Source organism: Prionailurus viverrinus, chromosome A3, assembly GCF_022837055.1.
Source record: "Prionailurus viverrinus isolate Anna chromosome A3, UM_Priviv_1.0, whole genome shotgun sequence".
NCBI lineage: Eukaryota > Metazoa > Chordata > Mammalia > Carnivora > Felidae > Prionailurus > Prionailurus viverrinus.
Genome location: NC_062563.1, coordinates 86,185,024 through 86,311,819, shown reverse-complemented (window position 1 = coordinate 86,311,819; position 126,796 = coordinate 86,185,024). Strand labels below are relative to the sequence as shown.

General features: G+C 37.6%; 2 protein-coding genes across 5 annotated transcripts; one reads left to right on the top strand and one right to left on the bottom strand.

Moving 5' to 3' along the window:
* Window positions 1-12,055: 12,055 nt before the first annotated feature.
* On the bottom strand, window positions 12,056-93,998 carry APLF (aprataxin and PNKP like factor). Of its 3 annotated transcripts, XM_047853819.1 has the most exons (11): window positions 93,687-93,998; window positions 79,115-79,186; window positions 68,353-68,525; window positions 63,640-63,787; window positions 63,182-63,314; window positions 55,412-55,557; window positions 43,598-43,953; window positions 42,819-42,944; window positions 24,341-24,387; window positions 14,381-14,582; window positions 12,056-13,551 (listed from the first exon to the last, which is right to left on the bottom strand). In XM_047853819.1, exons 1-11 carry the CDS (start codon window positions 93,780-93,782, stop codon window positions 13,548-13,550), a joined length of 1,503 nt encoding a protein of 500 aa, XP_047709775.1. In that variant the 5' UTR covers window positions 93,783-93,998; the 3' UTR covers window positions 12,056-13,547. The 3 variants fall into 3 exon arrangements, with proteins under 3 accessions (XP_047709775.1, XP_047709776.1, XP_047709777.1); XM_047853820.1 differs by lacking the exon at window positions 12,056-13,551 and having other exon boundaries at window positions 13,561-14,507; XM_047853821.1 differs by lacking the exons at window positions 12,056-13,551; window positions 14,381-14,582 and adding an exon at window positions 41,918-41,987.
* Window positions 93,999-94,220: 222 nt separating this feature from the next.
* FBXO48 (F-box protein 48) lies at window positions 94,221-98,871 on the top strand. 2 transcript variants are annotated; one of them, XM_047853817.1, is made up of 3 exons: window positions 94,221-94,314; window positions 96,375-96,716; window positions 97,193-98,871. In XM_047853817.1, exons 2-3 carry the CDS (start codon window positions 96,411-96,413, stop codon window positions 97,352-97,354), a joined length of 468 nt encoding a protein of 155 aa, XP_047709773.1. In that variant the 5' UTR covers window positions 94,221-94,314; window positions 96,375-96,410; the 3' UTR covers window positions 97,355-98,871. The 2 variants fall into 2 exon arrangements, with proteins under 2 accessions (XP_047709773.1, XP_047709774.1); XM_047853818.1 differs by having other exon boundaries at window positions 96,375-96,798; window positions 97,193-97,323.
* Window positions 98,872-126,796: the final 27,925 nt, after the last annotated feature.

Sequence of the window (126,796 nt, the reverse complement as noted above, 5' to 3'; positions counted from 1 at the left end):
TTGGGCAGTAATCAATAATAATATACCTATAAATATTTGATTCCTTTCTTTAACCACCACCACTTCTATCTCATTCAGCTTCTACTGAAACTTAAAACAGAAAACAGTCATGGGCTCTGTGAATTCAAGGTTCCCCCCAACCCCATGAAAGTTAGGCTCCTCAAGACTCCTACTTACTCCCAGGTAGCCACATTGAAGAGTTTTATGTCAAAAAGCAGGCGCATTCACTGAAGGAATGTTCTGAAGGCTGTCCTACCCTCCCAGGGCAATCATTAACTTCCCATGTTCACAACCACTCAGGGTATGGCCAGCAGCCTCATAGGCTCACCAGCCTGATTTCACAGCCAAAACGAGGGCAGGTCCGTCTCTTAAAAGTGGACTCCTATCATTTCCAGCAGGTGAGACTGAAGAATAAAGTCAACACTTTCAGTGACAAACATTAAAAAAAAAAAAGAAAAGAAAAGAAGAGAAAAGAAAAGAAAAGAAAAAGAAAAGAAAAGAAAAGAAAAGAAAAGAAAAGAAAAGAAAAGAAAAGAAAATTCTAACTCCCATGGGATCTCAGACAAGCAGATCCCCAGGAATCATCTCTCTTTGGGTTAGTTTCTTGGATGGCAGTGGAAGCTAAATTAAATTTGGTTAGTTGGTTAAAGGAATCGAATTAAACATTAATTACATTAATTATCGATCGCTACATAAAAATTACCCTGATTTAGCAGCTTAAAGCAACAACACTGAGACACTGAAGTGCTCCAGAACCTAAAATGCTTACCACAGACCCTGGCGGCTCTCAACAACGACAATCACACTCATCCATCATCTGTGTTCCCACCAGTGCGCAGGTGCAAGAGGGGCGGTGAGGAGTCTTGGACAGAGCACAAGCCTTGGAATCAGTTCCTGTGCTGCCATTTATTAGCTGTACTTTCAACTTGCACTGCAGGCATGGGAGGGGCACTTGGCTTCTGTCAGAGGTATTTGAGAAAGTAAGAGGATGCAGAACAGAGGTATTTGAAATCCTCTACATGCAATGAGTACCGAACAAGCCCTCGAAATACAATGCACCATCCGGTAAACATAGACAACAATACCATGTTATAATCATCGAACTTGCTAAGAGACCGGAACTTAATTATTCCAACTGCTGAAAAGAAAGGATAATTACGTGATGTGATAGAGGTGCTAATTACTGCCACAATGACAATCATATTACAATATATAAATATATCAAATTAACATGCTGTACACCTTAAATTTACACAATGTTATATGTCAAATATATTTTAAATATATGTCAAATAAAAAAAAGTAGGTAAAATTTAAAAGCTAGACAAATCTAGTTACGTAATCATCTACAGAACCCCAAGGATTATAGACAAAAATACACCTTAACAAGGCTGGAGGGCAAAACCATTTTAGAACCAGGGAATGCAAAGTCAAATGTCTGCCTGGAATGCAATGTAAATAAGTGAAGCCTCAAAGGGCAGATAAAACCAGACCTGAAGGTCATCTAACTTCTTCAGCTTTTCTGGTGGGAGCAGAAGTCTTCAGTGCTTCTGTTCATGCTGGCTACTTGGTGAAGCAGCCAGCCAGTGGTGCCATGGCCCCAATGCCGTGGCCTGTGAGATGCTCCAAGCTTCCCAGGCAGCAGCTGACAGGGTTCCTGGGAAACATGGGAAATGATAGGATAGGAGCTGGGAGCAGAGGCTGAGCTGCCCTGCCAGAGCATATAGAGGAGACTGAATGCTTGTGCTACAGTGCTTTGATCATTTCCTGTGTAAATCTAGATTTGCCCATTTATTTTTAATGTTTGTGCATTATACGGAATAATTATGTTATTTAAAATGGTGTTTTGGGATAATCAGTCTGTTATGGATATGGAGTGACAGAAGGACATATGAAAGTCAGAGAGATTTATTATACTCACAGGTCCTAAAAGAGAAAGGCACAGTGCTCCATGAAGGGGGCCACCGACAGGAGTGTCTAGGGAATGGGCTCAACCAAGCAAGTGGGGAGCCAAGAGAGAGTGAGGACATGTCGACAAGTGACTTTATTGGGGTCAAGGTTAAGTACACAAGCAAAAGGCATGAGGGGATTTCATCAATGCAACTGAATGCCACTAGGTCACAGGGAGGGCAAGAAGGGGAACCTGTGGCAGGGACTAGTGCTATCATGCTGGTGCAACTGGTCACCTGGGCAGGCTGCCCTCAGCCAGTTTGTGTAATGTTAAGGCATCAGAGAAATATGAAGTTTTAAAAATTTACAATAAAGGTTAAAAAAAAACATTGTGCAATCATCCTCTTGGTAGAAATGAACTTACAGAAAGGAAAGTACTAATTCTCATTTTTTTTTAAGGGAAGTTGATGATACATGTCCACTCTGGGGTTCACAGTGACATCACTGACCACATGAAAACAAGAAGATACACATCTGCCAGAAAGCGTCAGCATCTACTATGAGAATTAGAAATTATTTTAAGAAGACTGTGGAATTTTCTGTCTGAATGCAGAAGGTGCATTTAGTTACATTCTGTGAAGTAGGACTTTCCATTTAGATCAAATGACCATTCTTTTAAGTTAATTAACTCTGCTTTAGTTCAGTTCTTTTGGTCTGTGCAAACAAATGAAGCAATAGCCATTAGTGTTCTGGGTCCATTTATAAAAGAAAAATTCTATATAAACATTTTATATTGGTGTCTTCAAATGATTCTAATTAAAAGTCAGTTGAGCTGATTCCAATAATGGTTTGATCAGTTTTTTTCAATACTTACAAACTCATAGTAAAACTTGAGGAAGTCCATTCTGGTAAACATTTGACATTATAGTAAAAGCTATTATAAATCCAAGTAGTAAGTTCAACATTGATGATAAAATTATTTGGGGTGTGTGTGTATGTGTGTGTGTATTGATAATCAGAACTTCAATGCAGCACAGTATTGTGATAAAAACTATGTTCTTATTAAATAAAGAAATTATGGAGCAGAATTCTATCTCTAGAATTAGTTTTGTTGCATGTATAATTCATAGTTCTCAAACTTCAATATTTTATAAAACCACATAGACACTATAGTTGTCAACATTTATAAACATTATAAATATACACAGAATAACAAAATTTTAAAGTTAATTTACTGTTAAATACAAAAATAATCCCTTTAGTTTGGTAGAATTTCTCTGTTTACTTCCTGTTATCAATCAGATTTTAGAAATGTCTGTGCCTTTGAAAAACAATTTTGTCAATTGAAGTGTCTTACAATTACATAAAACCTTTTTAATAGGCCCTCTAAACTTTGGCTGCATTTTGAGCATAAACATTTCAGAGCTTCAGTTAAAGTATTCAATACTGTAACACCAAAACAACTTAACTTTTAAAGCTTTTAGAAAATTGGATTTATCCAAAACAAAGCCTATAGGCAGAAATGTTGAAATTTATCCCTATAAAAGCTAGAGGATCTAAAAAACTTATATAGGAGCTTTAATTGATATTCTCTAATTGTGCTTTGGAACACCTCCACTTGTGAGAAGAATTTCTTTTCTTAAATTGTGATAAATTACATATAATATTTACCATCTTAGCCATTTTCAAGTGTACATTTCAGTAATGTCAAATACCTTCACATTGTTTTGCAAACAATCTTCAGAACTTTTTCATCTCGCAAAACTGAAACTCTACACCCATAAAACAACAACTGTTTATTTCCCACCTCTTCCCAGCTCCTGGCAAGCACCATTCTGCTGTCTGTCTCTATGAATTTGACTAGTCTACTCCCTCATAGAAGTGGAATCTTACAGTATTTGTCTTTTTGTGACTAGCTTATTTCACTCAGCACAATGTCTTCAAGGCTCATCCATGTGGTAGCAGGTGTCAGAATTTCCTTCTGTTTTAAGTTGAATAATATTCCGTTGTCCATAATACAACATTTTGTTTATCCATTTATCTGTCAGTGGACATTTGGGTTGCTTCCACCTTTTGCCTATTGTGCATAATAATGCTGCCATGAAAATGTCTTTGAGACCCTGCTTTCAATCCTTGGGGCAGATACCCAGAAGCGAAACTGATGGATCATATGGTAATTCTATTTTTAATTTTTTGAGGAACCACCATGATGGTTTCAACAGCAGCTGTACCATTTTACATTCCCACCAAACAGTGCATTAGGTTCCAATTTCTCCGTGTCCTGACCAACACTTATTTTCTAGGTTTCGTTGTTGTTGGTTTTTGAAAGTAGCCACCCTAATTGGTGTGAGGCAATGTTTTCCTGTGGTTTTGATTTGCATTTTACTAGTGATCACAGATATCGAGCATCTTTTCATATCCTTGTTGGCCATTTGTATATCTTTGGAGAAACGTCTATCCACGTCCTTTGCACATATTTTAACCATGTTATTTGCTTTTTCTGTTAGAATCGTAGAGGTTCTTTATATATTCTGAGTATTCACTTCTTATTAGATATAGGATTAACAATTATTTTCTCTCATTTTACAGGGTGACTTTTCAGTGTGTTGGCTATGTCCTTTGACATGCAGAAGCTTTACATTTTTGGGTAGCCCAATTTCTCCAGTTTTTACTTTTGTTTTCTGTGCAGCTCCCCACCTGCTTGGTTGAGCGCACCCCTTTGGCACTCCTCCCCAGGCGGCCCCCTGCATGGAACGGAGCTGCTGCACCACCCAGTCTTCCCCAGTAGAGGGGGATAGAGAGCAACAAGGAAACAAGAAAAGGGCCAGTGAAGAAAGGCAAGAAAATCAAGGCTACAACTTGACAGACTTATTTGTTCATGTGAACCAGCATCAACAAAGACCTTAACACAATATGAAAAATCGAGGGGGTTCAAAAGAAATAGGTTTTGGAGGCTCTTGAGAGCAGCGATCAGCTAGAGCCTTCATTCATTCCATCAGAAACAACATGCCCCCTTTGGGGTGACACATGCGCAGAGAAACAAAGCTGGGCACTAATTACAGTGGGGCTGTAACTACCAGGCATCCTGCAAAAGTCCGCTGTGAAGTGGAATGTAGAAATAACACAGGTAATCAGATCCACGGATTGCTAGGCTGATGCAAACACATTATTTTCTTCAAATTAAAGCACTTTATTCATGTCCAGAGCTTGAAAATCCATTTCTCAGTAAAGGTCAAGGAACGCAAACACAGCTTGAATTTAATTAGTAAGCCAGCTGTCAGTCACTGGCAGTGACAGAGGCAGGAAGACATTTTGAAGCAGGAAATGAGCTAACATTAACATGACAAGGTCCTTGCATCTTTAATCATGAACTCCTCTTTCAGAAATACTTTATCACGGAAAGAATGACACCATTTGGCATGTATTTTCTCTCCTGATTTATTTCCTGAGTTCTCATTCTTCTAAATAGCAAATCTAGCAAATAAGAATTTAGTTCACTGAAAGGGGGGATTCAATACAGCTGGCCCTTGTATTAATATGCTGTCATTGATTATCCATTCTAAAGTAGTGCCCTGAAGCAAGATCGAAGCAGGAGATAAAAATCAGACCACTTGGCACTTTGTTTTGTTTATAAATTTAGGTGTGAAGAGAGTTGGTCCAGGCATCAGGTGAACTGGTTCTATCCTTGAACCCACCACTACTAACTAGGGGCAGCTTCAGAAGGTAGAAGGGACTCGGTAGGTTGGAAGGGAGTTCTTGAACTATTGACGTAGAGTAAATGTGGAGAAGGCCTCAGTCACCTGCCATCCCCCTTAGAACCACCGCTGCTACTAATTTTTACTCTGCAACTTTGTAGAACTCACTTAAACTCTCTAATCTTTAATTTACCAATTGCAAAGCAGGAGTAGGATACTCAAAAAGGGAATTACTAGTGGTCTGAAGGTGGTGACTGCTATGGGTGACTTTTCTGTTGTTCTTTCTGCTTGTCTATTTTCTGTGATTTTTTTAAAAGTTTTATTTATTTATTTTGAAAGAGAGTGAGCAGGGGGGATGGTGGGCAGAGAGAAAGAGAGGAAGAGAGAGAATCCCAAGCAGGCTAAACTCTGTCAGCATGGTTTGTCAACTCACAAACCATGAGATCATGACCTGAGCTGAAATCAAGACTCAGATGCTTAACTAGCTAGCCACCCAGGCACCCCTGATTTTTTTGGAGAAAAAAACACTAAGGGCTGTAATTCATTATGAAACATTAAATAAATACAAATCTGAGTACCTAGAGATACTACTGCTACTACTACTAAATAGGTATTTTTAAAAAGCAAAAGAAAGAAAGGAAAAGTTCATTTCCACTAACTTCTTACTCTGGAAATTTAAAGAAACACTTATTCTGCCTTTGGAGAAGAACTATATTTCATCTCCAGTACATGAGAAAAATTTCTTCTTTATAGTAGGATACCAGCTAATACATGGGAAAGGAATGAGAGAATTAGGAAATAACCATTATCCAACCCTCCAGTGTAATAATTGATTCAGGTAAGGATCATCAATAGATCCTGAAAAGTCTCCTCCCACAGATAATTTACACATGAGAAAACATAACTTTATAAAGGAGATGTCAGGTGCCACCCACCAATAGTGGGATAGCCTGACATGTGCTTCAATGTTCTTGCCAAAAATGTTTTACTGAATTTAATCAAGCTTTGAATTTAACTCCCAGGATACAAAAAAATAGTGGATAGAGGAACATGGTAAATGACACCACAATAAGATAACCAGATAAATTCAAAATGTGGGGCATTCTACCTTGTCTCTTCTAAAAAGACAGTATTCTAAAAAGATAGGTGGGGACCACTCTGGAACTAGCATAAAGAATCTTAACTACCACATGCAATGCATGAATCTTGATTCGATCCTTGTGGAAAAAAAAAAAAAGAAAAGAAAAGAAAAACAGCTATAAAAGATATATTTAGACTATTGGAGAAATTTGAATATGAACTAAATTTGAATATTAGGTGATATTAGGAAATCATTGTTAATTTTCTCAGCTATGATAACAGTATTTGAACTGTGAGGGAGAATGTTCTCAGTTGTAGGAGATATACACTGGGGTATTTATAGTGGAAGTGGCATAATAAATTTAGCTTATTTTCTAATGGCTTTGTTTATACACACATACACACACACAGAATAATGCAAATATGGTAAAAATGTTAATTTTGAATTTAGTTGGTGAGTATCCAAATACTCATCATACTATTATTTCAACTTTCTGCATTTTTGAGATTTTCCTTTAAAAATATTAGAACAATTTAAAGGAAAAGGAACATGGGGATAATTTCTTAAAAGATTTCTTTAAAAAAAAGATTTCTTAAAAGGAAGTGTTGAATAGCTCTATCTTAGTTAATCTGAAAAGAATCCTATGTTAGCAAATATTATTTCGAGTTGACCTTATCCTTTTAAATTTTTTATTTTGTGTTTTATAGTGTATATAATATATTAATATAGTGGCACATATAAATTTGTTATATAAGGATTTACATAAATACTTCACATTTACATATCACATTTCTTGATATAAAGAAATACGCATGCTCAAAATTTCTTGCTCATATACTGTGCATCAGTACTATTTGGAGACTACTGCCATGACTATAATTTCTTTTTTTTAATTTTTTTTTTTAATTTTTTTTTTTCAACGTTTATTTATTTTTGGGACAGAGAGAGACAGAGCATGAACAGGGGAGGGGCAGAGAGAGAGGAAGACACAGAATCAGAAACAGGCTCCAGGCTCTGAGCCATCAGCCCAGAGCCCGACGCGGGGCTCGAACTCACAGACCGCGAGATCGTGACCTGGCTGAAGTCGGACGCTTAACCGACTGCGCCACCCAGGCGCCCCCATGACTATAATTTCTCATGTTTCCAGGTCAACTTTTAAACTGCTACCAAGGTAGGTAAAATAATCCCATTGCAGATTTACCGAGCAGAGAGGATGTACGCAAAGTGATTAGGATTTGCTACGGAGGTTTCCATCAGGATTGAGTGCATTTTGGTCGGGGGGGGGGGGGGGCACTTAAACATCAGAAGTTATCATTGTGGCTATGCCAAGATTAAGTAAAGATGGAGAGAGCTCTCTAAACTGCATTTCTCTGCCTTCCAAGACTTTCACTTTGTCTAGGAAAAATTTGGAATGTATGAAATGTAATCAAGATATCTCCCACAACACAGTTCCCCTGGCCTCAGCCTCTGGCTGCAGTGTTCCCTGGAATGAAGACTGCACAATGATCTTCGGGCGGGGGGGGGGGGGGGGGGGGGGGGGGGATGGGGAGTAACAAGTTGCAGTGGCAAGCAGATACATCCTCACTCCTAACAGTGTCCTCCAACCCTCACATCCTACAATGAGGAGGACAGCTTGGTGTTGGGAGGAAGCTGGAATGGGGCAAGATTGGAAGATGCTGTCCTGGAGGTTTCTGTGATCTATGTGAGACAAATTTGGGTGTCACATTGCTGGTTACCATGTGGCTTTTGGGGTAAAAAACTCCCAACTGAGGATCACCTGGGTGTCTCAGTTGGTTAAGCATCTGACTCTTGGTTTCAGCTCAAGTCATGATCTCACAGTTTGTGGGTTCAAGCTCCACATCAGGCTCCAAGCTGACAGTACAGAGCCTGCTTGGGAGTTGCTCTCTCTTCCTCTCTCCCCCTCCCCCTGCTCTCTCTGTCTCAAAATAGATAAACACACACACACACACACACACACACACACACACACACACACACACACTCCTGAGTGGCCACCAGCAGACTTTTTTCTTTCATGGGAGTCCAGGTTGCAGATGCTCAGACTGTGGAGAGTGTTTTAGCAAATTGGAGGCAGGAGGAGAAAGCAAGGGAGCAAGGGATTGCCTGGAGGTCAGAAGATGTCATTCTCCTCCTAAAATATCCTCAAGAGATTTCCATAGCCAACAGCAGCCTTTCCCGAATGAAATTCTGATTTTATAGGATGTTTATTAGGTGAGGCTCAAAAAGGAGTAGAGTGGTGATAGAAGTTTGTGAAATGCTGGATTAAATGTGCTTCTCACTGGGAGGCATGGCATAGCCTTGTATAAGCAAATTTGCACCGTGAATCTTCAAAATTGGGTTTATAGTATTTATGGCTTCTGAAGCTTATATAAACATGATTTTTTTTTTCCCTAGAGCATCCTGGAAATTCTAGAAAATTCATTCACTCTCTCATTCAACAAATATGTGTTGAGTAGCTGTACCCATGGCAGACATTGTTCTTGGCACTGAAGACGCAGAGATAAACAAGACAATGTTCTCTTCCAAATGGAACTTATATTCTAGTGGGATGACAGCAAATAAACAAAAAACTGGGACAATGAAGGCAGTATAATAGGTGCTATGAAAATAAAGCAGGAAAAAGAGACAGTGGGGTTGGAGCTTGAGGTAGTGGCTATTTTAGATCGGTAGTCAGAGAAGGCTCCCTGTGGACTGATATTTGAGTAGAGGCCAAGAGTGAATGGCAGTGGCCATGTGAAGATGTAGAGGAAGAGTATTCCCAACAGAGGTACCTGGTACAAAGGCCACAGGGCAGGAGGGGGAGCTTGGGGAATTCCAGAAACATGAGTCTTAAGGTAGAATGAGCAAGATGGGGAGGAAGGACAGGAGACCAGGAAGGGTAAGAGACCTCTCCCTTTAGTAGAGGTAGGCAGGAGCCCATCATGAAGGAGCATGTCATGAGAATGTTCAAGGAAGAGGTGATCATTTAGGAGACTTTACGTATCACAGACTGTGAGTTACAGAGGGCAAGTTCCTGACATCTCTCTTCTCTAATTCCTTCAATGAATCTTATCTTTCTACTCCTTAAATAGTGAACTCAAGCTCTTGTTCCCAAATCTCTTTTCCCTAATATCACCCACTCCTTTAGTGACTGTGGTGGCCAGGACTAGTCTTCACTCTATCTGGTTCTCATCTTTTCTGGGCACCCCTTTCAGTGGGCAGGGCCATGTGACTACTTCTGACCAATGGTCTACGAGCAGGAGTAATGAGTTCACTTTCAGCCTGCAGTATTTGATTAGCAGGGCACAAGCCTCAACTTCCTCTATTCCCCTTGCAGTCGTGGTTAAGACAGTTTCAGGTTCCAGATGGTACAACTACAAGATGATGGAAGCTCTGAAAGCCTGGGCTACCAAGTTGCCACATGGAAGTCCATGCTCCGGAGAGTCACCCAACACAGGAAATCTGGGCATAAGAAAATGCACCTTTTGTTAAAGCACAGAGATTTTAGGATTATCCCACCATAACTGAATGGTACACTGATATAACTGAGTGGCTCTCAAAATTTTGAGCCTTAGGACTTCTTTTACTCATAAAGATTAGTAAGGACCCCAAAGAGCTTTTGTTTATGAGGGTCATACCTATAGTTATATATCATTTTGGAAATTATAATTGAGAAATTTAAAACATTTACTAATTCATCTGAAAACAACAAACCTATTTTGTATTTTATGAAATGTATTTTATGAAAATGTATTTTATGAAATGTATTTTATGTATTTTATGAAAAACAATTAGGTTTATTTTTTAATTTATTAAGATGAGTGGCAATGTTTTACACTTTTGTAAATCTCTCTAATGCCTTAAGAGCATTATATGATATTACATTACTAACAATACCATGATAACAGTTTTTAAAGCTTTGGGAAGCTATCAAGCTCATAGTGACAAATATAGATTTTCCAAATTTCTAATTTTTGCTTGAAAGCTTATATTTTACAATTATAACCAATACTGTTGGTTATTTCCCTTGAAAAACAGGCCCACTTAGTACATTTTTGAGGAAATGTCTGTCAAATACTCAAGTTTGAATAACTGTAGCATATCTGCCTATAATTCTTTCAAGTAAAAATTGTTTTCCATGAAAAAATCTACCAACTCAGCTTGCAACTCCATCATACAAAGGCTTTTCCTCAAGATTGAGACTATATTTCAATATGCAGCAAGACAAGATGCTTAAATTATAATCCAGCATGCCCTTCTCTGACTAGTCGCATTCTGTTGTTTTTTGGGTAATTGTCTCACTGCCTCTGTAAGCTCTGTGACTGTAGACCCCATGGTCTTTTTCTCCCTTGCAACCTCCATATTATTCAGTAGTCATTACTGAATGAGTATATTCTATCTTTCTGAGTAGACCAATGGCAAGCACATTGAAATAGGGATTCTATGCTATTCTTCTTTGAATCACCAACACCTAAGACAGGGTGTTGGGCCCAACAGAACACAACTGCGGTTCTTTAGGATACTAAAGTTTATTATGTACATTATATTAGGATAGCCAGTAATAATGCCAGCAGTAATGAATCTTTATTTTCTTTCAATATCTATTGTAGAGGAGCTGAGTATGGTTGCAGATTGGCAGAAGCACACACACACACACACACACGCACACACATGCGCGCACACGCACACACCCATTAGAGATTCCTACTCAAGAAAGAGAACTTTATAGGAACAACAGAGCAGGGTTGGATGCAGGATGTCAGTATGCATTTCCTCCCACCATGGGGTATGTTGGTGACACTGAACTCTGCACACATCAACTGGAAGAAAGTCATCGCCCATTTATTCTCAGCTTTATGTCATCATTCTGGAAAATTATGCTCACAATCTATTTGCTCTCACTACATGTAATGAATGCTTACAACCACTAGGATCTTCTAGTTCTAGAAACCAATAGTATCAACAAGGCCGTCCTCTACCTGGGGCAAAAACAGAATCAGTGTCCAGGGGTCACTGAAAATCTTCATGTCTCAGCTTCCCAAGGTCCCAGAAATACCCCACCCCCACCAAGAAATCAACAAAAAACATTTGCTTTTAGAATTAAGCACGTTGGTGAGAAATGTATAATGTGAGACACAGATATAGTTTAAATTCTGTGAACCCACATGACAGAGAGGGTTAGCTCCTATACACTGTTTGGGACAGCAATTATTTATTCATTTATTTATTTATTTATTTATTTATTTAAAAATTTTTAATGTTTATTTATTTTTGCAAACGATAGAGACAGAGCACAAACAGGAGAGGGATGGTAAGAAAGGGAGACACAGAATCCAAAGCAGGCTCTAGGCTCCAAGCTGTCAGCACAGAGCCTAACATGGGGCTCGAACTCACGAACCGCGAGATCATGACCTGAGCCAAAGTCCGACGCTTAACCAACTGAACCACCCAGGAGCCCTGGGACAGCAATTACTTTTAAAGAACCAAGTTTTTGTTAACATTGCTCTTGCTCCTGAGCCCACTGACAAGCTAATGTCATCAGTTTTCCCTCTATTTTGTAAATCACAAATTTAAATATAATCCAATTGCAAGTGTCAAATTTACACTACACTCTAGTCAAGTGAGTTATAGATAGACAGAGAGATATGTTATACTCAATAGTGTCTTCAGGATGAGTAGGTAAGCCACATCAAATTATCCTTAAAAAACAGCTACCATGAGCTACTACACTATTGCCAAGAACACATTCTGACATTAATGCTTTCTTCTTTCTGAAAGACTAGTGTCACCTCTTACATTCTCTTTTTATAGCAGCTTTATTGAAATACATAAACCCCATACCATAAAATCCACCTTTGAAAGTGTACAATTTGGTGGGTTTTAGTATATTTATAGAATTGTGCAACCATCGACACTTTTAGAACATTTTTAACAACCATAAAGAGACCCTGTACCCATTAACAGTCACCCTCTGTCCCCACCTCCTCCAGCCCCTGGCAACCACTCATCTACTTTCCATGGATTTGCCTGTTTGGGGTATTTCATACAAACGAGTTCATATGATATGTGGCCTTTTTTGTCTGGCTTCTTTCAATTAGCACAACATCTTCAGGTATGTTATAGCATGTATCAATCCTTCAGTTCTTTTTCATAGCCAAAAAATATTCTGCTATAGAGATATGCCATATTTTGTTCATCCATTCATTAGCTGATGAGCATTTACGTGTTTCCATTTTTTGACCATTATAAATAATGCCTCTGTGGACATTGCGTACAAGTTTTTATGTGAACACGTTCTCAATTCCTTTGGGATTTATCTATGAGTGGATTAAAAAACACTTTAAGGATTGAGTCAATGCAGGGATGAGAATAAGTCAAAAGGTTTTTTTTCACAGATCTGTCAAGCTCCCGAGACTAAAGGGACATTAGAAGGGAAAAGTGAGTTATTAAATAACAAAGGCAACGTTAGAATAATAGGTAAAATAGCCTAAAGAAACATTTATCTTGTCCTGGTCAGCTTAAATTAATTTTAATATTACATAATTAACTTGGAAAGACATTCAAAAACACTAAGAACAATTATAAATCTGTCTTGTTTTTTTAAGATATAAATTTCTAGGTTCTTTTAGAATAGAAAATATTAGTATTTAACAAGGATACTTTTGGTCTAGTGATTTATGATTTCAATACTATGCCTACTGCCGTGTTCGGATACCCAACTGCTATTAAAGATTCTAAATTCTAAGTCACCTAAAATGAAGAGTACTACAGGGCTTAAAGTCGTTTGAGAACAGAGATATACTTCATAAAACTGGAGAATAAAGGGGTTCTTCTTGAAATAAAGGCCAGAATCTTGAACACTAGCAGACAACTTGCTGCTTTCATCTGAGGAAAAAGAACTAACGTTATTTGAGAAAATTATGGTTAAAAATCATTTCTATATCTTTTAATGTAATGAAAGAACATTGAGAGTTAAAATAATCAGGCAGGACTTCAGGTTTGAAAAAAAACCCAAAACTGTCAAATCCTTTGGGTTTTTCTACTTTCAAGTTCAGACATACAGTAAATTACAGATACAGGGGACAAAATAACATTCCCTGCATGGTGAACATTTTGATAGTCTAGTTGAATCTATTTTCAGTATCCATTTGGTACTAATTTCCCCAAGTTTCAAAGCATAAAAGTAGCAAATGAAATTGTAAAGCTCATATCCAGGGTACTAGAAAAAATAACAGCCATTATATGATGGCTGTCACTTTTTAAAGCCTGGTTCTGCTTGAAGAATTACTGCAATAGCAATGAAAGAGGCATGCTTTCCCACCCATGATGTAATTTGCCTAGTTATGCTTGCCTAGTATTCTATAAAGATAGAATCTTTGGAAAAAAGAAACAAGGCCAAACTTTGTGCAACCTATGGCTTTTACTTTTTATTACTAACACACAAAGTAAATGAAAAAAATATCAATTGTTTCTCTTTAACTCTCTGCTTCCTATTTCCAGATGCTTTAAATAGGATAGAAAAAGCAAGGCAACAAAACAAATTCCATCCACTGCATGAAGGTTGACCTATCAATGTTTCAGTTGCAAAGAGTCAATAATAAAGTCATAACTATAAAAAGAAGGAAAACAATTATTGCTTAAGTGCCTCCTTAGTTCCTGAATTTTTTCCAGAAAGAACAATATGAGCCATATATTAGCACAGAAAAAAAGTTACTTTTTCCTTTTCATAAATTTTTTTGCTTCTTTCAAAAGCTCTTCCATATCTTCCTTCTCTTGGTCTTCCTGCCCTGGTTCCCAGTCAGAATCTTCATCTGTTGGCTCATATTCTTCTTCCTCATCATCTAGAAAACGGTCATTGAGGTCATACTCATTGGATCGCCCAACATTATCACTATCTTCATCTGATATGCTCCTCACTGAAAAAAAAAATTTTTTTTTTTCGGTACACAACAGATCAATCACCACTCAAACCTGAGAGTAGAGATATCTAACTATAAAATGTCTTTCTCTGACAAGAAGTATTGTTACTTAAGACATCGCTAACCACCACAAATTTCTAGAAAGAGGGCTAAAATTATTCTTTGCTAGAATTCTAACTTTTTAAAAAACATTTGTTTAATTCTAACTCTTCCTACTAAGAGGATCCTGAAACTAAAATGTCCTGTGAGGGCACCTGGGTGGCTCAGTCAGTTGAGTGTCCGACTTTGGCTCAGGTCATAATCTCATAGTTCGTGGGTTCAAGCTCCACCTTGGGCTCTGTGATGACAGCTCAGAGCCTGGAGGCTGCTTCAGATTCTATGTCTCCCTCTTTCTCTGCCCCTTCCCCACTTGCACTCTGTCTCTCTCTCTCAATAAACATTAAAAAATAAATTAAAAAAATTTTAAATGTCCTGTGAGATTCCTAATAATGGTTCCTTAATAATATAATCAAGCGTGCCTGGGTGACTCAGTTGTTTATGTGTCTGACTCTTGATTTCAGCTCAGGTCATGATCTTATGGTTCGTGAGTTCGAACCTTGCACTGGGCTCCATGCTACCTGGATTCTCTCTCCTTCTCTCTGCCTTTCCCCTACTCTCTCTCTCTCTCAAAATAAATAAGTAAGGATTGAGCCTCCCAAGCCTACCTGGGATTCTCTCTCCTTCTCTCTGCCTTTCCCCTACTCTCTCTCTCTCTCTCAAAATAAATAAGTAAATAAAATAATAATATCATAATCATATTTATGCTCTCCTACCCTCTGGGGCGGTAGAATGTATTTTTGTCCCAGTTATTTACTGTCCATCCCTGTCATATGATTATATTTAACCACCCCACTGACATCAGACTTGGCCAAAGAAAAGTAGGTGGAAATGGTGTGTGTCACTTCCAAGGAGAAGCTTTAAGAGCCTTTCTGTAGTTTCTGCTGCAGCCATTTTCCCTCTGCCACAGTCTCCCTCATCCTAGATACAGGCTGATCCTTTAGCTCGGCTTCCAGGATGAGAACACACACGGGACACACGAAGGAGAAATACACCTATTTATTGTTGTGAGGCGTTGAAATTTGGGGACTGTTATCACAGTAAAGCTGGCACAATCTGTGATCAAATGAGAAAATATGAGTCTACACATTTTGTAAAGTTTAGTTTTATAGATCTTCCAGTTCATGTTTCAGTGACTGGGATTGCTGAAAATATCAGGATGACTATGGTAACACCATTAGAATTTATAGGTTTCTAAATAATACCAGAATTATAATAGAATTTTTCCATCTCGAAATCCATTTCTTCCCTCATCCCACTTTTTTATTTTCATTGCAAGCAACAGGCTTATTTTAAGATAAGCTCCCTAGGATGATGTGGAGCATTTAAGAAACAAGTAGGGGGGCGCCTGGGTGGCGCAGTCGGTTAAGCGTCCGACTTCAGCCAGGTCACAATCTCGCGGTCCGTGAGTTCGAGCCCCGCGTCGGGCTCTGGGCTGATGGCTCGGAGCCTGGAGCCTGTTTCTGATTCTGTGTCTCCCTCTCTCTCTGCCCCTCCCCCGTTTATGCTCTGTCTCTCTCTGTCCCCAAAATAAATAAACGTTGAAAAAAAAAAAATTTAAAAAAAAAAAAAAAAAAAAGAAACAAGTAGGAAGATTCTCTCTGGAAATCTATGAATGGCAGAGGACAATCCCTGCGTGAACACCAAATGGAGGAGTTAAAAATATTATTGTTTGTACTTCTGTATATGCTTTACTTCACCTCTTCCTAAAATGTTCACATGCAATAGACAGTTAAAAAACACAAAAAACACAAAAAAGTAAGGTAATTTATCTGTCCTCTTAACTGCCATAGTCCGGACATTTACATTTTTCTTAATATCGCTATTCATTTCCAGAGAGGATTTGAGCCAGCTTATATTAATGAGGTCATAAAAAATACAAATGAAAATAGAAACTAAGAACACAAAAACCAGAATGTAAACATGTCAACCTTCATCTTTAACATAATTATTATAAATTGAGCATCAGGTTTCTCCCCAAGTTTCTTGGTAGCCAAGGCTAAAAAGGCTACATAATGATTTGCACAGTGCTCATTAGCATAAGAAGCACACCAGTCCCTTAAGGGAAATGTAGCACTGTATTTATTTGTATACATTTCTCATCTCCTGTAAGCATCCTGAGGGCATGTTTTACATCTAGCTAATCTCAACTCCCCATATAACTTTTATGATAGAAAACATTTAAAAAACATTTAGAGGGCAGTTTGCAGATGGCAAAAGGAGGGAGGGAGGAGGGAAGAACAATATTCTTCTTCGCCATTCTGCTTTGGAAGTATTTCATATACATAACTAGTGACATCTCAGCAAAGCGTTTCCTTTCAGATTCAGAAATTACCCTGAAGATTTATAAGAGAAACATACATAAAGTTGAAACAAATTCAAGTTCTCCTCCTGCTTTATTGGCTGTTTCTCTTCTCTAACATACTCCAGTCTTATATCCTAAATTCCCAAATGTATATGCTAAGCCCTGACTAACACCTGAATTCCAGGCTCCTTTATCTCACTGCCTATATACTCTCTCTACTTGCATAACTAACAGGCATCCGAAACATATTCCCAGAACACAACTCTTGAGGTGCTTCACCCAAATCCTTTCTCTTATCAGTCTTAGTATATGACTTCTCCAACCTTGACCTTCTCCAAGAAATCTTGGAGTCATCCTTGAATATCCCCCACTGAAAACCCAATATCCAATATGTCAAGAGATCCTATTGACTCTGCCATCAAAATCTATCTGCCACTTCTCACTACATCTACTCCATACTCTGGTCCCCATACCATCATCTTCTTTTTTCAACCAGTTCCAATGTTCACCCAACTGGTTTCTGGCATCCACTCTTGTCTATTCTCCACAGAGGAGCCAGAAAACCTTCCAATAGCTTTCTATCTCACTCTGAATTAAAACCAAAGTCCTTACTTATAGGTCCTGGCCTCTATTGCTTCTTGGCCTTTTGGCTAAGATCAAGTGTATAGGTCCTGGCCTTAAGACCCTACACAACTGGCCCACAGCTAGCTTTTCTGATCTCATCTGCCACTCTTCACTTACTCGCTTTGTTTGAGTTCTACCCTTTCTCTACTACTCCTTGAACAGTACAAGCAGGATCATCTCCAGGGCTTTTGGAGTCACTCTTCCCCTTGACTAGCATGCTCTTCCCTGAGATAATCACCTCTCTTATTCTCTCCCCCAAGTCTCTGCTCTAATATCAAATTTTCAGAGTCTGTTTACCATCCTACCCAAAATGGCACCTGCCTCCCACCACACACACCTTTGTCATTCTGTCTGTCCTCTTACATAACTTTTCTTCTTAGCAGTTATCACTACGTGACATCATATAGTTGTTTACATGTACAGTGCCCACCTTTGTAAACTTCTACAAGAGCAAGACTTTGCCTCTATTGTATCCTCAGCTCTTGTAACAGTGCCTAACATATAGAAGACACTTAATATGTATATTTGTTGAATATATGAACGAACAAATCAACTGCTGAACACCTTTAGTTTTACAGAAATCCTTCATATTATAACCTACACTTTTATCACTAACCTGTCTATACAATGAATTACAATAAAGACTTTTATTTAAATCCTGCTAATTGAAGGGGCTTTAAGCTTCAATGAACCCTGGAAATCTTTAGCAACTTATTGGGCAGGCTCATTTCTTGAGCAATAGGCCATATTATTTGTTTCCTCAAAAAATTGTTTACATCTATCAAATTGTCATTTACATAACATTACACTCATATTCTTTTAATAGGAAGTTCAGAATCTAAAAAAAAAAAAAAAAAAAATCTATAACAGAACTCCAAGTAGCTGGCAGTCAAGTTTCATCCATTTTACTTCACATGAACAGGTATTTTGTGCTTTAAGGAAAAGCACCTGAAGAGTCAAACTCAGCTCTAGAATCCAGCTCTATGTCCTTTGTTAGTAGCGTCATGTCCATACTTCTTAACAGGGTTTTAAATGCTGACATGTGATTATCTTTCTGGAATCAATTATAATGGACCCTCCTTAGCCAATTAATGCATGACTTTAAATATTCCATAGTGTAGGAGCACCTGGGTGGCTCAGTTGGTTAAGTGTCTGACTCTTGATTTCAGCTCAGGTCATGATCTCATGGTTTGTGAGACAGCCCTGCATCAGGCTCCATACTGACAGCTCAGAGCCCGCTTAGGGTTCTCTATCTCTCCCCTCTCTGCCTCACCACCCCCTCCACTTGCACACATGCTCTCTCTCCCTTTCTCTCAAAATAAATAGACATCTAAAAAATAAATAAAAATAAATATTCTACAGTGTAAATGCCATCTAGATGGGCACCTACTTTTTTTTTTTTTATTGCTGAAGGTGTTTTTAGAAAACGTACAGTTTCTGCCTTTTGATGTAACTGGTCCATGCAGATAGTGAAACTTTACTTATTTGGAAAATGCTCTGAATCAGCACACCTATTGATGTGAATTATTATATGATTTCCTGAATCATGGAAATAATCTCAAGAAGCCCGGTTCTTAACTAAACATGGCTACCACCTAACCTAGGAATAAAATGCCTATCTTTACCACACAATTAGCAAATTTTCATACAAAAGGGATATGAAGAACACTGAAATCAAGGCAGGAAAAAAATCCCATGCATGTATTCTCTAACTGGGCAAGCTGAAACACAGTATAGTATCTGGATATCTGGATTTAAAGTGATGCAAGTAGTCACGTTCACATAAACCTTGCTAGTAGCACTGTTTGCTATACAGAAATTTCAAAGAAAGCTTCTCATACAAGGAAGCTTGTTGACTAGAGAACCAGGCAACATTCGATGAGGAATCCCATCACAGAAGATCCCAAGCCAAGACTCCAGTATTGTCCAGAGAATGCCGTGGTTGGTGAAAAGCTTATTAACATGCTAAACTAAACTAAACTAACAGGAGATACAGCAGTAGCTGTTTAACTGTTTACTCTACAACAAAACATAATTTTTTGTAGTGTTATTTTTTGTAGTTAAATTTCCACAGAATTAAATAGCATAATGCCATTTTTGAAAAAATAAGTGCCTATATGTAGCATTTTCTTGTATTACAACTACCTGATTTGAAATGTAATTCTTGAGTGTGTCTGAGAAATCAGACGTGAGCTTGTTTAGGGGCTCCTGGGTGGCTCAGTCAGTTAAGCGTCCGACTTCAGCTCAGGTTATGATCTCATCTCATGGCTTGTGGGTTCGAGCTCTGCGTCGGGCTCTGTGCTGACAGCTCAGAGCCTGGAGCCTGCTTCGGATTCTGTGTCTCTGGCTCTCTCTGTCCCTCCCTACTCACGCTCTGTCTCTCTCTCCAAAACAAATAAATATTAAAAAAAAAAAAAAAAAAAAAAAAGAAGTGAGGTTGTTTCTTCCAAATCAAGGCAAACTCAGAAGTCATTTTTTCCTCTACCTTCACTTAGAAGCTTCTTGCTGCTAGTTTTCTGTTTTTATGTGATAGGCCATCCCCTTCATTCAACAAAAAGTCTCTTTAAAAAGCACCATGGTAAGAGAAAGAGGCTAGACAGATGGGAGGGTAGAAGTCCAAAGATCTGGGTCATCAACAAGCCCATAAAAAATGAACAAGTCATTTAACTTAATGGCTTAATGGAATTTATGTTTTTATCTGTGAGTCAATGGATGTTGATTAAATTACTTCAAAAATCCTTTCTGAATTCTGATTTTAAAACTGAAGTTCTAATTTTAAGGCCAAAGTAGAAATCTTCATTTTCTCTACAGATCAGTGAGTAATATGAAATGTAGGAATGGACTGACAGCTTGACTGCACGAAGCAGTACAAGAGAAATAGGCATAGGCTGCCACTTATTTTTAAAAATTGATGGGTAACATCAGACTTCCATGATGGAAAATAACCACCGTTAGGGAAGAAACAAACTCTTAACACGTTTAAAACAACATGGTATTAACTGGTTGGAATTAGGCTACAGCAATTTCTGACTTTTCTATTTATGCAGAGGAATGTGTGATATCAGAATGACAATTCCTAAATTTGTATCTAATCTTTCTTTTACAGTTTAAAATTTCATTGTCAACTCTTACCCCAAGAACATAAGTCTGAAGAGCTAGTGAAGAGTACAGTGTCAAATACATGTTGGAAGAAATGCTGGTTTTACAGAAAGAAAAGATTGTTCCAAACTGCTGATTTTTGCACACAGATTTCGGGTGTTAGGATCTAAGATGCCAGATGCCTCATAGCAGATTTACAGCTTAACATCAATAATTCTTCAGATTTTATTTTCCTTTACCATTCTGATCTACTTTATTATATATGAATTTCTTTTTTTAAATACCATTGCACTAGCCTTTTTCATATCCCCAAATCTCTCAGCTTTCCCCACACTAAACAGCAGTTTATATAATCTCATTTAAATTCCATTAATTTTCACAATAGCTTTTAGAGCTTTTGGGTTGTACCTCTGGGGAAAAAAGCATATATAAGCAAATGTGCGCATACAGTGGCAGAACTAGAGAAATATTAAAATAGCTATCAATAGAAAATTCTAAATTTCCAGGCACGAATGGTACTGACAGCACGGAATAATGCATATCACATAATGATAAAAGCCAGAATGACTTCAATAATCAGATGACAAAATGCTAATGATAATTTCTTTTAAATATCTCAACAGGTAAGTTAGCTAAGAAAGTATAAAATAAAATTTTCCTGGCACTGATTACTCTTGCATTCAATATCTTGTGCCAAAACCCCAGCACTCTAAAAAAGTGTGGAAAGTTAGTGAAATTTTAACCCAATTAGATATGTAAGAAGTTTAACACATGGTAGCATCAAACCTACAGAAAACAAAATGCACTACATAAATTGTTACGTGTGTGGAAGAACTCTGCAGACGGAAATGTTCTAGGAGTGCTACAAATCAGAAGTTAACTAGTAAGAATTCAACGCAGTTATTTTAATAGTGGTACTATATTAAATTTTATTGTCTTATTGTGTAGTTATGATACCCCCACCTCAAATTCAACATGCTTAAACTTTAAAAAAAGGAGACGGGGTGCCTGGGTGGCTCAGTGGGTTAAGTGTCCGACTCTTGATTTCGGCTCAGGTCATGACCTCACGATTGTTTGATGTTCTCTTTCTCTCTCCCTCTGCCCTTCTTTCTTTCTCTCTCAAAAAAACAAAACAAAAACAAAAAACAAAACAAAACTACCTGGTTCTTCCTCCTGATCTCTACGATATGTAAATGTCATCCCCAGTCACCTGATAAACTGTATCATAATTCTGAGTCATCATTATTTCCTTTATGTCATTCCAGCCCCCACACCATAACCAATTAGTTGGCACATCTGATTTTTCCTTCAAACTCTCACTTGTATCCAATTCTATTTTTCCATTCTCATGGTGGCCACTCTAGTTCTGGCCCTTTATTCAATTGCCTAATTAACACCCAGAAGACTTCTCCCACTCTAATTCAGACTGTTCATTGTCAGAAGCTTGATTTGGATAAAATACTGCCTCACCATTATTTGCCAATGCACCCACACCTTTGGTCTAGCTTTCAAGAGCTTCTATAATCTGGCTTTGATATATCTTTTCATTATCATCCACAGTAACTACAGAAACTCTCCACGTTAGTTAAACTGATCCACTTACTAACTCCACACACAACTTACCATTTCTACCTAGAGGTCCTTGATTGATCTATTATTTACTTTGACTGGGATGTCCTATACCTACCAACCACAAAGTTAAGAGACAAAGATGATTTAAATACAACCAAGGCCAATTTCAAGAACAACTTAGCATAAATTCCCACATCATGGTCTGCCCTGATAAGTCCCACTAGAAAGTGCTCCTGCCCTTTCCTTGGAGATTTTAGACCATCTCATCACAAGCATATAGAGCCAGAACTGGTTCTCATGGATCTCTGTAACTCTGCTCACTTGGAAGACATAATAAATGAATAAGTAAGTGTACAACAAATTAGGTATACAAACATGATTAAGAACTTGGGCGATGTTAAACTTTAAGGATTTGGGAGATGAGAAAAACAAGGATGTTAGAATTCAGTGTTAAATATCTCTAAGTTAAGAAATACAATGAGACCCCCCAACATTCAATTTAATATTTGAAATACTCCAGACAACCTAATTTGTAAGTTTTAGAACAGGAAGAATGTTCTGACTACATTGCCATGTAACAACCCTTGAAAGTAGATTAAAAATAAAACTATCTATACTTTTTAAGAAAACTGTCTTTCCAATGAAAAGTTTTTCTTATAGCTGTTGCAAAAATATGTCTTCCTTCAGAAGATTCTCTAATAATAATTCAAAGAGACTTTTCAAAGAAAATTCAGATATTTTTAACTATGCCATCTGATGCATATTGATAACTTTTAGGAAAATGTTTCCTATTTCTATAAAAATACAGATGTGTCAAATGCCTTTTCATGGGACAGTGTTAAACTCTGTCAGTGAAATATAGCTCTAATTGCTATACATTACATGACTCCTGGAAGGAAAGTTCATTTAACCACCATACATGCTATATCACTAGATATAGCCCCAGTAAAAAAAAAAGTGTAACATATAACCTCTATACCCTATTAGCTCAGATAAAATGAGTTATTTGTGTCTGGAGTACTAAAGCATGAAAGTGTGTTTCAATGAGAAATTTCAAGTGGAATTCTCTTATGGTGAAATTCATTATTTTCATCACTTGGTTACAAGGTGGTTATGTTTACGCACACACAAGTGCATGGGGTCACAGCCTGTATAGTATGCATTTTATTCTCTCACTCTGTGGGCAGAAATACTGTATGCTGAATTGGCCTCTGCACTATATAAATGATATGAAGAAGCCAGAATCTGTTAAAGGTAAAAAAATATTAGAGTTTGGAAGCAGGGGAAAGAGAAGGTAAAATAGAACTGCTGTACCTAGGACTGAAGGACACTTGATCATTGCTTCTCTGGTATCTGTCCTCCCTCCCTCTCCTTCTTCCAAAACTTTAGTTTCTGTTGGGGATCCCTGCAGTGACCCTATCTTGGTTCCAGGGATGGTACAAACTAATCAGTGGTCATAGTGATTGGTCCAAGAGTAAGAATGTGATCTAAACCAGTAAAAAAAGCGAATTTGCTGATTCTTCGTAGGAACAGTGAAAGCTAAAGTTATTCATCCTCTCTCTCTCCTTACATATAAACATGGGTGCTGAATAAGGATGCACATAGTTCCTTCATTGGGACAGGAGCCAGTCTTAGGATAATAATGACGCCTCTCAAGACAGAATGATGAAAGGATATTCGGTGACAATATTGACATTACTAATGAGTCAAAGCAGTAAATCTTATCTAAATCCATCTCTACTTCTGGATTTTTCACTTAAAGAAGTCAGTAAGTTCTCATTACCATTTAGGCTAGTTTGAGATCATGTTTTCAGGTACTGGCAAACAAAAGAATCAAAACAGATACAAGGATACATACACATTGTTATGCAGTGATTGTAGAAAACCTCTGCTACATAAAAAATTTATCACTATTTTTCATCTAAGAAAAATCATTAAAATCAGCAAATTCATGGAGGCAGAGATAAAAAAAATTCACATAAGTGGAAACTACATCTAGGTTCAACAAGAGAATCATTTGACAGTTTCATTTTGAGTTTACTCAACTAAAATTACTTACCTGGATGTGTACTATGTCTATATTCTATCTTGTGCTGGGGATTCTTCCTAAAAAAAAAAAAAAAAAAAAAAAAAAAGGCAAATATAAGAGTTTTCCAATCACTAAATATTAGTAAAGACTATTTAAATTAAACTAGAACACTAACCTACAAATAAAAATTAGGTCCCAATAAGTGTCTTATTGAAAAGCATTTGCTTTTTTGTTATTGTTGTTAACTATAGTCACTATGTTGTATGAAGCATCTGCTTTTTAATTACAACATTTATTAAGTGCCTACTACATGCTGGGCATATTTCTGGGGAAATATCTGCTGGGCAGATGCAAAGATATCCTGGTGAACCAAAATTTTTACCTCAAGACTTACTAGAGAAAAACAGTATAAGGCAAATAAAATACAACATATCATATTCCCAAAATACAATACTGTATTTCTAAAATGTCAATGCCATATACCATATATAAAAATATAATGTAAAGTAGTGTATAAAACATAGAACACAAAGTATCAAATATGTGTGTCTATGTGTGTATGCATGTAATGTCTAAGAGGATACTTCTAAGGCTCTTCTTGAATCCAAAGACCAAAGCACTTAAGTCATATCTCTTAAGATTGCCAGTTGTTGGGGCGCCTGGGTGGCTCAGTCGGTGAAGCGTCCGACTTCGGTTCAGGTCACGATCTTGCGGTATGTGAGTTCGAGCCCCGCGTCGGGCTCTGTGCTGACTGCTCAGAGCCTGGAGCCTGTTTCAGATTCTGTGTCCCCCTCTCTCTCTGCCCCTCCCCCGTTCATGCGCTGTCTCTCTCTGTCTCAAAAATAAATAAACGTTAAAAAAAATTAAAAAAAAAAAAAAAAAAGATTGCCAGTTGTTATGAGGATACAGAAAAGTTAATTTGCATTGAGAAATTCATATGACATATTCCAAAGTCAAACGGAAACTACTGTTTGGATATCTATTTTTTATTATACGTACTCATGATCTCTTCTATTATTTTATTAGCTAAACGTGAATAAAATAGCATTTAGCTAATAAACTGCCCAAGCAGCACAAAATCCAAAGCAGTAACTGGTCCATCATTATCAGCTTGATGAGTACCTCTCTATGGTGGGCTAATATGGGAGAGCTGGGGGACACTGACAATAGGTATGTGCTGAGGTGCACCGCTCATACGAAGCTGTTGTGAGAATTCATGAAGAATACGGAGCAAGTCCTTAGTCTAAGGACGCAATAAGTTGTAAGTAATTAATGTTAGCCATTGACACATCCATCACTGGTTCCAGAAATAGTCATGGGGCACTAATTGTATGTCAGTCTCTGTGTCAAGTGTCAGTGACATTGCTTATTGCTAATATCTCTTCTTTTTAGGATAGCATTTAATACAGTATAAGATTGCAACCACACAGTTAATTAGGGCCATAACTCAACAGTTTTGAAAAGTGGAAAAAAGATTCTACAAAAGATTGTGTATTTGGGATAATTAACCCAAATGTGACCTTTTAATGGAAAAGAAACTTCAAAGTTGAGAGAAATAAACTGGACAACTTAAATGCGGCAAAGAGAGGTGCAAATGAACAAAGCTGCTGTGATGATTTGTGGGAAGACCTTTCCTTACTGATGTGTTTAATTCAGCCTGAATTAAAATTCAATTAATGCTGGACAAGTCAGGGGAGGAAGAACAGACACATGAGGGACATTAATACCAAAATTATTCTTCATCAATAATCTAGAAAAAGACCGTTGGTCACCTGAGATTATTTTGGGTAACCTTTTAAAAACTCTGTGTGTGTGTGTGTGTGTGTGTGTGTGTGTGTGTGTGTTAAAATTAAACACACTGGTAGCTTTTTGTTTTGAAAAAAAATATCAAACATACTAAAAAGTAGCAAGATTAGTGCCCTGAAATTTCATATACCTTCATCGAGATTCTTCAAATGTTAACCCTCTACACAGATGCTCCACTGTTGTTGTTGTTGTTGTTGTTGTTGTTGTTGTTACTATTTATGGTCTTTTGAGATTTAAAACTTTTTCTTTTTTTAAAAAAATTTTTAAAAGTTTATTTATTTATTTTGAGAGAGACAGTGCAAGTAGAGGAGGGGCAGAGAGACAGAGGAGACCGTGAATCCCAAGCAGGCTCCATGCCATCAGTGCAGAGATTGACACAGGGCTTGAACCCACAAAACTGCAAGATCATAACCCAAGCCGAAACCAAGAGTCAGACACAACCAACTGAGCCACCCAAGAACTCCTCTCCTTTTTAAAATGTTTTTTTTTTTTTTTTCAGGTCTTAAGCAGTCCTGTCTTTTCCCACTTTGCCTTTAATAATTAAGAAAAGAAAAATTAAAAAGTTAAATACAGTCTTAATTGTTTGCCACCAGAGCCTCTTCCAAAACGGTATGGAGGTTCCTCAAAAAATTAAAAGTAGAAATACCATATGATCCAATAATTCCACTACTGGGTATTTACCCAAAGAAAGAAAAACACTAATTCCAAAGGATATATGCACCATATGTTTACTGCAGCATTCTTTACAATAGCCAAGATATGGAAGCAACCTAAGAGTCCATCGATAGACAAATGGATAAGGAAGATGTAGTGTGTGTGTGTATATATACATATATATATGTGTGTGTATGTGTGTGTGTATATATATATATATATATATGTTTGTGTATATATACATATATATGTATACACACACACACACACACACACACACCAGAATATTATACAGCCATAAAAATGGATGAAATTGTGCCATTTGCAATAAATAACATGTATGGCCCTAGAGGGTATTATGCTAAGTGAAATAAGACAGAGAAAGACAAATACTATATGATTTCACTCTCACGTGGAATAAAAAAAAAAAAATGAATAAACAAACAAAATCAGAATCAGACCTATAAACACCAGGAACAAACTGACAGTTACCAGAGGGGAGGGAACTGGAGGATGGACAAAAATGGGTGAAGGAGAGCTTCCAGTTATAGAATGAACAAGTCAGTGAATAAATGGCACAAAATAAGGAATATAGTCAATGATACTGTAAGAGTGATGGCGACTACACTGTGGTCAGCATATATAAACTTGTTGAATCACTAGGCTGTATACCTGAAACTAATGTAACATTGTGTGTCAATTACACTCAAATAAAAAAAGTACAGAAATGAAACCAAGGACTTAACAGAGACTCAAGTACAGTTTACGCACCAAATACCAGTTAAAAGACTGCTGATAACAGTTGTCAATGCCAGATAGACTGAAAGTGAAAACAACATTTTTAAAAGGCAGATGCGGGTGGGAAGCAGGTAGTGATTCAACCTCAAGTTTGCAGAAGGTGGTTCCCCTTCTCTATTATCTTTTTTATTTAAGTTTATTTTATTTATTTTGAGAGAGAGAGTGTGAGCGCATAAGCAGGGGAGGGGCAGAGAGAGGGAGAGAGAGAGAACCCCAAGCAGGCTCTGCGCCATCAGCATGGAGCCCAATGCAGGGCTCGATCCCATAAACCATGAGATCATGACCTGAAACAAAATCAAGAGTTGGACACTCAATCCCCTGAACCACTCAGGCGCCCCCTGTCTTCTCTATTATCCTGAAACACATCCATAATTGCACTCATATACCCCATCTACATAATCTAACCTTACATACTACCTAGGCAAACCATTTCAGAATGAAAGATTTCTTAAAAAAAAAAAAAAGCTTAATACTTATATATTCCAAAAAGAGCAGAAAAATGTATTATGAAACTTTGTACTCAGAAAACAAAAAAAAGATTTTCAGCTCCATGGACAGATTTTCATCTGCCTTAGAGAGAGAAATGTTTCTTTGAGGCTCTGATAATAGTTTCCACCCTCTCACAGAACTTGCTATTTTAAGACAAGTGTAAGCGATGGAGGCCAGAAGCAACTAGTTGATTTGGTACTCTTCCACATTTAGAGGCCAAACTCTATCTTGAAAACAAAGAAAAATTATCCTCTGTGATAAGTTCAGAAGTTTCCTGTTTAGGAATTTTAGGATATATTTCCACGTATATTTTCTTCGTTGATGATAAATATAACTCTCAGAATAGACACACTTCAGGAGGAAAATGAGCCGAGAAAGAAAAGATAGTATATCACATGCAAAAGTACATACTCAAAATAAAAACAAATTTTAGACATGTTTTGTTTATGTAGCAATTTAAATGTTAAAAAAATAAGTATTCTGAATGTTAAACTCTTAAATTATCTTCTTCTTCAAAGTGCCCCATAATCCCAGTCCCAACCTTTATCTGCAGCTCAACCTTCCTTCATTTCTACTCTGGGAAAGTAGTTTTTGATTCTTTGCCATTGATAGATACTTGCTCCCAGCCTTTTTGCCAAGAATATTCTAAGTATACATTGCCTAAGTTAAAATCACCTCCCTCAGAAAGGCAATGCCGATAATCACTGGGACACAGCCCTAGAATATGTCGTCTATATCTACTGTTTGGTACTCACTACATAATTTCTTATGTTGTCATCTAAATTGTCAACACAGGGGCGCCTGGGTGGCGCAGTCGGTTAAGCGTCCGACTTCAGCCGGGTCACGATCTCACGGTCTGTGAGTTCGAGCCCCGCATCAGGCTCTGGGCTGATGGCTCAGAGCCTGGAGCCTGTTTCCGATTCTGTGTCTCCCTCTCTCTCTGCCCCTCCCCTGCTCATGCTCTGTCTCTCTCTGTCCCCAAAATAAATAAAAGTTGAAAAAAAAAATTTAAATTGTCAACACAAATGTGTGTGTGCATGTGTGTGTTTTATCTCTATCATCCATCAAATCAGTCACTGGAAGCCACAGAGTTTTTCTTATACCTTTTAATACCTTTTATAGCACTTTTTACAAGGTGGCATTCAACGGTAATCTTAACAAATTTATCTACTAGAATATTATCAACTCTTTTCTTTGAAAAAAGTTTTTTAATTAAGTTTTACATGAGTTCCCAAAATGATGGAATATTTTATATTTTTCTATTTTATAAGAAAAAAAGAAACTTGTTTTTGCTAGCTTTACTATTATTTCTTTAGAAAATAATTGTTGAGGGGTGCCAGGGTAGCTCAGTCAGTCGAGTGTCCGACTGTTGATTTTGGCTGTGATTATGATCTCACGGTTCATGGCTTGAGCCCCGTTTGGGCTCTTCACTCACTTAAGATGCAGAGCCTACATGGGATTCTCTCTCTCTTCCTCTCTCTCTCTGCCCCTCCCCCACTGATGCGTGTGCACGGGTATGCTCTCTCTCTCAAAATAAATAAACTTAATTATTTAAAGACAATAATTGTTGAAAAGAATGTGAAAGAATCATTTGCAACACAAATCGAAGTTTAAAATTCTAATTGGTTGGAATACAAAAAGCAGTTTCTAGCAATTTCTAAACTGATTAAGTTTTTTCAGTTCATGTTCATACTTAATTTTTTTTTAAATAAATCCTAATCGATGGATCCTGATGTTTTCAGACCTCAGTTGTGAAAGGCAGTTTTTCTACTGGAAAGATCCCAGAGACTGCCTATTCTATTAGGTTGGAAACAGTGTCAATGTGCTGAAACTGCTTTACATTCACACAAAGTTAACAATCCAAGTACTCACTGAACCTTTTTGTACAAACCTAAGCCTACAATGTGTTAGAATTTCCTGCCATTAACAATTCATATTACTTCCCCAGGAAACAATGAAAATCTAACAATCATATTAAGCAGACTCCACTGTAATCAGTTTCCTGAGACACCGACTGCTCAGCATAAGACACTTAGCTCTGGTCAATCAACTGTGCAAGGAACACAGGAACACAGAGTCACAAATGCTTAAGAAATGGATGCCATGTGTCTTGGACCTGTTCTGACCTGGCTTGTTAAACGCTGGATCACTGGCATTGCTATGAAAGGGGTTCAGGTTTCAGGATCAAAAGAGCTGATTCTGAATTTGAACTATACCTTTTACTGGTTGTGTGATTCAGGACAAGTCCTATAAACCAAGCCATCATTTACTCATCTGTAAAGCAGGGATAATACTGCTTACCTCACATGGGTTTATTCCAAGGGTTAAATATGTATATATATGTATAAACACTTGTAGGCTATTAAGCATATTCCAGGTGTCAGCTATTTTTATAGAAATAGAAATTAATGGGGCGCCTGGGTGACTATTCGACCTGACTTTCTGGCTCAGGTCATGATCTCACAGTTTGTGAGTTCAAGCCCCACACTGAGCCCACTGCTATCAGTGCAAAGACTGCTTTGGATCCTCTGTCTCCCTCCCTCTGCCCCTCCCCCACTCATTCTCTCTCTCTCTCTCTCTCTCTCTCTCTCAAATAAACATTTTTTAAAAATTAAAAACAAGAAACAGAAATTACTTTTGCTTTTAGATAGCTAACAATGTTTGGAAACTCTATGTGTTAGTAAAAGTAATTGCCAATTAATACTAAATACCTGATTTGGCTTTCAATAATACATATTATTATGATTGAATATTTTCCCCATACTTCTCACATTTATATAATATTTTCTAACACTTACCTATGCATATCTCATTTTCAAAAATCAGTCATTTCATAACAAAGCAGAATGTCTTTTTCATACAACCCTGGGTTGAGGCTAAGTGGCAATTCTGTGCAGCTCCATGGGGACATATTGAACATCTGAAATAACTTTCAAGAATAATGCCAAGTTCCACTAGGACTTTTTCCTAATAATGAATGGAAATACTTAGAGTTCATTCATAAAAGATTTACATCCATCTTTTTCACAAATGGCATTTTCTCTAACTTAGCAGGCCTCAAAATCCTGAGGCTCTGAGTTGGTTTTTTTTCATTATTATTAATTATTAATGGTAATCTTTAATTTCTACACCTAAAACTATAGACCCATAACCACACTGGGCTTCAGGAGCTGTTATATTTTAAAATACACATTTTCAAAAAAAGTTTTGCTTTTTATGATATTGGTATTTGATACATATCGGAAGGAAGAACACTCTAGGAAGAGGAAATAGAAAATACCTGTAAATTTGCTAAGGCCCTGAGGTAGGAAACAAGCTAGGATATCTGGAAAAACACACAGATTTGTGTAGCTCAAAGAGAATGGGTGAGAAAGAAAACAGCAGGAAATGAAGTCAGAGAAGGGCTTGTAAGCTATGATAAAGAGTTTTGTGGGAAAGTATTGGGAGATTTTGAGTAAGAAAACATGACAGGACCTAATTTTAGAGAATTACTCTGGTTGCTTGGAAAATGAACTATTGGAGGTCAGGAGGAGAAACAGGGGTATCTGTTAAGAAGCTACTGCAGTAGTTCAGGTAAGAGATGATGGTGGTTATGACTCAAATAGTAGAGGTAGGGGAAGTAAGAAATGGTCACGGTCTTAATATGTTTTCAAGGCTGAAATGGCAAAAACCACTGATGGACTGAATGAGTCATGTGAAGAAAAGAGAAGCATCAAGGCTGCTTTTAGGTTTGAGGCCTAAATACTGTGTGAATGGTGAAGTCATTTACACAGGTGAACACTTGGGGAAGAGTTGTTTACTAATGATAAAAATCAACAGTTCTGTTTCAGATGTAATAAGTTTGAACTACCAAAGTGTGAGTCTGGTGTCATTAAATTGAATTAGATCTTCTCAGGAGTAAGAACAGAATACAGAAGGGCTGCAATCAGAGAACCGAGCCCTGTGCCCCTGTGATAATTACAGGTAGGGAAAAGAAGAGACAGCAAAGAAGGTTAAGAAAGAGCAGCCAGGAATATAACTGGTCTGGCTTTATGAGTATGAATAAATTGCCCTGTGTTCTGGATAACCCCACTACTGAGTGCAGGACCCCAGAATACAAATGATCCAACCTCTGTGTTTTCCATGTTTTCATGAGGAGTTGAAGCCCAGGAAAATCAAATGACATGCAAAGTTATGCCACAGAGTTAGCATAACCATCTACAACCTAAGTCTGCCGACTTAAAAACCCATTTTCTCTCCACCGTATGCAATACCTAAAGATTAACTAGGCAACAGTAACAAAAACAGAATAATACTGTTTATTTTTGTTTACTTCCAAAGATTTGGTAACTTAATACCAAAAGTTTTAAATGAACCTGAAGTACTATTTTACAGCATCTTCTACAATAGTGACTAGTACATCGGATGCTCAATATTTGCTCAATAAATAAGTGATCATACTATTATTTTTGCTTTCATTACAAAATAATTTATCTTGCATTTTTGAAAGCCACCATCTATTTTAAAACCTAAAGCAAAAACATGAATCCTATGTTACCAAATATCTAAGTCTCAACATTTAGGGAAAAAAAAAAAAAAGAGTTACCAAATACAGTCTTCATTAAATAAAAAAAGAGAGTAACCAGCATGAGATAATAGAAAGTAGCCAATTTGTTAATTGAATATCATTACAATTTACTATTATGCCAAAAGAACTCTGAAATTCTTATATATGTGCAATTAACACTAAACATAACAAAGGTAATCAAACTTCTTATTATGAAAAAAGATGCATATTCAAATAAAGGACCAAGAAAAACAAAGTCACAGAAGACATTCCAGTACATTTTTTCAAGGCTATATAAATATAATTGATGTGGTTACTGCTACTTCTAAATGAAGTTTAAAAAAAAGTACAGCCATGTCTTATGTAACACTGCACAGCTAAGCAGTGTATTTAGTCTAAGATACTTTCTCCTAAGATTATATTCTTACACATGACTAACGAACTGCAAGCATCACAAACAATAACAGGTTACTCCCTCTGTGTGCAGATCCTATAAAAGTGGATAAGACACTATCAACTTTGATTATTAACTAAAAATGATTGACGGGTCTCACATGATTGATTCTGGAAATCTCAACTACCAGACAACTGAGTTTTTCCTTATTAAAACCTATTCATTTTGCTTCAAATAAAATAATAATGGATTTACACTAAACACACATTCCTAATTTTTATGAAGCAACTCCCCAAAATCAGTATCTCCTGGTTTGAAGCATACGTTTGCATACATGATCAATTAAGATAATATTGCAATAACTTGGGACACTTTTCAAAAACAGGAGATAGAATGAAATTTTAGAGCATACCTATAAATTTGGATTAGCAAATAACAAAAGATAATGAATTTACTATCAAATATACTTTTTTTATTTATTTTTATTTTTTTATTTTTTAACGTTTATTTGTTTTTGAGGGACAGAGACAGACTGTGAGTGGGGGAGGGGCAGAGAGAGAGAGAGAGAGACACAGAATCCAAAGCAGGCACCAGGCTCCAACGTGTCAGCACAGGCCCCGACGTGGGGCTTGAACTCATGAACTGTGAGATCATGACATGAGCCGAAGTCGGATGCTCAACCGACTGAACCACCCAGGCACCCCTCAAATATACTTTTTTAACAATGATTTATGCTTGTTGCAAAACACTGTGTTCTTTCAATTATAGAGATCATGTTGTAGATTCATTACAATGAGAACACTTACAGTTGATAACTAATACACTTCCTTACATCATCCCTCTTAGAAGGTATTATAATTTAAAAAATTAGAAGTAGGTCACTGGCTTCCAAAAAACAAGGCATCGACTTTTTCATTTGCATAATACATACCTGCCTTAAGTTTTGTAAATCTAAGTTAATGTATGTGAGTTTGACTTTACATTTTTGTACTAAACTGACTGAAGATGGACTTTATTCATTTGTGTGTGTGTGTGTGTGTGTGTGTGTGTGTGTGTGTGTAAGGTTAGTGCTTAATTTAACAAACGAGAACAGGAATAATGCACTGCATTAAATCCTATTACACACCAGAGGAAATGAATGTGTCAGAGTCAGAGGCAGCAATCACTAGGTTATATTAGATATTAAGTATCTAATGTTCTAATTCAGACAAGTACCTTAACCTAATCAAAAACATTAAACTGAATAAGTCTTCTGACAGACTGTAGTAAACAGCTCAAAAGGAATAAATCAGATTAAATGGGCAAGATACTTAAAACAACATCAACTAGTTCTTTTTGTGAGGTTTAAAAAAGTAGAATGTCAAACAAAATTTTAGTAATGCCTGTTGTCTAGAAAAGAGTAAAATTTAATAATTAAGTATCTTTTTAAATTATCTATTTATTAAAGTGTATTTATTTTGAGAGAGAGAGAGCAAGAGAGAGAGGGAGAGAGAGAGAATCCCAAGCAGGCTCTGTACTATCTAAAGCCTGATGCAGGGCCTCAACTCACGAACCATGAGCTCATGACCTGAGCCCAAATCAAAAGGCGAACACTTAACTGAGCCACCCAGGGGCCCCTATATCTTTTTTTAAACATCAACCTCTTATATAGGCTTTAGGAATCTTTATTTTTACTGTAGTATGCATTTAATATGTGATTCATACTGGTTTTTCTGTTTTACTCATGGGATAGAAATGGTTGAAAATGACATATACCCATATATGTACATTTTTGTGTTTTCATTTTTGCTCTATCATGATAAAAACTTTGGCTGCAGACAACAATACTTAGAAATACAATACAATACCATATAACTTTAGGTAGCTGACATAATATTATAAGACTAATATTATTTAGTCTTATACACTAAGATTATTTAGTGTACTGCATGCAGTTGAATACATCAAAAAGAGAAACTGACTTGCACACATTCAAGGAATTAGAAGGAAAAACTAGAAAGCAAAAAGAAAAAAAAAATCAACCTAGTATTTCACTTGAGAGACTGATTGTTTTTACTTGAGGATAATTCTTATCCTGTTTTGTGAAGGCAAATTTTCAAAGATTAAAAAGCAAACAAAGATGTTTCAGCTTGTAAATTTCATCTCCCAAATGTAGGCTTATCACAGCTCTACTTTCAGAAAACATACATATATAATTTTCTAAATGTAATAATTTCTGGCTGATTTTTGTGGGTTATTTTATGATCTGTGAGACTTCAATATTTTTCTTCTGTGGCTCTAGGAAAAAATCTAGCACGCATTTACATAAAAACTTGCTTTCAAGCAAACTAAATTAGAACATTTTATCATTCTGATACAGTAGGCTTCTTCCAGCATTGTAAAAGTAAGGAGCCCTGAGACGGTGCCACTCCTGCCTGAGGTATCACGTCAGCAAAACAACATTTAGATAATGCTCATGTCTCTATAAATGCTCTGCTTGACCAAAAACACAATATATCCAGTCTGCCAATCCCCAAATGCCATACCAACTCTGTCTGGGCTCTATACTTATTTCCTTGTTTCTTCTTACCTCAAGTAAGGTTGACTAAGTGGCCCCAGCCAATCAGATATTTTCAATTTTTCTCTTCCTTGTTCTTTATTATTTATCCTCTAAAAGCTTCCCACCTTCCAACCCATTTTGCAGTTCTCTCAATGGAGACCATCTGCTTCATGAAGTGTTAAATAAAATTTGTTTGTATTACCTAATTGTCTTCTTTAATCATTTTTAATAGCACTAAATGGTATACAGCTTAACAATGATACACTCTTGAAAATCAAGACTGTTAAAGAGTAAATTGCAAAACTAAAGTGATGTTATATTATGATAAATGACATATTTACCACATCGTGTTTTTTGCCTAATAGTAATAATGTGACCAGAAAAAGTATATAAATATATATCATGCTTCAGTAACTAGGCGTGATCCAAAAAATTTTCGTTGATCCAACAAACTTACAATTTCTTCAAAGTACCTTATCTGGAGTTTTTTTTTCCAAGTCCAAAATAATACTTTGCCATTTGAACAAAACATAACCACTACTGGGGCTCCTGGGTGGCTCAATTGGTTAAGCGTTCGACTCTTGGTCTCAGCTCAGGTCTTGATCTCAGGGTTGTGAGTTCAAGTCATGTGCTGGGTGTGGAGTCCACTTAATACTTTAGAAAGCTATGCATTACAATGGTGGAGTCAGGCCATGCCAAGAGAAATGCTGGAGCAGAGGAGAGAAGAAAGAAACTTGGTTTTGATCTCACTGGCTTTGGAGTCTTAGGTAACTCACTTAACCTTTCTTAGTTCCCATTCCCTTATTTGTAAAATAGTAGTCAGAGTAAGCAATCAGATCTAACATTCTCCAAGAGTCTCTCTGTACTGTAATTAAAATTAACAAGGGAAAAAAAAAATCTTCAGATTTTATCTCTAAGTTAAATCAAGACACCAAGCAGCTCAACAGATGAAAAAAATACACTCTGTGAATATATAAATATATTTAGACATAGATCTGGAAGTTTCTATTAGCATATGTGGATCACTGGCATTGGAGTATTTTCTCTTGACTACTCTCTCCTCTGACCTCTCTTAAAGAGACCGATGACATGAAGGCAGCAATTTTTGACACTATTTTTGACAGTATTTGACGTTTGATTATTTTTAAGAAGGTTTTGTATTTTATGTTCACTCTTCTCAAGAATAGGCACATTTGGATTTTGAGAAGGATATAGAACATCATCACAGGCCAATACTCTTAAGAAGTAGGAAAAAACTGATAAAACTATAAAAATTATTTTTATGAGGGAACTGTGGGAACAATGAGAATTTTGGACTATTTAAATTCCACAGAGAAAAAACCCTTCCAAGGTTATCTGACAATCACTGGCTGTTTTCTTCCCTAGAGGTCTTTACCAATTCTTAGTGTGGGCTGAATAAGATTTGAGTCACCTGGAGGAACTCTAGTTGAGAGAAGATAAACGAGTAGAGCTTTTCATGGTCTCACAGGGTTGTCATGACACCTTGAAAACTAAAAGAATCCCAAACACAAGGCTGATTCTTTCTTTAAAAAAAAAAAAAAAGAATCATTTATTCTTTAAATAATAAATAAACTTTTTTTTTTTTTTTTTTTTGAGAGACACAGAGAGACAGAGCACAAGCTGGGGAGGGGCAGAGAGAGAAGGAGACACAGAATCCGAAGCAGGCTCTGGGCTGTCAGCACAGAGCCTGACGCGGGGCTTGAACTCACAGAGTGTGAGATCATGATCTGAGCCAAAGTTGGATGCTTAACCGACTGAGCCACCCAGGCACCCCAAGGCTGATTCTTCCTAAGAAACATTTCCTAAGTTCCTGGGAGGTATGAGAGGTTTAAGGTCTGTGTCTGAAACTTCAAAAAGGCAGAATGAAATCTCTAATTCATGTTGTGCTTCACAGATAAAGTCCCACTAGGGAGAAGGGATTGGCAACAAACACATAACTAGTCTCCCCTCAAGAAACATGTCAGAATTTAGGATGCATGGGGTGGTGGTAGCCTAAGTGGCTAAGCTCAAAATCTCCAAAGGGAAGTTTCAGAGCTGAGAAGACAGAAACCTGCTTTTCCATCAAAAGTCTAGAAAAGTTATGCCAAAGGAACAGGGACAAACCAAAGGCAGACTGAGTTTTATTAAAATATCAACCTAGGTATTACTTATCTAAATCTCTAACTGGACAGAGATGACTAGCTCCTACCCAAACAGAGGGGGTCCCTCACTGATGAAAGATAACATGCACAAAATGCAATATCTGCAATTATGAACTTTTTGGATGGGTTTATTAGCAGACTAGACACAAGAGAAGAGAGAATTACTAAACTCTAAGACAATCAATAGCAAATATCCAATCTGAAGCACAGAAGTGTAAAAAAAAAAAGAATGGAAATAATAAAACAATGTATAAGAGACATATGGGGCATGCTTAATTAGAGTAGAAGAATGAGACAGGACAGAGAATGGGGCAGAGTAATATCTGAGAAACTAGGTAACAGCTAAGCAGTCTCCTCAAACTAACAAAGACATCAACCTTCAAAAAAGTTCAGTGAACCCCAAATACGATAAATGTAAAAAAAAAAATCATATCTAGAAACACATTAAACTGTTGAAAGTAAAAGCAATGAAGGGAACCTGGGTGGCTCAGTCAGTAGAACATGTGACTCTTGATCAACTTTTAACAGAAGCTATGGATGCAAGAGTCAATGGAACAACATCTTCAAAGTGCTGAAAGAAAACAAAACTGTCAAGCTCAAATTCTACACCCAGTGAAGAGTCATCAATCAAACAATCAATCAATCAGGACATTTTCAGACCCATTAAAGCTGAAAGAATCTTCTTCCATAAGATTTTCACTAAAGAAATATGAAAAGAAGTTCCTACGACTAAGAAAATTGTCCCAGATAAAAGGATAAAACTTCAGAAATAAATGAAGGCTACCCAAAATGATAAATACGTCAATAAATGGAAGTGAATGCTAATGCTTAAAACTTAAGAAAATAATAGCAATGCCTTACAAGTTGACACATGTAGAGGTGGAAATATATGACAGCAATATTTGTTCAAAAAGGGCAAAAGAGAAAGTAAATGAACTTAAATTGACTCGTAGGATTACTGTTCTCTTTGGGAAGTGGTAAAAGAACCAACTGTATAGTAGACTGTAATAAGTCAATGATGCTTATTAAAATCAAATGTAAGTAATGAAGAAAGAAAAAAAGAATATATAACTAAAAAGTTAATGGAGGAAAAAAAATGGAATGAAAAACACTTGATCAACCCAAAAGAGGTCAGGAAAAGAATAAAGGAACAAGGAACATGTGGGACAAGTAGAAAACAAATAGTGAAATGATAAAATTAAACTTAAAAATATCTATAATTAGGGGCACCTGGATGGCTCAGTCAGTTAAGCGTCTGAGTCTTGATTTGGGCTCAGGTCATGATCTCACTGTTGTGTGACTGAGCCATGTGTTGGGCTCTGCCCTGGGTGTGGAGCCTGCTTGAGTCTCTGTCTCCCTCCCTCTCTGCCCCTCCCCTGTTTGCGTGTTCTCTCTCTCTCTCTCAAAACACACACACACACACACACACACACACACACACACACACACACACACACAGCAACTGTATTCAATGTAATTGGACTAGCAATCCACTGAAAAAGCAGACTGTCGGACTGGATTAAAAATAAAACCAGTGAACCAATTATATGTCATTTGCAAGAGACAGGCTTTAAATATAAGGATAGAGGGGGGCACCTGGGTGGCTCATTTGGTTAGGTGTCCGACTTTGGCTCAGGTCATGATCTCACAGTTCGTGAGTTCAAGCCCCGTGTTGGGCTCTGTGCTGACAGCTCAGAGCCTGGAGCCTGTTTCTGATTCTGTGTCTCCCTCTCTCTCTGCCCCTTCTCTGCACGTGCTCTGTCTCTCTATGTCTCTCAAAAATAAACATTAAAAATTTTTTTAAAAATAAAATAAAAAGTAAATAAACATAAGGACACAGGTTGAAAGTAGAAGGATAACAAATGACATCACACAAACACTAAGCAATGAAAGCTGGAGTGGCTATATTATGTTACACAAAATAGAAGTTCTACTTCTGGTAATGACAGAGGAGATCATATCAGACTAAACCTCCCGCAGGTAACAATTACACTCTGTTAAAAATATAAAAACAATAATCTTGGGGTGCCTGGGTGGTTTGGTTAATTAAGTGTCCGACTCTTAATTCAGTTCAGGTCATGATCTCAGGGTTCATGGGTTCGAGCCCCATGTCGGGCTCTGTGCTGACAGCATGGAGCCTGCTTGGAATTCTCTTTTTCCCCCTCTCTCTTCCTTTCCCTCACTTGCTTGTGCTCTCTCTCTTTCTGTCTCTCTCTCCAAAATTAAATAAATAACCTTAAAAAACAAACAAACAAACCATAATCTTAAGGCAATGGAAAGCTACCAAAAGCAGAGGGGAGTCAATACATGGAAAAAGGGAGAAGCTTGAGTGAGTTTCCCATTTTTATGGCTTTTCCACTGAGGACAGACCACAGGTGGTACATTAATTAAAACTGACAGAATTAAGAGAAGAAATAGACAAACCCACAATTACAGTGGAGATTCTCACATCCTTTTCTCAGTAACTGATAGAACAACTACAGAACAAAATCAGCAAAGATAACAAATACATGAACAACACTATAACTACCTGTCCAAATTGACACTTACAGAACCTTACTCCCCCAAATCACAGCATATATAAGTGCACATAATATGTTCAACAAAAACAGACCATATGCTGAGCCAAAACCAAATTTCAATACATTATAAATTCTAAAAAATGTATGACCACAACAAAACTAAATTATAAATTAATAATAATAGTATATCAAGAGCAACCCCTAAACATTTGTAAGTATTAGACAAAAGAGACTTTATAGCAAGAAGCAGTTTAGAAACTAAGAGGGACATGATATTCATAGGACCAGGCAACTTTTACAATTTTTAGAACTGATATCTGATCAAGTCTCTAGCTCTAAATACCAATTATTAGGAAATACAGGAAAACATAATAAATGACAATTTGGTAATGCAGTCAGCAAAATCCAGACAATCAGACACTCCTAAGAAAAAATGGTTAGCTTTCTTCAACAAATACATTCAAGGAAAAAAAAGGAAGAGGAACCTATTGATTAAATAACTTAAGAAACACGGCTGCCTTTTGCCATATATGGACCTTAACTAGCTCCTAAATCAAAGAAAAAAAAAAAGAGAGAGAGAGAGAGAGACAGACTATAAGAGAACTGGGATACCTGATAGGATCTAAATGATATTTATTTAATAATGGTGTTGTAGTATATTTTTAGAAAGTCTTTATCTTTTAGTGATAAACCCTAAGATACCTATGAATAAAATGGGATGAAAAGATACAACATCAAGGATTTACTTCAAAATAATCTAGGGGTAGGGATAGCAGGTGGAGGAGAGGGAAGTATAGATGCAACAATATTGTTGAATACTTGAAAACAAATTATGGCTTCATTGGAACTTGTTCTACATTTCCCCCACTTATGGATATGAATAAAATTCTATATTACAAAAGTTTCCTAAAATATTCCCTAAAGTTCCCTAAAAAGGAAAAGGAATATCACCATGGCACCATGAGCTGTGAAAGGTATTTTATTCTAAAGATAGATAGATAGATAGACAGACAGACAGACACACATTTCTTCTACAAGTAATCTCACTCAACACTGTTTCATCAGTACTTGGCATTTAATGATTCTTTGGGAAATATCTGTTGAATGAATAAAAGGGAGCAAGGAATTAGTTACTTCAAGGGTGTGTGTGTGTGTCTGTGTGTGCATGTATGCACACGTGTGTACATGCTCGTGTGAAATTTCCCTAATTAATAATAATACTGAGTACTTTTTCATAAGTTTATTCACTATTTGGATTTCCTTTTGGACAAAAAACCTGTACATGTCACTAAGAGAAAAACAGTAGCAATTGGTTAAGTCCTCTTTCTGTACTCTGGATATACACCAACTATCAATTATGTGGTTGCAATTTTTTTTTCTCATTTTGTAGCTTATCTTCACTTAATAGTGTCTACTGATGTATAAAAAAATCTTAATTTTAATGCAGTCAAATAATTAAATGTCTTCCATTTTAGTTATTGCTTTTTTATCTTGTTCTAGAAAACAAATCCTAGTCTGGGACTATGAAATAATGTCCTTACACATATCTTTAAAGCTTTATTGTTTTTTTCTTTCACATTTTAGTTCTATGATCCATCTGGAATCCAGTTTTTGACTATGGTGTGAATTAGGATTCCAATTTTCTCTCTCTAAATAGATACCCTTATTGCAATAAAATTAATTTTAAACTGTCATACTTTTATCAATGCCTGCAATGCCCCTCTTCATAAATATGTCACCTGCATATGCAGAGGTCTGCAAGATGTTCTGCTGGAATGAAACAAAGCAATTTTCAAATAATAAGGCATAAGCTTTCTGATTTTTCTTTCTAGCCTCAGAGGATTATCCTGCATTCCAACTGAAAACCACAATCATAGAAACAGTAACAACTTCAAATAGAACAGTAGGTTCTGTAAACTGTTCCAAATTTATCTAAGAAAGATAGCTGTTTGGAATTAAAGCTCTCTAAGATTGGAATCACTACTACTTTCTTTGGTATTTTGATTTATTTCTAGTTCATTCATTCATTAAACAAAGTTGCAGACACAAGGATAAAATAGTCCTTGCTGTTGAGAAACTTAATTGTCTGGAGGAGATGCCATTCCAGTAAAGAAACAAATGCAATCTCATAAGGTAAATTCTACTGTGCATGACACAGACAGGCAAAAGATGCTATGAAAGGAAAGAGGAGAAGGCACTCTTCTATGAGGATCGAGTTTCCTGTGTTGGCAAGAATGGTGGAGTGGCAGGAGTTGAGGAAGGCAGAGATAACATCCTGAATTGATTTATGTCACACTAAGGAGTCTGGATAGAGTGTACAATGGGGTAGCATCGACAGCTTTTCAATTACCTGATTTGCATTTTGGAAAGTTAGAAATGAGGAACAAATTCAGGCACTTACAAGGTTAATAACTTCAACAATTTATGTTTATCTAAAAGAAACATTATAATCCTACTTTTGAACAAAATGAAAAGCTGCTATCTATGGACGTTTAAAGAGTAAAAGGCTTGAAGTGAGAAGTTGCCTGCAATTGCTTCTGAACATACAACAGAGATGAAGGAGAAAAGGAATACAACTAACATTTCAAGCGTACATACCTATAGCAAGATGCTCCATAGGGACATTCAGGCCGCTCATCAGCCTCATCTTGACACGTGACTTGTATCCCTCCATAATCACTATCTCCAGGGTGACTGAAGTGTTGAAAATGGACAGGATTCTTCCTAGGAGGGTGGCAAATATACAGAAAAAATAATTAATAGGGTATACTAGAGTTCTAGATATACTACAAAAAATAATTTGTAAGATATGGCAGGAAACCAAGCAATACACATCTAATTATTCCAGAAATTGAATCAATGAGCTACATTGTTAAAAACAAAACTCATGACATCTACTCGGTACAGAGCTCTCCTGGTCCCAAAACAAAGTACCATGGTGATTCACAAACACAAGTAGAAAAATATAAAGAAAAAAGCACCAGCAGAATGCCTTAAACACAACTTAAAATTCTCTTGATAGTTACATTATATACTACAACTGTTTATGAAGTCATCTTTCTAATATCTAAATAAGACATTACATAAGCAAGTGTTTAGGTCTGGGTGATTAAATTCTCAAGTCTGGACTGCCTAGTTCATGTCCTTGCATTAATCAGCATGTCTACATATGAAACATTTAATTCCCTCACAGTATCATGAAAGTCTCTAGCAGGATTTGCAGGAATGAATACTGAGACAGTGCAAACCAGTAGAAACATGATAAAGCTCCTAACCTTTAGGCCAATGTATTTTATTAGGCTTTTAACACATACGTACCACATAGCTACATGCTATGGAAACAACAGAATTTCGTGCTACCTGTAATTTCATTTTACCTGTAGCAGTTTGCCCCATACATACAGGATGTCCTCTTGATCTTGTTTTCTTCAGAACCTTGTGGAACTGAATCAGTTGCCTTTGCATGCAAAGTTTCAGGATTGGAGAGATCAGAACTGGACTCAGGAGGAGATCCTTGAGACTCCTCGTGGAAGGACTTGTCCTGGGCAGTCAAGTAACCCTCAGAACAGTCCATCATCTTGCCTTCTTTATCTCGTGTTCCTTTCATAATAATCTTATGTTCAGGAACCTTACCACGTTCCTCTATTGGGATTTCACTTCTCTGTGTATTAGCCTTCTTATTATTTACTTCTGCATTATTTAATAAGATTGCAGAAGATGACTGCGGCATTTCCTACAAGGTAAATCAGAAAGAAGATACTAGAAATAAATGAAACGTACTTTAAAAGAAATATGTAAACTTAATAAAAGGCATGAAATTGCAAGATTCATTCCATATTATATTTTTTAAACTTCAAGATTCACATTTTAAAATTATTTAAAATGCTGTTTTCCATGTCTCTAATTTGGTAGCTTTAAAACAATCTACAGTTATTAGAAAAGGAATATACAGCTGTATCAAACCTTTACAATTATGTCAAACATTCACTGAAAAATAACCAGAAAAATACAAATGAAACATAAGAGAATACAACTTTGCTTCCAATTGAATATAATCTTTCCCCCCAAAACTACTAGTCTTTTAAATTCCCCATTCAATAATATGTCATGCTCTTAACTTGAACTGTCTTTATAATTTCTAAGTTATTGCAATACTTTATTTCTGCCCTCTAAATATAATCATGACTTTTTTCCTTTAGCTAAAACAAAACTGCTCCTCCCTCACAGAAAAATTGGTATGAAGGTGTGTCATGAAAGACTCAGAAAATAAATATGACTCCCTTGAAGTGGTCTGAACAAAAGTTTCAGTTTAACCAAAGGGTGTTTTGAACCAAGTAAATATTCTCATTAGCACTGCAGAACCTTTTTAATCTGTACTTACCACCAGGAACATTAAACCTAGTCATATCCTATTAAAAACAACTTTTTAATTACTTATACATCCTGTGGAGTCGAAACATTGTCAGATAAACTTTGGTCTTGCTGGTAACCACTTCTAGGATGTGATGACAACATAACAGGTATATATGAAGGTTCACACCAATTTATAACTAAGGACTCATGTATGCTGGCCTGCCATCTGGAGAAAGCTGGTTTTAATATTACTTAATAGCCAATGGCTCAAATTTCCTGCGAAGATACTAATTAGCATGACTTTTTGGGGACTAATTACTTAAACGTTTTGATAGTCTTTTCTTTTTTAAGAAACATAGTATGTAACTTTAAAATGCAATCCAAACTGACTAAAGACCTTGCAAAAGGAACCTAGTTCTTATGTTTCTTGTATAATAATAAATAACCCATGGGAAAGGCAATTGTTTGGGTACCTCTTGGAGCTGACCCTCAGCTGGTGGCATTCATGCCACACCTGTCTATAACACACACTCTTTTCTTCCAAGCTGCTCAGTTACAACCCAATCTCCTCTCCCTCCAGTATAGGACCAACTGACAAATGCCAGGGACTAGAACTCTGGGGTGGGAATGGGGCAATCCTGCCCCACCTCCCCACTTGGCAGTTCCCCACTGGGTCAACTCACCAATTTTCTTTCTCCCCGTTTAAGTAGAAGTAGGGCAGGTTAGCAGATGTTCAATAAAATGCCAGTCTCTTATTCCCTGTTGGCATCTCTAAATTCCACAATGAATTCTCTTACACTTTGGGTTTTCAAAAGAGAGAACATAACGTCTCCCTACAAACACAGCACTCCCTAAATCTTAAAATTTTCTGGCTTCTCAGTTCTGTTTGTATAAAGCCTGGGGGTTGGGTAGTGAACACTTCTCAAATCTTTCAATAAGCTTCACAAGGAAAGGCCTGGCTACCACTGCTGGGGGCTCCTTTCAAACATGAGATACCTACACTTAGTACTTTTGTCCCCAGCTCTGGGCCTAAGCAGCAGCAGTTCTCAGATGATAGAGGGGAAAAAATCCCACTCAACATCCTGTCAGTCATGATAGGGAAAAAAAGGACACAACCGGGGAAGTAGTTAAATAAATTAGAATCCATTTTTACCATGAAACACCGTGCAGAGGTGGAAAATGAATAGACCTCTCTATATATGTATCTAAGGATTTTTAAATTAAAAATTAAATATATGTACACACACACACACACACACACACACATATTATGATTCCATTTAGCTTTAAAAAAAACCCTATATACCTATGTGTATACTTACTTGTACAAATCCAAATAAAAGGTTTAGAAGGATACAAACCAAAATATTAGTAAGGCCAATGGGACTGAAGGATAAGGCAAATCAAGATTTTCACTTTATACTCCACATGCTCTGACATTCTATTTTTTGACAATAGCATGTATTTTTTGCCATTTAAAAAATAAAAAACAAACCAAAGAAAATGAAATATAAGATATGAAATGTTTAACATTATTTCAACTGTCCCCACTGTTTCTTAAAATAAATCTTCACAAATAATAAGTTTAACATGATAGTTTACTCTAAAAGAAAAAGGAGTGATAGAGACACAGATATCAATACTACGGATCAGGTGTTCTCAAATATATTTGAAGAGGCACAAAAGCTGGAATTCATAATGTTCTTTATGGAACTTCATGAAATATTGATACTCAGTAGACTTTTGGCATTCAAGAATTTAACATTCATGATTTCAATTATTTATAAATGATCCCCAAAATCCATTACATGCAGTAATTTGTAAGTTTGCTGAGACACAAATTCAACCTGTGCCAGTTACAGAGCTCAGGAGCCAGAGTCACTGAACTGGCGGGGGAGGGGATAGGAAAGATGGAAGGTACTCTGTACTTGGAAGAAGCAGAAGAAAGGCAGAGAGGTCCATGTGTTATAAGAACCCAAACTGCTTATTTCTTAGATTTGATGAAAATATGAAGAATGAAATGTGGGAGGCTGAAGATTCACGATAGAGAACCCAGGTTCCCTTCGCTATAAAAATATACGCTAGAGGCCTCAGGGATCAAGGAGCATGGAGTTAGTGTAAGGTGATCTTGGACTGGGAGGTGGCTGGAATGTACTATTAAGGCTATTGAAATAGCCTTGTTAATCCAGCATGCCCTCCCTTGCCCCTAAACCATCTGAAGTTTTAATGTACCAGAAGAGACAGGATGAAGAACTTCTTACCAATTCAAGTTCATTGAGGTAATTTGCTACCCTTGGAAAGAATGTCTGTATTAAGTTGCCTTAAAAGTCCTGCATTAGTCTTATTAGCACCCACATACTAAGGATTCAAAAATCCCAGCCTCCAGCAGCACCTGGGTGGCTCAATCGGTTAAGCATCTAACTCTTTATTTCAGCTCAGGTGATGATCTCACAGTTCATGAGTTTGAGTGCTACATTGGGCTCTGTGCTGACAGTGCAGAGCCTGCTTGGGATTCTCTCTTTCTCTTTCTCTTTCTCTCTTTCTCTCTTTCTCTCTTTCTCTCTTTCTCTCTTTCTTTCTTTCTTTCTTTCTTTCTTTCTTTCTCTCTCTCTCTCTCTCTCTCTCTCTCTCTCTCTCCCCCTGCCCTCCCCCCACCCCCGCTCCTCCCCGCTCATTCTGTCTCAAAAAAAAAAAAAAAAAAAAGTCCCAATCTCCAGTCCCACATTCATTCTTGAACTTCAAACTTATACTCAACCACTAGCTAGACATTGCTTCCTCAATATCCTACATACTTTGAACTCAAAATGTCAAAACTGAAATCCTTCCCTGAATTCTGTACCCAAGATTCTGCCAACAAGACTTCTCCATCTATTCTAGCCAGAAACTTGGAAGTCTGTCTTTCACTCCTTTCCCTCACTCTGCCCAGATCCAAGCAACAAGTCCTGCAGTTTTGTTTCTTAAAGATTTCTCTAACCCAACGGCTTTGTGTCATCCTTAATGCTACTAACCTTGGTCACATTCTCTTAATTTCTTGACTGAGATGTCCTGATCTCCTCCCTCATCCCCCTGTCTTTTATTTTGTTCTCTTTCCATCTCTCCTCTAAAGAGCTGCCAGGATTATCTTCGTGGCCAAAAACATTTCAAGGTCCTCCCTCTGCAACTGGTCCCCACTGCCAGCTCCAACCTCATCTCACATTGTTGCCCAGCTTTACACTGAGAATTCTAAGAACAACAGTTCCCGGCATACTATTTGTACCCTCTTTGCTCCTGTACCTGCTACCCATCTACTTGGATGGAGTCTACCTCTACCTCTTCTGCACCTGGTTCATGCCTACTCCTCTTCTGTTAAGATTCAACTCAGATCACTTATGCGAGGATCCCTTCCCTAGAAGTTGGCTTAGGCAGTCCACTAGGCCCCCAGAAAAATCAATGTGGTGTCACGTTATTTCATGATTTTGAAGTATGTCCCCCACAAGACTATGAACTATTTATCAGCTATCTTACTCACTTTTTATCCTACATTCCTTGCATATAACAGAAAGACTGCTGGTGTAATGATTATTAGAAAGGTCTTTGAAGTAAAAAATCGTATTTTGATTATCAGTTTAGCCATTTCTTAACTTTTGAATATGAACAAGTTGATTTAAATTCTCAGAGTCTTGGAGCACGTGAGTGGCTCAGTCAGTTGAGTGTCCAACTTCAGGTCAGGTCATGATCTCGCGGTTCACGAGTTCGAGCCCCATGTTGGGTTCTGCGCTGACAGCTCAGAACCTGGAGCCTGCTTTGGATTCTGTGTCTCCGTCTCTCTCTGCCCCTCCCCTGCTCACACTCAGTCTCTCTCAAAAATAAATAAAAACATTAAAAAAATACAGTAAAATAAACTCTCAGAGTTTCAGGTCTCTTGATCTGTATACTGGGGATATTATCAATCAACTTTCCAGGATTTTCTAAAAATTAAATGAAATAAGTATATCTTAATGGTGGGTCTAGCCCGTAATTAGGGCTCAATAAATGCTTGTGTGTATGTGTGTGTGTAAGTTGTTTTTATCAATGGCATTATCAATGCCATTATATTACCACTATTTGTTTAATGAATGCTTACTGAATAAATGAATGAATAAAAAGATGTTTCTGTGGGGCTCATCAGAGCCATGCCATAAATGGCATTATATGGCTAGTCAGAAGCAAAGGATGTAGGATTCTTTGATGTACTAAACCAGTATCAAGGAGCTCTGGGGAATATAGCTTTACTTAAGAGATGGCTGCACAATAAGAGTTATATTCTTCATCTCCCCTGCTATTTTCGTAAAGAAATAGGAGTGAGACTCCACAGCAGGCATCTGTATACAGAGAAATGAAATACCTAACAGCCAGCATACTCACGTCAGCAATTATTAGCACAGGGGAAGCTGCATATACATACAGAACAGGCAGTGAAACCAGAAATGGCTCTCACTGCCAAAGCCTCCACCTCCATATATTCCTATACTCTAAATGCACTGTTTCCAAGTCTGCTTCCAAATAATACAGATATAACAGAACTCTCTCCTTAGTGCTGATTTTTACCTCCTCCGTGAGACAGACTTTCATTTCAGTCTATTAGACAGCTTTTAGAGATATGCTACCACTGCCTCACCGCAAGCAGCTACTCCCTTCCCTCCCCCAACTGTCAAACCTACTCCTCTGTTGTGTTGAGAACATTTTCAATACCTTCTCCTCAATATGCTGTTAAGTCATCTGGTTCTGTTAGTTCTCTCTCCAAAATGTGTCTCCTATCCCTCACTCCTTTCTGGTCCCAATGCCACCATTCTAGCTCAGGCCTTCATTCCCTATGGCCCCCCATGGCAGATTCTTAGGAGGTTCCCACCTCCATCTTACATACCCTTGCTATAGCCATCTTCCTGACCATCTTACTCTCCTTCTCAAAGTCTCTGAGGCCATACAATACAGTCCTGATTCCTATTCAGTCTGGTGTCAAGCGCCATCCTGATTTGTTCCCCAGTCTACTGCAGTGGCTTCCTCCCCGTATCCCGCCCACCCACATCCACACACACGTCCATGCAAGCATGCAGGTGACACTCCAGTGTAAATGTACACTAACGGGCCGCACACGCTTCCCTCCCTCTGTGCCTCTGCTCACACTGTGCCGTTCACTGACGCTTCTTGCTGTCATGCCCACTTGCTAGCATGCCAGCCATCTTTCAACACCTAATACAAAATCTCCTTCAAAGAGATTAAATAAGCATCTTTCTCCTCCCCCCAAACACACACCTCCCCCCAAACAAACTATAATATAAGCAGCCAAGCCAAGGTATCTAATGTGCTCAAGACAAATGAAGATAGTTTCAAAATACCACCCCACCCCCCAACCAGCTTTCAAGAATAAACAACCTCTTTTTGGTAATGCCTTAAAGACTTTATTGAATACTTGGACCTTTTGATATTCTGGATGACTTTTTTAAAAATTCTTTCTGAATAACCCTGACTGCAGTCTTCAAGTTGGCAGGAAAAATGATACATCCAAAGTACCAATAGGCCTATATTACACTCTATGATCAGTTGTTCAGATTCACACTTTCTGAGATAAACACTTGCCAAATTGTTGGTTTTGCCAAATAAATCACTAAAGCATCCTGATAGGGCAGAATAGCCTTTATCTTCAAGATGCTCTAAATTGGGTATTTTTATTCTCTTTATATCTCTTTAATATCTTAGCGCCTGAATGGACTTCTGGGATGCTCAGGGTTAACTGGCGAAGACTCCCACTGTGACTTAGGAACTTGTGACCCCTGTAGCTAGACCGAGAGGTCAATATCATTCCACCTGCTGTATCACCTATTACTATCAGTCCCAAGGCTCAAATAAGGGCATATTACTAGAAGTACTCAAAGATTTCAATGTGAAAGTTAGATTTGGGTCAGACAAATATGGTTGGGGGGGGGGTGGAAATGGAGGTAAGATTACATTATCATAAATTGTTAGCTTAATATGCCACATTCTACGATGTCTAGTCAAGCCTATCAAACAGAAAAGGAGATGGGATTCAATGTGGGAGCCCTAACTCAGATTAAAAGGAATAGACAGCAGTTGGGTGGAGTACACTCAGACCTCTTGGTCTTTCTGGAACTCATGTGAAACAGCAGTCAGTAGAGCAAGGTGCAGACTGAGGAGTCTGGCTCTAGGCCAAAACTCTATATGTGATCTTTCAAGTGCAAGTTTAGACAATCACAAGGCTTTGACTGGCAGGCCTCATGGGGGAAGCTGCCCTCCCCACATCAGACATGGTACACAGCCAGTATGCTACAGTTTCCTGGAAGGAGCTGTAAGCAAGGACTCAAGCCGTGCTGGACCAGCCATACTTATGGGACATTCCTTGCCCAGGTGCCTCCATCCAGAGGTCTCTTTGGAGAGGTGTGTGGGGGAAGGGGGTGATTGGCTAAGGCCCTTCTCTGGGATCTCCACTGAGATCTCCCTATGGGGGGCCTTGGCTGAGGCACAGGCACTTTTCTCTACTTTGACTCTGTACCTTTCCACTCCTAGCTCTTCCTCTTCTTCCTGCTGGTCTAGAAAGAGGCAGAAGCCTCTGGTTCAGGGCTCCTCAGCAGTTAGAAGATTCTTCATACCTTCTTCTACCTGACCCTTGCCAAATGCCATTCCTTGGGACAAAATGGAACACTGGGAAGCTGACAACTCATTTCCCCCTTTGCTTGCATCGTCGCACTAAGTGAAGAAAGGCTTGAGTCACTTTCAGTTCGGCTCTTTGTCCTAATTGACCACCTTGACACCTGACTGCTCAATAGAGGCCAAGTCAAAACAAGAGAATCCCCTCTAGATACACTGAAATTCTGAAAGCCCTTTCTTCCTCACATCTGCTCTTTCACCTTATGGTATAACCCAAGTGTTCCCAACTGTTCCAAATCTCATTTGTTAGGCTGATCTCGACCAACTTAAAAACTACCAGTTTTCCTCCTCTCTGAATTTATCCAGATCTAACTATAGTATCCCCCCCACCGCAAAAAAAATACAATGCCTAGTATTTATTTCTTTCTCAACCCCCTTTCCTCCATCTGTCTGATAATGAGTGCATATATGACTCAGAAAGGGGTAATTAAACTACTTCATCTCCCCAACCACTATGAAGGGCCTAAGTGGAGATTTCATGATCCAAGTCCCTAGAACTTAACACAGAAGAAACCACAGAGAAACTCTCATTTTTCCTCTTCAGCTGAACAACTAGACGACACGAGCCTGGAGCTACCAGTGACCATGTAGTACTCCAGGTGAAGCATGCCTGCTGACAACAGTGAAGAACGAACAATTCAAGAGGTAAAGATGGGAAAACCACAGACCAACATGATTGTGATCAAGCCCCTTGTCCCAGCTGGTCTTTATGATCCATAGTTCTTGGTATTTTCCTTTCCATTCTGGAAACTGAGTTATTTCTCATCTTTGTGTGACAGTCATCAAAGATGACTGCCAACAATTCCTTCCATCCTTTTATCCATTAAGCAGAGGAGTCCTTATCCCCTCCCCTTGAATCTAGGCTGGTGGTAACTTGCTCTGACCAAAATAACGCAGCAGAAATGACACTGCACCAGTTCCAAATGCAGGCCTTAAGAGAAGGATGCTTCTACTTTCACTCCCTTGGAAACCAGCCGTCAGGTAAAGATGCTCAGTCTAGATTACTTAATCATTAAGTGGAGAAAGGGAGGCCCAGCCAGCAGCCAGTCATTCAGTCAACCATTGTGGAAGCACTATTCATGCAAGTAGAGCCATTTTGGATGTTCCAGCCGCTGCTAAGTTCCCAGCTGAAAGCAGCCTAGCTCAACACCAAAAAGGTGTCACAAAAGAATTACCTAGTTGAGCCCAGCCAACCCACAGAATTATCAGAAATAATAATAGTGACTGTTAAGTCACTAAATATTAGGGTAGCTTGCTTACCAGGAGCAGACAATTAACACGCTTTATAATACTATTTGCTTAAGTTGTTTCAGTTAGGCTTCCTTCTGTTTTTTGTAACACAGCCCTAATTAGATTATGTAAATCATGTAGATTATTTCTTTAACGTTAGTAGATTCAAGCACCCTCATGTTCACTCCCAAATTGGACAATTACATAACCCGTAAGGAGCTGCAGAAAGATGTAAGAGAATTAATGAGAAATATGGACAATCTCAGAGCAATTATCTTCATGACCAGACATTGAGTCACAAAGCCTGTAGACGGTCTAATTTGTGTGGTAGAGAAATCCATTATACCCCAAATGGAAAGACTTACATTTGAGTCCCGAGATCTCTAGCAATATGACCTTGGTCCACAGTTTCCTCTAAGGTGTTGAATGATGGTACATCAGTAGCTCTCACCTTTCAGTGCCATTAAAATTGTGGAAGTTTATTTACAATAATACTGTTGCACAGGCCCTGCAGATCAACTGAATCAGAATCTCAGGAATAGGGCCCAAGAGCGTGAAGGTGATTTCTGCCCCTTCTTTCCACTTCCTTTCTTACCAATTCTCCCCAAGAGAATGTGATTCTTTCTAAGTAAATTGACCTACGTCTACTCTATAGTCCTGGCCAAACCGTTCTTAGTCTCTTGTAACTGGTAATCTCCTGCCATTAGACTAACTAGGTGGGCCCAGCCTCTTGTTTTCTCTCACTTTTAACTTTTTCCCTCCCCTGCTCCACGCTATAGAAACCCCTCAGGATCAGCTGCCAACCAGTGTTAAAACTGAAACTGGACAGGGACAGAGCATGGAGTTTGGAAAGGCTCTGCTTGGCTTTTTAGTCTAAGTCACTTTTTCTGGCCCCACTTTACCAGAGAGCCCTGCGTAAAGTGTTATGAAAAGGTTATGGAAAATTGAGGCTTATTTCTCCTGTACTAGGGGAGATGAAGCTCCCTCAGAAACCCTAAGGAAGGAGAAGTAACGCTCCAGCATTCCTGGGACCTGGCTCCCCAGCAATAGTTAACATGCCTTATGATGCCACCTGCTTAAGTTGTTTCAGGTAGGCTTCGTTCTGTTTATAACAGAGCCCTAATTAGATTATGTGAATTAGGTAGATTATTTCTTTAAAGTTAGATTCAAGCACCCTCATGTTCACTCCCAAAATGGACAATTATATAACCCGTAAGGAGCTGCAGGAAGATGTAAGAACTAATGAGAAATACGGACAATTTCAGAGCAATTATCTTCATGACCAGACATTATTAGAGTCACAAAACTCGCAGACAGTCTAATTTGTGCGTCTTCAAAATCTCACAAATACCTCAAATATCTCGGATCTGTTTACTGCTCGCTACTCTCTGCAATCTATCAATTAAGAAAGTGGTCTTAAGTTTTACTTGTAATTACCAAGCTTGGGTAATGGGTTGGGATAAACATAGCAAAATATGCATACTACAAATTTTCTTCTGAAAAAAGTAATTTTTCTTCTTGGAAACAAAAGGCAGTCACATTAATATGTTCAGAGAATAGAGCATATTAGGGCTCAAAGTAAACAAGTTTTATCTGAATAGCTTTTTATGGTCAATACATGTGAGTTAGAAAACATTTTGTTTTCATTTATTAAACCTCACTCCATAAGTAAGCAAAGGAGTTGAGCCCATGGGGATTAGACCTCACTTCCCTAGCTGGAAGAAAGGATCCAGTGAGAAGCCAGATCTTTTCTAATGGGAGAGGAGGCAGGAGTGAGGTGAGTACTATAAAAGGCCTGACCCTCTGGAAGACCTGATTGCATTTCGATCATCCCAGCATACACTATTCTAAAACCAATCCTACTCCTTTGGCTCCTGCTAAGACTAAAAAGATGGACACCCACAGGGCTCAGCCACAGAACTACAGATCACGAGAACTGTTACCTAAAGCCACCCTTTTCTGAAGAGGAAAAATACCTGAACTTTCTGCCTTGCTCGCTCACTCATGCTTTCTCTCTTTCTCTAATTCTCTCATTTTAAATGCATCCAATAATAGGTCCCATTTTCATTAAGTACCCAGTGTTAAAGAATGCTTAAGTCAGCCAAACCATTATAATGAGTTAGCAAAAACTGAAAGAGGAAAGAGGAGGTTTCTAAATATTGTAAATTAGCCCAGAAATAATCCTGCAACAGACTATTAAGAACTAGCCTATCAGTTGTTCATCACAGGTATCAAGAAAAAAGTGGCTACATATGCAGTCTGAGGATGACCAATGAAATAGAAGAAACCGGGTTTTCAGAATGGAGGTGCCAATTACAACCAGAGTCTGGTGGTCTCCACTTTCTTTCCAGTCTGAAAATTTCTAAATTAAATAGATATGTTTTCTACAAAGCAAGTACGAATTTAGTTTTTATAAGCCAAAAAAAATCTGGGCTAGTTTTTATCTTCATAAACTCAGTAATAAATAGCAGTTTGGGTTTTTCCTTGCTGCATACAACATATAATTAATTCTTACCTAGAACACTTGATAAAGAAAACAAATGATCAAATAATAAATTCTTTTAAAGACTTTATTTTTAAGTAATTTCTACACCCATATTGGGGCTCAAACCTACAACGCCATGATCAAGAGTCACACACTCTAGGGGCACTTGGGTGGCTCAGTCAGTTAAGCATCCGACTTCGGCTCAGGTCATGATCTCGGTTCATGACTTCGAGCCCTACGTCACGATCTGTGCTGACAGCTCAGAGCCTGGAGCCTGCTTTGGACTATGACTCCCTATCTCTCTGCCCCTCCCCCGTTCACCATCTGTCTCTGTCTCTCAAAAAATAAACAAATGTTTTAAAAATTTTTTTAAAAAGAGTCACACATTCTACCAAATGAGACAGCAAGGCGCCCCCAAATAATAAATTTTTTAAAAAATCACCTTGGATGAAATGATAGACTCTTCCTGATCAGCATTTTTGCACTTTTTCCCTGTGTCTTGCTCTGCTGATGTACTTTTTGAACTTCCTGATGAATTTAATCGCTTTCTGCAGATTCCTTCTTTTCCACTTCCCTGGATTATATTACCTTAAACATATACAGAAGGAAAAAGAAAAAATTATCTTTTATCTTCAAATGTCAATCAGAAAGAAAGAAGAAAGAAAGAAAGAAAGAAAGAAAGAAAGAGGATAAAAGGGCAATTAAAAGTAAAAGTCCATTTATATTAATGCCAACTTGAAAACACTTATTTGCAAACCTCAAAAAAGTATTAAGCAGCACTTTGGCCAGGAGCTCCAGCCCTGGAGACAGTCAGACCAAGATGCTAATATGAACAGGTGCTATCCTTGAACTGCTTCACCTTGCCTCTCTGAACGCTGGTTTTATCACCCCAAAAAAGGGAATTATAATAATAACTCATAGAGTTACTACGAGTAAATGAGGTTTGATATATAAACTATGTATCACAGTACTTGAGATGTGTTAAATATTTATTTTTTATTTTAGCATTGAATTTCCTAACAGAAAATTTAACATATAGTCAGCCAATGAATTTTACATATAATTATTGAGCCCCTAACATCCACAGTGAGAAATTAAACTTAATAACAGATTAAGAACCCAAAATTACCCAAAAGGGAGAGTGACCTCTACAAACTTCACCAATATAGAAAATAAGTCTCAATAACAATGGACACTGTATCCCATATAATACTTAGCCAAGGTGCAACATATTTGGCAAACCTAAGTCGGTATCATATTTTGTTAATAAATCCATGAGCCCTCTAATCAGAAAAAATAAAAAATCTGCTCTTTTTAAGAGGACAATCTTCATGCTTAATTATCTGTCTCCCCTACACTCAAATGGCAACTTCATGAGGGCAGGAACTTTATGTGCTTTGTTCACTGTTTGACTAAATGAATTGTGAACATAAACAGAACTGGCAACAATCACCAAACTAAAAGGCAACCGACAAAATGGGAGAAGGGATTTGCAAACGACATATCAGATAAAGGGTTAGTATCTAAAATCTATAAAGAACTTATCAAACTCAGCACCCAAAAAACAATCCAGTGAAGAAATGGGCAAAAGACATGAATAGACACTTCTCCAAAGAAGACATCCAGATGCCCAACCGACACATGAAAACATGCTCAACATCACTCACGATCAGGAAAATACAAATCAAAACCGCAATGAGATACCATCTTACACCTGTCAGAATGGCTAACATTAACAACTCAAGCAACAACAGATGTTGGTGAGGATGCGGAGAAAGAGGATCCCTTTTGCACTGCTGGTGGCAATGCAAGCTGGTGCAGCCACTCTGGAAAACAGTATGGAGGTTCCTCAAAAAATTAAAAATAGAACTACCATACAACCCAGAAATTGCACTACTAGGTATTTATCCAAGGGATACAGGGATGCTGTTTTGAAGGGGCACATGCACCCCAATGTTTACAGCAGCACTATCAACAATAGCCAAAGTATGGAAAGACCCCAAATGCCCATTGACAGATGAATGGATAAAGAAGATGTGGTATATATATACAACGGAGTATTACTTGGCAATCAAAAAGAATGAAATCTTGCCATTTGCAACTACGTGGATGGAACTAGAGGGTATTATGCTAAGGGAAATTAGTCAGAGAAAGACCAGTATCATATGACTTCACTCATATGAGGACTTTAAGATACAAAACAGATGAACATAAGGAAAGGGAAGCAAAAATAATATAAAAACAGGGGGGGACAAAACATAAGAGACTCTTAAATATGGAGAACACACAGAGGGTTACTGGGGGGTTGTGGGAGGGGGGATGGGCTAAATGGGTAAGGGGCATTAAGGAATCTATTCCTGAAATCATTGTTGCACTATAAGCTAACTAAGTTGGATGTAAATTAAAAAAATAAAAAAAAAAAAAAAGAATAATGATATGGGAACATAACTGCAAATGTAGTGAACATAGACTATGAGGTAATGATTTTTCAGTCAGTGTGGCATAACAATTTTATGTTCATGATGACATTAGTTAGGAAGCTAGGAATCCACTGTTCCCACTGGAAGACATGTGAAGCAAAAATGTCACCTTTCTTCAGCAGTCCCCCTCTAAGTGTATTAGTCAATGTTCCATTCATGCAGTTATTCTCAGCTTCAAATCACTGTTTCTAGAAATAGGCAGGTTTAGGCACACTCTTCAAGGTGATAACACGTTTTTTTTGTTGTTGTTTTTTTTTAATGCACACATATCTTTAAGCATTTCAGTCTCTGGGATTTAAAAAATAAAGTATTTTGCTCTCCATTTCCACAACTAAAGTGTCTTCACTTCAACACCTGTTCAGTTTTCTTTGTAACAAATCTGTGAATGTGTATCTATGCTACTACAAAATTGTACTCACCATGTGATTGATACATTTTAATAAATTATTTTCTGAGAATTAAAAGAAAAAAAAAGACAGAATTGACCCAAAGGTTCCCTTGAGAGCCTGAAGAGAGGTTTTGTAACGCAATCCACAGTGACTATTCTAATGTTCTAAAGCACAGTTTAGCAAATTTTTCTACAAAAAGCCAGACATAAATATTTTAAGTTCCATTGGCCATATAGTGTCTGTCACAACTACCAGCCTCTGCCTTTAGAATGCAAATCAGCCACAGACAAAACACACATGGATGAGCATGGCTGTATTCCAGTAAAACTTTATTGACAAAAACAGGCAGCATGCCAGATTTGGCTCGTGGGTTGTAGTTTGCTCAGATCTGAACTAAAGGATATTCAAGTGGTCTGAAATAACACTCCTTCATTAAGTAAGGAAAGAAATACTGTCCATATTATTTAACAGGAAAATCAATTGAACCAATATAAATATAATGTATTTATATAAGAAATTTATGAATAAACTTTTCAAAAACTGAACTGCCTAAATTACTTAAATATTTGCTTTGAATCTAAATTAGGAAGATTTCATATCATTTTAGAAACTGTGAGGAAGGGGCGCCTGGGTGGCGCAGTCGGTTAAGCGTCCGACTTCAGCCAGGTCACGATCTCGCGGTCTGTGAGTTCGAGCCCCGCGCCAGGCTCTGGGCTGATGGCTCGGAGCCTGGAGCCTGTGTCCGATTCTATGTCTCCCTCTCTCTCTGCCCCTCCCCCGTTCATGCTCTGTCTCTCTCTGTCCCAAAAATAAATAAAAACGTTGAAAAAAAATTAAAAAAAAAAAAAAAAGAAACTGTGAGGAATAAGACTAAATAAGACTACAAAGCTTCATGCAGCAAATGTCTAAATGCTACAAGAGATAAGAATTAGTCAAATCAAGAGAAATAATCAACTAATGGTACTGCTTACCACGCTAAGAACCAAAAATGTAAATTAAGCAAGACACAACATCTGCCCAAATGGCAGTTTACCACATTCCAAGTGTCACACATGTACATAAAATCCTAAGCTTAAAAAATATATATTTAAAATATTCTTCAAAATTCCAAATTTTCTACTACAAATATTCTTCTAAGGACCAGAGCTAATTTCTTTTTGCATAGGAAGAAGCCATTTTGATACTGCTGTAAAAATGCTCTTTACAAAGAGTATATAAAATAAACAGCTTAATTAGCTCATAATAATCATAATATCTGGCATAGCAAATACTTTTCTACGTCCCAAATGGGTACAGTTAAATGATCACAATCTAAAAGAAAATAACTTAAATTATTTTTAATATTACTAGTTTCATTTACTTGTATGAGCTGTTATGCTAACAGCTATATGCAGATGTCATTAAAATTACAACCATCCAACTTTATCCTCCAAAAGAACCACCGTAACAGTTACATTAACAATTTGAAGTGTATCCTTCCCAACTTCCTAAGGTTAACCAAATATACAAATACATATGCGCAAACACACACATGACTAAAATAATAAATGCTATCATTTTTGTGGAATAAAGACACAGAATTGGAATTTCCGGATCCAAGAGTGTTGTATACTTAAATATGTAAGAGATGCTGCCAAAGTAGTCATATATTTGTTGCCTAACGATTCTTCTGTAGTATGCCCCAAATTTCTGAGTTTTGCCTTCTTTTTTGTTACCAAATAATTATTTAAAACCTTCCACCTTTTATAAGGGTGACAGATAATATCTGCCAGTAGGTTTGCCACTTTGCTATTTCCCTTTAACTTTGTTTATAAGTGTCTTATGCACACGAATTTTTTTTTTCATTTTTAATCTAAATGTACCTGTCAATTTTTCCCTGATGGTTCTGGGCTCCCTACCGTCTTAAGAAAGCTCCCCAGAAGTAATAAAAATATTGTCCCCATATATTCTTCAAATGCCTTAATAGTTAATTTTTACATTAAGATTATTAACTCAATAAAAATTTATTTAAGAACATGGTATGAGGTAGTGCTCTAATATTGTTGTCTTCCAAATAGAAAGCTAATTTTCCCAACATTATTTATAATAACAATGCATCATTTCCCGAGCAATTTGATCTAATAATTTTGAATATATTAACTGTATGTTATTTTGGTCTGTTTCTCAGTGTTCTGTTCATTTTTTACTGGTCTAACTTATCTATTCCTACTCTGGAATTATCAACTACTTAAAATAGAAACCAGACCCAGATTGTGATGTAAAAAGGTTCTTTAAAGGAAGAGGTATTTCTGTTATTCAAACTGTCCTTGAGCATACATGGAAAAATCTCCTAATTCATTTTGTACAACACTGACATAGCTCAACGCTAAAATCTGACATAGATGGCACACAAGGAGAAAAATACTAATCACGCTTAGGAATATAGATACAAATGTCCTAAACTAAGCAACTCTAACCTAACACAACTTAAAAATAATAAGCCATCATGATAAATTAAACTTATTCTAGGAAACCAAGCATGGCACATTAGGAAATCTACCAACATCACTAACTACACTGACACAAGAAAATGCAGGACTATTTCTTTTTGTTTTTTCTTTTTTGTTTATAGCCCGGCCCTGACCCCACTGCTCACCTATGCCCTCCCCTTTCTCTGTCCCCACCCACCCCTTGACAGGACTATTTCTATACCAAAAAATTTGTCAAAGAATTCAACAGTTATTCCTGAAAGAAAAATAAAGAAATAAAACATCCTAAAAATGACAGAGTATCAGAACTGAATTCCAATCATTTTAAAGCTGATACACTAATAGAATTCCTATTAAAATCGGGAATAAGATAGAGATGCCAATTTTATCCACTTTATTCAAAATTTATAGGGTCTAGTTCATTAACTAAAAATGTTTTAAAGGCAGTAGAGCAGAAGAGCCAGAACTGTCATAATCTTGCAGATATGACTATACAGCTAGATAATCTGAGAGACTTACAAAACTACTAGAGTTAATTAGATAATTTAGCAGGGCTGTTGGAAATAAAGTAAACAGAATAACTAGCACTTTAAGTAAATTTTAAACTATAGTCGAATTAATAGAATGTCAGTTCAGCATTTACAGTCTGCATTGAGCAGAATATGTGGAAAATATTCAGAGTACAAAATTAAATGCAAACCAGATGATTTGGGGACTACTTCAATCTTTTTCAGCATGTGCCACCTTTCTTGACTCCATGTTGGAGGGTTAGAAGACGGGAGAAGAAGGGTACTGCAGAGTAGCAGACACCAGTGAAACTATAAAAGCTCCTTTTTCAATCTAGCAAGAATACCCTAGCCCAGGAATTGTGACTACTCCTAGAGCCTAGAAGGCTGAGGGAACAGAGATGACTGGCAGTCAGGAGAGGGCAGGCTCTGGCAGCCATGCCCAAATCTATTCACTTGCCAATCACCAAGGGACACAGAGAAAATTTTAGCCCAGGCCTGAGAAACTCATGATAATTTCCAAGGGCTAATACCTGGGGACCCAGAAAATAATCTAGAACTATTCTGGCCAAAAAACAAAAGGACAGCCTGAACACAGCAAACATTCAGGTACATTTAAGGATTAAACCAAGAGTTAAACTGAGAAAAGATCTAGGAGAGGATGCAAGAGCATATTAAAAAAGAAAAGAATAAAAACACCAGAACATAGGGAGGGTAAATTTGTGGGGCAGTATAGTGACACTGCTCAGAGCATGGGCTTTAAAGCTCTCAGCCAGAGCTAGGTCTCAATTACGGCTCTGGGATTCATTACGTGATCTTGGAGAAGTCATTTAACATCAGTTTACATCATCTGTTCGGTACCTAGTGACACAAAAGGCTCTAAAACATCACGTTAATCAGACCATCTAAAGAGATATGAATGAACAAAGTACAGTACTAAAGCTGCAAAAGACTTAAGAAAGTAACCGACATCTAAATGAGTCCAAAATGCATCCTAGAAATTGATTTTTTTAAATCTCTAGCATTGATACATTGACCTGGATGATTTATTACTTAAACAAATAAAACAACAACAATAATGATAATTATAAACTACACAGCAGAGAAAGTCAAATTATTTTGATTTTTGATTAGCTGGATTCAAGTACTAAACTGTCCTACAGGTACTTCTAAATCTTCGTGTCTCTGAAGGAAACAAGTAACCTAACTTTGTTCTTACAACTACCCCCAAAGTCTGTTTACAAGAAAGAATTCATGTCAGAATCCAAACACTTTCTATCTTATTTTGAAGCTTTAGCATTTTAAGAACACTGTGTATTATATAATATTCCTATCCAAATCAATGTCAAATTGTTTTCCTTTGCATGTTTAAGGTGAAGTACTCAGAAAGGTGCTTCAGATTTTACATGGTACATCTAGCTAGTGAAAGTTAATAGCTATTTTTAATTTGCAGCCAAATATATTTTGGACTATTAAAGGCAATATAATAGTGGCAGCACAAAAGCAGGTACCATGCAAAACAACTCTGAAAGAAAAGGACTTGCTTGCAGGGAGGCAGTTCACATCGGTCCAAATTTTGGTCAAGTAAAGTTATTCTTTCTATATTAGAGAAATTGTTCTATGAGAGAAAGTACCTGCCCCCTCTCCAGTACCATTCCCCACTCCCCATTTCCTTCCTGCCAACTGAGGAATTACCACACTTAATGAGAAATGTTACTGATAAAAACATATTACATATGTAATGATGGGTCTTGGAGATTGAAAACCACTATAAAACTCTTACCAGGAAATCTTAGGTTTAGATATGAAAATTCTCCAGATCACATCTCCCACAATACATAATATATAACCTACTTTTCCCATGAAGTCACTCTAATCCTACCAGATCTAGTTTTAATCATCTTGATTCAATGGAAATGCCCAGCAGGTGACATAAATCATTGTGGTATCTGCCATGACAGTGAGCTGTGCCAGGGCAGAGGTGCCCCCTTCTTTGAATTTTCCTGCTCATAATATTGTGTGCTTGGCAGTTTTTTATTTAATTAAATTAATTTAGAAAGCTCTTACTGTACTGCCTTTTATGTCCTGTCATGGTTGACACAACAACAACAGGTATGTTTGAAAATCTATATTAACATAAGTCTAGCACATAAGATAAATAGCACTTGTTAAATCAAATGGTAATTAGCAGGATGGTATATGATAGATATGATAAATGGCATAAAATAATAATTTATGTGTTAAATTAGACTTCACGTACGCATCTAAAAACGTTAGGCTAAGTTATACACTAACATAACCACTAGTCTATCTCCATGAGTTCAGAAAAAGTTCCAAATTCTGCTTACTGTTTTCTAAACAAAACCTACCCCCACTGCTGGCTGGTGCTGAAAGGTCTTGGTCACTTCGATTGTCTGTTAACATCCATGCTGGCAGGATTCTTCTCCTCTGGGCAGGGTTAGACTGTTGCTTACTGATGTCTCTACCTTCACCTAGGAAACACTAAAAAGGCATCTATATATTAGTTACTAAAAATAATCATTCAGCCTTAGTGAAACTGTAAGATTATTTACTTTGCGGAAAACTACCATTAAAAAAAAACCTATCTGCAACCGTGGACTGAATTAGTCAAATTTCACAAAGAAAGAAATTCATTATCTCTATTAGTTGATGTGTTAGACTAAACTCTATTCTGAGCTATTCTATTTAGCTTAACCTAAAAATGGCAACGCCAGTAATATTGTCATGATATGGCTAATTTCAGGTGTCTTTTATCTTCTTGAAGTAAGGAATATGTTACAAATGGACGGGGTCTTAAATTTCTCACCTCACTATTTGCCGTGGCAGTTTGGGTCTTAGCTATTTCTGTGCTTCTTGCCAGCTGTGGGTTACCAGTTGTCTCATCAGGCGAATCAACCGAGGATGATTTTGGTGTTTCATTTAGAATATTATCTTCATCAAGCATCTGACTATTTCTATAAAAATAAAATAAAAATCATTTAAAACACTTCATTATACCACATCATTATAAATGTGATTCTCCCAAGGACATCTAACTAATGAATTGTGTTCCTTTTCTTGGCCTTAGCAAGACAAAAAAGCAGACCATAGTATACTACAATAAAATATATAGATGAAAATATGTTCTTCATCTTCTGCCCACTGTATCAGCATAAAATGCATTTATCTTTCTGAATCATGGGCCTAGTAGCACAGCTATTTATGAAGATGGGTAGTGGCCATCTCTCTTAAAGCTTAAGAGCTATTTACTTAGTATTTGTCAGATAGCCCATAAAAGTTAAGATCAGCACCCAGCATCCAAAGAGAAAATGCAAACTGCAAAAATATCAGCTAAGCTAGTTTGGCTTTGGAGAAAAAAATAAATAAAATCCTAATGTCATGTTCATACATGGCTACTACTGGAGTTCTGGACAGGACAGCCACTTGTAAAATCTCCCCACACCTGTAGTCCAACTGGAAGCTAAATGTTCTGACACAGGAGCATCTACAGTCATATGTGGAACATACTTAGCAGAACCAACTACCTCGCACTTGCTGCAAAGTGCACGAAGATCATCCAAAGCTGATGGGTCGTTATTCATTAAATATGCTTAGAGACAATCCAACAAATGTACTTTTTTGAAAATTTGAAAGTATAGATGGAAATACTACTCAAAATAAAAAGGAAAACTGATATACAACAACATGGATGAATCTCAAAGGCATTTTGCTAAGTCAAAGAAGCAGACACAAAAGGCTACATATCATATAACTCCATTCATATGACATTCTGAAGAGGTAAAGCTACAGGGACAGAAGTCAGATCTGGATGCCCAGGCCCAGCATGGGGTGACGGGAATGACTACAGAGTGGCATGAGGGCGCTTTCTGGGGAAATGGAAATGTTCTCTATCTCACTCACTGTGGTAGAACTTCCATAACCACATACATTTATCAGAGTACACTGAATTATACATTTAAAAGGGATGGATTTCACTGTGTATAAAAACAGAAGATAGAAGATTTCAGAAATGTGTCTAGCTGAGAAGATAACAGTTAATGGCTTGTTTTGTTCGAGTATTTCTTATACGGGAATAATCTCTTTCAAAGGCAGACTTGAATTTCAATGGCAGAAATCAGCCAAAAGAGAAAAACTTAGACTAAATCACTGTGCAACGTGACAGTGTTTGTTCATTCAATAAATATTGTTTAAATTAAATTAGTTCTTTATATTTCTTTGGTCAACAGCTGGTTAAAAATAATGTTCTTTCTACATGTGTGATAAGAGAAAAAGAATAAGAAGATATGTAAAGTGGCAAGCAAAGGTTACTGAATTTAACAAATCAAAAAACATTTCCTCACATAATTTCTTTTCATTCACTAGTTTAAGAATTGTAGATGTAATTTATATTTACTGAAATGCACAGATCTGAAGTGCACAATTTGGTCATTTTTGACAAATGCATACATCCATGTAACCTAAACTCTTATTGAGACACAGAATATGTTCATCACCAAAAAGTTTGCCTGTGCCTCTGGAAATAACCACTACCATCATAGTTTAGTTTATTATAGAACGTAATATAAATGTAATCATACAGCAGGTACTGTTTCGCTTCTTAGAGTAGATACCTCAGCATTTTCTAAGTCCACAATCATGTCATCTGTAAATAAAGACAATTTTTTTTATACGAAGAAGTTTCCTTCTATTTCTGTTTTTTTTTTTTAATCATGAACAGGTGTTGAATTTGTCAAAGCTATTTTTAAGCATCAATTGAAATGACAATTCTTCAATCTGCCACAGTGAAATTCATTGATTTTTATATGATAAATCCACCTTGTGGTCTTCAAATTCCACTTGGTTATGGTATATTACCCTTTCTACAAATTGCTGGATTTGACTTCTCTATATTTTTATGAGGAATATTGGTCTAGTTTTCTTGTAATGTTATTGTCTGATTTTGGTATCGGGATTATGGAAGCTTCCCAAAATGAGTGAGAATGTATACCCTCTTCTATTTGGAGGAGAAGAGTATAGTATTGGTATTACTTTCTTGAAAGTTCATAGAACTCACTAGTGAAGGTCCTTGTGGCAAATTCTTAAATTGTAAATTCAATTTCTTTAATAAATATAAAAGTCATTAAATTTTCTATATCTAGAAAATTAATTTATTAATTTTGGTAAATTAATTTTGTATTAATTTTGGTAAATGTTTTCCCAGGAAAGCATTCATTCATTTAGGCTGTCAAATTCACTGGCATAAAGTTTTAAATAATATTTCTTCATTATTTTTTTAAGGCCTGTAAAATCACTAGTGATACATTTATTCTATTTCTGATATTGATAATTTGTATTTTTTCATTTTGTTCGTTTTTTTCTTGGGAAGCCTAAGTTTACCAATTTTATTAATCTTTTCAAAGAACCAACTTTTGGTTTTGTTGATTTTCTTTGTTATTTGTCTATTTTTATTTCACTGACTCCTAGTCTTACTCTTATTTCCTTTTTTCTATTTGCTTTGGCATTAATTTGCTCCTGTCTGCCTATCTTCTTTTTTTTTTTTTTTTTTTTTTTTTTTTTTTTTTTTCAACGTTTATTTATTTTTGGGACAGAGAGAGACAGAGCATGAATGGGGGAGGGGCAGAGAGAGAGGGAGACACAGAATCGGAAACAGGCTCCAGGCTCTGAGCCATCAGCCCAGAGCCTGAGGCAGGGCTCGAACTCACGGACCGCAAGATCTTGACCTGGCTGAAGTCGGACGCCCAACCAACTGCGCCACCCAGGTGCCCCAATGTCTGCCTATCTTCTTAAAGGAGAAGCACACATCATTGGTTTTATAACTTTCTTCTCTTCTAATACAGGCATTTAATATAAATTTCCCTCTACTTCACCTCACAAATTTTTATGCTGTTTTCAGTATTTGTTCAAAATCTTTTTTTTTTATTTTTTAAGTTTATTTATTTTTGAGAAAGAGTGTGTGTGTGCATATGCAAGGGAGGGGCAGGAAGAGAGGGAGAGAGAGAATCCCAAACAGGGTCCATCTGCACTGTCAGCTAGGAGCCCCGCATGGGGCTCAAACTCATGAACCATGAGCTCATGAGCTGAGCCAAAACCAAGAGTCGGATGCTTAGCTGACTGAGCCACCCAGGTGCCCCAAAATGTTTTCTAATTTTCCTTGTGATTTCTCTTAGACATATAAGTTATTCAAAAGTATGCCCTTTAATTTTAAGTTTGGGGAGATTTTTCTATTTTATTGTTATTGATTTTTTTTAATTTTTAAGTTTATTTACTTATTTTAAGAGAGAGATAGTGGGGGAGGGACAGAGAGAGACAGAGAGAGAATCCCAAGCAGGCTCCACACTGTTAGCATGAAGCCTGACTCAGGGCTTGAACTCACAAACAGTGAGATCATGCCTGACCTGAGCTGAAATCAAGAGTCAGACGCTTTAACCAACTGAGCCATGCAGACGCCCCTGTATTGTTATTGATTTTTAATTTAATACTACTATGATCACAAAACACACTCTATACTTCTGTCCATTTACTTCTATAAGTCCAGTTTATGTACTCTATAAAAGCTGAAACAGCAGTAAATAATCTGCTAATGACTGCCTGAACAAAAGGAGTGCATTAATTTTAACTTTACATCAGATGTATTGTAATACCTCATTTCCTCAATTTCTCCATTCTATATTTTCTGGGGTTTTTTTTCTTTTTTTAGAGAGAGAGTGAGAGAAAGAGCTGGGAGAGGGGCAGAGGGACAGAGAGAATCTTTTTTCTTTTAAAATTTATTTACTTATTTTGAGAGAGAGAAAGAGAGAGAGCGAGCACGCATGCACAAGTGGGGGAGAAGCAGAAAAAAAGGGAGAGAAACAATCCCAAGCAGACCCTGCACTCTCAGCTGTCAGCATGGTGCCCTACTTCGGGCTTGAACTCACAAACCATGAGATCATGATCTGAACCAAAATCAAGAATCGGACGCTTAACCGGCTGAGCCACCCAGACCCCCTGAGAGGGAGAGAGAATCTTAAGCAGGCTCCACGCACAGCATGGAGCCCAATGCGGGGCTCGATTCCACAACCCTGGGATTATGACCTGAGACCAAATCAAGAGTCAGATGCTCAAACAACTGAGCACCCAGGCACCCCATTTTTCTGTTATTTTTATAAGAAAGAGGAGTTATATGAGTGTAGTCTAAGCCAGAGGTTAATTCGTTAATAAAATTTCAAAAGCTAAAAGAAAAGATTAAGAAAATGTAGTTGGTTTCAAATTAACTATCCTAGTTACTATTAAATGGAAAATACATTCTGAACACATTGGCAAAAGACACACTACATGTGAGCAATCACTATTGAGACCTAAGTTTCCAGTGTCAAATGTTTTCTAAAGAAATACACACACACACACACAAACACACACACACCATCTAACTCCTATATTGCCAATATAGTTTAACCCTAATATGGTTTCTACTGAAGCATTTGTGGATGGCTGAGGAATTAGATTACAAATACCATTACTTAATTTCATCAGGCATTCTTACCTTAAAGTACATTCCATTTCTGTTTCAGAGTGTGTAGAGAAAACACAAAAAATGTATTTGTCAACCAGCAAAGAAAAACTGTCTCCAGGATTCAACGAGCGCCATAGATTTCTCTTCAATGGTAAGAGCTGGCTCTTCTCAGAAGACTGATAAAAACATGGATTTGTGTGTATCTAACAAATAAAAAAGAATATAGTGAAATAACTCTAAATTATGAGAAAAATACAACTAAATACAAACTGGTCCAAAATTTCAGTATCAAAACAATTTCAGTACAAACTTAAGACTTAAAAGTCTAATAAATTTGGCACTTGTAAGTACCATAATCATTTTCTATACATAAAAAAGGGAAGAGAACTAAAATATACCTCCCATTTCCCTAGGAATCAAAGAAAGAAGCAAAGTTATCAATTACCTGGTGAAAAACTACTTCTGCTTTGCTTAAGAGGCGCACTCAGACATTGGAAAGAGAAACATGAAAAATAATTCTCAGTATGGAAACTGAGTCCCCTAACTTTCATATCTGTAATTCACTAATCTCTTGGAAATGGATAGCTTCTTTTATACTTATTTTCTCCTAGTAATTTCTTACTATGATTAAAAAGTGAGCTACGGGGCGCCTGGGTGGCTCAGTCGGTTAAGCGTCCAACTTCAACTCAGGTCACAATCTCGCGGTCCGTGAGTTCGAGCCCCGCGTCGGGCTCTGGGCTGATGGCTCAGAGCCTGGAGCCTGCTTCCGATTCTGTGTCTCCCTCTCTCTCTGCCCCTCCCCTGTTCATGCTCTGTCTCTCTCTGTCTCAAAAATAAAAACGTTAAAAAAAAAAAAAAAAATTAAAAAAAAAAAAGTGAGCTACTATGAAAAGAGAGAATTTGATCAAGTCTCTCAAGCAAACAACATAGCTTGTTTTGATTGGTTTTGCTCCTCACTGAGGAGTTTTCTAACATAGATTAATACAGAAAAAGAAGCATTAAGACAAAAGGTCCAAAAACAAACAAATAAATAAATAAGCATTGTTGCCTACATGCCCAAATTAAAACAAACACACAACAACAAAAAAAACTTTGAAAGCTAGAATGAATATAATTTATCTAGTTCTGGCAATTTAATTTCATGAGGATCTGGCCATAAGTCCTTCCTATATGTATCTGCAATTGAAAAGATTTCTATTTCTTTTAAATCTGTTAAAAGAATGCCGTGAAATAAAATGTGGAGATAAAGATTAGAGGTAGAAATTAAACACAGAGACTATACAAATTTGGTAGGCAATTATTTTATAGGTCAGAGTTATTTTACAAACTATATACAAGACTTCATAAGAATGGACATGCAATGTAACACCTATTTATGCAACACCATATCGCTAAAAAGAGTTGTGAATGCTTCATTTTTAAAAATCAAGTTATAATTTAAACTATGTTTAGAAATCTTTCATTACAGTACCAACCACCCCTAACTTATCTCTCAAAGTGGCTCTGGCTCATGGCTAGGGTTTTTGAGCGAGGACAAGCCACCAGATTCTGAGCTTGTACACACTGCTGGGCTTGGAAATTCTTCCCTGTTACTCCTCAGACTTTTAAATGAATCTCCCCCTTCCTTGAGTATACCATGATCACCAGAGTCAGGGATGTTAAGTAGCAAGGACAAGAATCAGGATAGAAATATCAATAGCTTCTGCCTGAACCCCAAATATTCTATAAACGAGGTTTGCTTCTAATAGGCTAAGACCATGCTCTTATTCATTAGTATCTTAAACATTCAAGTGAATCTCTAAACATTAAATAACATAGTTTAAATAACATAGTTCTAAGTTTTCAAAGGCTAAGATGTTAACTACAAAGCCATAATATTCTAAAAGTAGAAAAGGTAAAATACTTTAGGAAAAAGAAACTAATTACATTCCTTTAATAAGACATCACAAGCCCAAAGTCAAAACAAACATTCATTTTTCAGTATTTTTTACTCAGTTGAATGCAGTTAACATTTTTTTAAATTTTATTTAAAGTTTGTTTGTTTTTAATTTAAATATGAGATAGTTAACATATAGTGTAATAATGGTTTCAGGAGTAGAATTTAGTGATTCATCACTTACATATAACACCCAGTGCTCATCCCAGCAAGTGCCCTCCTTATTCCCCCACCCAACACCCCACCAACAACCCTCAGTTTGTGCTCTGTATTTAAGAGTTACTTATGGTTTGCCTCCCTCTCTGTCTTTATCTTATTATTCCTTCCCTTCCCCTATATTCATCTGTTTTGTTTCTTAAATTCTACATGAGTGAAATCCTATATTTATCTTTCTCTGACTTCACTTAGCATAACACATTCTAGTTCTATCCATTGTTGTAAATAGCAAGACTCCATTCTTTTTGATCTTCAAATAATATTCCAATGCATATATGTATCACATCTTCTTTATCCATTCATCAGTCGATGGACATTTGAGCTCTTTCCATAATTTGGCTATTGTTGATATGCACTTAACATTTAAATTTCAAATGGTCAAATATCAGGTATTTAGCAAATCCAGTCATAGAGAAAGTGGATCAATGTATGTGGTCTATGATCATCTGTTTCTTTTCCTAAAATTGTTCATACAGGGGATTCCAGAACCAAGAGCAAAAACGACATTCCAAGAAATCTAATATTTGGTCCTACAAATTAAACCTAAATAAATATTACTTATTGAATACATTTTTAAATGGCTTTGAGAGAGAGAAAGAGGGAGTGTGCCCATGAGCCAGGCAGAGGGAGAAAGAGAGAATCTTAAGCAGGCTCTATGCTCAGCACGGAGCCCAATGCAGGGCTCGATCCCACAACCCTGGGATCATGACCTGAGTCAAAATCAAGAGTCAGACCCTCAGCTGCCTCGGTGGCTCAGTTGGTTAAGCAGTCGACTTCGGCTCAGGTCATGATCTCACAGTTTGAAGGCTCATGAGTTCAAGCCCTGCATAGGGCTCTGTGCTGACAGCTCAGAGCCTGGAGCCTGCTTTGGATTCTGTGTCTCCTCCTCTCCTGCTCACACTTGCGCTCTCTCTCTCTCTCAAAAATAAGTAAACATTTAAAAAAATTTTTTTAAAAGAATCAGACACTCAACTGACTAAACCACCCAGGTGCCCCAGGTTTTTAAAATCTATGTCAAATTACATATGCTTCAACTAAAAAGCTACACAGACATGAAGTCCAAACAAACAGTTTTTTAAAAGTTATAAAGTAGACAAAAATCTAGCAGTATTAAGAAACAAAAAGGGAGAAGACACACATATACACACACACCACACACACATACATTTTGGAATGAAAAGAATGACATTAAATACACACAAAACTTAGTAGAATACTGCAAATACTTCATGCCAATATATTCGTAAAGAAGGCCAAAACTGATAATCATCTTAGAGTATACACCAATTGACTTAAAAAAAAAAAAAAACAAAAACAAAAAACAAGCATGCACTTGTGCGTGTGTGTGTGTGTGTGTGTGTGTGTGTGTGTGTGTGTGTGTTTCTTTTGGATTAGACCTATAATGTTTTAACAATATAATCAGTAATTAAAAATCTTTCTAATCTCTCCCTAAACAAGATCCAAATGGATTTAAAAATTTTCTGAATATTCAAAGTCTTCCTGAGACCGGAAAAAGATGGAAAGCTCTCCAATTCCTTTAATAAGGTTAAGTTTACTTTGATTCTAAAAGTGGATAAGGGCAGGCAAAATACCGGCAAACCCAAACTCACAGTAAATAAAAGATATGAGGTACCTATATGAGAAGCATATTTTTGGTAAGTGCCTTTTAACATATCCATGGGAGTATAAGTGCAAACTTAAATATATTATGCTATAATTTTAGAAGTGGTGCAAAGGATGCATTATCCCTGAAGAAATGGAACTAAATAAAATACAAAGCAGTTTTCTACAGCTTTCTCTTGAAATTATCATAAACATTAAAGAAAGATTAATGTGTACACCCAAAAAAAAAGTTCCTCTCATTTTCAATTTTTTTTTTTAATTTGGGAAGCCTTGTTTTTCTTTTCTTTCCTTCTTTTTTTTTTTTTTTTACAAAATGAGCTGTGGAAAAGCTATTGTAGTATTTTATAGCTTTTTTCCAACTACACTCATAATTTCATAGGAGGAAAAACAATCACAGCTCAGGAATTTTATTGCACAAAAGAAAAAACACAGTCACCTAAAGATGGATATTTTAAGGATTAATACCAAACGGCAAAAAAATATATTCTTCTGCAATTTATATGTACTTTTAGAACTACTCCCTCAGTCATCCAAGAACCAAAAAGAGTACGATTTTATTAAAATGAAATAAAAGCATTGACAGCTATGAATTTACCCAGAGGACATATCTAACTACTGGTGATATAGTCATTTACAGAGAACACTGTCGTTTTGCCTTTATAATACATTTTCTCCCTGCTGATACCAGACTGAAGATTAAATTTAAATGACTCACAAATAAGCTAACATCATCTCCTATGAGCTAACATTATCTCCTCATGCACTATTTCCAAGAACTGCTGAGAGCTAGAGTCTTTTTTAAAAGGAAATATTAGAGGGGGGAAAAGAAAGACAAATTCATCCAATTTAAAAGTACAAATTAGTAATTGCACTAATTGCATTCATCCATCATTGTCAAAGTTATGTTTCTATTTGATTGGATTTCTAATTTGAAGGAAAGTAGAAAAAATTTAATCACTTAAACATAATTTGGAGTAGATAGCATACAGAAAGGATCATAATAAAACATTTGTTATAATTCATTTACACAATTTTACAAAAAACTTTTAAACCATGGCTTCTCTTTCAAAATTTTATTTCAGTTGTACACATAACCTGCTTTAATAGATCAATTTGCGATTGACTACAGAACAGAAGGTAAATGATATTTAGCACATGTTAAGATTAAATGAATGAATTAGAAGTTACTTGTCTATCTCTTTATTTTCAAGACCTTAACATTTCTATTAACAACTATGGTCAGTTTAGAATTTCTCTAAATTTCCCTAAATCACACCTTGATGGTGCAGCTACATTAAGCAGGTGAATAAACAAATACACCTATTTCAAGGAGATAGGCATTTTGTTGCAACTACATTAACATAAACAAGAAATCAAGCATTATATAAAGCAAAGGACCTATATGTATATCACCAAGTCTAAGAAGCAACGTTCCTTCGAATGGTATGGTGTAAATAATTCTCAGAATAAAATTCAAAACCCAATTAAATACTATTCTAAAAAATCAAATTCGAGTATTAGAGTTGTACATTTCCTTAAAAATAAATACATTTTTTTCATGTCCTTTCATGTTTAGTAGTTTGGCATTACAAAAGTAGCTGCATCACATTGTACTATTATTCACTACACCTTTTTCATGTCATAAGTGTTCCATAATGATTTTTAAAGACATAATACATGTTAGATATCATGTGTGGATCCACCACCCAGTTTCAGAAAAAGAATATTAACTTTTAAAAAAAAATTTTTTTAATGTTTATTTATTTTTGAGAGAGACAGAATGCGAGTGGGTAAGGGGCAGAGAGAGAGAGAAACACAGAAGCAGAAGCAGACTCCAGGCTCTGAGCTGTCAGCACAGAGCCCAACGCAGGGCTCGAACTCATGAGCTGTGAGGTCATGACCTGAGCTGAAGTTGGATGCTCAACCGACTGAGCCACCCAGGCGCTCCAAGAATATTAACTTTTGATGTCCCTTTTGAGTCATCCCCTATCCCATTCTCTTCTTAGTTCACTCAAAGGTAATTATTATACTGACTGTTGTATCTATCACTTCCCTAATGTTCTTTATTATTTTGGCACTCAAGTTGATGATCATGAATATACTGTTTATTTTTGTAGAATTTTTAATCTTATATAAATGAAACTATACTGTATATATTCTTTCAATGTTGCTTTTATCAATGTCATACTCCTGATTCTAATCTATATTTTTCATGCTTTCACTGTAATTTATCCTCACTGTTGTAGTGTATTTCATTAAATGAATATATCACAATATATTTATCAATTCCATTGTTGATAGAAATTTATGTTGTGTCTAGTTTCTTGCTATTATATAAATAACTTTGCTTTTCAGGTTCTTGTACACATCTATGTGTGTATGAGATCTGGCTTGTAGGAAATGCACGCCTTCATCTTTAGGAAATTAACGTCAAGCTATTTTTCAAAGTGGCTACAACATTTAAGCTCCCACCAAAAGTTTATAACTGTTCTACTTGTTTACATCCTCATCAATACTTGAAATTGTTAGACTTTACATTTTTGTCAATCTGTTGGGTGTGCAATGGTATCTCACTGCAGTTTCCTTACATTTCTCTGCTTAATAACAATGCTGAGTACCTTTCTCATGTTTTTACTAAACAGTCAGGTTTCCAATTCTGTAATGTGCCACTCAAGTAAGTATTTAGCCCATACTTTGATTGGATTGTTTATCTTTTCTCATTGATTGAAGGCATTTGCTATATATTTTGGATATCATTCCTTTGTCAACTACTTGTGTTTTAAATAACTTTTCCCTGCTATGTTTTTCATTTTCATTATAGTGTTTTGATAAGCAAAGTTTCTTAATTTTAATGTAATTGGATTTTTTAAATCTTTCTTTTTATAGCTATTTTAAAACTTCCCTACTCTAATGTCACAAAGGTTTTTTCCTATATAATCTAACAGTTTTACCGTTTGACTTTCACACTTAAGCCACCTAAAACTGATTTGTGTGTATGGTTTGAGGCAGGGGGTCTAATTTTTTTCGCCTAAACAAATAACAAACTATTCCAGTACCATTTGTTGATGAAAACTCCCCCTCTCCACTGATGGCAGTGCCAGCTCTGGCCCAAATCAAATTCCCACATATATAAGACTGGATCTAAGGGGGCTTTCAATTGTAAACTTCTACTCAACTGAAGGAACCAAATCATCTTGTGAAGAAAACTCACCAGTTAGTCTTACCTTCAAGAAATTTTTTAAAGAAGAGACTATCAAATGGCAAAGGAATCCTGACTTGGGAAATACAATGAAAAAATAATAATAATAATGCATAGGGTTCAAAGAACCTGAGTTCTAATTCCCACTTAACAACTTGCCGACTTTGTACAATTAGGTATTCTCCAGAGGGCTCTGATATTCTAAATTGTCAAAAAAAATGCTGCCAAGGAAAAGGTAAAAAAATATTTATCTTTCTCCCATGTATATAAGGTCATATTTACTAGAAAGTTCATAAATTATACTAATAATATTTAAAAGATAAATATGAACAAAAGTATAATTTTAAAAAACCTTATTATACCAAATTTTAGTTTTATACCTATAATCTAATGAGGAATTTTTTTCTCTAGTTTCTAATTTTGTATCTATCACAGTTTGGTACTCAAAAGACACTTGCTGACTTCAAACAATTGTTTTACAGGAGTATAATCTAATTAAAGACCAAGTAAAGATGAAGAATGCTTTCTAAAAGATATCTTCTTTTAATGGAAAATTGCTCAACTCCCATGCAGAAATCTGACCCACTTCACAAAAGATAAAGTTTAACTTGGGGCACCTGGGTGGCTCAATCAGTTAAGCATCTGACTTCAGCTCAGATCTCATCTCTCAGTTCTTGAGTTCAAGCCCTGCATCAGGCTGTCTGCTTTCTACACAGAGCATGCTTCAGATCCTTTATCCCTCACTCTCTGTCTGCCCCTCCCTTGCACGCACACACTCTCTCTCTCTCTCTCTCTCTCTCTCTCTCAAACACAAAACAAATATTAAAAAAAGGGGCGGGATGCACCTCAATGGCTCAGTCATTTAAGCATCTGACTTTGGCTCAGGTCATGATCACATGGTTTGTGAGAACAGCTGACAGCTTGTAGCCGGCTCAGGATTCTCTCTCTCCCTCTCTCCCAGCTCCTCCCTCACTCATACTCTCTCTTTCTCAAAATAAATAAACATTAAAAAAAAAGAAATTCATGGGCATTTGTCAATCTCAATAGCTCAACATAGGATAATAAAAGTACTTTATGTGTGATAGAAAGCACTAATGATACAAAAGGCAGTTGTACATATAAGAGGAAAATACATATAAATTTTAAATGTTATAAATCTATTTTATATTGTTATATATTTTATTATATAATTTATTATATAATATATATTTATTTTTATATATAATATATGACTTATATAATTTCATACCATATTAATTTTACTGCCACAGCATGCAGTCCAAAATAGATGGACTCTCATACACATTTTTTATTCTCCTACACAACTAATTTTTCAAATGAAATATCAGAAACTGATATCCCTACAATATATCAGTACTTAACTATAAAGCAAGCTGTTAAAATTTTAGCCCTCAATAAGAACTTTCAAATTAAAATACAACCCTAAAGAACAAGGTCTAAATTTTACAAATATTCCTCTCTACACACAGATATATAAAAATCTATTAAAATACAATGCTGTAACATTTATTTAAAGGTTATTTACTTATATTGAGAGAAAGAGAGAGAGAGAACAAGCAGGGGAGGGATAAAGAGAGAGGGAGAGGGCTTCAAGCTCCATTACAAAGCTGTAATCATCAAGACAGTGTGGTACTGGCACAAGAACAGACACTCAGATCAATGGAACAGAATACAGAACCCAGAAATGGACCCACAAACGTATGGCCAACTAATCTTTGACAAAGCAGAAAAGAATATCCAATGGAATAAAGACAGTCTCTTCAGCAAGTGGTGCTGGAAAAAGTGGACAGCGACATGCAGAAAAATGAACCTAGACCCCTTTCCTGCACCATACACAAAAATAAACTCAAAATGGATGAAAGACCTCAATGTAAGACAGGAAGCCATCAAAGTCCTTGAAGAGAAAGCAGGCAAAAACCTCTTTGACCTTGGCCACAGCAACTTCTTACTCAACATGTCCCTGGAGGCAAGGGAAACAAAAGCAAAAATTAACTACTTGGACCTCATCAAAATAAAAAGCTTCTGTACAGTGAAGGAAACAATCAGCAAAACTAAAAGAGAACTGAAAAAATGGGAGAAGATATTTGCAAATGACATATCAGATAAAGGGTTAGTATCCAAAATCTATAAAGAACTTATCAAACTCAACACCCAAAAAACAAATAATCCAGTGAAGAAATGGGCAAAAGACATGAAGAGACAGTTCTCCAAAGAAGACATCCAGATGACCAACCGACACATGAAAAAATGCTCAACATCCGTCACCATCAGGGGAATACAAACCAAAACCGCAATGAAATACCACCTGACACCTGTCAGAATGGCTAACATTACAACTCAGGCAACAACAGATGTTGGTGAGGATGCGGAGAAAGAGGATCCCTTTTGCACTGCTGGTGGTAATGCAAGCTCATGCAGCCACTCTGGAAAACAGAATGGAGGTTCCTCAAAAAATTAAAAATAGAACTACCCTACAACCCAGAAATTGCATCCAAGGGATACAGGGATGCTCTTTCAAAGGGACACATGCACCCCAATGTTTATAGCAGCACTATCAACAATAGCCAAAGTATGGAAAGAGACCAAATGTCCATCGATGGATGAATGGATAAAGAAAATGTGGCATATACATATATATATGCCACATATGGCATATGTATATGTATATATACATACATACACATACAATGGAATATTACTTGGCAATCAAAAAGAATGAAATCTTGCCATTTGCAACTACACAGATGGAACTAGAGAGTATTATACTAAGTGAAATTAGTCAGAGAAAGACCAATATCATATGACTTCACTCATATGAGGACTTTAATATACAAAACAGATGAACATAAGGGAAGGGAAGCAAAAATAATAAAAAAACAGGGAGGGGGGACAAAAACATAAGAGACTCAAATATGGAGAACAGAGGGTTACTGAGGGGTTGTGGGAGGGGGATGGGCTAAACAGGAAGGGGCATTAAGGAATCTACTCCTGAAACCACTGTTGCACTACAGGCTAACTTGGATGTAAATTTAAAAAAATAAATAAAAATTAAAAAAAAAAAAGGGGGGGGGTGGGGAGAGAGAGAATCCCAAGCAGTACAAACTGTCAGCCAGTCTCACAAACCGTGTGATCATGACCTGAGTCAAAATCAAGAGTCAGATGCTTAACCAACTGAGTCATTCTGGCACCCCCAATCCTATAACATTTAAGTAACTCTGGTCACTACCCCACTCCCCAAAAATAAACCATTACATAGTTACAGGCTTCCTTATAGGATCTTATTTGTAATATCCAGTTATGAACAAAATCCTAATTTATACATGAACTGGTGGTCATCTTTCACTAAAATTCTAACTATGTAAATGTAGCACTGTCTTATGGGGAAAAAAATACTTTAAATAGTTTAGATTTCATCTCCCAATTATCCTCTGGAAATAAGAAGGATATATTCTGAAATTGATTCTCTATTTGCATAACCTTAGAAAATAAGCCCTCTAACCAGGAGCTGGAAAAAGGTGAGAGACAAAGAGTTAAAATGAGTCATGAATAGGGGCGCCTGGGTGGCTCAGTAGGTTGAGTGTCTAGCTTCGGCTCAGGTCATGATCTCCTGAGGTCCATGGGTTCAAGCCCTGCATTGGGCTCTGTGTTGACAGCTCGGAGCCTGGAGCCTGCTTCAGATTCTGTGTCTCCCTCTCTCTCTGCCCCCACCCTCACTCACACTCTGTCTCTCAAAAATGAATAAATGGTAAAAAAAAAAAAAAAATTTTTTTTAAATGAGTCATGAATAACATATTTACCGGTTTGATTCGAAGCTGGCCACCGACCACCTCAAGAATTGCATGTCTTCTGGACACTCTCTTGTCTGTTATCTACAGGGGGAAAAAAAATAAACATTTCTAATGCAGCTACCTCCATAAAAAAAAAAAAACCAGTAACAACAACAACAAAAACCCACAGCAATGTTTCTGATATTAGTAGGCTACATATCAAATACTCATTCAGCAACTGTATATTAAAATGATTGTCCTCATTGAACAGATAACAAAACAACTCAAGAGATTAAGGGACCTGCCCAAGATAACAGGAAGAATAAATAGCAGAGCAGAGACTCAAGCTTGAGATCTAACACATCCCAAAATTTTCATGATGGCTTCCATTCAAGATAGACATTTAGTGGAGATTCTCATCAATAAAACTCATAAAATGACAAAAAAATGTATACAATGTGTACTTATTAGGAAACTTCTCAAGTACAAGAAATATGTAGCATGTTATAATGACAAAGGTTTTAAAGAGCAGCAGTCTGGTAAATATAAAGGTGTGATGACCAGGCTTGGGGTCAGGCCCACCTGCACTGGAGCTCTGGGGCCATCAGCAGTAGTTAAGAGAACAGGAAGGTGGGAGGGGGAGTGGTGTAAACCAAATATTTACAGTGAGTAAGAGATTATCATTTATGTGTATGTGTGTGTGTGTATAATACAATACATACACATGTTAATTTTAAAAGGTAAAATACATATATTTGCTTCCCCTTTTGACTCAACATGCTTTAGTTACACACAAGCACTTCTGCATACCAAAGTTTAGAAATGGCTTGCACTTTAAATCTTGAAATTGCCAACTGAGTCTTCCCTGCAGAACTATAAACATGATGGTTAAGTCTGCCTTTGTTATTTGTGGTTGATACATAATGAAAATGTTTCAAGCACCAACTTTACTTAACATCATAATTATGTGGCCCATCTTTTGATTACCTTAGTATCTGTATCACTTCAACTCTGATATTATCCATATCAGTACCAAAATTTTCAGTAAAAACAGACTACAGCAATGCCCAGTTCAATTAAACTCTTTAGTTACACAAAAACTTGCAAAAATGTCAAAGTGCCAGGAATCAGTAGTCATCTTTTTTTTAACGTTTATTTATTTTGGGGACAGAGAGAGACATAGCATGAACGGGGGAGGGGCAGAGAGAGAGGGAGACACAGAATCAGAAGCAGGCTCCAGGCTCCGAGCCATCAGCACAGAGCCCGACGCGAGATCGTGACCTGAGCTGAAGTCGGACGCTCAACCGACTGAGCCACCCAGGAGCCCCAGTAGTCATCTTTTTTAACCAGAGAGCAGTTTCACATATAAGACTATGACTATATAAAAGTAGTAACATCAAGCATCACAGTGGAATGAATTCCACATATGTGAATTTTTGATCGCTACAGTTGATTTTTAGAACATTTTCTAAAATGAAGTATCTTAAAGGTAGCCCATTTAAAATATATACACTATTAAACTAATAATCTACCAGAGAGGGGAGAAGAAACTCGGAGGTTCCTGTATTCTTTCCCATAATGTGCCTTGTGGACATTATCAGGTGATAACGCACTTTACCATTTATAAAAATGATTTATCATTTGCATAGAACTTTCCCTTAAATCTTAAGATCCACCACAATACTGTCATAGCTATTGTTCACATGTTATGAACTTGGGAATTGAAAGTCTAGAGAATTTAAGTAACTTGTGTAGGCCACTCCTCGAGTAGGTGGCCTACAAGTCCATATTCATTAATAAAAATAAATATGTGAGAAAAAGAGTCATATATGACTCTACATCTGCATATGATCAGTCAGAAATAGTTTCAAGAAATGAAAATTACTCTGCGTTAGGGAGTAAGAAATTTCTAATTCTAACTTGGGTAGTAAGATCTCATTGTGAACTGCAATAATACAAATCGATTTTCTAACCAACTGAGTAACAGACTGCCAAATATAAAATCATGGCAAGCAATGATGGTTCCTGTAATAGTCTAGCTTGGGTTTATTTTTCAAACCATATTTTTGCAGGAAGTAATACTGGACTTTTCCTATCCCAGTCTTTCTTTGAAGGAGGCTTTCCAGACCCCAGCATGAAAAAAATGTACAAAAGCATAACATGACCTCTAGTGGACACATGATTCCACAACAGTGTAATTACATGGCAAGCTGTGCATTTCTATAGTATACCAAAAAAAGTGGTTTTTTTTTTGTTTTTAAATGTTTATTTATTTATTTTGAGAGATGGGGGGTGGGAGAAGAAAGGGAGGAAGACAGAATCCCAGGCAGGCTCTGCGGTGTCAGTGCATAGCATGACACATGGCTTGAACCTATCTATGAACCATGAGATCATGACCTGAGCCAAAATCAAGAGTCGGACCCTTAACCAGCTAAGCCACCCAGGCACTCCATGTATTATCTTAAGTCTTCACAAAACCTGAGGAGAAGACATTATTACCTTCATTTTGTAAGTGAGAAATATAAGTGCAGAAAGGCTAAGCAACTACTTATAGTTACGCAGCCAATAAGCAGCAGGACCAGGACTTGAACCCAAGGAATCTGATTCTAGGGACAGGACACTCTTGCTTTTAACACTGTATTGCCTCCCTCATTATCATTACATAAAATATCTTTTTTTAGATTATTTACCATCAGCTTAACTATCTAAACTAGAACATACCAAAGAACTGGAAATAAGGTAGAATGACTATTTAACAAGCAAGTAGACATTCTGAGAAAATCAAGCCCTAAATGGAATTCCAGAAGGTCTTGGGACACCTGGGTGGCTCAGTCAATTAAGCGTCTGACTTCGGCTCAGGTCACGATCTCACAGTTTGTGAGTTCAAGCCCCACATCAGGCTCTGTGCTGACAGATCACAGTCTGGAGCCTGCTTTGGATTCTGTGTCTCCCTCTCTCTGCCTCTCCCATGGTGACGTTCTGTCTCTCTTTCTCTCAAAAATAAAAAAACAGTAAAAAATTAATAAAAAAAAAAAAAGAAATTCCAGAAGGTCTTCAGGTTTCCATTTATTCATTTATTCTAATGTCATACCCAAATCTAACAAGCTGTGTTATATGAATTTGCAATTCTCTATTCACAGCAAACAATAAAGTGGATAGGGTTTAACAGGCAGTGCATTAACACTGGGGGAAAATGATTGCTATTGGTCTGTAAGTAGAAAGAGAAAGGCTATGGAAAAGCAAAGAAACCCAAAGACTCAGAAAGAATGTACTGGCTAGAAGCTACAGAGAATAGGGACAAATGGCATAACGTACTTCAAAAAGTACTGATTACACTTACCAGGGTCTACTTATTGATTACCCTATTTAAATGAAAATTTCATTTGACAGTCAGACATTTCACATCTTAAGAAAGCCATAAAAATAGTTAAAATAGAGGAATTCCCATTTCCTAGCAAATAACTGCAGTCACCTAAATACTAATCATACCATACAAAAAAACTCAGAGATCAACAAATAGAACACATAAAACCACCTACATTCCACATGTAAAGCACAACTAGGAGACAGAGATTACCACAAACTTTACATATAGGAGGGGAAAGAAACACCAAATGCAGATCAAGCTTCAAGGCAAGTGATAACTGGGAGGAAGAGAAGAGAGGGAATGAGAACCTAGGGGTGGTGGGGCACAGATAATATCACTCTCAGAAATAGTCACGCCTTGAGTGGGAAATAAAACACATCTCACATCCAGCAGTTCAGTGGTCCAGCAAAACTGGAAACAATTTGGGCATCAATAGGAATAATGGTAACAATGGAATACAAACACTGAATACAAAAATAATCCATGAGTTCACAATGAACTCAAAAAAAGGGCCTGGGGCTAGGGCTGGGAGGAAAAGCCCTTCTTCATAAAAGAATCCCAGCTAATGAAGAAGAAATGATCGAACCAGAAAAATCACTACTTTGCAACTACAAATATAATAACTGACTCAGTAACGGACCAGTGGATGTTAACTTTCAGGTGAAAGCTTGATGAGAAAAAGAATATTCCTGAAGTCCCAAAGCATCATTGCACAGATTACTCACAAAGGGAACTGTGTCTTTTTTGGGGAAGTCTGATAGACACCACCTTTCCCAAGTGACCACCCAACATCGCCAACAACAGCACAAACTCCTAGCTGGGCCTTGTGATAAGCTGCTTCAATTTCACATCGAATATGTAATATTCTTGCCCAAAATGTTTAACCTGAATCTTATTATATAGAAACAATCAGACAATCAAAATTGTGGGCTTTCTTTAAAACAACTGGCCTGGACTCCTAAAAACATGAATGCCATGAAAGAATAGTTCTAGATTAAAGAAGATAACGTTTGATTGGATCCTAATTTTTTTAAATGCTAAAAATGGACATTATTGGAAAAGTTGTGTAAAATTAAATATAGGACCATTAAAATTTACTGTACAATTATAAATTTATCAAGTGTGGTAAGTTTATATGTATGTACATAACAGTTTATATATATTTATGTATGTATATATACATTTTATATAAAAATGTTCTTGCTCTTAGGTGATACATGTTGACATATTTAAGGATGACGAGCCAAAATCCATACAATGTACCTTCAGAAGGGTTCAGAAAACAATACATATATGAGAAAAAAACAAATATATATATATATATATATATATATATGTGTGTGTATATGAGAGATAAAGAAAATGTGGCAAAATGTTACCATTAATTAATCTGCTAAAGACATATTAAGTGTTCATTGTACTATTCTTTCAACTTTTTCTGCAGGTCTGATCTCTTTCAAAATGAAAAGTTGAGGGAAAAATAGTTAAAATTTCAAATATGTTGGTGCCTAAAAGGTTTATTATCAAATTACCTAGAAAATGTAGTATATGATTGCTAAATGACATAAAACACCGTCTCAGTAAAATTTATTTACAGTCATCTCAGTAAAATTAATAAGACTCTTTCTATAGTAAATTTTTCTAACTTCCTCGCTTGAGACTGGGTACCACAAACTGGTAGCCGATTGGCTACAAATCATTCAGGCTGTTTTTTTTCTCTCAAGTTTTGAAAAGTGTATGCACCCTCCATCTCACCACAGTGGTCAGCACCCCTACAATCTCCCACTGAACACCTTTCACTCTTTAGTGTATGCCTGGCCTCTAAGGCATTTGAATTTGCAACTTATGATTTGAGGCACACCTTTTTTAAGATTTTAATTTTTTTTTAGATATTATTTTAAGTAATCTCTATACCCAACATGGGGCTCGAAATCATAACCCTGAGATCCAAGAGACGCACGTTCCACCAGCTAACCAGCTTGGCAGCCCCAAACTACACCTGTGCTTTCAGATGCCAGTTCTTCACATGTGACATTGTATACCAGATGCTACTAGTTGCTTGATCAATAGCTATTCATTTCTTTTTCCATACTAATATGTACTCTCCTTTTGTTTAGGCCAACAAGGTACCCATTTAAAAATATCCAAATGCCCATAACTCCTCGTAGCTATGGACAGTCAAACGACAAGTTCTAGGAAAGGATATGAGAGGGAGTGTGTGTATTAACAACGTTTTCTAGTTTCCGTATCTGATGTTTTAGTATCTGGCACCTTGAACTAAGGAAGGACTACCCCAAGGGTTATCAGGTTCTTAGACACAGTAAATGACTCACCTGCAAGTATACCTTTCATATGCAAAATAACCAATCTAAAGTCTGTACCCCCGATTATGGCTTTACCTGGCTCTTATGCTGTGCTAATCGCCCCGGGACTAGGCATCAGACAACTAGGGACAGCCCATACAGCTCAGAGCTCATAAAATTATTCAAAACTAGACCACCCGACACCTGTTTATCTTGCCTTGCCCATTCATTCCTAAGAAAGTTGTGAGAAAGGCTTTCCTGCAGTTCCCCGAGCTCTCTCTGCCTTCTGCCTCCCACCAATCTCACGTGGCCCTGCATGGCATGGTGTGCCTTTCTTTCTCTTGGGAACTGTGAGTAATAAATTATCTTTTCAGTGGCAATCATCTCATGATCTGTTGGCTTCACCATTCCTGAACAAAACAACAAAATCTCCATTTTAAAACAGTGGAGCTTCTGGAAAGATTATTGTCTTCAAGATAACAAGGAACAGGCTCGAAAGGAGTGGACCTTTTTTTGCCCTGTGCCTTTCTCTTTTCTTCCTGCTTAAATGCTATGCTTCCAAGTACAGCAGCCATCTCGACTGCAGGCATGAATCACGTGCAAAGGATGACCAAGGAGGAACACAGAAGAGCCGGTTCCTTGAGTATCTGCAACAGCCCCGGGGTTAACTGCCCCTGAGATTCTCTTACAAAAGAAAAATCAATTTGGTTTGTCACATCTCGGTTACCTGCAGCCAAAAGCAATTATGATTAATATCCTTTACTTCAACAATACTGGACATCTAATAACAAATTTATTTATGTTCAGCCAGTCAGAGAAGGGGAATAGTAGGAAACAGAGAAGCTAACCAAATCTGTGCATTCAAGCACAAGAATTTTTTTTAGTATTAAAAAAACTGTACAGCATACAGCAGGAGCTGAAGCATACGCAGGCTACAGGGTAATGCTGAAATCACTCCTATCCTTTGTTAACAACAGCTGAAATGACAGAAATTCTTCTTCAGACACTACAGAACAAATGTTTTTTACTTGAATTCTTCATACGGTTTCGTGAATGGGGACAGGACTCTGTCTTTTGTATTGATACAATGTGGATCCCTTCTCTTTGATTTTCTGGTTCTGAATTGAATGTTTCCTGATAAGGACAAGTCCTTTCGCCTTGTCTTCATGTCTCATTTTTAAGACATGAAGTTTGTGCTAGAAGAAAAGATAAAGACATGAAAACATAAAAGAATTGTTTGTGAGTTGTTTGACAAATATTTATTTTTGACATCTACTGAAGTCAAACAGAATGAAGATTTTCTTACGCTACTAGCAGAAATGCTTGGATGTTTTGACTCAAGGTCTCTGACCTATTTGTTTATTATTTCCAAAATTCTAAAAATAAAAAACAAACCTGAATAAAATAAAAGCAGAAAAGTTACTGGACCCTGAAATAGAATAGACTGGTACCTTGCATTTCATTTTTGCCTATATATATTTACTAAAAAACCAATAGTCCATTTTTCTTAAAATGTTTTCCTACAGAAATTTCTGAATATCACAGGCAAGTACAATGTATCTCGTAAATACAATATCCCCATGTAGCCTGGCTCCTATAAACACAAGAACAGAGAAGAGGCAAGATTTGCTTTTTCCAATATGAATTACAGAAGACACCAAAGGGTAAGGTAATAAAATTTTTCTTGTACAATACTTAATAACTTACAGTGCTTTCACACAAGATTGTCCAGTTTGCTCTATTAACAACAAATAAAAAATAGGCAAATTCAAACTTCCATGGTAGAGAAAAATTAAAAAAAAAAGAAACCATCTGGTAGGAGATTTGAATCTGTATCATGAGAAAATGCATAAACCTAAAGAAGCATAGGCTCTACTTTAGGCATAGTTTGCATAAAATATCTTCCTCAAACTTTTGTGTGTATATGTGGCAAGTACATAAAACCTAAAATTAAGACCCAAATTAAACAGACTCATTGTTGACAAACCTGTTGATGAAGCATAAAAGTTTCGTTTCTAGAGTGCTTCCCAGTTACCAGATCCAAGATGCACTCCCCAGAGCTCAATCTACCTTGAGACTCTGTCAAAACATTAGATAAGTCAATCTTATTCCTCAAAAGAGCAAAAGTTAGTTAACACAAGGTGTTTAATGTTACCATACTTGGAATGTACCAAAGGTCATTTTTCTGATATTAACAAAGGGCAAGTTTGAGGAAACAAACATAGGCTCTCTAGAGAGATTCCAGTAAGCTCTCTTTATTTTTTTTTTTTTAATTTTTTAACGTTTATTTATTTTTGAGACAGAGAGAGACAGAGCATGAACGGGGGAGGGGCAGAGAGAGAGGGAGACACAGAATCGGAAGCAGGCTCCAGGCTCTGAGCCATCAGCCCAGATCCCGACGAGGGGCTCGAACTCACGGACCGCAAGATCGTGACCTGAGCCGAAGTCGGATGCTCAACCGACTGAGCCACCCAGGCGCCCCCCAGTAAGCTCTCTTTAAAAGGTTATTAAAACACTGGATGTGAAATGGTCTTTGAACTTGTGAAATACTTTCCCCTAAGACCAATGGTATAATAGTAGTTAGGCTATCAGGTTACCTCACAACTATCTATTTAATCCACAATACTGATGAAATATGGATCACTTAGATTTTAAAAAGTAAAATGCAATACCTGCTGAGCTCCTAATTCAAGGTTGCTGAATAGCCAGCCAAGATGATAAAACTGGGCTGACTTAATGCCACTGAGGTTTCAACTCACCCAACCTGCTTGGCTTGCAATGCTACTTGTGAAGTGAATGCTATACAAAGGTAAGAACATTATCCTCACCATTGATATGATAGATGGCATCATAATAGAGACAATATAATGAGTAAAAACATAAGCAGAGCTTAGGAAGACAAAACTGGGTTGAAATCTCCACTTGGGACTTCGATACATTAAAGTTTCTCAATAAAATTCAGTTCAGCAAAAATTTCTTAAAAGACTTATTCTGGGGGCGCCTGGGTGGCGCAGTCGGTTAAGCGTCCGACTTCAGCCAGGTCACGATCTCGCCGTCCGTGAGTTCGAGCCCCACGTCAGGCTCTGGGCTGATGGCTCAGAGCCTGGAGCCTGTTTCCCATGCTGTGTCTCCCTCTCTCTCTGCCCCTCCCCCGTTCATGCTGTTTCTCTCTGTCCCAAAAATAAAAATAAAAAACGTTGAAAAAAAAATTAAAAAAAAAAAAAAAGACTTATTCTGTGCCAAGCATTCTTAGTGTGTCCAGAAGTGGTTTTCAACTCTGATTTCACAACAGAATCATCTTCAGGGCTTTTAAAAATACAGATACCCAGGGACGCCTGGGTGGCTCAGTCGGTTAAGCAACCGACTTTGGCTCAGGTCATGATCTCATGGTTCGTGAGTTCGAGCCCCTCCTCGGGCTCTGAGCTGACAGCTCAGAGCCTAGAGCCCACTTCAGATTCTGCCTCCCTCTCTCTCTCTGCCCCTTCCTAGTTCACACTCTGTCTCTCTCTCTCTCTCTCTCTCTCAAAAATAAAAAACATTAAAAAAAAATAATAAGTAAATAAAAATACAGATACCCAAATACTACCTACAAGAATCAAAATACCAGTGGAAGGAACATAGAGAGAGGTACAAAGCATGTGAGAAGATGGCATATTCAGGCTGAGTAGTACGTGGGAGATAATTTGGAGAGATTGATTTAGAAATCAATATATGTAAAATATACAGGAATATACATACATATGAAAAGTAATTCACTATGCACCTATTAGAATGTCCAAAACCCAAAACACTGAGAACACCAAATGCTGGTGAAGTTGCGGAACAACAGGAAATCATTCATGGATGGTAGGGATGCAAAATGGTACAGCCACATTGAAAGACAGTTGGCAGCTTTTTACAAAACTAAACACACTCTTAACATATGGTCCAGCAATTGAGCTCCTTGGTATTTACCCAAATGAACTGAAAGCTTATGTCTACACAAAAACTTGCACATGGATGGTTGTAACAGCTTTATTCATAACCGCCACAACTTGGAAGTAACCAAGATATCCTTCAGCAGGTAAATGGATAAACTGTGGAACATTCAGACATTGCAATATTATCCATCACTAAAAAGCCATGAGAAGACATGGAGGAACCTTAAATACCATTACTAAGTGAAACAAGGCAGCCTAAAAAAGTCTATATTTACATACTGTATAATTCCAACTATATGATATGCTGGAAAAGGTAAATTATGGAGACAGTAAAAAGTTCGGTAGGTTGCAAGGGGTTGGGAAAGGAAGAAAGAACAGAAAGAGCATAGAGGATTTTTAAGGCAGTGAAACTATTGTGTGTAATACTACAATACCTGATATGTGTCATTACACATTTGTCAAAACCCACAGAATGTGCACCAAGAGTGAAGCTTAGTGTTAAACCATGGACTTTGGATGATAATGACAAGTCAATATAGGTTCATTGGATATACCAGTGTGGTGCAAAATATCGACAGTGAAGAAAGGTGGGGTGAGGAACAGAGATGAAAACTCTCTGTATTTTGTACTCAATTCTGCCATGAACCTAAGACTGCTGAAAAAAATAAAGCCTATTTTAAAGAAGAAAAATAAATACTGTAAAAGCAAAGTCCATAAAAGTTAAAAGGGGATCAGTGATGTAATGTGATTATCCCACAAGCCTGGTCAGCACTTACCCAATCATCCAATCGGTCATACACTTTCTGTCTCGGACCCGGGAAATCATACATCCACTGAGCCTGAAGGGCCTTTCCCTCTCTACCACCCACTCTCCACCTACCAAACAGCTAACGGTTCTGACACTCCAAAGTCAACTCAATGTCACTGAGTCAGGAAGCCTTCCCTAACCCCTCATCTTAACTGTGAGTTCCTTCCTATACCTCTCTGTATCATGTAACATCCTTTCCTGTTTGGCTCATAGTACTGAAACAAAATTTTTAATTAAATGTGACCTTTCAGAAGTTGGAGGTTATATCTAAAAATCCAGATTTCTTACTACTCTCTCTTTTTTTTTTTTTTTTTTTCATGTTTCTTACTAATCTTGAAAATAACCATAGGACTTTGTTACCAGGTGGGCATGGGGGTGAGTGGCGGGGACCACATTACAGGTCATTTTCCTTGTGGCCTTCCCAACACTAAGGCAGCTGTCATCTATGACACTGCTGTGATTTATTTACCATCATCCCTGCGCTGTTTTTCCTGCACAGTCCCATTTCATTCACTCAGGTGCCTGCCTGGTTCCAGTTCCCATTTGAGGTTGCAAATGCTATTTAGTTACTTGTTTCTCTGACTCTCATACCTAGGAAACTAAGTTTCTTGAGAGTAATGACTTGTTTCTCTTTCATCCTTCCATTCTGACTACAGTATATATTGAAGTATTTTCTGAATTCACTAAATGAAAATGAAATAGGAAATGGAATAGAAAAAAATGCTAACATTCAATCCATCATGAATGTTGCTCTGAAAGCTTTAGCAGTTGCTTCTTTGTTATGCTTAAATTCACTTCAAAATTCTATATCCTTTTCAAACCTAAGTTACAAGTAGGCTCTTTTTGAGGGTTGGAAGAATGAGAAGCAGAGACACAGAAAAGGAAGAGATCATGTCCTTTGAAGGCCTACTATGTGCCAGACACTGTACTAGACTAAAAAGGTGCAGGAGATGGAGGGGATACCCAGCAGCTAGGAGTGCTTGGCACATCCCTAGGGACCAGATAGGACTAGGTTCCAGAAAGGCCAGTGAGATTCTGCAAAAGGCACAAACAATACAGAGTTGCCAGGCCAGGGAGTGGTTACTGGCTACTTTTGTATAAACTTTGTAGGACACTTATAGCATTCTTAGAAATGGTGAACTGATACCAGGGAAGGTCTATATTAGAGCTCGTGACTATCCCCACCCACAACCAAGGGCCTCTTCTCTTTTCAATTAAAGCAGTAGATTCTATTACACCTGCCATTAGGAAGACTCACTAGATAGCTGGCATTGTCCTTTTTCCTTGGAGGAAACAGATTAGAAACGATTGTGTCATATAATCCCCATCAAAACAGAAAAAGGGAAATTTGAAATCAAAAACAGTAATTTTCATTTAAGAGTATAATCAACTTTTTAAAAAGCATATATAATCAGCTTTAATTAGAGAAAAACCATAAAGCAAATAATTTGGCCTAAAGGTACTCTTGAGATGCTATACTGTAAAACCTTAACTAAAGTTAAATTTTTTACTTAAGATAAATTATAGTTTCACATAGAGTTGGAAGATATAATACACAAAGATCTCTTGTACCATATCCCTAGTTTGCCCAGCAGTAACATCTTGTAACACTATAGTACAGTATCACAACAGGATACTAATATTGATACAGTCAAGATACAGAATATTTCCACCACCACACAAATCCTCATGTTGCTGTGTTATAGCCATACCAGTCTCCTTCTGCTCCCCTCTCCACTTCTTTAACTCCTGGCAACCACTAATCTGTTCTCCATGTTTACAATTTTGTAGTTGCAATAATGTTATGTAAATGAATTCATACAATATGTAACCTTTGGGATTGGTTGACTTCAGCCAGTATAATTCCATGGAGATTCATCTTGGTGTAAAACCTTTAACTGGTATGGATCATAAAACACAATTACAACCTGGTAAAGTAACCAAGACCTCAGGCTCCCTAATGACTCCCACTAAAGTAAATGGCACAAGAACATTAAATTTCACTGTTCTCTGTTATCTATAAGTGGTCTCTATATGTGCTCTCCTGCCACTGTAAAGACAAAGACATTCTCATCAATTTGTTTCACCACCAAGCCCATTTTACACATTGGAATTAAAAACCTTTATGTTTGTGTGGCCATGAACGCTTGTGAAACTTGTCTCCAAAAAAACATAACCTGTTAAATGAGTTCAAAAATCACATTATGAGTAATTTACAATGAACATCCTGAGTTTTCCCACTTCAAGTAAGTCTTTGCTCTCTCACACTACAAAAAAAAAAGCATCACTGGAATAACTGCTGTTTGAAATAGCACCTTCATGTTGAGTTTTAACCACTGCAAAGAAAATATCTTCTTTAAAAAAACACAAGCTGATTTGTTCTTCAAATTTTTCCTTTAACACACTTAGGACACTGTTCATAACCACTTCTAATATCTGCCAAACTTGGCAAGAGAATGTCATCACAGAAAGATTATTCAAAAAGGAGAAGCAAAATTCTGACCAAATAGACTAACTTTCTACTCCTTACTATTTGAAGACAGGAACCAAGTAGGCTCATCTCACACCAGCAAGCCTATAATACAAAGATCAAGCTACAAGTAATGAAAGAGTCTGCAACCTGTTGCCATGTTTATAAAACACAGGCCTAAAATTCATCGACCCTTAACCAGAAACACAGTACTCTGTATTGGTGATACAATTTGTTAAGCAAATCAAAATTCACTTGTGAACAGACATAAGGTTTCTAGATGAAGCACATACTCTGTTAAATTTCATATATATATATATATATATATATATATATATATACACACACACATATATGTAAATATATATGGAGAAAGGAGGAAGGGAGGGAAGAAGGAAACAAATCTCTCAGGTAGCTCTCTCAAATTCAAATGTTTGTGTAAACTAACAAACTATGGGGAAAAGTAACAATGTTATTTAAACATTTAAGTAATTACTTGTCCAGTAAAAAAAATAAATACCAGGTGAACTTCAACTGTCTCAATAACCTTACTATCCATATATGTACATACACACATACACATCGATTAGGACTGACCTCTGCATCAGAACCCCCAAGTACCACTCCTTTTCCTGCGCCAAGAAGGAGCCTAAGGCTAATAATATCAATGGTTCCATGTAGACACTGGAGGCTAGCCAGGATAACAGTCCACACTCCTCACTGGCTGGCATTAGCTCACTGACACAGGTTGGTCTCCAGAGGCCAAGAGAAAACTCCTAGAGGGCAGAGACCTATATCTCATTCATCTTTGTAACCCCACAGTGCTACGTCTGCAAAGGTGCTGCGCAAAGTGGGCACTAAACAAAATATGTTGAATGTTACAAAAAATAATATATCTGTTTTAGGTAGAGATCTATAAAATTTAAGAATGCAACAGGAAAATTTCCTAACTCCTAAACATCCCAAAGAGGGTGGGGAATATATAGCTTAGTGGCACTACATGTCCAAAAGCTTATTGGCACCCTTTAAATAACCGCTGTATGGCTCAATTTTCTCTTCTGAACAATGAAGATAATAAGAGCACCTCATTCCTAGGATTTTGAAGTGATTAAAAAGTTGGGACACGTGAAGTCCTTAGATCAATGTCCGGAACACTACACTCTACTCTAAGGGTTAGCTGCTGATATTACTGAAAAAGACTATTCCATAAAAGTAAGGCCCATACAGTCCCACAAGAGGCCAAAAGCTTAAAAGAAATCATTCTAGGAAAGAGAAAATCAGGGGTTGGCAAACTTTTCCGGTAAAGGGCCAAATTCTACTGTAAATACTGTGGCTTGTCAGGCCAAGAGACAATATCCTCAACTCTTGGGCCAATTGTTCTTCCTAAAAGGCTAATAGGTTTTTTGTTTGTTTGTTTACATTTCACATTTTAAAACTTAAGAACCATCCTTAGTACATGGCTCCATACAAAAACAGCCTGGATTTGGACCCAGGGCCATAGTTTGCTGACCCCTGGATAAGATTATAATGATCATACAAATCAGTGCTTATTAAGGGCACCACTATAAAACGTTTGTGAGCTGTTTAAAGTTGACTGAAAACCGTGCTGCTCCCTAGCTTCTAAAATCCAGACAGGCAGGGCCGGGTGGTAGGGAAGCCAGAAACGGGGCTTCAGGAGACAGCCAGGACCTCGCACGGCTCTCCGGGTCCGACCGAGCCCCCTGCCACACTTACTCGCAGCAGCGGCCCGCGGCCGATCACCGTCTCCCCGGGCGCCAGGGCCACCCGGGGGCCGCCGTCCTGCGGTTGCAGCTCGAAGCCCCCGGACATGGCGGCGAAGACTACACCCCTTGGCAAGGAGACGGTCCCCGCAGCCGTTTCCGCCTTCCATGGACACGCACAGGGCCTAGGCAGGCCCTCGGAAAAATGCAGGGGGAGGGGGAGCACAAGCTCCGCTCGGGGGTGTCCAGGCCTGGCACGGCAGGAGCTCTGGCGCCGCAGCAGGAGCCCCGCCTCTCCTCTCCGGCCGGTGACGCGCTCCGGAATTCCTCCAACACTCCGCCTCAAAATTATTTTTTAAAAGCCCCGGCTAACCACCCCACCGCCCCTCTTTCTCACCGCCCACCCGTCACAGGGGATGTCGGGCCTTGTAGTCCGTGGCGCCCTCCTTCTCCTCTCTTGCTGAGTTGAGACGCCCAGATAAAACTACCACTCCCAAAAGGCAACGCGCGCTCCTCTCTACGCCTGTGCGAAGTCCGAGTCAGCAAGGCGGGACTACAGTGGGCGGAACTGGAGGGACTATGGCGAAGGATTCGAATTCCGAAGGATTTAATTTGCCGGAGAAGCGACCGCGGCCCTGGAGGTAGGAGTTCCCGCTGACGTCTGGACGACGCAGCCTCAGCTCAGTCCCCTGGAGCTGCGGTGACAGTCAGTGCTGACGGTTGTTATTGTCGCTTTTTTGTCATTGCTCCGTGTTCTTTGGACTCGGGCAGCTGCAGACTGCGCGAGATCCTCAAGGAGGGCACTCAGATGGGATGTGGAGTTACCTGCGGGGTGTGTCTGCGCCGCCTCTCGATCCCTCCCTTCCTGTGACACCTGAAAGTGGGGGGCGAGCTCTTCCCTAACTCGAGAGATAATTCAGCAAAGTTTGGTTCATAAAGAAGGGGCAGAAGAGGGATAGTTTTCCAGGTATCCAGGCAAAACTGGCCTTAGAAGAAGATGCCTAGCGGGAATTTAGGAACCTCACCGAGGCACCCCCCAGCTGTTAAACTCAAAAATTCGTTTGCCTCCTGGGAAAGAACTGTAACGAGAGGACGCGTTTTATTCCCCAATGAGATTCTGGGAGAAGTAACAAATGTTTAAATGCAACAGTAACGTTCTCCACATTAATGTGAGATTTTTTCCCCCCAGAAATACAGTAGTTCGGCTTTGGTTTGTATTGATATTGAGAGAGACGAGCTCCTGATAAAAATTTGCTCTTGACTCATGAACTTGTTTCTATCAGTTTGCTTTCTTACTTCCCCAAAACTTCGAGAGGAAGTCCTAATGTCTGTTGAACACAGACATTAAAATTCTTACTATAGCTAATTTGGATCATAAACAATCAAACGAATGGGAGCAATTGTGGCCTTGAGAAGTGCAGAAACATAGGTAAGTAGCATGTTTAGAAAGGGGAATCATTAGCTGAGTTAAAGAATTTAGCAAACCTTTCTTCCTGCACTGTAACCCACCCCCCATTATAAAAGGAAGTGCAACATGGAGTAAACTGATTTTGAGTAATCTGAGCTGTCTTTATATGCAAAAATAGCTCATGCTTTCAACTGATTTTGGAGCCTAGACCATGCACTTTAGGTAAATTAGCCGAAACTGGACTTCCAGTCTGTAATTATATGCTATACCTAACTGAGTTATAAACATTGTTTATAATTGCTGGTTACTGTTGCTTTATGGCCTCAATACCTAGTGTTCTTCATTCATAATTATGCATGTAGGATACCTTCAAGAGGCCATTTCTAAAACACTGATCTAATAACTGAATTGAAAATTTGAGGCTTTGTGTTGTTATAACCTGGACTTCAACCTCTTTTCCACTGTGTCAACTGTGAGCACCTACCCATTAGGTACAAGTAGATAACAATTATCATATAAACTACAAAAGTCCATCAGGGTTGTGGTTAAGTCACAAACTGTAGATGAAGAACTTAATGACAAGGCATCAATTCCCACAGACAAGTATTTAGGAGTTCAAGAGATTGAGCCATACACATTTTCAAAAGTATTTTCAGCAAATGCGTGGAATCAAACGTGTTCCCACAATAGTTATTTCTACTACTAAACTCAAAGTATAGTTTGTGAGGTATCATTTCACTTTTTTAGATAATGTTCTTTGGGAGCAGAAACATAAATGTTTAGAAACAAACCCGTTTACCAAAAACATTTAAAAAGAAGAGAAGTAGGGAGCGCCTGCATGGCTCAGTCGGTGAAGCGTACAACTTCGGCTCAGGTCACGATCTCCTGGTTTGTGGGTTCGAGCCTCGCATCAGGCTATATGCTGGCAGCTCAGAGCCTGGAGCCTACTTCTGATTCTGTGTCTCCCTCTCTCTCTGCCCCTCCCCTGCTCACACTCTGTTTTCTCTCTCTCTCTCTAAAAAATTTTAAAAAAAAATTTTTTTTAAGGGAAGTAACATGTGTTGAGTGTCTCCTATGTGCAATTTAGATGAAGCTAGATGGTTTACACATTATCCCTGTTAATCCTTGTAAGAACACACAGGAAAGGAGCATCATTGGCCCCATTTTACAGATTGAAAACCTCAAGTCATGAAAGTTAAGGTTCTTGTAATCATATCCAGAAAATATCTGGCTCAGAGTAGGTTCTATAGTCTGATCTGAAGAGACTGAGCATGTTTAAACTTTGCCTTTTAGGTTACATATGTGGATAATTTGCTAAAACATCAAGCTATGCAGAAAAGCCTCAAGAGGAACAATAATTCAAGAGTTTCTGGCATAAAATTGAATTCTGTGGATGCTGAGAAGGAAAAGAAAGAGAGTCAAAAGACCTTTGTTGAACTGTTGCCTCCAGAAGTCACTTTTAAAATTTTCAGTCAGCTGGACATTCGGAGTTTGTGCAGGGCTTCCATAACTTGCAGGAGCTGGAATTACACAGTAAGAAACAGTGACTCCTTATGGAAACCTCATTGCTTGACCTTAAGAGCTGTGTGCCAAAGAGAAGTAGACGATGATCTAGAAAGTGGATATTCCTGGAGAGTAAGTTTAGTCTTTGAAGTCTGTGGTGTTCTTGACAATATGGTGATAGGTTTGAGCCAACTCTGCCTTCTGCACAGAGGAGGTAGGATTTCATATACAGAGTGACATACAGAGTGTGTTGGCTTTTGGCCTTGAAGTTGAATTAGTATTTTCCTGCAAACCACGCCATCCCATCCACCCTTTTACATTTTTTAAATACTAAATTCAGGCATATTCCTCTGTTAGCTACTTCATTCCACCTTTTCCACAACTCACAGCAAACTCTGTGGCTCACTCTGTGTGTATACACATATACGTACACCCACACCCACCCACCCACACACACATGCTTACCACAAATGTAATAGTAGATGTGTATATCAAAGTAAATATTTAATCTTCTTTTCAGCCCTGTCATTCAGCTTCTCTAGTTTTAAACAAACTCACTGACCAACCACCTACTCCATTTTTTAACAATGATGATTTACCTCTTTCAGGTAATACTACTGAGGAATTACCAGAAGAGTAAAGTGAAACACGAATGGCTAAGTGGCAGATACAGCAACATATGTTCTCCTCTTAGCCTACCAGAAAAAATCATGTACCCAATGGATGTAGATACATGGGGGGAAATTCTAGAAGCAGAACTGGAAAGATAAGCTGAAAAATTACAAACACATCTTGTAACTTTGAGAGTTTACAACTAAAATGACTCTTAGGTTTGTTTTTTTGTTCGCCTTTTTAATGTTTAACATTCAAAAGAAAATATTGTAAAAGTCCAGCTTTGTTTTTATTCTGCACTTTCATAAAAATTCTGGCTTTACTGTAATGCAGAAAAATCATGATATGTTATTTATGTAAAAATACTATACTGATAGAGTGTTTTAAATGTATTGCTTCATGTATTTATATTAGTATATTGCAGAACTCTAATGACAAAGGAGTTTGATTGGTATTTCCTGCTTAATGGTAATTCAAAAATTCAGGAAACCATGTGAAGAAACTGATTAGTGATTCATTAAGTAGTAGACATAACTAGGCTTATAACTAGAAGTAGACATAATTAGCAAGACTACCTAAAATGAAATTAATAGTAACATGTTGAAATGTAGAATATAATAAATTTATATTTTGATAACTTTGAAATGTCCATTTCAGTGGCATCAGATTGAATTGTCAAACACTGAGCCCATTTTAAAATGTGCTAAACTTGTGGTTTAGTTTAAAATTAATCTGACTGGAAGGCTGAAACTTGTGAGATCATGATACCCGTTACTTGCCTACAGACCTGGAACTGCTCTCAGGGACAGCCATCAGCACCGCCACACTGTTTTTCTTGGCAAACGCTTTCCAACAGCCTTACAGCACCACCTAGTGTAGATACTACTTGTAGTATAACTTGTAGATAACCAAGGCAAGGGACTTAGATCATTTTCGTTTTCCCCACATTTAAAAGAAAAGAAAACGTGAAAAAAAAAAAAAAGGAGGAAGAGAAGAACTGTATTATTTTAGAGTACGCTATATACCTGACTTGTTTAAATTTATAGTTTTCCAGGAATCTTTAACTTTTGTTTTTCTTTTTCTTAAAAGTAGATGGTATAGTACTCACTATACCAGATTGTTCGTTCTGAATCTGTGGTCAACACCATAGTAAAAAGTGTCTGTGAAACATTTTAGTCAGTATGGCATTTTCTTCTTAAATTGTGCTCTGTGGCACAAAAAATAAGAATCCGGGAAACCAGTATTTAACAAATAGGCACAATATTGGAAAGATGCCTTACTCTATGCAGATTCCTTGTGTTGGATCAAGCAGGTAAGGATCTGTTAGAAGGAATCTTAAAGACCAGGCATCATTCCCTAGGACTAGTTGACAATCCCTTTTAGAGGAATATCTTTCAGCCACCATTAACTCTCTTCTTGGCAAACTCTTTTGTAAAACTTATTCTCTGGACTTGGAAACCATCCCTAGATTATACCATTCTGGATTAAGTGGCCCTCGTTAAGGAAGGTTCCCATAGTTCTTTGTACATACCATTCTCAAAGCTGTCTACTACATTAAATTGTCAGTCTTATTTGTCTGTCCCCCTTGCCCCCACTGCTGCTTTGGACTATGAGATTCTTTTTTTTTTTTTTTTTCCTAGTTTATTTATTTTGAGAGAGAGAGGTAGAGACACAATCCCAAGCAGGCTCCATGCCGTCAGCTCAAAGCCAAATGCGGGGTCCTATCTCATGAACCGTGAGATCATGACCTGAGCCAAAATCAAGAGTCAGATCCTCAACTGACTGAGCCACCCAGTCACCCCAGGACTGTGAGCTTCTTAAAGGCAGGGACCATTTATTTATTTATGTGTTCTCAAAACCTGGAATATAGTAGCTTTTCCCTAATGATTTGTTAAATTATTCCTATGTTATTTATTTTAATCCTACCCAGAATGTATAATAAAAATAATTTACATTATCGTTAGTGGACAAAACTGTATGGAAATGCAATGTAAACCTGTAAGATAGATGGGATGCTTACTATTAATACTAATATATGAATGATTGTTTTAGTCTTCTCAAAAGCTATAAGGGAAAAATAAGGAAATAGAAATGTTTTGTTTTATGTTTTTGAATAAACACTTGAAAATAAACAACCCAAAAATATCACTTAATTGTAATTATTGGGTCACTCCAATGAGTTTTCAGTAATACTTTGTAAGCTATATGAACAATCTAGTTGTTTTTAGTACTGTAACATTAAAATAATTTTTTATATAATAAGCTATAAGCTATGATCACAGTCTACACAGAAAGGAAAGTTTGGAAACTTAATGATAACTTTTATGGTATGGTCTTAGAATGAACTGTACATTTATCAGACCGAGCCATTAGCATCTGAGAACATGAGTGGGTGGAGTAGAATGGAGAGAAGACGTACTCTTACTCATAGATAAAATAACATGTTACATATACACAGTTTGTAAAAAAGGCAAGATTACTGGAATAGAATATTGAGTTTCTAGTTGTTTATTATTTAATCAGTTCAAGATCTAATATATATTTTTTTAATTTAGAAATTTTTCTTTAGTTGCTTCTAGTTTATAACACAATCTTACTTAAGCCAGGACATAATCATCAGTAAAAATCTATATGAATATAAACTTCAGATCTTAGAATACTCAAGTATATAAAAGCCTAATTTGAAAAACTTTAATTTCATCTTTGCTTTGACTTCATATAATATCTTCTTTCCAAAACTTCAAATACCCTAATAATATTAACAATGAGCAGTAACATCAGGAAGTGGATTGGGAAGAATAGATGGAAGAGCAGAATTAAAAGACCAAAATCATCAAATAGATTAAATTAGATCAACAATGGACAAAGTTGGTGAATTATAATAGCTAACATTTGTTGAGTGCCTACTCTGAACCAAGCACAGTGCTAATGCGGGGGATACTATTACTCTATATCCATTTTATGGATGAGGAAACTGAAAATTGGAGAATGATCTTACCTATCGGTTCATCACCACTCCCCAGCACCTCTATGAGTATGTAACATGTAGTAAGTGCTCAATACATTTTTAATGAATGAATTAAAAGCTTATCTGAGAATGAGTAACTCGAATAAAAAAGCCAAGAATGTTCCTCCAACTTTTTATTTTTCACATAAAAAAATTTTTTTTAAGTTTATTTATTTTGAGAGAGACAGAGGCAAGTGGGGTAGGGAGACACAGAATCTGAAGCAGGCTCTCAGCTCTGAGCTATCAGCACAGAGCCCAAAGTGGGGCTCAAACTCAATGAGTCATGAGATCATGACCTGAGCCGAAGTCAGACGCTTAACCAACTGAGCCTCCAACTTTTTATTTTGAAAAGTTTTAAACACACAGAAAAGTAAAAATACATAATAAAAAACTCTTATGTATATACTTCACTTAGACCAGTTGTTAACATTTCCACATTTGTTTTATTTATTACTTATTTTAACTGAAGCATTTGAAACTAAATTGCAAACATGATAATACTTTACCCCTCAATATTTCAACATGCATCTCTTAAGTACATTCTCCTATGTGCAATACCATTATCACATATAAAATTTTTATATTGATTCAATAATATAATTTGTAATCCCTATTTAAATTTCCTTAATGGCCTCAAAAATATGTGGATTTTTTTTTTCCAATTCAGGATCCAAACGGTTTCGAATGCATGTCATTTTTTTATGTCCCCTTAATCTCTCTGAACCAGAAGTATCCCTCTGCCCTTGGTTTTCTTTTTCAGGATATTGACTTGTTGGTTGTTTTTTTTTTTTTTTTAAGTTTATTTATTTATTTGAGAGAGACAGAGACAGCGCAAGTGGATGGGGGGCAGAGAGAGAGGGAGAGAGAGAGAATCCCAAGCAGGCTCCATGCTTCCAGCTGCAGAGCCCGACACAGGGCTCAGTCAGACCCACGAATTGTGAGATCATGACCTGAGCCAAAACCAAGAATCGGGAGCTTAACCAACTGAGCCACCCAGGTAACCTGATTTGTTGGATTTTTTAAGAATTCTGGTTGGTTTTCTTACAGAATGTTCTGTAAATGATTTGTCTGATTATCTCTTCATGATTTGATTCAGGTAAAACATATTTAGCAATTATACTACATAGATAAATGTAATATGCTTTTTAATGCACCACATTAAGAGGCACATGTCTGTGTGACCAGGTAAGTCTGATTATTTGATTGAGGTGGTAATCCTCAAATCTCTCCATTCAAAGAATATTTTCTTATAGAGTCAAAATTTGTTTTTTCAAGAACCCATTTCTAGAGTATTTCCTGTTGACTAAACCCTATGCTAAATGCTTTATAACATTTTCATATTCCATCTTCATAATTAGACTTTCAAAGAACACAGGAAATCATCTCCAAGTTATTTTCCATATCAACATAAGGAGATGCAAAATCACTATTTAAATCCAATTCTCTTTGATTTCAGAGACCCAAGTTTTTAACCACTAGAGTAGAGCACGTTTTATAATTTTGACAGTCCTTACATTAAGGCAACATAAAGGACTAAGACTAATAAGGAACACCTCCCAATACAAATATCTAGAAAATCAATATCTAGATGAAATCAGTATTAGATGTATAGAACTTGACATTTATGCTAATAGCAGATCAGGCAATTCTGACAAGCCTTCCTACTTAGGACAACTTGAAAACTTGGGGCAACAAAAATTAATTCCCTGTAGATAGAGCTAACAAATAGTAAAGAAATATTTCACCTTTTGGGATGAGCACTGGGTGTTGTATGGAAACCAATTTGACAATAAACTTCGTATATTGAGAAAAAAAAAATATTGGACCAGTGTCTGGGGAAAGAAAGAGAACCAGAGAGGTAAGTCCATGATTGAGGTTAATCTTGCCACGGAGCATTTGCCAATTTCTGCAAGACCAACTGAGAGATGAATACATTTTTGCCTTGTTCTTTACCTTCATGGTTTACTTTCAGTGTTTCTTTATTTCAACATTCTCCTCCAGTGAAAGCATCCCCATGAAGGTAAGGAACAAGGCACAAATGTCCACAATCTCCATCTCCATTACTATTACACACCATACTGGATGCATTAGTCACTGTGTTCATTCAGGGGAAAAAAAAGTAGAGGCATAAGAATTGGAAAAGAAGTAAAATTCCACTTGCAGGTGGTATGATAATATATCTGCAAAACCCAATAGAATCAATGATAACACTAATATGAACAAAATAATTCAGTAGTCAGCAGGCTACAAAATATATATAACTATGTATATAGTTATAGGACAATATATAATAATTATGCAATTTAGATTAGATTAATCACATCAAAGGAATATCCATTAATTTCAATTTTTATCTAATACTTTTATTAACAATGGATATTGAACTTTATAAAAGGAGTGTTTGGCACCTGCGACTTAAGTTATACACCTAAGAATTTTTAAGAACTTTACAAATATTTTGTTATTATTCTACATGCTGTGACAATAGTTTCTTAGGTTGCTATAACATGTGCATTTTTTCTCACATCCAGAAAACCAACAATATTGAAAATCATATTTTACAACATTGAAAAATTTGATGAACAGGCTAGCTTTCTCCCTTCAAACTGTCATATAATAATAATAATAATAATAATAATAATATCTTCCGATGATTGAGTACATTTTACATGTACTTGAATCATATAGTCTTGAAAGTTTGTTTTTTATCACTAATTTTTTGAAATGCAAAAATTGAGATTCATGGAAGCAAAGCAATTTGAGTAAGGTCAAGCAGCTTGTACCTGGAGGAAAGGACCCTGACCTCAGGACTGGTTCAGGAAGCTGTTTCTGCTACACCATCTTTGAGACCTAGTAAATGCTAATAAACTGCCAGCAGAGGGAGCAATACTTCTATTGAAACTGACAAGAGCTTGAGTGTGGGAGTTCCACATTTCAGCCATGTTAGCTGATTGGAAAATCTCAGACTGAGTCAGAATTTGTACAAACCCTTTTGTTGTAAATGACAGAACTGAAACTAGTCCTGCCCATCTTCTGGGCCTTTCCAAGAAGAGAAGACTGGATATAACTTAAAAATCACAATGGGGCGCCTGGGTGGCGCAGTCGGTTAAGCCTCCGACTTCAGCCAGGTCACGATCTCGCAGTCCATGAGTTCGAGCCCCGCGTCAGGCTCTGGGCTGATGGCTCAGAGACTGGAGTCTGTTTCCCATTCTGTGTCTCCCTCTCTCTCTGCCCCTCCCCCGTTCATGCTCTCTCTCTCTCTCTCTCTGTCCCAAAAATTAAAAAAAAAATAAACGTTGAGAAAAAAAAATTAAAAAAAAAAAATCACAATCAGCCTTTCTAGCTAGAATGTTAAGATGTCAGGGAATATAACCCTCCAATGAAGAGAATTCTTATCCCACTCTGTCTTTCATTCTTGTCTCCACCACCCAATAGAGTTCTATCTATGTTTCCAAAGGCACAATAAAGAACATATGAATTCAGTTTTGCAGTTTTTTTCCCCCCAAAAATATGTCCACATCATTATTCTGTGCAGATGTTTTTACATGAGGGTATTATTTCATTGTCCACAGGTTTGCTCTCCAAATTTTCAGCTCAGTGTCCATGGATGCTATAGTTCTATGAGGTTGAGCTATTAGTGTGAGTATATTCTTCTGAAGTAACGGATGTGAGCTCTGAAGTTGACTTCAACAGCTTAGAATTAGACATTTATGGTTAAACAATCTTTAGGTGTCAAGAAATTTCTCACCCTTTTACCAACCTTGTGGGTAAATTCTATGCCCTTATATGAAGAGACTATAAAAAGAATTCACCCAGAGGTGAAGACTTTTCTAGAATTATGTTTTTATTCTTTCCATTTGAAACTCATTTGGGCAGAAAGAGTGGGTCAGGGGCCTTGAGGAGTTGAGCAAGGTAATCAAAATTCATGTGCAAGATCCCATTTCACTTAAAAATAAACCTGTCACATGTACATTTTGAAATACATCTCCTGGATTACACATCTTATTATATATACAATATCTACATCTAAAAATGGAAAGGAAAATGTGCTCAAGTACAATGTATAATTTCATATCACTTGTTTTGGATTCTATTTTATTGACCCTGCCTAAAGTATGGTATATTTATGATACTAGAGTCACCACTCAAGATTAATGCCTATGGATAATAATTGCTACCCTAAGGTAAGTGCTTACCATGTACAAGATACCTTTCCAACAACCATTAGGGACAGTCCATTCCTGCATCTTCCCCTTATTAACTGTGTGGGCAAGTTATCAATGCCTTAGTTTTTATCTGTAATATGTTTACAAAAGGATTCATCTCATAGAACTGTTACAAAGATCAGCAGTCATGTTCCATCTCCTCATATCCTTTTCTCTGCCTCAGCTACTACTTATCAACTTTGTCTCTATAAATTTGCCTATTCTTTTCACTTAAGTTAATTTTTACAAATTTGTGAGGTAGGGCTTCATTCTTCTGCATGTGGCTCTCTACTTGTCCCAGAACTATTTGTTGAAAAAAACTGTTCCTTCCTCATTGAATGGTTTTGGCACCCTTGTTGAAAGTCACTTGACCATAGATGCATGGATTCATTCTGGACTCTCAATTCTATTCCATTGATCTATCTACTCTTAACTCCAGTACCCCTTTGTCTTGATTACTGTAGCTTTGCATTAAGTGCAATTGGGAAGTCTAAGTCCTCTAACTTTGTTCTTTTTTCAAGATTGTTTTGCCTATTCTGAGTCTCACGAGAATTGTTTTTGGTTTTTTTTTTTAACCTTACCTTAACTGGGGGAGTTAAGGAGGAGAGCGAAAACTGTCCCAGAAAAAAAAAATACTTCTGAGTGATTGGGCTGTCTTTTCTGCCAATTTCAGCATGGAGTATATCTCTTTTGTAGCTAAAGTAGCAGAAGGCATTTAATAATACATTAATAGTCAAGATATATTGTTCCTCTGGTATTTTCTGTATTATACAGTACAGTATAATAAATAGTATCTAATAAATAATAAATTTGTGCAGTAACAAATAGGAACAGAGATAAGGCAATAGAAATATTAATATTGGTTAGTGGTGATGCTCCAGGCTGATTACTTCCTGTTGATGAACAGGCCTGCTGTTGGCATTAAAGAGACACTTGAGAGACTGCAGACCCTGGAAATTCGGGCCATCTCTGCCCTTAAGAAGTTCTGCTGAGGACCCCAACCCCTGGGAGTTACTTTAGCCCAGAGGTCACTCTGAGTTACTCATGTGACTTGTCAGCTTTGTTTCTTTTTCAGTAATGGGAGCTTATTTTTCCAGAACTTCATTCCACAAATACCCTGGGATCTGGAGTTAAATTTAGTAAGGTTTAACATTTTGATTTTGTGCACTTCCCCCTTTAGTCTTTTGTCACCTCTCTATTTTTATTCTCTGTATTTATCCTTCAGCTTATTTATTTTAGCTTCATTTTTACTTTTCACCCTATCTATTCTTGACTTCACAGTGTATATTTTATCCTTTTTCTATCCTTTTTTTATTTAGCTCTAATATTTATCTGTAATCCTTGTTTCTTTAATTTTTTAGTTATAGCCCTTTTACTCTTTTCTTTTTCTTTTTTTAAACCAAATCTCTTACTTTACTTTTCTGAATTATTCTTGGCTCCATCCTGGTTTAAAAAAAAAAAAAAGTCTTACTTTTTAAGGATCCGTATAGTGTTTAACCTTCCCCTAAACCCCAAATGGAGTAAGGCAAACTCATTCTTCAAAAACCTAATTATGTGTATTTTTAATTGGATTTGTGTTCATTTTTCATGGAATTACTAAAAGCTCCTTTCAATGTGTGAGTTTAGTGTGTGAATTTTCTTTTCTCTCCTCCCTTTGTGTTCCTTTTAGGGCCAGGGAGTTCCTAAAGAGTCATTTTATTTCTTTAAATACAAAAATACCTAAACTGCAAATGCCTTCAAGGCCCAAGCTGGCAATAAACAGGAATGTAGCAAGCTGAATATAAGAAAAGTCAAGTGAAGAAAGATAACCAAACATGTCTTATTTTTTAAAAATGTTCATTTATTTACGTTGAGAGAGAGAGAGAGCACGTGCTGGGGAGGGGCAGAGAGGGAGACAGAGGATCTGAAGCAGGCTCCTCACTGTCAGCGCAGAGCCTGAAGCTCGTCTCAAATGCACAAACCGTGAGATCATGACCTGAGCTGAGGTCAGGCGGTTCACCAACTGAGCCACCCAGACGCCCCCAAACTTGCCTTATTTTTACAGAACTGTGGCTTAAGCACACAATCTCAAACACATTCATATAATACTGTGGGTTTTATTTTGAAAATGAAATGGAATACAAATTGAAAAATACAAATATTGAATTATCCTGAATGTTGTCATAGCTATTCTGATACAACTTGCATACACATAGAAAAGTGTTTTTCCTTTATTTAACTCGTGTACCTGACCAGGTGTCCCTTACAACCTTCCTCCTGCAGCAGAAAAAAGAAGGGTTTACCGTTCAATCCATTTCAAGCCTTAGACCAACCCAGTAACATAAAGAATTATTAAATATCAAACTTTTGAGAAAAATGCTCATTATCTTGTGTTTCCATTGCTCTCTGCCCTGTTCTCCTTCAAAATGGTGAAGACACTGGGGGCGGAGGATTCATGTGGTTTTGCACCAGAAGTCATATGACATTTATTCTTCTACCATCATATGATCTTGTGGCTGCTGAAGCATAGTTGACTGGTACTGTCCTGGGCTTTCTACTGGCCTCTACTGCTGACTTACATCTATGCACACATGGGCTTTTCTCCACTGTGTCATGCTAACCAGGCCTGCCTTTGGATATTGCCTGGCTGTAGACCTGACCCCCCCCCCCCCAAGGTGTCCCATGCAGTCTCACAGCCAAGTAGCTCCCCCTTCAATATCTGCTGTGGGGCAACCTGCTCCTACCAATGGCAGGCCTGATGAGAAGCCCCCTGGCTCTCAGTATGGAACCAAGAGAGGCTTGGTGTCTAAGTGAGAGCTGCTCTCTTCCTAGCCACACCCAACAGCTCTCTAGGCTGTGTTGGTTCACCCATATTGGCACGGAGCCTCTACACAGGAGTCTCCTCCAGAATCTTGACCTGAGCGCAGGGAAAGCCACTCTCCCTTCAGTTTATCTGACTTCCCATTCTCTACACCAAGGGCCAAAGATGGACAACCACAACATACTTCTACTCCTCCTGATTCTCTCTCTCTGCCTTCTCCCACAACCCCAGAAGTAGAATGGGCAGGTTTTGACCACCACCATCCCTTTCTGTGCTCTAGCCTCCCCAGCTGGCTGTCCCAGCAGAGTCTCTCCTTTACATGAACACTATGATCTCAGTTTTCAAAACTTAGAAAAACCTAAGCCCTCTCAGTCTCCCATTAACTGAATTTTAAGCATATTGTCTTTCTGTAAACCCCAAAGAATGCCGAGAAAGGAGTATTACCTTATTCTTGCTCTCACATTGCTTCCGTAACAGATCCAAATCTCCTCCAAGGCTAACCGGGAAAATGGTCATGAAGCTTGGAAAGGCACAACAATAACTTTTCTTTAAATATCACCACTGTTAAATTACATTTTCCTTTTTTAATTGGTTACTTCTTTTTTTTTAATTTTTTTTAATGGTTATATTGATTTTTGAGACAGAGAAAGACAGAGCATGAGCGGGGGAGGGGCAGAGAGCAAGGGAGACACAGAATCCGAAGCAGGATCCAGGCTCTGAGCTATCAGCACGGAGCCGGACGCAAGGCCCAAACTCATCAACCATGAGATCATGACCTGAGCCGAGGTCAGACGTTCAACTGACTGAGCCATCCAGGTGCCCCTTAATTGGTTACTTCTTTAATTTGGAACTAAAATATCATGGATTTTCTTCCTCACTAAGCTGTGCTTGTCAGGTTTGCATTTCTTGTTATAGTTTGCAATGCAGAATTTAGCCTTAAATCATTTAGGTAAGAAAGAGATTTATTTTTATTCATAGTGAAATCAACTGATCACAAATATAGGTACTTGCAAATATGGATACAGTCTTTGCACCATGGTTTTTATACCTAGATTTACCATTCTTAAGATACTGGTAAAATTCTGCTCTTGTGAAATCATTTTATTTCTCTTTTTTTTTTTTTTTTAATGCTCTTAATGAACTGAATTTGGTAACTTTCCTTTGTAGCAATTTTCCACAGGATCAATACTCAGTTAGATGGTAAAAAGAATAATCTTAGCTCGTTTTCATAAATTTGAAATCAGAGAACTTTTTGAAATGTAGTTCTTAGCTTCACAATTACACCTTATACTGTGATTTCTATTTTTGGAAACTGACTTCAATGTAGCAAAGTGGGTCAGATTATTTTCCACCAGTTGAATTTCCTCAAGACACTATTTCATGAAGAATGAGTAGATTACATGATATGTTTATGTCACCACCTATGAATGCCCATTCAAGGTTATATTCAGTGTGATGAGTGGAAATGTCAACCAAATGACCAAGTCTTTGATCTGAGCTTGCTGGTTATCTAAGGCAGGGTTTTTTTTAATGGCATAAAATAAGTTGGTTGTTTTGTTTCATTTTCACATTTCAAACAATCTCTTCAACATTTTGCAGAACTATCCCATTCAATTGCTGCTACCACATCATGGGGCCAATTTATTAAGCAGAGCATAGGACTGTCTGGGTGTTAAGCAATGGGGCCATATTTAGTTCACAGCAATACATCCATAGTCTTTTCCATATTTGATTTTAAGGACAGAGTATTCTTGATGACTCTTTAATGAATATCTGCATGCATTGTATCCTTGCAAAGTATTTTGCCTTTTAATTTAAGTTTCATAACAAGTTCAGCATTAACACCAACCATACAGGAGCATAATCATTTTGATCATCTTACACTAAAAAAGTCAAGACTTCTCACAGCACAGGGTTAACTAGATAAGGAAGAGATCCACGGATTAAGCCCTGAGACACTCCATCATTCAGAGGCTGAAGAGGATGAAAAGGAGCCAGAATCTGAGAAGTGAAGTAGAGGGAAAACGAGGGAGTAAAGTGAAATGCTTTAAGGAGGTTGGGGGATCGATGACATCAGATGCCACTGATAGGTGAAATAATAGGGTGATTGTGACCATTGATTTGAACTATGTGGAGGTCATCTAAGTATCCAATAGGTTGACAGATGCAATTCCTTGCATATATAAATCTAACTGGAGATACTGTTGCTCAGGTATTTAAAAAATGCCAGAGAACTTATAGAACACATTGCATAGAAATTTTTACTCATATGTGGTATTCTCTTAAATGGTCCTATATGACCTGGACTCTGCTGATGCTTTGATCTTACCTTCAGTACCTTTTTGTACCTCCCACTCATACTCTGCTTTTGCCATTCTGGCATCCTTGATATTCCTCAAGCATACTGCCACCTCAGGACCTTTGCACTTGCTGTTCTATCTGGAATGCTTTCCCTCCAGATATCAACATGGCTCGCCCTCTTCCTTTAGGTCTCTGCTCCAGTGTCATCTTATTGGAGAAGGCTTCCCTAACTACCTTCACTAAAAGAGTACTACTGGCCACTGACCCTCAACTCTTTATTCTTATTAGCTGAACCTTTATGCAATAACTGTTACCACATTATAATTTATCTATTTTGCAAGAATATAAACTCAGTGAGATCAGGAGCTAAAACAGTGCCTGGAACATAGTGGTTAATTAATATTTCTATTGGATGTTAATTAAATAAGTGAAATGAGGGGCGCATGGGTAGCTCAGTCAGTTGAATGTCCAATTCTTGATTTCAATTCAGGTCGTGATCTCACCATAGTGATATCGACCCTGTGACGGTCTCCATGTGGAACGGGCTTGGGATTCCCTCTCTCCCTCTCTCTCTGCCCCTCCCCCCCCTCTCTTTCTCTCAAAATAAATAAACATTTTTTAAAAAATAATAAAAACAGGGGCAACTTGTTTACTCAGCTTAGTCAGTTAAGCTTCTGACTTTGGCTCAGGTCATGATCTCGTGGTTTGTGAGTTCAAGCCCCACATCAGGCTCTGTGCTGACAGCTCAGAGCCTGAAGCCTACTTAGGATTCTGTGTCTCCCTCTCTCCCTTCCCCTGCCCCACTCACACTCTGTCTCTCTCTCTGTGTCTCTCCCTCTCAAAAATAAATAGTTTTTTTAAATTTTTAAATAATAATAATAAAATAAATAAATGAAATGAAATGAATGAAAAACAATTGGTCAGAATATTTTCACAGTAACTAGTTGCAGCATAATTATTTACTTCCCAAGAAGGGTGAGAACCCTAACTTTTGTTAAGGGACATATTTTTATAATCTACAAGGCAAATGTCTTACAAATACTCCCACACATATACTTTTATCTAATAAGATATAAATGGCTACATAAGAGCATTCTCTTCAAAGCAGTAGTGTATTCTTTCCTATTCTCTGAGTACCCTTCAGTAACAACTGCTTCTGAAGTTTTTGACTTCACTTTGATTGAGTAAGAAAAATATATACTATAGAAGCTTTTGTTAATAGAAAATCACACAGTAATGCCTATATATGACTTTAAATTTACTTCCAGTTTGAATCATTTGCCTAAGTTAACTCTTTAATAAACTGTAATTACTACATTTTCTTTCGAGGCTTCACTTTTTAACTAACCCTTCTATTGATTTTAGAAATTTCAGTTTTGAGGCACCTGGGCAGCTCAGTCGGTTGAACATCTGACTCTTGATTTCAGCTCAGGTCATGATCTCAGGGTTGTGGCATTGCTGAACATAGAGCCTGTTTAAGATTCTCTGTCTCTCTCTGTCTCTCTGTCTCTCTCTCTCTCTCTCCCCCTGAACCCTCTTCCCTGCTCATGCTCCCTTTCTTTCTCTCTCAAATAGCTCTCTTTCTTTCTCTCTCAAATAAAAATAATTTAAATAATTTCAAAAAATAAAAAGAAATTTCAGTTTTTTAAAAAAACTTCAGGCTTTGTAAGAGAAAGTACACAAGCCACTCAACCAATTAGTATTTGTAACTGACATCCAGGTGTCCAGATGGAGTAGAGGAGATAAATGGATGCCTTCACTTGTGTGCGCTTTGCCATATGCACAGACACCACGGACTTTGGAAGGTGGGAGGGAATCAACTGGAAAGGTATTTTTCCAATTTTTTATAAGACTGGAGGCCCTGAAGTAGCATCCACATAGAGAGAGAGAGAACATTCAGTACTGATGCATGAACGCATAACGATAGCCACAGAAATGTGTGCAAAATGTACAGGTAACAGGATAGCATTCCACATATTAATACACGGTTCCTATGTCAAGTTATAGAACATTCCAGCATCCTACAAGATTCTCTCCTGCAGGGGCGCCTGGGTGGCTCAGTCGGTTAAGCGTCCGACTCCGGCTCAGGTTATGATCTCGCAGTCCATGGGTTCGAGCCCTGAGTCAGGCTCTGTGCTGACAGCTCAGAGCCTGGAGCCTGTTTCAGATTCTGTGTCCCCCTCTTTCTCTGACCCTCCCCTGTTCATGCTCTCTCTCTCTCTGTCTCAAAAAAATAAACAAACGTTAAAAAAAATTTTTTTTAAAGATTCTCTCCTGCAATTTTACATATTTTATACTATGCCCCCAAAAGTGAACAATATATTCTCCCTTTTATAAACATTAATTTTGCCAGGTCTTAAACTCCACATAAATGGAATCATGCAGTATGTAGTCTTTGGGGGCTGGTTTCTTTCATGTGGCATCCATGAGATGAATCTATGCAGGGTAATAATTTGAAATATTATCAGAAGCACTTTTTATTCCTGGTAATTTGTATTGCCCCCTTAGCCTCTTCAGAGGGGTGAACAAAACCCAGCCACCAAAAAAGGAAACAGTGTTCAGATTTTAGTTCCAAACTAAGCTTTGATACTTATTTTAGAGATAGTAGTTATGAAAATCGATGTTTTAATTAGCAAGTGCTAGGTTTTACTGAGAGAAGAAAGGAATTTTATGTTTACTTGGGCCAAAGCTATAGGACCAGATAGAGTTCATTTGAAAGTTAACTAGACACTAAGGAAATATATGGGTAAGATATATATAAGAACACTTCCTGAAATACAGGAAAGGCTGTTTTCAAAAAATACATACTAATTCTGCTTGAAGTTAGTGACTCCACTTCTTGCCTGTTGGTCCCAAGACACAAGGAATTCAAATGCCCAGGTGGCAGCAACAACTTGCAGTTTAGTGGGAACTTTGCTGCTCCTTCTGGCAAGAATGTGTTCCCTGGGGATGAGAACCTCTAACCTGCAGAGTCCAGAGTTGCAAGGACCAGTAGCCCAAAGTCATCTGGTGGGTTATTGGGCATGACGGTAAGTAAAGCTACTCCTGCATCTACCCATTGGTTCTCAGACACAGTATCACATAGAGGTCTCTGATTCAGTTGATAACACCACGTCCTTGGTGGTAGTCTCCATCTTTGTGGAGTGTTGCTCTGAACTGTCACTTCAGCTGTGCTTTCAGTAGGCCATTCCAATGTTCTACCATTCTAGAAGTTTCTAGATGGTACCATATGTCATAGGACTAATGGACCCCATGGTAACAGGTTCATTTCCTCACCTCCCTCATTGTGAAATGAGTCGGCTATTTGGATGCTATGCTGTATAGGGTCCCATGCCTTAGATCAGGCACTCTATAAACCCTTGGATAGTGATTCTGGCTGAGGACTCTGGACAGTAAAGGAAAATTCACACTCAAAACTGACATCTATTCCTATGAGAATAAATCATTGGCCCTTCCAGGATAGAAGGTGTTCAATGGAGTCAACTTGCCAAATGACTTGTTAGCCTCCTTGAAGAACAGTGCCATACAGAGAGCTCAGAGCATCATGCTCTGTTACTGACAGGTTTCGCATTCCCAGGAGGAAGTAGCTAGATGAGCCTTGGAGAGTGGAAGTCTATACTGTTGGCACTAGGCATAGCCTCCATCTCTGCCACTGTGACCACTCTATTCATGTCCCTGTTCTGCCAATTCTAGAGTAGACCAGGAACTGGCTAACATCAAATAGCCAACTAATTTTGGGGTGAATGCTTTTTGCGGGGTATTAACAAATGATACAAACACCTTCAGACTTCAGGCCCACTCCCATTACGTCCATACGCCACTACCCCAGACTTTCTTGTCTATGATCTTTTTCTTTTTTTTTTGTTTTCATTTGAATGAGATTGTATTGATTTTCATATTAGTTTCTGAGCATACAAATGTTCCAAAGATATTCTGCAAATATCACAGTAATATGCCTGATACATTTTAACATGATAGGAGAATTTTTTAAAAAGGTGGGTTGAATAATACCATAATTAAAAGGCACACACATATACATACACACATAAACACAAACACCTATGTATGTGTTTTACCAGATAACAATTAATCATATAATGTAGATTTTTAAAAATAAGTCAGGGATATCTAAAAACAATATAGAGCCATGTTCATATGAAGTATAATTCTGTAATAAAATGTAGATAATTGTTCAAATGTTTCTAACTAGTAAGAATTGAGAAAGAAGCAAATCCAAATTTGGGGAAAAAATCACTTTTAATAGCCTTTCAATGTGATATCTAGATTTTAAAGGGCACAGTAGAAACTACCTCACGTAGATAACATTTTTCTTGAATTTTTCAACATCTGTGGAATTTCCTCACTTTGAAAAGATCGTGAAATTATAAGATCAAATTAACATTTATATAATTTCACCAAACTAGAGGTCTATGTTCACTAGCTGGAATTATAGAAGACTACTGTGTGTGTGTGTGTGTGTGTGTGTGTGTGTGTGTGGTGTAAGGGGTGTTTGTGTGTGTTTGTGTGTATACACGTATGCATGTAAATGTGTCTAAAAAGGCTTTATATCAATGTAAAAAATATACAATGAGACTTATATGCTACTCTTTAGTGATGCAGTGATCATTGTTGGATTTAATTTAATAAGGTTAAATTATTTATTATTATTGTATTTTTGCTCTGGTATATGTGTCTATACACATACAGAAAGCTCTTAACTTTTTTTCATGCCATGAACCCCTTCAGCAGTCTGGGGAAAGGCGGTGAACCAGCCTTTTTTCACAATATTGGTTTAAAATGTCAAAAATAAAATACATAAGATTACAAAGGATATCAATTATATTGAAATGCAATCATCAAAATATATTAAAAACCTAATTTATATGCTTCTTTATTAAAGCATGACATGACGACAGCTAGTGGTGTGCCTAAAAGTTTATGGCAGTGGGAAACATAAATGGTACTTTGAGATACTGGTGACAATTGTGATGCAATATCAAAATATCTGTGACATCTATTGTTCACAATGTCACAGGTAATGCTAATACCGCTGTGAAGTGCTCCCTACTTTCAAAGTGAAAAGAAACACTTCATTTCATTTAACATTCCCTTTATTTTTTTTTTTAACGTTTATTTATTTTTGAGACAGAGAGAGACACAGCATGAACGGGGGAGGGGCAGAGAGAGAGAGGGAGACACAGAATCGGAAGCAGGCTCCAGGTTCTGAGCCATCAGCCCAGAGCCCGACGTGGGGCTCGAACTCGCGGACCGCGAGATCGTGTGAGCTGAAGTCGGACGCTTAACCAACTGAGCCACCCAGGCGCCCCTAGCATTCCCTTTAAAAAGGGATTTGTTGATCGTGGAGTCAGTGTAAGGTTAGGTTGTGTATCTGAGACCTTTCATCCTTCTTTAGGAAGGCCTGGATTGCTATATACTCCCCTCTTATGACCGCCTTTGCTGTGTCCCAGAGGTTTTGAGCTGTAGTGTTATCATTTTCATTGGCTTCCATGTACTTTTTAATTTCCTCTTTAACTTCTTGGTTAGCCCATTCATTCTTTAGTAGGGTGTTCTTTAGTCTCCAAGTGTTTGTTATCTTTCCAAATTTTTTCTTGTGGTTGATTTCGAGTTTCATAGCGTTGTGATCTGAAAATATGCATGGTATGATCTTGATCTTTTTGTACTTGTTGAGGGCTGATTTGTGTCCCAGTATGTGATCTGTTCTGGAGAATGTTCCACGTGCACTAAAGAATGTATATGCTGCTGCTTTAGGATGAAATGTTCTGAATATATCTGTTAAGTCCATCTGGTCCAGTGTCATTCAAAGCCACAGTTTTCTTGTTTATTTTCTGTTTAGATGATCTGTCCATTGCTGTAAGTGGGGTGTTAAAGTTCCCTACTATGATGGCATTATTATCAATGAGTTTCTTTGTTTGTGATTAATTGATTTATGTATTTGGGTACTTCACATTTGGAGCATAAATGTTTATAATTGTTAGGTCTTCTTGGTGGATTGACCCCTTAATTATGATATAATGCCCTTCTTCATCTCTTGTTATAGTCTTTATTTAAAGTCTAGGTTGTCTGATATAAGTATGGCTACTCCAACTTTCTTTTGTTGACCATTCTCATGATAGATGGTTCTCCATCCCCTTACTTTCTTTTTTTTTTTTTAATTTTTTTTTCAACGTTTATTTATTTTTGGGACAGAGAGAGACAGAGCATGAACAGGGGAGGGGCAGAGAGAGAGGGAGACAAGAATCGGAAACAGGCTCCAGGCTCTGAGCCATCAGCCCAGAGCCCGACGTGGGGCTCGAACTCACGGACCGCGAGATCGTGACCTGGCTGAAGTCGGACGCTTAACCGACTGCGCCACCCAGGCGCCCCTCCATCCCCTTACTTTCAATCTGAAGTGTCTTTAGGTCTAAAGTGGGTCTCTTGTAAACAGCATAGAGATGGATCTTGTTTTCTTATCCATTCTATTACCTTGTGTCTTTTGATTGGAGCATTGAGTCCATTGACGTTTAGAGTGATTACTGAAAGATATGAATTTATTGCCATTATGTTTCTTGTAGAGTTGGAGTGTCTACTGGTGTTCTCTGATCCTTTCTAGTCTTTGTTGCTTTTGGTCTTTTTTTTTTCTTCATCTTTTCTCCCCTCAGAGAGTTCCCCTTAAAATTTCTTGCAGGGCTGGTTTAGTGGTCACAGACTCCTTTAATTTTTGTTTCTCTGGAAAACTTTTACTCTCTCCTTCTATTTTCAATGACAGCCTTGCTGGATAAAGAATTCTTGGCTGCATATTTTTCCGATTCAGCACATTGAATATATCCTGCCACTACTTTCTGGACTGCCAAGGGTCTGTGGATAGGTCTGCTGCAAAGCTCATCTGTCTTCCTTTGTAGGTTAAGGACTTTTTTTTCCCTTGCTGCTTTCATGTTTCTTTCCTTGCCACAAATTTTTTGTGAATTTGACGATGCCTTGTTGATGGTCAGTTTTTGTTGAATCTAATGGGAGTCCTCTGTGCTTCCTGGATTTTGATGTCTTTGTCTTTCCCCAGGTTAGGAAAGTTTTCCACTATGATTTGCACACATAACCCTTCTTCCCCTATTTCTCTGTCTTCATCTTCTGGGACCCTATGATTCTAATGCTGTTCCTTTCTAATGAGTCACTGATTTCTCTAATTCTTAAATAGTGCTCTTTTGCCTTAGTCTCCCTCTTTTTTTCTGCTTCATTATTCCCCATAAGTTTGTCCTCTGTATTGCTGATTGGCTGCTCTGCCTCATCCATCCTTCCCGCTGTGGCACCATTAAAGGTTGCAGCTCAGTTATAGCATTTTTAATTTCATCCTGACTAGCTTTTATTTCTTTTATCTCTGCAGAAAGGGATTCTAATCTATTTTTCACCCCAGCTAGTATTCTTATTATCGTGATTCTAAATTCTGGTTCAGACATCTTGCTTGTATCTGTGTTGGTTAAGTCCCTGCCTGTTGTTTGTTCCTGTTCTTTCTTTCGGGGTGAATTCCTTTATTTTGTCATTTTGAAGAAAGAAAAGGAGTTAAGGAGGCAAACAATTTTTTAATTAAAAAAATTAAAACTAAAAAATTAAAATTAAAAAATTAAAAACAACACACACACACACAAATCAAATAAATGATGCTAGTTCCTAGGTGTGTTTTCATCTGGGTGTTGAAAGAGGCTTGATAGATTAGAGAAAAAAAGGGAAAAAGAAAAAAAAGCGTTTGAAAATTTGAAAAAATGAATACAATGAAATAGAGTAAAATGAAATGATGGAAATAAAATAGAATTTGAAGAATTTACAAAAAAGTAAAAAATGTAGTAGAAAAAAATTAAAGAAAAATATTTTTAATAAAAATTGAAAATAAAAATAAAATTTTTCCCTTTCTGTATTCAAGAAAAAGAAAATTGAATAGATGGACCAGCAAACAGACTTGAAATACCATTGAAATTACATTGTTTTCTTCTAGAAGTCAAACTATGAAGCACTTTATAGTCCATAAACCAAGCAGGAGGAGAGATTTGCGCTGTTCCTGAAGAGCCAGGTTGGACCAGTTGGTTGGGCTTAGTGTAATGGGTCCATTCTCCACTAGATGGCGCTGCTTAGCTTACTAGGGTGGATTGTTGTGGCGCTTGTAGGTGTGTGTGCGTGCATGCGTGGGAGCGGTGAAAAATGGCGTCACCCAGCTCCCAGTCTCTAGTATTGGAGCTCCGTTCTCTGCGATCAGCAATTGTGCACCCGTCCTCCGTCTCCAGCTTCCATCCACTTCCCGCTTTTACACTGTCCGTGACCAAGCCGTCAGGTTGCCAGGCAGCACCTCCCTCCTGAGTTTTATCTCAGATGCGGCTGTTTTCCCGACCCGGACTTCTGAGGGACTGCAGCTATGACCCGTTCTGCCCCTCTACGGGAGGGTCTCATCGAGCAATGGGCAGGTGCCAGCCACACCCAGGAACGTTTGAGACTGCGCTGCTGCCAATACCCAGAAACTGCGGCTGGCTGCCAGCCAGCCCCAGAAAAAGTTCACACGATCGTCTGGCAGCGATCTTTCAGGGATTATGGAAAATCACAACACACATCTGGCACCAGGATTCACTCATAAAAACCTTGTTCCACCACCAACGACTGTGGTTGTTCTCCAGCATCTGCTGGGATCTTTGCCTGTGGGGAGTACTCCCAGAAGAGGAACTGCTTCTCCCCATGTGGCCCAAAGACCCTGGACTTCACTCTGCTCCTGGGGATTCGCCCTTCTCACCAGAGCACCGCCAGGTATTGAGCTGCAGAGTTTCAGACTCTGTGCTCCCCTGTTTATTTCCCGTATTCTCCCCCACCCCCTGCCCCCCTCCTCTCTCTGGATGCAAAAACAGCTCCTTGCCCTCAGAGGCTTCTGTCTCCCCCAGTTCACCTCTCTGCGCCACATACCTGCTGAGTTCTGTGGTTCAGGTTGTGCAGATTGTGGTGTTAATCCTCAAACCAGTTTTCTAGGTGTGCAGGGTGGTTTAGTGTTGATCTGGCTGTATTTCATGGATGCGAGACACAAAACTTCCATGCTGTTCCGCCATCTGGCTCCTCCCCTGATCTTTTTCTTTATAGGACCCTGACCACGCCATCTGCCACTTCATGAATCCATGTATATTATCATCTTGGGCCACTTCTTCTTCCACACAAAGCTCAAAACACTCTCCATTAGGAGGATTACCCTTTGAGACTGATATTCAAGACCACCCCTGTCAGATCTATATGGCAGTCTGAAGGTTTTCTCTGCACAACTCTGATTCTTTTTTCTTTCATCTTGTATGGGATCACCACCTCCCCTTCTCAGCAAACCTCTTCCACTCCTAATTCTGTCTCAATTTCTGCTTTACAGAAAACCCACCTGATATATTCTCCCTTTGGATGAGCAGTGTTCAGGGTAATGGAGAAGGAAAAGCTGTGTGCGTGTGCAGGATGTGAGGCTATACGTTGACTGTGAACAGTAACTGTTTAATGTCAGGGGCAGGTAATGAGAACAAGATAGAAGGAAGAGTTCAGAATGAGAAGGGGTGAAAGAATGTAAGTCTTCTCTACCCTTCAGAAGTTTTGGAAACATTGGTGAGGTGGTTAGATTTCTCAGGTATACAGGAACAGAGTCGTTTTATTTGGATGCTAAAAGAAAAGGTAACCTTAGAAGGCTGGAGAATTCCTGCGACAGTAGATGTTAAAGGTAGCAAGAGATTTGAATGACATCCAGAGGAAGACTGTGAGGAATAAGAGAAAATGTAACATTGATTGCAAGTGCAAAATCTGGGTTTGAATCCCATCTCCGCTGTTCTAACTAGTCGCGTAAATTTGTCCAATTTACTTCACCCTTCTGAGCCTCGGTGCCCTTATCTGGGAATAACAGAAGGAACTGCCTCAGAGGGTTAGTGTGAAGTTGGAATAAAACAGTACTTGCTAAGTACCTAGCACGGTGCTGGGCCCAGGCTACCTATTCTGTAAGTGGTTGTTTTTGTATTAAATCCAAGGAAGCTCCAAAATCACATGTGTCACTCCTCAAGGAATTAATGATAGTGTACATCTTTCTCCAGAAGAATTGCAAAAATGAGGTTAAGACGGTGCTGCCCAAAGTGTACCAACTTTGCCTTTGCAAACAAACCTACCGTGCATAAAATAATTTTAATCCCCCATTTGTTCCCCAGGAAAGACAAAGGGTGCAAAGGATGTTAAAGAAGCAAGACCAGGGTTTTTCGTTATTCTCTCATACAAAGATATATTAGTGCTGTAGCTCAAGCACAACCCATAGTTAGAGGGACTTTCAAAAAGAGGGACCTACTTACTCAGTGCATTAGAAGGTATGTACTCCTTCAACCTTACAGGTGCCACATGGCAAATTAAATACCTCATATACCCTTGTATGGCATTATGCTGAACATGTATCATAGCGTTTCATCAGTGCTTTTAAAAAAATTTTTTAATGTTTATTCATTTTTTAGAGACAGAGAGAGACAGAGCACAAGTGGGGAGTAGCAGAGAGAGAGGGAGACACAGAATCTGAAGCAGGCTCCAGGCTCTGAGCTGTCAGCACAGAGCCTCATGAGGGGCTTGAACTCACTGACTGTGAGATCACGACCTGAGCCAAAGTCAGTCATCCAACCGACTGAGCCACCCAGGTGCTCCCATCAGTGCTTATTTAAATATGTAGGCAAGCTACCATGAGAAAGTGGGAGATCTCCAAATTGTTTAACACCCCCCACCCCCAGCCTCGTCAGGGGCATACATTTATGTATGGGCATACATTTATTTCCTGGTTTTTATAGTTTTGATTTGCAGCTATTAACTGCAAAAGCAATTTACATTGCATCTGGGGACTAATGGGAAACGGAAAAGGAAAGCCCCGAAGTGGAGGAAGCCCCAGGAGAAACCTGTGTTCCATCCCAGGACCTGAAATTTTGCTCTGTTGCTTCGAATTTCCCACACCGAAGTCTTCATGCCTTGTTCCCCTTTGCACAGACCTTGGCTTCCATTCCCTGACCATGTGCCTCACATTAGTCATGTATACTGTCTCGTCAGTCCTCCAGGGTTCTTCTCCTGAACTGTCATGCTGATAAGGATCTTCAAATTAGTAGTTTGTACGGGAAGTGGCCCAAAGACCACCAAGCAGGCGAACTTTTATATTACATGCATTAAAAGTTTGTTTTGCCTGGTGATTTCTCACCCTAGTACATGTAATAATAACTTTTGGGGCTTTTATTAAAGTATTTGCATAAAATTTTAATGTAATATTTACATTAACCCTATGTAGTATTACTTACATACCCATTTTGCTGATAAAGAAATAGGGGCTAAGTAACTGGCTGAAGGTCATCTTATGAAGAAACAAATGCTCTGCTGCTAAACTGCCTCCTGGTGATAACTCCCTGGGAGAGACTAAACTTGCAGGGAGCCTCACAGTCATTACTCAGTTTCTTCTGTTATTGAAACAGTCCCTAGGAATGTGGCTGGACATTAGTGCCTTCGTACCTGCCCATATTTCCACTTCTGAAACAGGTGTACATTCTTTTTTAAAATCAGGAAAACATAAAGATCTATAAAAAGGAAAATGTATTAAATTAATCAATAAGAAAGATCCTCTGACCTGCTGCAGGAACACACCATTCTTATTTTTTAAAATGTTTAACCCTTGAAATCCTCATTCCCTACTGCAGCTCATTACAAATTTTAATACACAAAGGACATCACCCAGGGATCTAATTAAATTGCATGGCCTGACTCAGAGATCTGGGTTGGAGCCCTGGCTTTCTGGAACAGACTGCCAAGTGATGCTGAAACCGTGGTCTGTGGACCCAGCTTTTAGTTGCACTTCCACATTTTTATGCTGCTGCAAACACCCAGCCTTTTGGCTACACCAGGAACCTAACGCCCCAGCCCCACTCAGTGCTCTAGGGTCTTTCTGTATCCCACACATGCCCTCACTGGGTTATTCCATTCAGGTTCCTTGTTCTTGCCTTAGGGTCATTAAGGACTCTGAGGTCAAGGGCTTTTCTCACTCCATGCTCTCTACTCTCAAATGATTCTCCAAAATGTTATTCCAAACCTCCTCTGTCCTCAGGCTCCAACAGTTCCTCTCACTCAAATCCCCCTGACCAGGGGACTTCATCTCTCACTTCAGAGAGACATCAGAGGGCATTCAGCCTAAGCCTTGTCTCCTTTCTTCCTTCCACCTCTAAAGGACTCTATTGCTACATGTGCCTTTATTTCCTTTTCTGCATCAGTGGTGTCCCTCCTGCTTCCCATGGAAACCCTCTCTGGGCCAGTGATCGAATCCTTCTTCACCCCCTCCCAAACCCACCTTCCTCATTTTCCTCCTCTCTTCTTCTTTCCAGCATATTCCTGCCCTCAATCTATGCCTTACAAATATACAGCCCTTCACTAGGACAGCACTTGACTCCAGCCACTCCTATGAACTCCACCTCCACTTGGATGGCTCAAAACAAGTCCCGTATAAGCACAATGAAACCCCTGATCCCACCATACCACACCCCATATCTGCACCTCCTCCAGTCTTCCCATATCAGGAAATGTTTTTACTGTTTATGTAGTCACTCAGGCCAAAAACCTAAGAGTCACCCTTCATTTTTCTTTTCCCCTTATCCTCAGCATCATTTAGCGTACCCTATTGGAGATTCTACCACCAAAACATATCCCAAATCTGACCCCTTCTCCCCATTTTCTGGGCTACCTGTCTGGTCTAAGCCATGCTTACCCCTTTGCTGAATTATTCAGCAGCTTCTCATTAATGTGTCCAAGCTTGAACTCATGCTTTCATCTACAATCCATTCTTCACAGAGCAGCCAAAGAGAATTTGATAGTTGTAAATCTGATCATGTCACTCCCCTATTTAAAATCCACCAATGGTGTCTGTTCTCGTAAACATGGAATAAAATTCAAAGTCCTTCCCTGTGTCTCTCTGATGTCTCCTATCACTCTCCCCCTAGTGTATCAAGCACTAGACACACGGTCCTTTGGGTTCCTTGAACATATGGTGCTCATTCCTGCCTCAAGATCTACACACCTTCTCTTTCCATAAACAGCTATGTGCTTATTTCATGACTCATTTTATTTTCATCAATACCACTTGCAATATCTGAAGTTGTCTTCATTGTTTACAGACTATCCCTCCACACTAGAATGCAAGTTCTGTAATACTGGGGATCAGGCCCACCTTACTCACCTATCAGTGAACAAGCACATAGTAGGCTCTAATAAATATGGCCCTAGTAAACAAATAAATGAATGAGTTACCTATTATTCCTGGAAGCTACAAACCAGTTCTCTAATCTATAATTCACTGTAACAAACTTCTAGAATGAATAGTCTGCAACCACTCCTTCCCCTTTTCACTAGCCCCACCCCATTTTCTCTTTGTGACTTTTCCCTTGGCCTCCTTCTGAAACTGCCCCTTGAAGGTCACCATGGTGCATTAATCACCAAGCCCAACTGCCTTTTTGAAGCCTCAGCCTCCTTAGGCTCTATGCATTTGATACTTTTGACCACTTCCTTTTTCTTGTAGAATCACCCTTCTCCCTAGGCTTCTAACAGTCTTCTTCTATAAACCACACCTTTAACAATCCCTTTACTGGCTCGCCTTCCTGCTCCCTATCTCCACCATGGTTCTTCCCAGTTGTTTGACATAAAGCTGTGTCAATTTCCTTTTTTTTTTTTTTTTATTCACATCCAACTTAGTTAGCATATATTGCAATAGTGATTTCAGAGGTAGATTCCAGTGAATTATCCCCTATGTATAACACCCAGTTCTCATCCCAACAAGTGTCTTCCTTAATGCCCCTTACCCATTTAGCTCACCCCCCCCCCCACAGCCCCTCTGGCAACCCTCAGTTTGTTCTCTGTATTTAAGAGTCTCTTATGTTTGGTCCCCTCCCTGTTTTTATATTATCTTTGCTTCCCTTCCCTTATGTTCATCTGTTTTGTATCTTAAATTCCACATGAGTGAAGTCATGATATTTGTCTTTCTCTGGCTGACTTATTTCGCTTAGCATAATACCCTATAGCTCCATCCACATTGTTGTAAATGGCAATATTTCATTCGTTTTGATTGCCGAGTAATACTCCATTTTATATACATACCACATCTTTTTTTTTAATTTACATAAAAATTAGTTAGCATATAGTGCAACAATGATTTCAGGAGTAGATTCCTTAGTGCCCCTTACCCATTTAGCCCATTCCCCTCCCACAACCCCTCCAGTAATCCTCAGTTTATTCTCCATATTTATGAGGCTCTTCTGTTTTGTCCCCCTCCCTGTTTTTTATTATTTTTGTTTCCCTTCCCTTATGTTCATCTATTTTGTCTCTTAAAGTCCTCATATAAGTGAAGTCATGATTTTTGTCTTTCTCTGACTAATTTCACTTAGCATAATACCTTCCAGTTCCATCCATGTAGTTGCAAATGGCAAGATTTCATTCTTTTTGATTGCCAAGTAATACTCCATGGTATATACATACCATTTTTCTTTATCCATTCATCCATTGATGGACATTTGGGCTCTTTCCATACTTTGGCTATTGTTGATAGTGCTGCTATAAACATGGTGTGTGTGTGTCCCTTCGAAACAGCACACCTGTATCCCGTGGATAAATGCCTAGTAGTGCAGTTGCTGGGTCGTAGGGTAGTTCTATTTTTAGTTTTTTGAGGAACCTCCATACTGTTTTCCAGAGTGGCTGCACCAGCTTGCATTCCCACAAACAATGCAAAAGAGATCCTCTTTCTCCGTATCCTCGCTAACATCTGTTGTTGCTTGAGTTGTTAATGTTAGCCATTCTGACAGGTGTCAGGTGGTATCTCATTGTGGTTTTGATTTGTATTTCCCTGATGATGAGGGATGTTGAGCATTTTTTCACGTGTCGGTTGGTCATCTGGATGTCTTCTTTGGAGAAGAAGACATGTCTATTCATGTCTTTTGCCCATTTCTTCACTGGATTATTTGTTTTTTGGGTGTTGAGTTTGATAAGTTCTTTATAGATTTTGGATACTAACCCTTTATCTGATATGTCATTTGCAAATATCTTCAGCCATTTTGTCGGTTGCCTTTTAGTTTTGCTGATTGCTTTTCATTTTGATGAGGTCCAAGTAGTTCATTTTTGCTTTTGTTTCCCTTGCCTCTGGAGACATGTCAAGTAAGAAGTTGCTGCAGCCAAGATCAAAGAGTTTTTTGCCTGCTGTCTCCTTGAGGATTTTGATGGCTTCCTGTCTTACATTGAGGTCTTTCATCCATTTTGAGTTTATTTTTGTGTATGGTGTAAGAAAGTGGTCCAGATTCATTCTTCTGCATGTCGCTGCCCAGTTTTCCTAGCACCACTTGCTGAAGAGACTGTCTTTATTCCATTGGATATTCTTTCCTGCTTTGTCAAAGGTTAGTTAGCCATACGTTTGTGGGTCCATTTCTGGGTTCTCTATTCTGTTCCATTGATCTGAGTGTCTGTTCTTGTGCCAGTACCACACTGTCTTGATGATGACAGCTTTGTAGTATAGCTTGAAGTCTGGGATTGTGATGCCTCCTGCTCTGGTTTTCTTTTTAAAGATTGCTTTGGCTATTCAGGGTCTTTTCTGGTTCCATACAAATTTTAGGAGTATTTGTTCTAGCTCAGTAAAGAATGCTGGTGTTACTTTGATAGGGATTGCATTGAATATGTAGATTGCTTTGGGTAGTATCGATATTTTAACAATATTTGTTCTTCCTATCCAGGAGCATGGAATCTTTTTCCTTTTTTTTTTTTTTTTGCATCTTCTTCAATTTCTTTCATAAGCTTTCTATAATTTTCAGTGTATAGATTTTTCACCTCTTTGGTTAGATTTATTCCTAGGTATTTTATGGTTTTTTGTGCAACTGTAAATGGGAGCGATTCCTTGATTTCTCTTTCTGTTGCTTAATTGTTGGTGTTTACGAATGCAACTGATTTCTATGCATTGATTTTATATCCTGCAACTTTGCTGAATTCATGAATCAATTCTAGCAGTTTTTTGGTGGCATCTTTTGGGTTTTCCATGTAGAGTATCATGTCATCTGCAAAGAGTGAAAGTTTGACCTCCTCTTGGCCAATTTGGATGCCTTTTATTTCTTTGTGTTGCCTGATTGCAGAGGCTAAGACTTCCAATACTATGTTGAATAACAGTGGCGAGAGTGGACATCCCTGTCTTGTTCCTGACCTTAGGGGGAAAGCTGTTGGTTTTTCCCCATTGAGGAAGATATTAGTGTTGGGTCGTTCATACATGGCTTTTATGATCTCGAGATATGATCCTTCTATACTTACTTTCTTGAGGGTTTTTATCAAGAAAGGATGCTGTATTTTGTCAAATGCTTTCTCTGCATCTATTGAGAGGATCATATGGTTCTTGTCCTTTCTTTTATTGATGTGATGAATCACGTTAGTTGTTTTGCAGATACTGAACCAGCCCTGCATCCCAGGTATAAATACCACTTAGTCGTGGTGAATAATTATTTTAATGTATTGTTGGATCCAGTTGGCTAATATCTTGTTGAGGATTTTTGCATCCATGTTCATCAGGGAAATTGGTCTGTAGTTCTCCTTTTTAGTGGGGTCATGGTCTGATTTTGGAATCAAAGTAATGCTGGCTTCATAGAAAGAGTTTGGAAGTTTTCCTTCCATTTCTATTTTTTGGAACATCTTCAAGAGAATAGGTGTTAACTCTTCCTTAAATGTTTGGTAGAATTCCCCTGGAAAGCCATCTGGCCCTGGACTCTTGTTTTTTGCCAGATTTTTGATTACTAATTGGATTTCCTTACTGGTTATGGGTCTGTTCAAATATTCTATTTCTTCCTGTTTCAGTTTTGGTAGTGTATATGTTTCTAGGAATTTGTCCATTTCTTTCAGATTACTCATTTTATTGGCATATAATTGCTCATAATATTCTCTTATTATTGTTTTTATTTCTGCTGTGTTGGTTGTGATCTCTCCTCTTTCATTCTTGATTTTATTTATTTGGGTCCTTTCCTTTTTCTTTTTGATCCAACTTGCTAGTGGTTTATCAATTTTGTTAATTCTTTCAAAGAACCAGCTTCTGGTTTCATTGATCTGTTCTACTGGGTTTTTTGGTTTCAATAGCATTAATTTCTGCTCTAATCTTTATTATTTCCTGTCTTCTGCTGGTTTTGGGTTTTATTTGTTGTTCTTTTTCCAGCTCCTTAAGGCGTAAGGTTAGGTTGTGTATCTGAGATCTTTCTTCCTTCTTTAGGAAGGCCTGGATTGCTATATACTTTCC

Coding starts and splice junctions, on each gene's coding strand:
- APLF (XM_047853819.1), bottom strand. CDS start 93,782: ATGTCCGGGGGCTTCGAGCTGCAACCGCAGGACGGCGGCCCCCGGGTG. Junction 43,954..55,411: donor AGTCTATCATTTCATCCAAG/GTGATTTTTTAA, acceptor TTTACCTTGTAG/GAAATGCCGCAGTCATCTTC. Junction 42,945..43,597: donor TATGGGGCAAACTGCTACAG/GTAAAATGAAAT, acceptor CCACCCTCCTAG/GAAGAATCCTGTCCATTTTC.
- FBXO48 (XM_047853817.1), top strand. CDS start 96,411: ATGCAGAAAAGCCTCAAGAGGAACAATAATTCAAGAGTTTCTGGCATA. Junction 96,717..97,192: donor AAAGTGGATATTCCTGGAGA/GTAAGTTTAGTC, acceptor TACCTCTTTCAG/GTAATACTACTGAGGAATTA.